Raw genomic sequence first — 129778 nt, 5'->3', positions numbered from 1 at the left:
AAGACCAGCTCCATAATAGGTCTGACTCTTAACAAAATCATCAGGAAGACTAGGTCCATCACAGGACTGAACCTGGACCCACTCGAAGCAGGAACAGACAAGAAAATGTTTGAAAAATATTATGAACAATTCAGCCCATCCACTGCAGGAGCTGCTATCCTGGAGCACATTTAGCCACTGGTTTATACCAGCACGATGTGCTTAAAAAAATGCTACTGAGGATCATTCCTACCTGCTACCATCAGACATCACAGCCCCTGCCGATGTGGCACGCCCCACCCTCAGCCCTAACACGTCATGAAGCACCCTGTGTTGTTACAGTAAATGTCTGCATATAATTTATTTGCACAGAATTTTTATTCTTATCTTTAAGCATTTATTTGTTTATAATATCACTAAAATTAATCAGTTTTTCAGGATATTTTATTTGTGTACTGTGTGCTACTTAAATCTACTTGCACTACATGTATTTGTGTGCAGTGTGTGTCCTGTGTCTGCACTTTCCCTGCTTTATGTTTGTCTGTTTCTGTGTTTCTCTGTGTATGTTCTTACTGCTGTGTGCACCTGAGCTTCCCAGTGGGATTTATAAAGTCAATCTTAATCTTTTCAGCCTCAACGTATCAGCATTTTTGCTGCTGAGTGAGTGTGTCTGTGTGTGTGTGAGGGAGAGAGAAAGAGAGAGGGAGAGAGAGAGAGAGAGAAAGAGAGACTGAATGACCCTACTTTTGGCTCTATGTGTCCAGTGAGGTAACAGCCTCACATTTGACCACCAGCTCTAAGCAGTGATGTGGGAAGTCTGGTTCCCAGATGGCAGTCAGCCGCTGTCACCGTCTAATGAATGGAATCGTAGAACCAAAGCAAACAACTCCTTACTTCCCATTGTATCAACCCATTTATTTATTTATGCTTGACTACTCGGTTAATAAGGCAGAAGCTTAGATGTCTGCCCATGATAAGTCAGAGTCTGCTTTCACCAGGCAGGTCCTAAGGGCCAGCTATTTCTCCACTCCTTTTCTTTTTACATTCTATTCCTGCAGGCTTTCTGTTTAACAGCTTCATTGCTTGATGGTTGGGGTGCTGAATGAAGGGTGCAGGATCTGCAGACCTGTTGGCTTCTGCTGCTCACGGCCAGCTTCATCTCAGACCCCAAAACGGAGCCTGCTTAGGTCAACCTGTAAGTCGTTCTTCCAACGCAGAACATGGGTAACATCAACGTAATACTTCATTAGAGGTATTAGATATAATACATCGAACATATACAGAATTTGTAATATTTCACTAATATTATCAACCAAAAACCACTTTACTCTTCCAACCACGGCTACCTCAGTTTGTGTTACACTGTTACAGTTAAGATAATGATGCTTTACATAATATTCATATCAACATAACATATAGAGGAACATATTCCAGGTCAGTAGCAAAACGGAGAGGGCTGACATCCAACTAACTTTTCTTCAAGTTAACATACTCAGATATACTCATCCAAATACATAAACTGTAATATAGAAGTAACAAAACAGCTGTCATCTTCCGTAATTTACCTAGTAATGTCAACTTACCTAGTGCAGGGTTACAATAGGGCACAAGGCAGAGGAGCACCTGGGTGGTCCTGCCCTCCATCGCAGGGCATGCTTTCACACACTATGGACCTTTTGGACCTTGAGAGCACATGTTTTAGACAGTGGGAGGAGCTTGTGGAGGAAAACCATACCGAACAAACCCACGATCTTGAAGGTGTAACGATGTAGAACCACCTACTGAGCCACAGTCAGGAAAATGTTACTTTTGCTGGTTAATGCTGGGGATAAATACAATGACAAGAGACTGAGTGCAGGCATCAAGCTGGAGAAATAGTGTGAAGGGGGAACATAAACATAAACATAAAAATGAAACCAAATGAAGGGCGACTCTCCTTCTATAGGGAAATTCTGTGATTAGAACTTCAAACAATGCAGGGAATGGTAATCACAGCAAGATAGTTCAGGAAAACGTCTGTGTAACGTATTATGAGGCACTATCAACATCCCAATATCATGTTATTCAAACTGCTAATGAGATAAATGTGACTGCTAATAAGCTAAATATGGAATTGCTTATGAAAAACAATATGTTGCAAAAAGACTGAAAGAATATACTATGAATAAAATCATGATGATCTTTGATTAGTTACAGGACAGCCTTAATTAATATACAGAATTAATTCTAATTAATCAAGGTAATTACTGCATAATAATCAACAGAACAAACAGATTGTGTGCGGCACCAGCGTAGCATGGGTGTCACACTGTGGTACCATTAACATGCATCCAGAGCCATTCAGTAGTGTTGTTTATCTTGCTTTCAAAGGGTAGTGCCCTTGAAATACCCAGGCAACAGAAAGCTCTTTTCAGAACCTGATGTGGATTGAAATTTATGCTGGTATGACAGGTTAACTGGGTAACCAATTTTCAACATATGCGACGAGGTTTTTATTACAAAACTTTAACCAAGGTCAACACTGCGGTTAATGTCATCTTCTTGACAGATAGCATAACAAGGCTGAAGCCGGGGAAGGTCTCAATCCAACAGCTTCCCTCGAGATTCAAGAGTCAAGATTCCTTACTGTCATTTCTTGCATACAGGTGTATGACAAAAACAAAATAGCATTCCTCTGGGTCAAGGTGATATACAGATCATATACATTAAATCGGTGCATTCCTCACGCCTGGACAACTTCATCTCCAGCATAAAATGTGCTTCACTCACATAATGCAACTCATCATACATAAAGTGAATGACCTTATTAGCTGAATCAATTTCACAACTTAATAGACATTGTCCTAAATTCATTGTGATGCGATACTAACAACCGAGGATAGAACATCAGATGTGATTCATTGCAGACTGCTGTTGCTGCTCTGCAAGTGATTTGCAGAATCTTTGCAGACTTTGAGACCAATGCCAATTCCCCCTGAGACTTCCCTCATAATACTGATAGTACATTATTCCATTCATTAGGCCTGTGGTTCCTACTCATAGGCCTTCAGACCACTTCTGTATTTGAGTAATCTTTAGGTGACTGGCATAAGGCACAATATTACAACCAATCACATGCTGTGTTATCCTTTGAGCCTGGGGGTTTGACCACATGACTACCACAGCTACAATAACCATTGCTGATTGAGCTCTTACATCACAGGCCCAACTGACAAATGACTTGGATATCTTACAATTTGCTGATTTAAACAGCTGCACATTTACTACGTCAAATCAGATTCTCAGTCACTAGTTTAGTGCACACTTTTCACTGAGCTCATCTGGTATGTCGCCCTTTGACTTAATGGGTTCCCCACTTCAGCACAGATTAGTGTGTCTATTTTGAGGGCCCAGGGTGTCAAGTGATTCCATCTCTTATGTGGGATAACAATCGGCTGCAGCCGTCTGCTGCCCTGACAGCGTGTTATTAGTTCTGACTGCTGTAATCCTTCATCATCGCTGAAGTGTGCACACTCCGCATTGCTAGAATTCACCAGAATGGAGGTGTGGGGAGAGGTCTTTCCTATGTTCTACAGGGTCCAGTGCTGCTCTGTGGACACAGTAGGCACAGCCACCACTAGTGTGTCTGTCTGCAGGGAGAACGTCAACCTTGTCGAGAGATTTACTTACCCCGGTAGCGACATGCATGTTTCTCTTGACTATTCCTATGAAGTTAGCAGATGAATAGGGAGAGCATAGAGGGTCATGAGGACATGGACGCTATCCAGTGAACTGAGATGAAGACTGGACTGCTTCGTTACTGTGTCTCCTTTTGTACAGCTGGTTTGACTTGAGGAACATTACCTGCATTGTGAGGGAGTGTCAGTTATGGCACTACGGCCATGTGCCACATTTCCCTGAGGATGATCCGGCTTGTGGGGTCCTCATTGCTCAGGACCCAAGCGACTGGACCAGGCCGAGGGAATGCCTGTATAACACCTGGCTGCGGCAGATGGATGGCCATTTCCGGAGTGTGGGCCTGGACAGTGTTTCTGCCTGCGGGGTCACCAGCTGGGATCCTGAGGAGCTTCGCTGTGTAGATGTGCTGCATCAGTGAATGCTCCTCAAGCTGATCTGACTTGACCCCAACATTACACACAAAATGTTCCCTCGTTCTAGTAATAGTTAGGCACACATTGATCTTGCTAATTAGCATCACCACTCACTACAGGGCGTGAAATTAATTTTTCACAATGGGGGGAATTTCCCTCATTCCTGCACATGAGGAGGAATTTTAGATTTTTATATTTTGGGGAGAATGCAATTAAAAATAACTGTGTAGGTTCAATAGCATTAGGCATTGTATTTCTGTGGAATCTGCTTCCCTCTTTCTCTCGAAAAATGCTGCTTGCGTGTCTAACAGACCAATGCAGCGCCCACATTATTACTGCCGCCGCACCCATCCACCTGTCGACCTCCCGTTCCATCCTTCCCTCATTCGTGAACAAGACCACGAGATATTTAAACTCCTCTACTTGGGGAAGGACCCCCGACCCGGAGAGAGCACTCCACCTTTTTCTAGTTGAGGACCATGGTCTCGGATTCACACTCGGCTGCAAACTGCTCCAGTGAGAGCCACAGTCTGAGGAGGCCAACAGAACCACATCATCTGCAAAAAGCAGAGACTTAATCCTGAGGTCATCAAACTGGACACCATCAACGCCTTGGCTGTGCCTAGAAATTCTGTCCATAAAAGTTATGAACAGAATCGGTGACAAAGGACAGCCCTGGCGGAGTTCAACCCTCACCGGAAATGAGTCTGACTTACTGCCGCCATGTGCACCAAGCTCTGACACCGTTCATACAGGGATCGAACAGCCCTTATATGGAGGCCCGGTACCCCATACTCCCAGAGCATTCCCCACAGGACTCCCTGAGGGATGCGGCCGAATGCCTTCTCCAAGTCCACAAAGCACATGTACACTGGTTGGGCAAACTCCCATGCACCCTCCAGGACCCTGCTGAGAATATAGAGCTGGTCCACTGTTCCACGGCCAGAGCGAAAACCACACTGCTCCTCCTGAATCCAAGATTCAACTATCCGACGGACCCTCCTCTCCAGCACCACTGAATAGTCCTTAACAGGGAGGCTGAGGAGTGTGATCCCCTATAGTTGGAACACCACCCTGGTCTGCCAATCCAGAGGCACCGCCCCTGATGTCCATGCGATGCTGCAGATGAGTGTCAACTAAGACAGTCCTGCAACATCCAGAGCCTTGAGGAACTCCGGGCGGATCTCACCGGACCACCTTAGATGGCCACAGCTCCGGTCAGCCTCCTCCACGATGGAGGAGCGGAATATGGCCCATTCGGACTCAATGTCCCCCGCCTCCCCCAGGACATGGGTGAAGTTCTGCCAGAGGTAGGAGTTGAAGCTCCTCTTGGATTCTGCTAGACATTGCCAGCAGACCTGCACTATACGCTTGGGTCTGCCAGGTCTGACCGGCTTCCTCCCCCACCAGAGGAGCCAACCCACCACCAGGTGGTGGTCGGTTGACAGCTCCACCCCCCTCCTCATCTGAGTGTCCAATACATGTGGCCGCAAGTCCGATGAGATGACCACAAAGTCGATCATTGAATTGCGGTCTAGGGTGTCCTGGTGCCAAGTGCACATATGGACACCCTTATGCTTGAACATGGTGTTCATTATGGGCAATCCGTGACGAGCACAGAAGTCCAATAACAAAACAGCACTCGGGTTCAGACCAGGGTGACCATTCCTCCCAATCACGCCCCTCCAGGTCTTACTGTCTCATATGAGCATTGAAGTCCCCCAGCAGAACAAGAGAGTCCCCAGGAGGAGTACTCTCCCAACACCCCTTCCAAGGACTCCAAAAAGAGTGGGTATTCTGAACTGCCATTTGGTGTATAAGCACAAACAACAGTCAGGACTCATCCCCCCACCCGAGGGCAAAGGGAGGCTACCCTCTCATCCACCGCGGTAACCCCAATGTACAGGCGCCCAGCCAGGGGGCAATAAGTATGGCCACCCCTGCTCGGCGCGTCTCGCCATGAGCAACTCCAGAGTGGAAGAGGGTCCAGCCCCTCTCAAGGAGACTGGTTTCAGAGCTCAAACCATGCGTCGAGGTGTATTCTACTTTCTTTCTTTCACTGTTTGTGATTCTGTTTTCTCAGTTTTATATACGTCCCCCTTATGTGCCTACAGATATCTGTTTCTTTTATGACCTTTCCTTTCTCCTTATTCTGAACCATCCCTCCTGTTCCTTGTCAGCTTATTTAGCTAATCCACTTGTCTATGCAATTCTCTGTGAAGTCTTGTTGAGTTGTGTGAGCATTTTGTTGAATCTAAAGTTCTTTTAGTGGTAACATTTGTGAGAGATTGTGTTAATATACGGTTTACCATTACTATTTTGTCTTGTCTTCTTAGATTTTCTCTATACTGATTTTATCCATCCATCCATTTTCCAAACCGCTTATCCTACTGGGTTGTGGGGGGTCTATCCCGCCTATCCCGGAAGCGTGTGCAGAGTTTTGAAAAACATAATTAATAGTTCAACATTCCTTCCATTTCCATTAGTTATTCTTCCAGAGCAGGCCACTGCAAGATACAAGAAGGTACTGACCTACATTAAAAAAGGAACAACTAAAACGCACCAAAAATGTGGGGTGGGCCGAAAAACAACTGTGGACGCCGCATCAGTGGCAGAGCTGGAGGCGTGTGACACTGAAGCCTACAAGTGTTTAAGGTCACACCATCAGAAAGGGCAGACACTGGCAGATTCTGCTGACTGCTGCAGAGAAAAATACAGGTAGGAACCAATAAAAAGCCGTATTGAGGAGGAAAAGAAGAACGGTTTGCCAATTTACATTACGAAGAAATAATGGATATGTTCTGTGTGTATGCACACTCAAATCTATGTTTGCCTTTGACATTGTTAGGTGCCTTTTGTGGTACAGGTGTTGCCTAAGGTTCTATTAGTGTCTAATAGTTGTTAAACACAGGTAATGGAGATCAGCCACCCTGCAGAGGTTTGGTCCACCAGCTCTCTGGAGGTGTATCAGGTGATCTGGTTTACCACTGAAGTTAACCTGTTCAGGGAGCTGAGCTGTCTAGCTTCCTGCTTTAATAACAAATAAATATTACATTGATTGAAACAAATAGCAATTGTTTTTAATCAGTTGTAAAAATGGACATTAATTTACTAAAGCTATGTTAACATTCATTGTTCTTATTCACCTCTTAAAAAGAATTCAATAAATGTTTTAGTGAAAGAAACAGAAGCTTACTCAGTAACACCACATTCATTACTAATAAGTTGCAGTGTGTTTCACTTTATAATACTGTTCTTGATCTTTAGTAACTCCTATTGAAGAAGTCAGTAACCAGACATTCATTACTAATGAGTTACAATTAGTTTTATTTAGGTCATTATTAAGACTTCATTCCTCCTTTGTTTCTGCTTACTTCCTGCATATTTACCTGTTAACTGCAGAACAGTATTATAAAGTGTCACCCAATTCCTTTCCTCAATTGCTTATCTCAAGCCATGGATAAATTGTTGCCTACTGACACCTGTGTGCAAATACCATCTGCCATAAATAAAATCTAATGTATTCAGAAGCCCACATTTCAGCGATTTATCCATTATGGGTTTGTGGAGTTGGAGTCTGTGCCAGGGAACCTGATGCTAGCATATTTGAGTTTCTGCATGAAATACACTATATGAACAAACGTATTGAAAGACACCTCTTAATCAGTGAATTCAGGTGCTTCATTCAGACCCATTGCCACAGGTGTATATAATCAAGCACCTATCCATGCAGTCAGGTTTACAAATGTTTGTGAAAGAATGGCTCACTCTGAAGAGCTCAGTGAATTCAAGCATGGTCCTGTCATTGGATACCACCTTTGCAATAAATCAGTTTGTGAAATTTCTTCCCGGCTAGATATCCCAAGGTCAACTGTAAGTGGTTTTATTGCAAAATGGAAGCATTTAGGAACAAACTCAGCAAAGATGCACTCCAGACTCCAGAAGTCACAGATCACCGACTGTAACAGAGCGGGTTTGTCAAGTGCTGAGGCACATGTCTGTTTTATGCTGAGTGCATAAAAGTCACCAACACTTTGTTGCCTCAGTTCCAAACTTCCTCTGACCTTAACCCTATCACAAAAACTCCAGAGCCGGGAGCTTCATGGAAGTGACTTCCATAGCGAAATAACTGCATGCAAGCTTCACATCACCAAATACAATGCCAAGCATCGGATGGAGTGGGGTATAGCATGCCGCCACTGGACTCTGGAGCAGTGGGAATGAGTTCTGGGCAGCGATAAATCATACTTCTCTCTCTGGCAGTCTGATGAACAAGTCTAGGTTTGGTGGATGCCAGGAGAGTGTTCTCTGTCTGAAAGTATTGTGCGAACTGTAAAGTTTGGTGGAGGAGGGATTATGGTATGCCTTGTTTTTCAGGGGTTAGGCTTGGCCCCTTTGTTTCAGTAAAGGGAGCTCTTAATGTTTAGCATACCAAAATATTTTGAGCAATTCTATGCTTCCAACTTTGTGGGAACAGTTTGGCCCTTTTCTATTCCAGTGTGACTGTGCCCCAGTGTACAAAGCAAGATCCATAAAGGCATGGTTGGGTGAGTTTGGTGTGGAAGAACTTGACTGGCCTTCACTGACCTCAACCCAATCTAACACCTTTGGGATAAACTAGAATGCAGATTGTGAGCCAGGCCTTCACCTTCAACATCAGTGCCTAACCTCACAAATGTTTTTCTGGTTGGATGGGCAAAAATTCACACAGACGCACTCCAAAATCTTGTGGAAAGTCTTCCCATAAGAGTGGCAGCTGTTATATCTCTGAAGGGGGGTACCAACTCCATATTGATGGATTTAGAATCCTGTAGTGTTCCTGTAGGTATAATGACCAGGTGTCCCAATAGTTTTGTCCATATAGTGTAGCATTAGTTTTCTATTTGTGATTTGTCTTAGGTCGCCATCTAATGAGTTAAAGTGGTACTGCACCAATTCTTCATATTTGTCAGTTTTTCACTCAGCTGTTTGGGAGTAGCTTAAGTAAAAAAGACAGATTGTATCGATTTAAATGTGATTTCATAAAATATTTAACAAATTCCCAGATACCGCTATTCTGTAAATTACCGTTATTCTCAAATTAGTCATTTACAGAATAATGGTACATTTATTTTCATAGCTAATGAAATAGCTATCAAATTGCATTTCTAAATGAAAATGAATGAATATATGAATATAATTATAATAGCACATGTCTTAGAAAATCTCCTCCATGACTCGCCACCATGGTGGAGGGCTTGCATGCCCCTATAATCCTAGCAGCTATGTTGTCATGGGTAACTGCCCATGGTAGGAGTGTGAGCAAACTGGTCCTTGGTGAGCGGCTAAACTAAGTGCAGTTCATATTGACCTCTATGACAAAGAAAACCAAGGAGGATGTTACCCTGCTTGGACTGGGGAGACGGGGCCTCACCCAGGAGCCAGGCCTGGGGTGGGAGCTGATATGCGAGCACCTGATGGCTGGGCCTCCACCCATTGGGCTTGACCAGGCATAGCCTGAAGGGGTAAAATCGGTTCGTCCCCCTGTGGGCCCACTACCTGCAGTGGGTGGCATGGGGGTCGGGTGCAGTGTAGACTGGGTGGCAGTCAAAGGCTGGGGCCTCGACAGGCTGATCGCTGGTTACCAAAACTGGCTCTCGGCACATGGAACTTTTGGTTCCGGAGCCTGAGCCTGAGCTGGTGTAGGAGGTAGAGAGATACCAACTAGATATAGTTGGAGTCACCTTCACGCCAAACTCTTGGAGAGGGTCTGGATTCTATTCCACTCTGGAGTTGCCCATGGTGAGAAGCGCTGGGCAGGTACGAAATCATTCAAACTGTTTGTGATGGATTGTTTTGCCAGCGGAACAATGATGGAAGGCAAGATGGGACAGTGGCCTGGGACTGACTGAAGATCCTAGTAAGGACTCCAGCCAGTTGATCCACACAATCCTTCAGCACCTGCCCAGTCGGATAGGCAAGACCGGATAGGCAAGAAGGGAGGTGGTGTTGCAGTGTACGTAAAAGAAAACTTGCAGGCAAAGGAGCTCATTCATAAAAATAAAAGTACAGAAGCTGTATGGTTAAAAACTCAAATGGCCTAATTGTTCGTGCTTGTTATGTAGCTGCAGAGGAAAGCAGAATAACCCAGGTGAGTATTTTACATATCGGACATGATCCAGATATATAAGATTCTAACAGGTCTGGATGTTGTTCAGCCAAATGGATACTTTAAAGTTTAAATACTAGAACTTGCGGCCATAGGTGGAAATTAGCGGGAGAACATTTTAAACTGAATTTGAGAAAACACTTCTTTACACAGCGTGTAGTTAGAGTATGGAATAGTCTTCCTGCTAGTGTAGCGCAAGCTAAAACCCTGGGTTCCTTTAAATCAGAGCTAGATAAGATTTTAACAACTCTGAGCTATTTGTTAAGTTCTCCCCAAACAAGCTTGATGGGCCGAATGCCCTCCTCTCGTTTGTAAATTTCTTATGAAGCAGAATCCTGATGGGCCTAAGTTAACTCAGAATCCATAAACATTCACAAAACCAAACATAATATATAAGAGCTGTTATTGATAGAATGAGAATGGAAATGTTGTTTTATAGTACAGAAAAATGCTGGTTCATCGGTGAGGTGTATTTAAGTAGAACACTGTGTATTTGAAATCTGCTCTAGGTTTGAAAAGCAGACAGACGGAGAGAAAAAAACAACATGCTTTATGTTAGTTCTTTAGTTCGAACAGAACATTTCACTTAATGTGACCCAATGAAATTCAAAGGGTTCAGGTGAGGTATTTAATATCTCACAAGGTATGAGTTTTTGAAAGTTTGAAATACAGGCTACATGTAACAGAACTAAAGAAAATATTTCAAATGTGTTCCTGTTTTTTCAGAAAGGACATAACCTCCCCTATGTAAAACTTTTTATTAAAACATTCCAAATGGCTGTAAACTGGACCATTTCTTAATAATTGCTTCAATGAAAAGGGAAAATGTGAGTATTTTACATACATATTAGAAAGCTTTGACACAAATTTCCAGCCACCCACTTTAAAATCAACACTCACGTTAGAAATTAAACTGCAAAAACACTTACTTTTAAATACAATCCTATTTATTGAACAAGCTGATTCAGTTATAAAATTCATGTCATCACTGGTATCCTGACTGCACCCCCACACTCTGCCATCTTAAATTATGTAGTTTGGATAGCAAAACTATGACAAAAGAACCAATCCACATTTGAATGTATTTATTTTTACATTCTCTTGGCGTAGATATGCAAGAACTGCCTCGTGCCCATTGCTTCCAGGATAGGCTCCAGACCCCCCATGACCCAGTAGGATAAGTGATTCGGAAAATGGATGGATGGATATGTAAGAAAAATTAAATGGGAAGCTAAACTTGCCCATTTTACTTGAAATGAGCATATCCATTGTAAAGTTGATTTCTCAGATACGTAGAACAGGGATTCCCCTTTGTGAAGATACCAAGCACGACAATGGTCAAAACTTTGTTTTTGCCGATCTGTTACTTTCACAGACGGATGCGTGCAGCAGTTCCACACTAGTGATGGTGGCACAGTACACAGTAATGACACCGTCTCATGGATTACACTTCAACAAATACTTTTTATGTGACAGAACCACAAGCTGGCAATAAGGATCACCAAGGATTCTGGGAAAACTGGGCTGAAAAGGCCATGCGAGCCCAAGGAAAGTTCCCTGGCTGCCGCCCTCCAGACATCATTACATTACTCAGACCTATGGCTTTTTTGCCTTGTGTATGTAAAATTACTGGGAAATATCTGAAGGGAAGAAGGGCAAAGGTGGGTAGCCAGATCTCTCAGAGCATCGTAGAGGTTGACAAAATACAAAGAACTTGAAACAAAACAATACAATTTTATAGGATCTCTGGAGATAGGGAGTGTGTTCAGCTTATAATACTTTCACTTTAAAAGAATAAAAATGCCTGTGTAGCAGGTGTATACTCTAACTTCATCAGATATCAATGAAAGACACAGACTGTCAGCAGGAGGTTTCTAATGCATGTATTTGGACTAGCTAGCACTGGTTAAGTCAGGGCATTCTGTTGTTACGGTAATGCCAGTTTAGCTACACATGTACGAAGTTCCACACCTATTATGGCCAGTTTTCTCTTACAGGAGCAATGTGGATTCCGTCTCTAATTCAAGCCCTGACGTATATGCACTGCAGCCATCTGTTGTCCTGGTCCTCTGTGGGTAGCTGGAATGACACGCATTGTACCCTACCTGGGAACTACAGAGCTACAGCTTTGGGCCGAAGCAGTGGTTCTGATCCAGGTGACAGTGAGATGTCTCTGATGAGGGTAGAGCTAGACCAGACTAGCACACCCAGTCCTTTATTAGAAAGGAAAACATCTCTCATGCCCCTTGGAGGTCAAAACCATAAGCTAATTATGTGTATGGGCAACAGACACAGCAAAACTGGACATCTGGAGCTTAGACAGTGCAAAAGCAAAGAATGGAGAACACTGGGGTGATTAAACACTGGTCACAGTTGCTGATATAGAACAAACAGAAACTGGGGAGAATTAAGGGTATTCAGTTCTGGTCATCAAAGCTACAGGGTACGCCATCCTTGGCTCGACCTCAGTTCAAGTCAGCTTTTTATTTTAGTCAACAATCCAAATACCGAGCTGTCTCACCCGGCATTTGAAGTGTCAATCAGTTGCTAAAATGTCCTTTAAAACCCACAGCACTTCAGCTAGCAGAGGCTGAAGCTAAGTGTCCCTGCTGCATGAGGATAAGCCTGATAGGAAGCCTGTGAATCAGTCCATGAGCCATGCAGTCTTCTCCCAGCCCACTCACAACTCAGTCTTCTCCCCATGCAGGGGTGCACTGCCCTGGAGACCCTCCTCTGGAATGACTTCCACGTCGTCTTTGCTCTCTCCTCCCATCTCCTGCTCTGAAAGCTTGCTCTTCTTCTTCTTCTTTTTCTTCTTCTTCCCCCCCTTCTTCTTCATCAGCTTCTCCTGGCCACTGCTCTCTCCATTCTTTTTCTTCTCCTTCTTCTCATCAGTAATGCCTGCTGTCTCTCTCCTTTTCCCACTCCATTTCTCCTTCAGGCAGTCTAAAACAAAACAGCTCCCGAAATATTAAAACCACTCTCAGACATGCTATATCTAACCTGGAAAACCACTGCCAAGCATTTATACAGCCTGTAGTGTGAAGTCTCACAACTCCATAATCATTTACATTTTTTTTCCACTTTTCATAGAAACAATGACTCTGGTTCCTGTGCATGCGAAACAGGCAAGTCTATAGTCCTGCTAATGATTTTTAGCATACACACACAGCAATACGAAGCTTCTAACAAGCTAAGATGCAGACATGTGATTGGGGGGGCTTGGGGGTCCTTGAGCACGTGCCCCTTCTGCCCAAGATAAAGTCCCTCCATTTAAAAAACATAAGATCACTAAGAGCTTGTTTGGGGAGAACTCAAACAAATAGCACAGAGTTGTTAAAATCTTACCAAATCCAGTAAGTGTTCTCCCGCTAATTTCCACAAGTTCTTGAATCAATATTTAACTAATATTGAATTAACTATTTTGTTGAACAGCATCCAGACTTAGTCTCCTTTGCTTAATGCTGAACAGATTCAGCTCAGCTAACCTCTCCTCATAAGACACTCCTCTAAGACCAGGAATCATTCTTGTAGCCCTACGTTGCACCCTTTCCATGTCCTTGTTAAGGTACGGTGACCAAACCTGCACACGATATTCTGGGTGGGGTCTTACCAATTAATTATATAATCGTAGCATCACCTCCCTTGACTTAAACTCCACACACCTAGAGATGTAACATCTTATTGGCCTTTATAATTGCTTCCCCACTCAACATACTTACCAAGGTCTTTCCCATAATCAGCCACATTTATTTCAGTGGAACCCATAAAATATTGGTACTTTATATTTCTGCTCGCTGCATGGATTACCTTACATTTCTGTACATTCAATTTCATCTGCCAAGTATCAGGCCATTCGCTAAATAAATCAAGAACCCACTGTAGCCTCTGTGCCGCTAGTTCAGTATCTGCTACACCACCCAAATTTAACACAAACCGCAAATTTAACTAGTTTACTGTACATATTGGTGTCGCTGCACTATACTGCTAAAATATACTCACAAATGGCATTCTACCAGAAGCTAATGATTCAGTGTACTGGAGGAATGACTGCAGCTGGACTGGACCCCATTCAAGCAGCTCAAGAGTCACAGTCAAGGAGAGAGAAATGAAAATAGAGAGGGATCAATACCTATGTCCTGCCCCTTAAGAACATGCTTCTCACACAGGTAAGTGGTGAGGTCTTCTACTTGATCACCCTTGTACCAGTCTTCAATGACTTCCTCATACTGCTCCAACATTATATCACACTGAAAAAAGAGAGTTACAGACACGTTCAAATTAGCACAATATGAAGTCTGCTTGCCACCCTAACCTACCTGATCTTCACCAACATATTCACCCACAGTAGTGCCTGCGGTACCCAAACGCTGGGGTCTACAAACAATTTGGTTCGCGGTCAAAAATTCCGTGGAAAAAAATGCATTGGTTTGCGTACAAAATTTGGTCAACGAACAGATTCCTCAACCAGATTCCGTTTTTTTACTAGTGTAGCACTGGCGGGGTGCATATCCCAGCATGCCCTGCATATCCCAGCATGCCTCAGCATATCCCAGCATGCCCCACGTGCAGTTGTAAATGGAAGGACCACAAGAGGCAACCAACAAGCACCGAACCCAAATACACAGATGGGAAACACAATGTTGTCAGACGCCAAACTACAAGATGCAGACACAGTGGAAGAGTTACACATGCTAATTACACGTGAGGATCAGACTGGGTACACACAAGACACGAGCAACACATGTGCAACAATGGGGAAATGCAACCATTAATATTAATAAAAACAATAAAAGGATTGTTAATAAAGAGCGTGATTTCCCTGGCAAGCAAGTCTCCATGTCGCTCTCTGCTTCCGCGATCCCTCGCTCCGCCTGTCGCCACACTATACAATGTTGGACTGGTGGGGGGAAACCGGAGAACCCGGAGGAAACCCCACGACGGCATGGGGAGAACATGCAAACTCCACACACATGTGACCCAGGTCCCAGAGGTGTGAGGCAACAGTGCTAACCACTGCACCGCCATGCCACCCCCTATATTATATTATATACACACACACACATATATACACACACACACACACACACATTTATTTATTTATTTATTTATATAAATTGCTGATAATAATAAGTCCCTATAAGGTCACCTGCTTCTTCAGATCTGCCACCTCTGCAGATGTCTCGTTCCACAACTCATACGGGATATCCATCACTACTTTCACGCCCTTGTGGACCAAGTTATGCAGTGTGGAGAAGGTCTCAGACATGCCCTAAGGTTGGGGGGGGGGGGGGTGGTCAACAGGGTGAAAAATGCAAAGAAAATGGATAAGTGGTCTTGAAATATTACAAAAACCTAAATTCTTCCTGGAGAAGAAAACAATTCAGCATAGACGTTACACATAGCATAGGCCTACTCAAAGTTCCTTTGCGGCAGAGTATGCAGAGGCATACATCATACTCACAAACAAGAGTGACTCATATTTTACTCCTCTGTGTTTGTGGACCAGGTATGTTTCAGCATCCTCACCTTGGCAAAGCGGTTGCTGCCTTCCCTCTCCTTGTGCAGATTGTACTCCATGAGTCGTTGACAGACAGTCTCCATCACCTCTATGAACCGGATGTCCCTGTGTATGTGAAGCAAGCAAGGCTGCTTAAACATTACAATAAAGTTAGCAGCCTTTTGCAGAGGCCACATGGTCAAACAATGGAAACAAACCTGGCAAGTACAGAAAATGGGCAACACATCAAAATCCTCGATCATCAACAACTGGATACTAATCAAAATAGATACTCCTGCCGATCTCAACAATCTAGCAAAGCAGTAAAGTTTCTTTATGCTAATCGGGGAAAATACGTTGAACAAATAGCCTATATGACACTAGAACCTAAAGTTTCTTACAGCATATAATGTTGAACTAAGACTTCTGCTTCTCATTTCCCCCTCTTCCTAAAATACGGAAGCAGACTAGGATCTATAAGATAATGCATATGATGTTTTTTTCCTAATGTGTGCCCCAAAAACAGGTGTCTTCTTTATAGTTACATCGAGAATATTAGCATATAGCAACGCCGACCCTGGGTGCTCGCTCTTTTGTACACCCCAATCAAATGTTGCGTATAAGGCTGGCCGACCCTGTTGCAGAACAATTACAAGCATCGCCCACCAGTACAAAGTAAAACACGTTTATGTTTATAATATATAGACATACGATTTGACGTATTTTATTGGCGGTGCACCCTTCGAGTCCAGAAAGCGATAATTCGTCTCTATGACTTGCTTGGTTTTTCCAGTCTCTTCAAATGCAGATTTCATTTCGATACTCAGAAACTTGCACACTGATAAAAAAAGTAAATAAATAAACGGTGTTGGCAGACATTAATTTCCAATTTAATATGCAAAAATTAATATGAAAAGCGGCAGTTTAACTATTAAATTCATTTAAAGTGTGCCCAAATCTGACTTTTCAAAATGTTTTATGCCTCTAGCAATACACTTAATCATTAAAACACAAATAATAAACAGCACCAATGAAATGGCTATGCAACTGATAATAAATACTTTAAATAGCCCTACTTAATTTATTAAGCCGTTTTATTACGGCTAAAATCAACCTGCGTATTCTCAATATCGAAACGGACTTATACCTTCACATTTGTCAGGTAAATGTACCCATTCGGCGTCGTCGCCCTTCTTCATCATTTCCGCGACTGCAGTCAGTAAAAACACATCAACAACAAGCAATGGCTTCATCTTGATCATAATTCTTTTTCATCTAAAGCATATGCAACCAAAACTCCTCAATTTGAGTCCCCACGTACATTCAACGCATCTGCAGTACCGATATAGTACAAACCGCACTGTCACACAGCCGACCAATCAAAGGCGTAGTAGTGTCACTATTTGGCCAATCGTTAAAGCGACCGGAAACATGCGTAGTTGGTAGTTAGTGAAAACGGGAAGTGTTGCATGTGCTCTTTCCGGCGAAAGAAGCTTCTGATAACGGAGGGTAAGGGGAAGGAGTGGAGAGCACTTTTTCCAAGCCTGAGATATAGTAACGCTGATATTAGCACTAAGTGAGGGTTAGTTGCTCGTACACTGTTTACATATAAATGAGATTTGGATAATCTGAAGGATTCTGTTCTCTTCAGGACGTGTAAAGACAACTAAGCCAACTGACTGTTACATGCACATAGTTGGTGTTGTTTTGGTTCTGATGTATAACTCATGCTAGCGCTTTTTAAATCCTTTCAAATTGGTTTACATCGTTTGCATTATTATGTGCAAGTTGCCAAGTTATTATATAGTCAACAAGTGCCACCTGGTGAACGACGTTGGACTGACTTTTTTTATATATATTTCTTAAGAATATCTGAATATACCAATTCACAAGCCGCATACACACCATTTTTTTAAGAATATGGAAAATTAAAGATGGTCAAATAAAGGATCCTATTGGACGTGGTTCACTTTAATGATTCCTGACCAGATCCCTGTGATGGGTATCTGTCATTGGATATATATCTGGTCCTGTTGGGATCTTACCTACAGTTTTGAAAGAGATGTGGGAAATAATTTGCCAGCCTTTGACTTTGACTATTTCAGAAATCCTTATCTGCTGGTGTGGTACCTTCTGATTGGTAGCATGTTAATATAACTCCCATATTCAAAAAAGGGGACAGAAGTAATCCATCAAACTGTAGGCCAACTTAACTTGCATAACAGGGAAAGTAATGGAAGCTATAATCCAAGTGAAAATGGTAGATTTCCTGGATTCAAATAACATTCTGAGGGATAGCCAACATGGATTTAGGAGAGGTATCGAGTAAAATTGATCACGGGTTCAATTTTATAACCACTGTTATTCCTAATTTACATGAACGATATTGACACCAAGTTATCGTCTGCATCTATACCCAGCAGAAACCATCTATACCCAACTATTAGAAACTACCTAGATGAATATGAAATCACTACAGCACCTGTTTGACACTCCTTCACACAAATCTGGAATCAGTCTGTACACCTATAAATCAAGGTGTATATTAAGGTTGGATACGACATGCAAGGAGGTCTTTCCCTCGGTGTATTGCAAGGGAGGATATAGATGTGATGTGGACGAGAACATGTGCTCTTATCATCGTGAGCGAATAGATTGAAAGAACATAGTGGCTATTTGAAGTCATTTGTTATATTCCAATAGGTTTCATTTCAGATTTCAGCCACCGTTTGGAAAAAGAATGACATGGAATCAATTAAATTTGTTTCAAAGTATTTCTGATTATGTATCCAATTCTTTACAAGATGGTTTTGGCACATACCTTATAAAGTCAACAAATGGCACAGGCATGTAGGTTAACAGAATTACAAGCAAAGCTGTACTGTTTCACACTGATCTCCGTATTTTATATTTTGTTGTCCATTTTGTGATGATTGATTGGAAGAGCGTATACATTTGGCTGCAAGTTGTGTTGTTTGAAGACAAAATTTGCTTTTGTTACAAATTTAAAATGTTTTGGCACGATTAGAGCCAACGTTAGATAATAACGTTAGAGCCTTTTGCAAACAAAATGTGTCACTTTGACCATGAGTGCCACTGTTTGGGCCTGTGTGTTAACTGTTTTGGAAATGTGGAGTTTGAGTTGACTGCTGCATGAAAGCAATCAAGAAAAACTGTAATACTTAATGAAGTACTACTTGTGTTGTGTTAGATTACATTTACCCATTCCCATTACAATTTCTTGCTGGCTTGTAAGGGATCAAATAATTATTTCCCTATATTAATGACAAATTGATTTGTACCTGTTAGATTATGATTTTTTTCCCTGTTTGTTTTGTTGAAAATCTACCTTCTTATGTTAAATTAAATCTACCATTGAAATGATAGACTTCTCATTTCTTTATAAATGGGTGAACTTAGGAATTCGACATGGGGTCAAATAATTATTTCCCTCACTGTATATCATAAGAGCATAACAGAGCAATAAAATATTATGAGTATGATGCACATAATTCAAGGTTATTTGTAGCCATAAATAAAGATAAAAACGTAAGAGAAATGCTTGATATTAACACACCATTACAAGCCAACATCAAATACACTTGTTTTGATATCCAAATTAATATGAATAATATGAAAGAAAGCCAACTTTTAATATCTACAGAGTAGCCCAGCCTTTGTTTATATTTAACATGTTTCATACAATTATCTTTACTTCAGACCAGGGGTGTTTCTAGCTATTGAAAAAATCAGGGGTCAAGTTTACTTCAGGCTTAACCTTTTTCTTTTTCGAAGGAAGACTGGCATCATGACTAAAATACTCGGGGCTAAACTTAAAATATTTAAAACACTGAGTGATCCTGACCGGCCCTGATTGGGAGTGCCCCCTAGACTAAGACATATCCACAAAAGACGAAATCACACGGACAAGCAGGCCCACTCACATCCAGATGGAAACTATGACCTAAAGTGGTCGAATTGTAACCCAATTGAGACCTACAAACAAACACACGGATTATTGTAATCTTCTCGGCGTCTTTCATGTTCATTTTCAAAGGGCCCGTTGCTCAATCTCTGAGCAGCAGCCCCTCTGCCCTCTGAAGCTGTCCAATAGCGTTATACTACTGGGGCAGCTGGGCGATGCAGCACATTTTTAAGTAGCACTGCTACAAGAGGACAGCACAGAAAATTTTATTTCAGCTTAGTGAGGGGAAAGAAGTATATTTGTATATTGATTTAGATAATATTTTTTGCAATACTTCGAAACTGACAGTCAAGACCAAGGCAAGATCAAGACAAAATAGGGACGACACCAAGATGAGGCTGAGATCCGGTTGAGCGGTCTTAAGGCTGGTGTCAAGACTGGTCGCAGGACCAAGACCAGATCTCAAGGACTACAACTCTGATATAAATGAGTTTTTAGTCTGTGTAAATATCTAACATTACAGTTTCTCTCGATTACTTTGGAGCATTTCTCAAATGATAATTACCATTTGTGAAATGGCTCTTGTAATACCCGCACCGTAATGCCACTTCTGTACAGCAGACCGTCATTCCTCCTTGCTTCACGCAAATTTCCAAATGTTTCAGTATATATATATATATATATGCAAATGGTTTTATATAACTGTCATCATTTGGCACAATTTTTAGTTGCTTTAGTCTTGTTGGTCAAAATAGATTATGTAGTTTCCCTTTGTAATCATTTTACACCCAAAACTATGTAGGTATATGATCATCGTGTTAGCTACCCCAAGAAAAACAGTTAACCAAGCTTTCAAAATGTTTTTGAAATATATTCCATAAACTGCAGTGATACGGCATTGTTGTATTTTTGGTACCCAAAGTACATAATTTTGTTGTTCTTCTATTGTCATGTTGCTGTTATACGGTGCTTTGTGACTTTTTTGTTTGCTTGTTATTCTGTGTCTTGAGATCTGAGGAAGTTACATGTGCATGTAAGTGCTTTTTGAAACTGGTGCCTTTGATAAGAGTAAGTAACAGTTTGCAAAAGATTCAGTCAGTGACACTGAGAATGTGGGAACCGACTACCATTCATTTACACTGACATTTTAACAACATACCAAAGCATTTTGACTCTCAGTGTTAAAACAATGCTGACTGTACTTTCCATTCTGATGGCTTTTGAGATATGAGTTAAATGTTTTGGAATCTGTAAACGTAGGACCTACAGTATAAGGCATCTATTTCTCTGACTAGTGATTGTGATATACTTCTCCTCTTGTGAAGTTGAGTATGTGGTCATTCTTTTTTCTGTATTTATCAAATCCATTTTGTCCTTTTCTGATGCATATATGTTGGTACAAATTACACATTCACTGAAAGAACTTCGAAGCTCTTACTATGTGCCTTGCTGCTGTCCATTTTAAACTATTTGATCAGTGCTTTGAGTAATCTTTTGACCTTTTTTCAGTAGCACGTAGGGTTGCACTTACAGTCTAAGCCTTCTTTTCTAAATTTATTAACTGTGATATTAGGATTTTTTTAAAGTGGAAAACCTAGAGTGGTGGGTTTGTGGATGAATATGCCAGTCCAACGCAATCACAGCAATCTTTATTTTCTGTATGTAGCACTGTTTTAACCAGAGGGTTTACAAAGTGTTTACAAATGAAGGAAAATAAAAAAATTAAAATAAACACAATAAAAGAAACAAATAAATAAGCAGCAGAACCACTGGACATTAACCGCCCACGTTCTACGTAGGGCACTCCGGCCCTAGAAAGACTGGCATGGACCGATAAATAGTCCCACATATGTTTGGACACAAAAAACAGAGAGACAGAGATAATTACTACATACAGATATGTCAGGACCACTGATGCACAGAGGTGCAGGATAAATTCTTTGCCACATGTAACTCAGAAAGTTGAAAGCAAACCTCCCACCTTCATATGTGCAAAGACTCAAAGACATGTACAGTTAACTTGACAATGCAGACACAAAAGGTGAGAGAATGACTCAGGTAGAGGTGTAACAATGAATTGGTTACTAATGTGGAAAATTCTTGCATCGATCTGTTAAGTCAGAATAGTCAAAGTAATATAAACATACTCCTATTTCTGGGTTGCGGGTGAACATAAACACATAAGAAATTTACAAACGAGAGGAGGCCATTCGGCCGATCAGGCTCGTTTGGGGAGAACTTAACTAATAGCTCAGAGTTGTTAAAGTCTTATCTAGCTCTGATTTAAAGGAACCCAGGGTTTTAGCTTGTGTTGCACTAGCAGGGAGACTATTCCGTACTCTAACTACACGCTGTGTAAAGAAGTGCTTTCTCAGATTCATTTTAAAATGTTCTTCCTCTAATTTCCAGTTATGGCAACGAGTTGTAGTATTTAAACTAATATTTAAATATTAGTTTCAATATTTCCGCATCTGAACAGCATCCAGAACTGTTAGAATCTTATATACCTGGATCATGTCCCCCCTTAGTCTCCTTTGCTGGAGGCTAAACAGATTCAGCTCAGCTAACCTCTCCTCATAAGACATTCCTCTAAGACCAGGAATCATTCTCATCGCCCTACGTTGCACCTTTTCCAAGGCAGCGATGTCTTTCTTAAGGTATGGTGACCAAACCTGCACACATTATTCTAGGTGGGGTCTTACCAAGGAATTGTACAATCATAGAATCACCTCCATTCAGTTAAACTCCACACACCTAGAGATATAACCCAACATCCTATTGGCCTTTTTTATTGCTTCCCCACACTGGCAAGAGTGGGACATGGAAGCATCAACATACATACCGAGATCTTTCTCCTAGTCAGCTACCTTTATTTCAGTGGAACCCATAAAATATCTGTACTAAAATATCTGTACCTGTGTGCTACAGGTAGATGCACAAAGCAGCAGTGTTAGCAAGCAAATTTCCGAAATGATGTAGTGACGGACAAAAGGATACCTCTTGAACTTATTTATGACTCCACTAGATGGTGCTCTTGCTTTGTTTTGTGGCATGCTTTGTTCCCTTTTTTGAACAGAAAACACCATCCAGTGGGGTCAAAAAATACACGTGTCATGAGGCGTCATTTTGTCCATCACTAGTACGATGGCAGTGGAAGGCTCTCACTAATTTCTATAAAGGATGTGCTACTTGATGATCCTTGAGCTTTTTTTTGGAAACTTGCCCCTATTTTGCAGTGCAGACTGCTCCTGTAATGGTCAAGATAATCTTTGCCCTATGACAATTTCGGGAAACTCCTCTGTTTTGTTCTTTTTGCCATGAACAAGCCTTTTAAACTTGATCAATATTGCAAATTAGCAGCACCAGCACTAAAAACACAACTACTGAAATAATGGAGATGATTACATTGGACAATCAGTGAAGACTGCAGAGCCCAAGGCTGCTAATGGAGGACAAGGACGAGGGATTTCAGTGCCCTTGATTGTGTACAGGGTTTTAAATAATTCCCTGAACAAAATCCAAACACTAGACTGTTAGTGTTTGAGGTTTGAATGTGATTTAATTTTGTTGAGAGATGTAGCAAAGTTATAGTCATAGTATAACTTTGGTTACGCTGAATTTGGACTATAGCCAAATTTGTTTGTTTAAAACTATTGCATGAATCATTTAGGAGAACAAAAAAACAGACCTTAAAATAAGTACATGCACTAAAAAAACCAAAATCTTTTAGTGTATAATTTAGTGTAAAAGTTGAAATTATACACTATTCCATGATTGACTAACAAATTCAGCCCCTGAATTTTTTCTACTGCTGGGATCCAGAGAACATTTCTGGCACAGCTGTGGAAGGCGTCAGAACACTTGTTGGGTCATGCCTTGGGTGCTGGCACCCTTGGAGACTGAAGTGTAAAGCATATGTGAAAGGCGGCCAATAGGGAGGCTGCAGCAGGTGTGACAGCAGCCTGTCGCGTCACTTCCAAAGAGGCAGATGGTATGTAGTCAGGTGTGTAACTTTCTGCTGTCATTATCGACCACAGACACCCCGGCTGCGTGCTCTTCTGTTCAAACTGGCTTCTGAAGGTGCTTGCTCAAGTAACTACCTTTATGCATGAGGGTATGTGTGCGTAATCCTTATGTATAGACATTCGTTGTCTCAAGGATGCACTGACTGCATGTGTATCTAATGGAACTGGCGCTCGATTTCGTGAATGAGTTTAGACGTTTTACATCTCATGAATTCAGTTAAAAAGACACACACAATCGCTGTATTTTAAGCATATTTGATTAACAAAGTTTATTTGTGTTGTGATATTAGATACATTATTCATAATTCTGCTTCTTATGCAGTTTCATTCTTTATTTCAACAAATGCAGTTGCACCTTTTGTAGAAAGTAAAAAAGACCCTGAAAGTAGCAAGTGTAAAAAAAAAAATAACCTGTACCAGCCTTGTAGTTGGACAGCGTGCGAGGCAAACTGAACCAAGTCTTAGACTTTCAGTCTGTCCCGAAGAAGCCATAATGCAGACTTAAGCCACACAAAACATTATTTTCTAGATACAAATTTAATAGCCGGGATTACGGGAGGTGGATTGACTTTTACTGGCTCGATCCCCCATATTGAAAGTATACGTTTCTGGACACAGTCACATTTTTACCAGGTTCCTATATAATTCATAGAGAAGACCTTTTGGCTGGAGTGGAACAAATGGGTTCAGCCTTTCCCTGTATAGATTACAAAGGATCACTTTGTAGCACTAATTTCCTTTCTGTCTAAGTTGCTCACCAATCCACTGCCAGTCTGTCCTCTCCACCAATCCAATGTCAGCCTGTTCTCTCCACCAATCCTAGGGCCTGTCACACATAGAAATACGAGGCATTTGCTGAACACACCCTTATCTTTATCTAATTTCCTGACCTGCTTTACACACTTACTTGACTAATGAGTACACACTGATAATTTTAATTTTAAATTTTATGAAATCGCGTCCAGCTTTACTGTATATGATCAGTTTTAGAATGTTGGCAAGACAACACAAACACAAACTAATTAAATTGCTCCAGTAAATACAACTTGATCTGTGGGGCAAATAAAATGTTTACTAAAAAGTGTATATTAAACTGTGAAAATTGATATACATTTTTATATAATACTTTAGTTTAGATTAATTACCACTTGTATTGCATAGTACATATGAACAGCTGATGAATATAGCTGATGTTCATGTGTCTAAGAGATGCTATTTTACCAAAGGGGTCTGAGAGGAAAACGCTTAAAATTCGTTTTTTCCCACTGTCCACCAGGGGGGAGTATCAGACATCAAGATGCATAGGAATTGCACAGGTATTCTTTGCTTAGTCCAAGACACCAATGAGGATAACCAAAGTAATTTTAACATAATGTAACAGTATTACAAACATTCTTACCTAGATAACTTACAGGTAATTAGTTTGATAGAATTCTGTATTTACTGAAACAATTCAGATTCGTTACGCAGCTCAAAAGTAAAGACCAAGCTGGGCATCTTTGAAGCTACTTTTTACAATTTTGATCACTGATGATTTCATATCGGGTGCCATCCCCGAATGACAGCAAAGCAGGGACCCTCACGTAGATTATCAGGAACACACACGTATTAACATTAGTCCATGGTTTGTCTTTTGAGAGGAATGATGTGCTACGCTGCGTTCAGATGAGTTACGTTTAAGTCAAAAAGCTTTATTGCCACATCGAAGATACGCAAGTGCTGCCAAAATGAATACGCAGCCTACTGATGGAGGAATGACTAGTAAATAGTCATTTATCAATGGCAAAAACACAGAAATAAACACAAATTAATAATAATAATAATAATAATAATAATAATAATAATAGTAGTAATACAGCAAAGAGCAATAAAAGATGAATCAGTTTTAAATGAACATGACACTGTGAACCTATAATTCTGAATACCAGATATGTCCTAATTTATTTAAAGTGGATTTATTAAAATTTTAAATTTTATGTCATCTGTTGTGCATCTGGGTGCTGGGGGCACATCGGTGAAGTCCCGTGACAGGATGGGCAGCATTATATATAAATCAGGTATGATGCACTTTCAGTCACATGTTTGCTGAATTGCATGGAAAGCCCTTCATCTTCCAAGAGCCAAGTCCTTGTCTTAAACCAGGCACAGGGGTTACCTATTTAGAACTCACTCTTCCATATTTGTCACAATGGGGATGCACAAATGGTCACCTGTGTAGGAAGATAACTGTCATTTTATATTTATTAATCAGTCTTATTTGCACTGTTGGTCTACAAATGTTTTTATGGGACTTTTTCGTAACACTTGTTAATAGAGCTCAAATTTCTCTGAAAATCTTCATTTATTCATTCATTTTCTGCTGCTGCTCTTGTTTAAATGAGTACAGCAGAGCTTTGGAGAGGATAATAAGATTTATTGCAATTTATTATAAAAAAAAAATCATCATGGCAAAAGATTATCAACAGTTTAACAGTTCACTGATGTACTTCTTAAGATGTTTTGAACACAAGCAGCTGACCATTTCTCAGTCTTTTCTTCTATTCGTAAACCACGTACATTAAACAGACCACACCATTTCTGTATAATGTAGTGCTGTCAGAGTACATACAGTCCTGAACAAAATCTTAAGACTTTACAAATATTCGCATTTCCCACTGGTAACCAGTGCGTAACCAGTGCGTAACCAGTGCGTAACCAGTGCGTAACCAGCTTGTACAGAAGAAACAGGAGCAAGGGACAGAAAATAGAGTTTAGGCAATTTATTGAAAACAGCATTTAAACTCAAACAGGCTGCTCATCAGCTGATCAAAGGTTTAAGACCGTAGCCTTTAAAAGGCAGAATCTGCGTAAAAATCTGGCTTTCATGTCATTTTCAGTCACACTGTCATGACCTCCTGATGGCAAAAAGGCTTCCTGTCTTTGAATGTGGCAGGATTGTTGAGCTGTACAAGCAAAGCCTCTCGCAAAACTCCATCTCTGCCAAGGTTGGACGCAGTAAGAAAGTCATTTTAAATTTCTTAAAAGATCCTGAGGGTTATGGGATGAAAAAGTCAAGTGGTAGACCCCAAAAACATTTCACCTGCGCTGAGCCAGACGATTAGACGGGCTGTCTGTGAAGACACAGGCCGATCTTCAACCCGAATACAGGCCCTTACTGATGCCAACTGCAACCCAATAACCATGAGAGAGCGTCTGCAAAAGAAGAGCTTGAAGAACTTCAAAGGCCACGTCTCCGTCCACGTCACAAACCTGCCTGTTTGGACTTTGCAAAAGAGCACCAAACATGGGACATCGAAAGGCAGAAGAAAGTTTCATTCTCTGACGAGAAAAAATGTAACCTGGATGGTTTCCAACATTACTGGCATGAGAAGGAGATCCCACTGGAGATGTTTTCTACGTGGCACAGTGGAGGAGGCTCCATCATGGTCTGAGGAGCTTTTTCCTTCAATGGAACAATGGCACTGCAGGTTGTGCAGGAGCATCAAGGGGCTACTGGCTATGGCTTCTGTTTTTGGGCTCTTTTTGGGCTACAGTCTTAAACTTTTGATCAGCTGATGAGCAGCCTGTTTGAGTTTAAGTGCAGTTTTCAAGAAATTGCCTAGACTCTATTTTTTGTGTTTTGCTCCTGTTACTTCTTTTTGCATTTCAAAGCTCTATTTACAACCTGGTTATGAACCACCAGTGCGAAATGCGAATACTTGTATTTTTTTGCCTGGTCTTAAGATTTTGTTCAGGACTGTATATGGAGATAGAACTGAATAATTGTTGAAATGCAGCAAAATGCCAGAAATACATATATATATGTGTGTGTGTGTGTGTGTGTGTGTGTGTGTGTGTGTGTGTGTGTGTGTGTGTATGTGTGTGTGTGTGTGTGTGTGTGTGTGTATATGTGTATGTGTGTGTGTGTGTGTGTGTGTGTGTGTGTGTGTATATGTGTATGTGTGTGTGTGTGTGTGTATGTGTGTGTGTGTGTGTGTGTGTGTGTGTGTGTGTGTGTGTGTGTGTATGAGTGCCCATCTCTCCACTTCAATACCATCTCGCTCACCATTTCCTCTCTTATCTGTCCCACACTCATGTTATTTAATTCCTTCCATTTTTTCCTTTCACTAGATCCCCCAGCTTTCCCAAAGATATACTTGGACTATCACTATTTTTTAAAAAGGTTTTTTGTTCAATTTGAAAATGAATGTTCTTTAGCGTTTCTTTTTATTCAGATAGCTTGGGATAGCTTGGGCACTATATTGTGTAAAAGTGAATGTTAAAAGTAGCTTAATAAAAAAATAGTTGTACCCTGATGCCATTCTTTAAATTACACTGCAATAAACCATATAGTTCAAATTTTTGAAATTCCAACACTGCAGTTCAAATTATAATGTAATATTACTAGATCATAACATCATGTATTTGTGATGTGCATTTGTGTATTTCCATATCAGCCACAATGCAGTCTTATTGCAGAATATGTCTGAGGGCCACTTCACATAAATTCAGATTTGACTTCACCATAACGACTATACCTTGACTTCCAATCTTCCCACAAATAATTATCATTCTAGAACACAGCAAAATATCCTGGCATTAGTCACCACTTGTCTTCTGCCAGATAAACCAAAGAGATCACCACCTGCATCTGATAGCATCTCGAGTCTGACGCCGCACACAACCGGGTGGTTTTGCATAAAATATCAGCTCCCCATCATAACAGTTTTCAGCCGTTTGCGGGGAAAAAATAAGGCTCATTTCAGCAGTGCAAGTGACCTGTACTGTCAGGAACGGGCTATCAACAAGGCCTTCTTAGCAAGTGAAGACTGAACAGCGTGTAATTCGGAAGGAGAAGTGGGTGTTTGCGAGCTTCCCTCCTGCAATTCTCGTCACTCATTAAAATTCATCTTGCTTTAGGCAGTCTGCCACCTCAGCTCACACATTCTCTCATACCCCTGACCAACTGTTGACTCGGATGACAGAGTTGGGTTCACAAATGAGGACTGAATCTCAGAACTAAGATTTCATATGTTAACATCATCCATTTCGTATTAAAATTCAGAATATGTACTCATTTGCTACTAAAGTCCATCCTTCTGTGGATGACACAAGCGACAAACTGCTATTCCATTAATGGGGGATATTTTCATAGATAGAGATAGCAAAAGCATGCTTTCTATTTGAATACCATAGACTTTTTTGGCAAGAGACAAATACTTTTGCATCCCAGATAACACATCTATGTACTGGCTTGACATGTGGAACAGCCATCGCATGATCCATGGAACAAAGCCACCTTCGGCGCAGTTCTGATGTTCCCTGGGGTACCCAATGACCCAAACAAGAACATACAAAATCAAACATGTACAAGGCAAACAGAAGTATATTTGGGTATGTTTGTGAATGCAGGTGTTTATGTCCTAAATGACAGGAACAAAGCTGATGGAGGCAGGCAGGCAAATATAAATCTCAAGGACTTGCTTGTTAGTATCACTGCAAGTGGATTTATTAAGCTCTTTACTTATCTATAAATTTTTTATTGTCTTCATACTTCTAAGCAAACAATAATTTGTTTACCGCTTCCGAAGATTAGCCTCCAGCCCTGGTTAGTAATTCAACAGGCTCTTCACCCCACCACTGCCATATTGTTCCTACAGGTGGGTAGTAATAGAGTCCTCTTGGTTCTCCCAAATGAATGAGGCGTCTTTCCTATCAGAGGGTCCTGAGCAGCCCACAGAAACAACGTCGTTAGAGTTATGAAGGCGAGCACTGGAGGCAGTGAAGCTGGAAGCACAGTGCAGGGAAGGGGGTAAGCCCAGGGGGGGTAATGGAGGTAAGGTACCCTGTCCATTGGTCTGGGAATCCAGACCTACCTGGTTGAGGTGCATCTCGCTGTGTGTCACCTGCTCGATGGCAATAGGCCTATGGTCCTGCAACACTGCAGTAGGCTGTGACAGTCCATCTGAAGTGCTGTGGACAGGTCCAGGGTGAACGCCTGGTAGGCCAGTGGTTGTGTGGGAGAAAAGCCGGCCAAGCTGCCTGAAGGAGTTCCTCCTGGATCCAGACAAACGCCGCAGTTTTCCTCTATTGCTGGCCAGTGAGGAGGAGGGTGAAAATGAGGAGGACTTTCGTACTCCGTTGCATTTAGCTTTGTCCACTGTTGTTTGCACCTCCATTCCTGTCATGGATTTAAAAAGGGCAGAGACACTGAAGACTGAATCCCACTTTGCTGTCTTGGAGTTCGACAGCCTGAAGGACACACTCTTAGGCTTGGCCCAGTTTTTTCCTTCACCTGGATTCCCACCTGTTCCCCATGCCTGACCGTCCACGGCTTCATTGGCATTTGCTTTTGTGGTCTCATTGTTGGAGGTGTAGGTCTGGCGTGGAGGCTTGCGGTTCCCCAGTAGATCCAGGACCTCGTAGCGAAAGCTTGAAATGTCCTGCTTTAGCTCCTGGCAAGAACAACAGGAATTTGTGAGAGTCAGGGAATAAGGGGTTGACTAACTTGGAACATTATTTTAGGCAAAACAGAGAACTGCAAAGCCCTTTGTGGACCTCTGTGGCTTTGTTATGCTACTTTACCCAAAGCATATTTCATATCATAAACTCTCATGCAGTGTTAAAAAGAGTCACTATTGAACTATAAAGAAGGTGCCATTGCTTTCTGATTCCTTTCGTTTCTTGTGTCACCCTAGAAATACTGAGAAATAACCAGAAATAAAGGAATTCAAGCAGAAAGAAATACAAACATTACAACGGAATTGAAGTTTAGATCTTCTAGTCAGCCTAAAAAAACATTTCCTGCAAAGGAAGACAGGAGATTTATGTACATGCATAATTTTATGCCCTTGACATGGCAGCCTTCACACATTCCACACATGCTGATATGATAGTGCTGCGATGTGGATTTACTCAACGCAATGACACACCTTAAAATTCTCCTCTGTCAGCCCTTCGTCTGTCTTGGAGCTTCGGATCATGGCAGCCACATACCGCTTTACTAGGCTCCGAATTACTTCCTGGGAAAGATACAGAAGAGCAGTGCCCATGTCCCACATCCGAACAGATACTGTTGCTATTCTTGAATTTCATAGCTATTGAGCAAGAGGCTGTACCCATTTGATGCAATCAGGCTGTAGATACTGTGCACTGCTGCTTTCCCCTTAAAGAAGGGACTGTAAATGTATCGCTAGAGACATAAACTGGTAACCAGAAATGAAAAGCTTGGTAAATTGTTCTAGACTGGGAAAATAAAAGAGAGAGGTAAGGAGCACTGACACAGTGTGCTGCCACACCCATCACATGACAAACCAGCTCGGGTGTGAGAACCTGAGTGCAGCCATGTGGCAGGTGATACCTCAGCACCACACCAGTCTGAATGGACCAGTGTGTTTTTTTTCTAGTGGCTGGAGTGTCAATCCTGCCACCTTTTCCCCTTTAAGTTGAAGGACCTCCTTATAGGGCTGGATGTAGATTAACGTCATACCCAAGACAAAGCAATTGCAGGTTAAGGACTTTGCGCAAGGGCCCAATGGTGTAGAATTACTCTGGGCATTCACAGGATTTGAACCAGTAAGCTTCCAGTTGCGGGCACAGATCCCTAGCCTCAGAGCCACCATTCCACCCACAGATAAAAAAAAAATAAAAAAACTAGATAAAAAAGGCAAGGAGAAAATAATAAGTATTTGATTGCAAAGAGGACAATTTTATTCTTAGAGTTCTGCCCAGAGTGGAAGTTGTATAGTCTTGGGAACCTATGGGCACAGAAAGAACCTAATAATATGATAATCGCTTTTATGAGATGGCCCCTGACCCCGTGCCATGTACCTGATAATGCTGATTCTGTATTAGGCTGTCGGCATGGCGATCCTGAAACACAAGAAATTAACGGGGTTTTCAGCATCAAAAGAATAAATGTCTCACCACCTGGATTGCTATTAATTATATACAGCTACCCATAATTTTACATAATTTGTATAAGGGTTGGTGTACAATCATTTACTATTGTATCTGCTAAAGCCCAAAAATCAGTTTTCCAAATACAAGAATATATTTCTGATTTGTAGCAGAGATCAAATTTTTTCCATTGACCACCAGAGTACCAGCACATATTTTAGAGCTTAAAGTAGGCTTTCTTATATAATCCTGCCAAGGCTCTCTCTGAAAACATAAGTGTGTGGGTGTAAGTGTGTGTTTGTGTGTATGTGGGTGATCTGAGAGTAACTGTCGTTTTTTTTTCCCACTGTATTGTAGATGTAGATGATACCATCCTATAAAAGAGGGTATTAAAATTTTGCTTATTGCAGGGTTATGGACGGAGCAGTGGATGCTGACATGCCAGGGTGGGCAAAATTAGGTGATTAGCGTATTAAATCACCCAGTTTCCCTTCCTTGGTCATGTCTGCTTTTGTTCTTTCCCCCTCCCCGAATAAAGTGTCCGTTCTGTCCTTCCGCCCCCGTGTCATATGGGTCTGCTCCTCACCCCAAGCAGAGACATTCTCATACTATGAATAATTCAGCTCTAAACAGCCAGATGATTAAAGGTAACGTGAACCAAACAACATGATCATATCGCTGCTTTACACAGATAGGCGACTCTCCCCTCTGCCTCACTCCACTACTGTCAGGTCCTCGGGTAAAAAGCAGATGTAGATGGCGGAGAAGTGTGGCCTGTGTCCGTATGAATAGACGGCTCTTGTGAATCTCAGGCTGGTCAGTCCAGTTCAGAAATTTAATTCGCAACCGTTTGCGGAAAGTTGGCAAGTATGAAATGTGAAAACCAAGGCGTTGCATTGACAAAAAAGGAAAAGAGAGAAACAGCACCTATCCCAGGGGGGGGCGAATTACAGACTCTGCTGTGAAAAAGACACATCACTGCACTCAAAGACAACAAAGATACTCTTACAATTCAGTAGAAACTGCCAATAAGAAACAATGGTGAAAATCCCACACTTCGGTGCTGTTTTCAGGGCTTTTAGTGCAGTGCTTGTACGGCTCGTGTAGCATGCTGCATGCTGCATTACTGCCTTACAGTGAACTCCTTGAGGTTGTCGGGATGTGGAGGCGCCTGCCGTTTGCACAGCCGCCCGTGGGCCCAGATGCACAGGTACCACACTGACTTGGGGCTGGGCACAATGTTGAAAGGTGGGGGGAGGGTGCCCCCCTCATCGAAGTAGCTCATCCACAGTTTGGTCCGTGCAAATTTCCACTCAATGTCTGCGTGGTCCTGCTCAGCACCAGGACGAGTGTGGGAAATAGGAGGAGAAAAAATACAGTGGGATGTGAAACCGCTCTCCTGGACATTTTCTTGGCAGCATTCTGCAGATTTTTAAAGCTGGCTATACTCATGCATATATAAAAATCTGGGTCTGCATTAATAAAACACCATGCACATTTTTATGTCACAGTATGACCGTCTCATTGTTTTCAGTTAAGGTACGAATGTTCCCTCCGTTATACCTGAATTACTCCTGCAGGAATTAGAGATGTGAAATGACTGATATGCAAAGTATAGTCAATTGGCTCAGTCATTCTCTCAGTAATGTACTGTATATTTTTTCCATCCTTTAGAATGAACATTAATATAGGAGCAGAACACATATCAGATAACTGGAATGTATCAGACCAAGCCTAAAAATGAGTTATTGATGCCTTTGTGAATATATGACTAGAGGCTCCGCCCTCATGCTTTCTACAAGCATACTCACAGCGATTAGCTGGTAGGAGTTGTTCATCATGGCGATGAGCATGTTGAGCAGCACCACCAAGGAGATGACGTTGTAGGTCCCAAACATGGTGGCTCCCACAAACTCTGTAAACTCATGCCGAGCCTTAACATTGGTGACGTAGAGGTTTATCAGGCCGAAAATTGACCAGAACAGGGACTGCAGGGTCTCAAATAGCCTACAAGATGGAGAAAGAGTAGATGAGATTGTGACAGATGGAGATTATCGGGTTGTTTTGAGACTTATACTAATCCTGCAGTCCAAGAACTTAAAAGCTATGGGTTCATATCAAATTAAAAAATCTTCTGCATATTATTTCATGTTTAAACATTTTTCACTTCCACATTATAAATTAACAAGAACCAGGTACACATTCCGCCAAAGTCTCCCTCGGCAGGTTAGACACAGACTGGCACATTAAATGGCCCCAGACTTCATGTTGACCTGTCATAGAAAGAACTGCTGCTGTAAATCAACACAGGCAGCTCAATGAGGCTTATGGTGAAGAGGTGGATCACTCTGTATATATATATATATATGGCTTCTCACCCTCATGATTTTCTGAATCCCTAGTAGTAAACAATTCAGTAATGTCAAGCACAAGCCTAAGAAGAATCTGTGTTGTGAAAGGCAGAGCAGTAGACTAATGGCTTTGCCAAGCAGCTTCTGTAGAATTTACTTCCCCCCAGAAACTATGAGATTGGGTCATCAGACTCCATTTGCTTAGAGAGGGATCAATTGCTGGTGCAGACATGTAAAAAATGCACAGATGCTGTGGAGGCGGTGGGTTTGGGCGATTCCAAGGGTGCCTAAAAAATCTGGGACATAATTGGATTGGTTTGGGTTAGGGCCCCTATATGATATGCTTTCATGGGGCCCAAAATCGCTAGTGGCCCCCCTAAAAATATCCTAGTACCACAGATAACTAAGAGTCCTAATGTTTACTATGAGACAACTTGTACTTTAGACCACTAAATACATTACAAATTAATGAAAAGGTTTGTTCTTTAAATACCATCGCAGGATATCACTCCTGCACTTGCCACATCAACCTAATGTATAATGCAAAGGATTTTCCAGTAAGAGCATGCTACTATTACACTATTGACTATCATGATGAAACAATGATATTATCAGTATAAGGGCCATTAGTGGACAAACAATTATTTGATCTTCAATTTAAAAATCCCTTGGAAATCAAATTAAGGAACACTTTAATTCACCGCCAAATGTTAATTCACCACCAGAAACAGCCAGAGCCTCTACAGTACTGTCTGAAGGATGTGGGAATTACTGAACAAGTGCTCAAGAGAGGTTATTATCATTAGAGTTTTAAAGTAACAGTACATAGAACCATGTCCTGGATGACTGGTAGGAAGGTAGATGGATGAAAGTGTGCAGAATTGCGAGTGAACATTCATAAGTACTTGACCTCACCAGATGTTTTAAGTTAAATAATTGTGTGTTGTATAAAATAAAGTAGACTCGGCTTGGTATATTGCAGGTGAAACAACACACATCAGCTTTAGTCTGAGTGCCATGTTGGAGGGTTACCACACTCACGTGGAGAAGGCGTTGTTCTGCTTCTCACAGCGGATGCCTTTGCAGTGGTTGGGCTCATCAGCTGCCTGCGTTTCATAGTAGAAGTATAGCTGGTTGAGGCCGTTGGCAAAGGCCAAAAGCACCAGGCAGTAGATGAAGAGGAACTTGAGGATATCAAGCAGCATGCGGCCCAGAGAGATCTGCAGTGGGCCCAGGTGCGAGTTAGCCGTGAAGAGAGAGATCAACCGCAGAGAGCTGAAGATATTGGCGATGGCGAACAGGGCTTCAGCGATCAGCGTTGGGTGCCACATCTCCCACTCCTCCCGTGGTCGTGAACTGTTGTACTGGAAAAGGTAAAAGGAGCAAAGAGCTAAATTCAATATTCAATCCCATTCAATTTCAATTTCCAAATCATAATCATCATCTGGGTTTAAATGTGGCCGGCGCCCGATGGAACCCAGCTCCCAAATCACACCTCGCCAGAGAGCAGCCTTGCCTCCGTTCAGTTTCATGCTAAAAGTCCATTTTTTTTTTCATCAGCTTTAATGTAAATTTTCATTAGTAGCTCTGGTCAGATATTCATTTCCTGAGTGGATGAGATATTGATACATGATGTCTTGTGCCATGTTTTTGTACTTTGAGGTGTTTTGCATACCGTATAGCTGCCAAAACATCCCTTACTAGCTAGAGGTAAGACGCATGTGCGAAGCAATCCATAAATAACTTAATATTTTAATGCTTTTTCATGGGGACATCATTAATTGAGCAAGGTTATTACTTGTAGAATTTCCCTCTGGGATCAATAAAATGAATTGAATATAATCTAATAAGCCATTTTGATTTTTATGCTTTGTCATATACATGCTATGTTTAAAAAAATTTAAGTACAATTTTATGCCCTGATAGGTACAATATTTGTATCAAAAGAACATACTGACAAATGTGATCACAAATACATATTATAACTAATAAACTAATATACGTAGCAGCTTATTCAGGATACCCCTCCCACCCCTTATCTGTCCTTGATAGGGTTCCACCTCTATGATTCTAATTTAACCCCTAATCATCATCCATCATCATCATCACCATATTTCTACTCCTGATCAAAACTGTGATGGCAGCATTCCAGAGAGGCCAGAGATAGGTTAGAGCTGGGAGATATAATGTCTCCAGCATGTTCGGGGTCTGCCCTGGGGCCTCCACCCAGTAGGATGTGCCTAGAGCAGCTTCAGGTCAGGTCAGGTCAGGTAGAGGAGCATGCGCTGATGCAGCATGTTGCCGCACCCACCACAAGGCCGAAACTCCTCGGGATCCTGGCTGATGACCCTCCAGGCAGACACTTGGTCCAGTCCCACACTCCGGAAATGGCCATCCATCTGCTATAGCCCATTACACGGGCTCCCCCTCTGCCTGGTTCAGCCGCTTGAGTCCTCAGCAATGGGGATCCTGCAAGCCGGATCACCCTCAGGGAATCGGGCCACATGGCTATAATGGCAACTGACGTTACCTCGCAATGCAGGTAATGTGCCTCATTCAGAATTCCCCTAGCGACTACTCCTTCGACACAAAGTCAAACCAGTAGTACCCAAGGATTCTCCAAAGAGACACAGGACCGGAGAGCTGGATAGCGTCCCTGTGCCATAGCCATACAGCAAGACAGGGAGCACCAGGACTTGGTCCTTCACCCTCTTGCACAGATATCGGGAGCGACCTCATGACCACCCCATGCTCTCCCAATCCATCTGCTGACTGCATAGGAAGAATCACCAGAGCCATGAATGTCATTGCCGAGGTAAGTAAATCTGTCGATGAGGTCGACATTCTCCCCGCAGACGGACACACTACTTATGGCTGTGCCTAAGAAGTCATTAAAGGCCTGAATCTTGGCCTTTATCCAGGACACCTGTAATCTCAGACACTCGATCAGTCTCTTGAGAGCTCCAATCAGAACCTCCATTGATTCCGGTAGGACGACAACATCGCCAGCAAAGCCAAGATCAGTAAATATTTCTTCACCTACCGATGCCCCACCACTGCTGGACCCAAGGACCCTGCCCAAGACCCAATCCATACAAGCATTGAACAGAATACGAGCATGAACGAACCCGTGGTAAACCCCAGAATTAACTGGGAAGGACATGGAAGTTCTCCCTTCACTCTACACAGCCCTCACAGTATCAGTAAACAGGCTGGCCATAATGTCCAGCAACTTCGGCGGGATCCCAAGAAGTCTCAGGATGTCCCACAGGGCAACTCGATCAACTGAGTCAAAGGCTTTATGAAAATTGACAAAGGCTGCAAAGAACCTCTGCCAATATTCGCACTTGTGCTCGATGAGAAGCCTTAGTGCCAGGATGCAGTCGAGGGTAGACTTCTGAGGCGTGAAACTGACGTCTCCAGTCGCTGACAGGTGAGGAAGTGATCATGGATCCTATTAAGAATGACCCTAGCAAGCACCTTAACTGACATTGTGAGCAGTGTTATACTCCTGTAGTTATCACAATCTTCCCTTTCCAGATAGGGACTACAAGTCCCGTTTTCCAGTCAGTTTGGATGACTCCTGATTCCCAAATGGAAGCAAAGACAGCATGCGATGCCAGGAGGACAACATTACCACCGTCCTGGAGAAGTTCACCCCAAATACCACAGATCCCTGCGGCATTCCCTACCCTCTGCTGACTCACCACTCGTGCAATCTCAGTGAGATTGGCTGGTTCACGGTTGATTGGAGGATCAGCCTCAAGAACTGTGGACCCAGAGATGTCCAACATCCTAGCTGGAGGATCAGCTTTATACAATTGCTCAAAGTAAGCCGGTCCTGCGGATCACAATTGCAGTGTCATCCATAAGGACCGTTCCATCACCCACCCCGACTACAAATCTCCAAGGCACAGATTCAGATGTGCGTAATGCATCAGTTCCTCTGGAAGCAGGACATGGGTCACTAGACCACAGATGGTGTGTCACCTGCTCACAGATTCATCTAACAAATGTCTCCATATCTGCCCTAAGAGCCCCGACAGCCAACCTCCTCAGCTCCCAGTACAGACTGGAGTTGCCATCAAGTCATGTGCTGCAACTCCCCTTGATGAAACACCTCCTTCTGGGAACACCAAGACAACCCCTGGCAACCTTCTGGGTCTTATCACGGAAGGTCTGCCACATAGAGTCAGCAGTCACACCCAAGTCTGTAAGTTCCTCACAGAAACTGCATGCAAACTCATCAGGAGCAGCCTGATCTTGGAGTCTGGCTAAGTCCAGCCTCATTCTCCTAGTAGGTGGTAGCCTACTGGATCTAAGCTGAATTTTCAGCATTGCAACAACAAGTCTGTGGTCAGAATTCACAAACTGGGCACTTCTGTAGACCCTGCAGTTCTCCAGGAGCCTCCAGCATCTGCCCACGAGGATGTGATTTATATCCTTCCCTGCACCACCAGTGTTGGAGTACGAAGTCCAACGATGTGGCTCAGGATGTTAGAACTTGGATCCAGCAACCCACAGCCCCTGACCTTTCGTAAAGTCAAGGTACATGGTGCCATTCTCGGATGCAGGGCCAGATGCAGTTTAATGTCATACCCAAAATAGATTTACAAATAAACCGCAAGCCTCAGCGGATGACTTAGTTCCCACTTCACCAGCATGGATGTGCTTTCATAATGTTCTCTCCAAGGATGTGTCTGCCGAACACAGTTATTACAACAGAATAACAGAAACATTAAAGATAGTGAATTCTGATTGTAGAGTGGTTCCAAACAATGGTTCACCCACATTTATACACTTTCTTCTAATATATAATCAGACCAACGATTGCATGGCCTTGTTCAATTGCAATTTAGTGCATAGAGAAGCGAGGCTTGAGGTAACAAAAGGAATTCATATCTTACATCCAGGTTTTTCGTAAGATCACCATTAAAAGAGACATCACAGAGACATTCATGCAATACAATACAACAATAATGTCAATTTTTGAAGCCATTGTGACTACCCAAAAGTGCATTTATACACACAGGTATACACAAGTGCACATCCTGTACTCCTGCCGCTGGAGCAGTTGTTCAAGCCTAAACCCAGGAAATGCCTGACAGATGCAGCCCACACAAAAATATGACTGCATTGCAGTGGGGGGCAATCTGAGCTGAGATCATCGAAAGGCACCTTCTAGAATATTTACTCAAAATATCATATGTAGGAATATCACACATTATTTGAACAAAAACTAAAGTTAGAGTCCCAAAAGAGCATATCAGTAGAGACACCAAGGCTTGATGCCCTAGGGCTTCTTTAGAAGGTATCACTTTAAATAACAGTAGCTAGGAAAGTTGGCAGTGCCTCAATCTCAAAAAAAGCGAACCATGTTAGATTTAGCTTCGTAAAGCTCTTAAGAAATCCAGCAAATCGTCATACATGACCAAGTCATATGCTGCCATTTTTTTCAACCACATTTTCTTTTCTAGGGAGCAGTCACGCATTCTGGCCTATACTGCTGGGCATATACTCCAGACCCATCCAAGAACCTGTCCAGGAAAACCAGTCTGACAATGGATGGATGGTTGAATAGATGGATGGATGGCAGGTTATCATAAAATATATTTTTTTTTTTAAAGTCTGAAACCAAAACAGTAATTGAGAAAATGACTGGTCTAACCTTGACATATGCCACGATCTTGAGGGAGATGGTGGCCAGGTAGAGGGAGTTCATGGCAAAGTCCATCAGGTTCCACCAGTCGTGGATGTACTCTGTGAAGCCCCCGGACCACATCTCCTTAATCTCTGCCCAGATGAACCCTGGTGAAGAATCAGAAATCAAATGGACTGCTGTCAAGAGGATTTCCAGTAACGACATAGTTACAGAATTATCATAAAAATCTATGAAATTTGAGTATTAATCTGTGGAGATTTTGACTACGGCACCGTCTGTGTTGTCACATTAACTAAGTATGTTGATTATGATGCCACTTTTACTTTTTATGAATGCACTACTTTTTAAATCCTGCCTAGTACAAGATTAATAAAACAATGAATAATCAATAAATTGCGAAGTTTTTCATGTAGCAGTGAAAAGGTTAAGGGCTGTATCATCCCATGGAGCTGCCCCTCTCACCGAGTACCCAGGGCAGGATCATCCACTCCACCAGCGTAGGCGGAGGACCTTGGACATGCAGGTTGGTGCGGGCGATATGCTGTGATGCCAGCAGCAGGAGGAAGAGGAAGGTCAGGTAGGAGGCTGTGTGGCAGATGAACTTGATGAAAGGCTTCCTAAGGAAGAGGCTCAGTGTGCTCCGGGGTGCCAGCAGGTAGATCAGGGACAGCAAGGGGAAGAGCAGGCCTATAGTGGCACAGGTCAGAAGCTTCACTGCCCAGTGTCGTCGGCGCCATCCAGGGAAGCCGTCGTACCACAGTGTGGCCAGGAGCTGCTGACAGTTGGGCTGAGCCACAAACTGGGGAGAGTGGGTGGGGTTAAAGGAGGGATGACTGGTTAAATAAATGACCAAGAAATAAGGGGGGTCAGATCGATAGAGGGCTGGCCGAACCCTTTGGGGGCCCTAAGCAAGATCTGATGAACAAAACTGTCATTTGTGATCTTCCTCCTCACTCTGACAGGCTGACCAGTTGGGGTGCCTCCTGGTGGCCAATGGGTAATTAAGCCGCCACTTGGCTCACATAAGCCTTGGGCCGGTCCTGGATAGATAGTGATTAAGGAGCAGAGGGGTCAAGCATCCTATCCTGTATCACAGAATTTCGTATAATTATAGCTTCAGTGATACGTAGTGAGTTTAATACGGTGGCCCCGTCAAAACACAATGGCATTTCAGAAAACGCAACAGCCTTTCAGAAAACACAACGGCATTTCAGAAAACACAACATTTCAAAAAACACAACGACATTACAGAAAACGCAACAGCATTTCAGAAAACACAACGGCATTTCAGAAAACACAACAATATTTCAAAACGACATTTCAGAAAACACAGTGACATTTCAGGAAACAAAATGACATTACAAAAACCACAACAACATTACTATTACAAAATAGTAAATGAACTATTTTTGAATATTTATGTAGCCATTAGCGTTCCTGTCACGTATTTACCAGGGCACGGACTGGGGCAACAGGGACAGGACGCAAGGAATCGAGGAACACTGGGTTTAATCAAAAGGTAAAGACAAGCAGGACAACGGAGCAAGCAGCAAACTGAAAATTACGGTAATGACCGGACACGGGAAACATACTTAAATGCAGACTTAAATACACAGGGCTAATGACTCGAAACAGCTGATCACACAGGGATTCATGCGACACATTGGGTGCGTTCGACTTCACGCAGCCGCTTACAGCGCTGGCTTAAAGCAATGCATTCTGGTCCTGACACAATGCATCATGGTTAGATTATTTTGTCTGACTTCAGCCAGCACTGCAAAACGTCATCACGCGTCACCATGTCACATGGTTCAAGAACCTCGTGAGAGCAAGAAGACTTAAGACAGATCGTGCAGCACCTCTCAGACAGCTGCACAAACCTCCGTGACGACACAACTTTTCCCTTATTAGCTGAAGATTTAAGTCACACGCATGACGTATGTATCGGAGGCAGTTCTGATGCATTATCTGCTATTTCTCCTGAAAAATATGTAAAGCAGTGAAAACTGGTTTTCAGTTAATTTACCTGGTAAAATAAAGTTTAAACAAATGAAATAAATGCTCTAATAGTACACGTAAGTTAGTTGTTTATTTATTGTTAGTTACTGTAATGTCGCGCTGCTTCATTTGTTTAATCGTCTAGTCTATGAAGAAGGCATTTAAGTAAGAATTGCATTGTATTCTGTACATGACAATAAAAACATTCAATCCTTGGAATAAATGTATTTGATCTTTCTCCTGGCAGCCATCTTTATACACAGGGCCACTATACACAATAGTTTATTTTTTTCATCGCTAACAGTTTAGATCGGGAGTTGGCTATTGTAAAAGAAGTAATGTGAATGTAGGTGATATTTGTATAGATTTATCTACACCCTTCTGGCATTCAGGTCTCACACACTACGTGGAGTAGAGGTTGTCCGACTTGGCCGCATACAGTTTATACTCCACCCCTGCAGCCGCCGGCAGATTTCGCTCCGCGTCACGTCAGCTGCAGACAGGCCTAAGCCCAAGTCGAACGCACCCATTAAATGAACTGTCATTTGTGACATGGGTACTGTCCAGTCGCAATCAGGAAAAGGGTGGCGCCACGCTTCTTGTTTGTGATTGGACAGTACCCATGTCACTCCAAGGGTACTGTCCAATCACGAACAAGTGGGGGTCCTACCTTTTCCGTTTTCTGAAATGTTGTGTTTTCTGTAATTTCGTTGTGTTTCTTGAAATGTTGTGTTTTTTAAATGTCGTTGTGTTTTCTGAAATGTCGTCGTATTTTGACCGTCAGGCCCGCCGTATTTTAAACTATCAGAATAGCTGAATATGTCCACTGCAAGCAGCAAGAAGTGATATGCTGTGAATAAACCCCCTCCCATTGAGTTTTTACAAAAATGCTAGCACTACTACTAGCAATTATTACTGTCTTGCGACTTGCATTATTAACAGTATGTTTCACTTGTTTACCCATGGTGTTTACAAACATCACAAAGCACTATCTAGTTGCCAAAGTACATATCCTGATTCTTATTATTATTAGGTGCTGTCAAGTTGATAACTCATGGTGACCATATAGACAACATTCCTCCAGTATGTTTTAAGGAGACTTTGAGGGGTTTGGAAGGAGGAAATTTATGCCGACTGAATGAAACATGCTGGTTGTAAAAGGTCACGGAATTCATTTTAATATTTTTCTAATCTGTCTTGACCCATCCCTGCAAGGACTCGGGTGACTAGTTTCATTATCACCCCGCCGGTTGTACTGTTGCCACGGTAATGACTCAGATAAAGGGCAGGCGTGCAGTCTGGCAACTCAAATAAGTTGCTGCGATGCCAAGACATATTGCGGGCAGCATGTGGTCAATTGCCTTCTGACCTGGGATGGGGGGAGCTGGAGGATGTGAGTTTTACTCTTAAAATTACAACCTTCACCAACAACAACAAATTTATTTTTGTATAGAGCGTTATCACAACATTACATCGTCGCAAAGCGCTTTACAGCATCCCCACCCAAAGCCATAGGCGACAGTGGCAAGGAAAAACTCCCTGGAAGGAAGAAACCTTGGGAGGGACCAGACTCAGAGGGGGAGCCCAACCTCCAGGGGCCGGCAGGGAGAGTCAAATCAGAGAGATGGCTAAGTGCCAACTTCACAGCTGCTTTTGCTGCCCTGAGGACAGGGATTAATTGCTGACCTAAATGGAAAGCTTCACAATTCTTCTGCATGCCACCCAGACATGCAGCTTTATTTTAATCAGTTTTATAAGAACATAATATGTTTCTCATCCATCATTCTCGGCCAGGTTGCTCTGTAGACATGCCGGGGTACTGACGTAAGTGTGTATTAATAGTCCAGCCAGATAGATAAGTTCCCAACTTCGCATTGTTTTATTGCTCTGTGATTACACAGTTGTGGGTGACGTGGAATGTTGGTCATGCTCTGTCTACGATGACGCTGTTCTTTGGTGAAATGGGGTCCAAAAGCGGACATGCTGTAAGGTTTCTGGACAGCGTTTCTGCGTCTGTCCCTCTAACCTTCTCTCCTCCAGGGTTATTGTTTAATCTTCTGGGTTCCTCTGGCTTGAAGAAAATAGAGGACTGGACTAATGGATATTTACTGGGAATGTCTTGTTTATTCTCAAAATATGGATTAGGACTGAGACGATAGGGAAGTTTGGGTAATGCTTTCCAATAACTACGCCTTCATAATGCATTCATGGAATATTTGTAAGCAGCATGTAAGTATACTGTAGCACCCTAACATACCACACCAGCTTTAATATTTATTAATAACAAACACTATATAATAATGACAAACATTATAATCATATAATCATATTATAATCAAATGTACAGTATATTGTGGCATCTAAGGTTTGCTAGGATATTAAGGTATACTTACATGTTGCTTATGAATATTATATAAATGCATTTTAATAGCATTATGAAAGTTCAGTTAATGTAAAGCATAACTGAAATTTCTTACACAGTCATGGTGTCCCAATTAAAGTCTAAACAATCAAATATACACATTTAAAAACCATCTAAATGTCCAAATTGAAGGGCTGTTTTCATTTCTGTGCAGGTCGTTTTTCTTAAATACCCTTTTTGTCTCACCTGTCCCCACTTCATCAAAGCACTTTGCATTTTTCAATTTTAAAAACCCTGACTTTGTCAAGGCCCCCTGGATCACTATGAAGGGTTGTGGTTAGAGAGTGCCAGTAGCTGGCTGGAGTGCTTGCTGGAGGCTGAGACGGATTGGTTTCAGTCTCTAGGTTTCTCGGCCTCTGGTCGGTAGCCCAGAGGCAGGCATGAGCATTTTCTGTTGGAAGGTGGAACTGTGGCAGGGAAGCGCAGCCCCCATCACTGCCCGGAAAAAAAATCATAATCTGGCAAGGCCAACTGGGCTGCCAATACAATATATGATGACTAGCTTGGCCATGTGGTTGGAAAGGTTAAAAAAAACCTACCTAGAGTTGGTGCATGGTGTTGCTGGGTGGGGGCTGACAGGGGTGCAGCCATGAGAACGTGCACCTGTGTGGAGTTTCATGTGGAAAGGAATCTGCCTCAGGTGGAGTAGTGCAGGCTGAGCAGTTAATCATCTACACAAAGCGAGTAGCCTGGTATGTGACCGTCACACAGAACACACACCTAATTAGCTTTGGCTTTAATTAAAAAAATTTATCAGCATTATCAGCACGACGGTGGCTTAGCAATGGCAAATGGGCTATACATGTGATTGGTCAGTCACCTGCTTGCCGTTTTTAAACTCTATTTCATAAAATAAGTGCAATAAGAATAGGAATTCCTTCGACAATGTTGTCATTATTACTGTGCTTATTTTAGATGAGTTGGACATTTAGATTTACCTAAATCTTTTTGCTGTTGTCATCCTCTCCTTGAGTCTAAGGCATAAACAGGTTTTTCTATTAGGTTTGAGTTGTTATATTACAATGCAGTTATACAAATGATATTTTTAAATAGTATTCGATTCATTAGTTGACACTTTTTGTTTACCGAATCATTTGCATTTAGGAGTCAGGGTCACCTGGCACAGCGAGGAGTGTGTGAGACAGCCGGAGAAGCACAGGTGGGAATTGTGGGACATGTGGGAGAGCCAAAAGTAAGGGAAGCACGAGGGGGGGCAGGTGGGCCAAACAGCTGGCTAATCAGTTTTGCATCAGCATCTGGGTACCGTAGTAAAGGTTTCACTCCCATAAGCCCAATCACACCCAGAGAGGAAGTAGCTGTCACACACCTCCTTCTGCTGGTACTTGATTGCCAGCTTGAGCTTGGCCAGGTCGTGGCTGTCCGGGCTCCCGCCCGGGTCTTCGGCCTGGTCAGCATCGTGGTGCAGGATGGTCTCCAGCTCACGGGAGCTGCGTGCCTGGTCCAGCAGGTCCTTGGCAAAGCGCTTACACTGCTGGGAGAGCTCCTCATACTCCTGCCGGAACTCGTTCTCCACCTTGCTGAGCTCCTTGAGCTCCCAGCCCAGGCGGAAAGCGGTGAGGATGGGGTCCTCGCTGGAGAGGGCGATGAGTGAGGGGCTGGCCAGCGCCCGGTAGACGTTGAGGCGAGAGCGGGAGTGGCGCAGGCTGTCGGCCTCGGAGCTGGAGATGCACTCCACGCATGCACAGTGGATGCGGTGCGGCCGCGGCAGGGTCACCTCGCGCTGCACCAGCAACTTGATGATCTCATAGTTGTTGGTGTGCGCAGCCAGCATGATAGGCGTTATGTCCGGGGTGAACTCGGAAAACTGGATGTCCATCAGCGGAGGGACCTGGGAAGGATTGAGGCGGGGGGGGGGGGGGACAATGGGACACCAGAATTTAAAAAAAATTTGCCAGAGGAAGAGGCCAGCAACAGGATAAAATGGCTCTCAGAGAAAAGGATGGATGCAGATCGTCAGATAAAGGAGAGGAAAGAAGAGAAAAGACCCTTTTCGAAAGAAAAGACTCCAGCAGGGCACCTTTTGTTTCTGCGGTAAATAAGCGGTTTAAGATGATGGTGTTTTAAAAAAAAAAGACAGTTGTTTTTTTCTTGCACTTCCTCTGCTGCGGCTTTAATGGGTCTCCTTTTGCTTCCTCTTGTAGCAGCGCAGAGAGGAGAGACAGTTGGGGAGTGAGAGCATCAGAGACAGACAGCAGACAGCCAGACCCCCAGGCTGCACAGGGCAGGGTGCCTCTTATCTGGACGTCTCAGTAAAGAGCCTCCATGCTCTCTTTTATTTAATGTGAAGGCTGCCAGCTGCCCTTCGGCTGCCCTTTACACTCAGGGAAATATGTTTAGTTTGCAACTGTGCTGGCTGAGCATATTTATGCACTTCTGCTTAATAATTCACAGACAGACAAACAGGCATCACTATTCACTAGCACAAGCACACAGATATGTAAAGTGGATAGAATTTTAATAAGGTAATGAATGGTAGAAATTGTTTAAAAACTAAGGTTTCTCTCTCATGCTACATAACGGGGGAGGAAAATAAAATGTTCAGAGATTTTATTATTTATTCGGGCTGGGAAATGTATTGCATTAACGTGTGCATTATTATTTCTTTGACTGTGTTAACGCATGCAGTGTTTTGTTACCCAAATGACAGAATAGTATGAGCACCAATTTTAATAGAGACCTATAATATTCTTTCCTGGCCTAAAATAAACAATAGCCGTGTCGGAATTTAGGGGCTGCAACCTTCGAAGGACATGGTCAGCATAAAGCCTTTGTAGGCTGCGTCCATCTAAAAATCTGTGCAATTCTTGGTATGATTTGGGTGGATTCTTTGCAACTCGGAAAGAGAAGGACGTGTAAGCCACATTTGAAGGAGCCTTCAAAATGCGGCGTCCTTTTCACGCCTGTGATGCATTTGGTCTTTCGATGCAGCCTTAGAAGGATGCAACCCCTGAAATGGGACACAGCTATTGTGAGAGGTTAAGTCAAGACGCAGCACAGAATCCCAGAATTCATAGCTAATATGAAAACATCTAGTTACCATTTTCACAGGGGTTTAAAAATTGCCAGATGGAGGCATACATAGGATAAAATTGTTGTTTATTTTATTAAAGGCTTATATGTTTTTAGAGCCGTTTGTTAAATAGATTTAACATTTTAGATTTTAGATCTAGAGTATAGTCGGGATTAAATAGTGTTTCGTTTTGTTCCGCACATGCGGTTATATGTGCTGCGGTATAATGACATTAATCGCCCAAGGTGGTTGATTAAAAAATAATTGTGTAGCATCCCTCCTTACAATGCAATACCATTAAATACCCTCTCCTTGTCTTACTGCCATCTGTTCATTGAGCCTTTTCGAAATCATTGAAATTCAGCATATACCTGCTTGCAAGAAGCATTTTTGTTGGAAATGAATAATCTGTACATCTTAAGTTAATTAATTAAGCATTTGTTTAATCATTAAACAAATATTACAGTATGGGTCATTCTCACAAACTTGAGAATTTGTGTGAGAGTTTTTTTATGTAAAGTAACTGGCATTACCTTAGCTTAATAGGTATTAGGTATTAAAATAATGTTATGTAGCTGTGATTTGATGATTTTTTTAAGCAAAAAGGTGGTCAAATTTCATTAACATACAGTGGATATAAAAATGTACACACCTTGAAAATGCCAAGTTTTTGTGAAAAAAAGGAGACCATGATAAATCATTTCAAAACTTTTCCCACCTTTAATGTGTCATTTTTTCACATCACAAAAACCTGACATTTTAACTGGGGTGTGTGCACTTTTTATATCCACTGTGAAACTTCATAAAGCAATAAACAATTTGTAACTTCGTAATGTTCTGTAATTTTTCCCTCATCTCAGTAACTCATGCTCTGGATAAAATATTTGAGTTCTTTCAGAAATAAGTCGTAACCAAACTGATTAACTACCCCAGAGGCAAAATTGACAATGAAGTTGTATAACTTGAGTCTGTCTAGCATTTGCATAAAATTAATGTTACAGTAATGAGTTTGTGTTATCCATACACTCCACTTTGCATTAATTCTGAATTAATTATGTATAAATACTTTTCATTGTAATTATAGGTGCAATTAATCATAATTAATCACAGAAATCTGTGTGAATATTTTTTTTTATAGTTAATGCAATTGGATATTATACCATTTATATAATCTGTCATCGTGGGTAACAAGCAGCTGGTTTGTTTGTCTGGGTGCTTATGCAGCCTGTGATTTAGTCTCAATCAACCAGCTGAGTGTAAAGAGTCACAGTCACAGAGACTCAACAGGTTGGTTGAAACAAAATCATGGTCTGGGGTTTTACTTTCTAGACCTGAAATTTCAACCTCTGCTTATGCACGAGAATTTCCCCCTGTGTTCAATAAAGCTTATCTAATCCTCTGGGATTATAAACGGTGGGGGATTAAACGACTTTTTGCAGTATTTCTTTGTCTGATAGCTACTGACTTAGGCCCACCTGCTTCTCGCCACTAGGCCGGCGGTGGGACATCAGCAGCTCCACAGCTCCCACCACCTCCTTGCGAATGGCATAGAGGAGCGCATCGCCCAGCCGTACGCCATGCTCCAGCAGGAGCTCCATCACCTCCAGGTTCTCATTCTCAATGGCGATGAGCAGCGCCGTGCGTCCCAGCGGGTCGGCACAGTTGATGTCGATGTCGTAATAGAGCTCGGCCCCCCGGAGGGCCTGCTGGACGCCCACATAGTCCCCCTTCTCCACGGCCATCAGGTAGGCCTTCTCCTCTGCTGACAGCTCCAGCTCTGCCCGCACCACCTGCAGCGGGATGCGGTCACGGTAGGGCGAAGGCTGGGCCTTCTTGTAGTACAGTTGGGCCATTGGACTCCGGTGCGATGGATGAGCTGGCTGCAGAGAGAAGATCGGCTTAAAGTTACCTGACTAATCTTAAGCTAACTGCTATTCATTTGTTTAATATAGTGTTTCCCAACCCCATCCTCAGGGACTCACAGATAGTCCACATTTTTAACCACTTCCAGCTGCCTAACGAGGACAGTCTGTGGGTCCGCAAGGACTTTATTGAGAAACACTGGTTTAATCTGCCATCCGAAGATTATGTCCTCAAGATAGATACATGCTATTTTTTATGCATAGAAATCCACCATATAAATCAGAAACCCAATTGAAGAGTAAATTTCCAAAACTCACCTTGTCCATGGGATACGATTTTGAGATGTGGATTTATTGACTTATTGAAACTGAGGTCTGGCCCATCCTGAATATTTGTAAAAAATTTGACCAAGAGTTTTTGTATGAAATGACCCATTCATATTGTACTATGATAAGTCAATTGACATCTATTTTCTAGCATAAATGTACATTTATTTATTGATTTCCGACTTCCAAATAGTGTTCTCACTGCATCTCCACAGAAGGGTCTGTTTCCCCTTCACATTTGTATACTATATTCAAAGAACAGCAGTCAAGCAATGACCGTTTGGCCTGTCGGTCTTTATAGTCTGCCATATTTTTTTTAAAACAAACCTCCCACCAGTAAATATACTCTCCAGCACATGGGTACCATGCGTGGCTCCATTTACCTGCTTCACAGGGAAAGAAACGAAAAGTGGCAAAGTGATGAACGGCCCTCATTTCCTTGTTTGTTGTGTGCTTCGCTTCACAACAATGACCGTGACGATGCGTTGGCATGAGACGGCTAAGTGCATTACTTAATGTGCCGGTCTCAAGTGTTTATTTTTGTCTTCTCCCTCTTGCCTTAGCCATAGATGTCTCTGGAGATGCTTACTCATGACCGGCAGCAGGGGTCTCCATGGAAACACCAGGCATTGACATGACTGTGGCAGACACTGGCGATTTCCAAATGACCCCACATTTAAAAATAAATAAATAAATAAATTTTTAACAAGCAGAAATCCTCACTCTTTCTGAAACAAACACGTGGGAACACAGTCATTACAGGCATACATACAATGCAGAAATGCACATAATGAGTCACACTGGAAGGCATTTTCAGACAACCAAGCAAAAATATAAACACCCACCCATCCATCCATCCATCCTATCACTTATACAGTACAGGGCTCCAAGGGGGCCTGAAGCCTATCCCATGGAGCTCAGGTATGGAACAAACTATTACAGTTTCATATGTTATTACACACTGCTTATGTAGAGGTTTATACATATGGTGCAGTGATTAGCATTGTGAGTTCTGGAGTGGGGGGTTGGAACCCCACCATGCTCTGTGTGTGGACTGTGCATGTTCTGCCTGCACTTTATGTTGCTTTGATACCCACAGTCCATGAAGATGCAGGTGAATTGGTGTCTCTAAATTGCCCAAGGTGTGCGAGTCCCATTCAGGGTTGTCCGAGGAACCTGATATGATCGATTCATAAGTGAATAATACATGTATTTCTTATTTCTCATGTTATGACTTGTATTTTGTCTGGTTACTTTTGGTTAAGGTTACGGCTGGGTAGGAGGTAAGGTTAGGGTTAGAGTTAGGGTTAGGGTTATCATAGGTAGAATTAAGATAATGCCCATGAAAATTAATGGAGAGTACGCACAATGAAATAGATATGTAATGTGTGTGTGTGTGTGTGTGTGTGTGTGTGTGTGTGTGTGTGTGTGTGTGTGTGTGTGTGTGTGTGTGTGTGTGTGGTGGGGGGGTATGTGTATATTACATTGTAGGGACCAAATGCGCTCCCAATGTGATATAAACCTGTTATTTTGACATTGTGACATTGACCAGTTTTTATAAAAATGTGTGACTCCAATCAAAAAACTAAAAATGTGAAATGTGTTGTGTTCTGTATGCCTACTTTTGGATAAGGTCATGCCTGAGTAGGGGTTAAGGTTGTCATCCTGTAGTTGGGATTAGGGTTATACCCATAGAAATGATTGATTTGGGGGGCGGGCATTGCATAGATCACATTTGGTGGAAAAATATCCCCAACATATAAAGATATGCATACCCAACATGCGTGTGTGTGCGTGTGTGTGTGTGTGCGTGTGTGTGTGTGTGCATGTGTGTGTGTGTGTGTGTGCGTGTGTGTGTGTGTGTGTGTGTGTGTGTGTGTGTGTGCACAGACCAGATTCAGTCCCACAAATCTATAATAATGAGGCTAAGCTGCCAATTTCTGGCTGTGCCTCGGTTTCTGCTTCTGCTCTCTACTTGCAGCCCATATCTATTTTCTCTGCCTGTCAGTTACTTTCAGGCAGCATTCTGCACAATGAAGGCAGCACACATACACATAGCATGAATCTGCCAGCGATGGGAGCCTGCGCCCGCCTGATCTGTCCGCTTTACTCCAATACTAATAGACATGGAGTCCTTAATGGTGATTGCCTGCTCCAAAAAGCCTGTACATATTCAGGCAAAATTCTTCATTATGTTAATACGCATTTTCATTGCAGATAGAGAGCCTTATTCATGCCATCATAAAATGTCTTAATACTCACTGCTGTATGCACTAGAATTTCCCTCTGGGATCAATAAAGTTATACATCTAATTCTATTCGGTCCCATACTTTGAGAGTAAATCTGTTCCATATTATATTTGCAAAATTTATAATTGTAGTTTAATGGTGTCAGTACCAATTCATTTCTGCCTGAGTTTTTACAAATTTTATAGCCTTCCTCACATATTTTATTCCCAGAAAACCTCCATAACCACTACAGTAAGCTCATACATTACTATGTTCAACTGTAACTACACATCTTAACTGGCAGGTGGCTTACTTTCAAAGAACTAAGGTAAGAAGAGATCCTTCCTAGTACCATATAGCAGGTATTTATGCTGTATTACATTAGTAAGGCCCAGTTATATAAATCCATGTGAATAGTATGTCACTTTATATCAAAAAGCAATAAATGTAACAAAATTAAATGATGCACACCGCCTGGTATGCTTAGCCGGTGATGTTACTGGCCGCTGCAGCCCTCACTCCCACACAGACACACAGACTGTTAGGCAGACTTACACTTGCTTATAGTTGCACAGACTTGTCATTTGTTCGTACATTAAGTGGCAGTGGCATAAGGCTTTCTGACTGGTACTATGTTCAGCTGTACATCCTTAAGCATTTGAAACACACACATTTCTACGACAGGCCAATCCCATCGTCCCGGAGTTGGCTTAGTGGTGAATCACAAAGCCGATCATGGTCACCATAGAGACAGGAAGACTGACCTTAGCTTCTGTCTTATATGAAGGAATCAATTAACAGTAGTTCCCTCAATGTCTAATTTCTGGTTTAAATAAACCTCAATGATGAAAAGGTCATGTTAACCAGAAAACACTTAAGCAGAGGCAAGGCCATTTGAAAGTGTGATGCATTGGTGTCATTTGGCAGATCAGCTGTGCAGCCAGGTTACAGTAATAAGGTGTCACATTACTTAGCACTGATTGCCTGATTTCAATGGTCTATTGGCTGATAACTTGTCACCAGCGCAGAGCCATGGGATGTCATAGTTTCAAAGAAAAGAAAAAGAATAGACAAACAAAAGCCTTTCTGGGGGGGGGGGGGGTTTAGAGAGGGCCACACATAAGATACCTCCGATGCCCCTGAGTAGTGCTCCTTGTCCTCTCTTTCCTACCATGTCCTCCTTCTCTCCTATTGTCCTTACAACCCACTCTCCTTCTCCTCTTTCCTACCATGTCCTCCTTCTCTCCTATTGTCCTTACAACCCACTCTCCTTCTCCTCTTTCCTACCTTGTCCTCTTTCTCTCCTATTGTCCTTACAAGCCTCTCTCCTTCTCCTCTTTCCCACCATGTCCTCCCTCTCTCCTGTCATCCTTATAACCCGCTCTCCTTCTCCTCTCTTTCCTACCATGTCCTCCCTCTCTCCTGTCATCCTTGTAACCCATTCTCCTTCCTTCTTTGCTCTCATCTATCTCCTTTTCTCCTTATCTCATCTGCTTACTTTCTCATGTTCTTCCTGATCTGCCCCCCATGCTCCATCCCTCAGAATAATATAGTTTTGCTGGACTCCGTAGCCCCTCCACAAAGGCTAGAAGGGTGGGAGGAGGTGCATCCAGTGGCTATATAAGGATCTTGGAGGAGGCGGATCTCCCCTGGAGTTTCAGTGTTGCTGGGAGAAAGGAGCCAATTTACCAGTTTAAATATTTTTCTTGCTCTAATGCTACATTGCAAAATATTACCCAGTTTGAAAATGATAAAATTATGACGTTTATTCTGTTGGTCCAGATCATTCATTATTTGGTGAACAGGAAGTGACACCCAACCTCATTACCCTTGTTGTATGCACCTGGATTAGAGGTGAAACCAATTCATGGTGCACTAAAAGAAAAATGGCCATTCCCCAGCAATAAGAGACGCGTCGAGAGATTCTAACTTTTCACTGTTTTTCAGAGCGTGGATATAATTAGTACTCCAGAACTTTCACAAATAGGAATCATACTCAGAGAGGGAAGCAGTTCTGAATGGCCTCCAAGGACTGGTCAAGATGAGTGCTTGCAGTACTGCAGTATTATCATCAACTTCCAGATAAATTCAGTTAATTTTTGAGGGTCCAAAAAGTTTGCAGATTTGAATTGTCATTGAAGGGAAAAGAAGGAAGAAATATGGGGATCTGTCTTGGTTTATATGAGCATAATGGTCCAAAGCACTACCATTTACATCATCAACATGCCCTGAACAGTTTCATCTCTAATAGATCAACCACCTCGTTCATGCGATGACAGCTACCTACTTTTCCTGTGGCACCTCTGGCGTAATCACAAATAACCTACAGTTAACGGATGCCTGCTCTGTTTCGTCCAGGGCTGTTAGGGGGCCTTGAGTAATAAATGATGAAAAAGAACGTACTAACAGGAATGCCTGGCCCCTGCACCAAGCCGTGGATGGGGTCACACAAAAGGCATGGGACTGAGAAAACAAACAGCAAGAGGCAGGCACACAAACAGGCAAATCACAAATCACAGCAGGACGTGGAGTCAGACATGGGTTGTCCCATCGCATTAACACTTTTTAAAAAGACATTTGCCAGTTCTCAATTATTACTTAGAAATAAGCAACACTACCCCCATGTTTTAGCATCACTTGCACATGATCAGTTTCTGCTTTGACTTTTTATTTGTTTGACCACTGACATCGGTTCTCTGGATTTTACATTACATCACTACATCGCAAAGCATCAAGGACTGTTAAATAAGTGGCTATTAGATTGACTGATGCAATCTATGGGAAGCATAGAATAGAATTAGGTGATCAGTGTTGACACACCATAGCACACCACAACAAAATTTGCATGTAACACATATGTGACATCGTGACATCGCAGGGGGCAATTCAGCACCCTGGGAGCAGTACCTTGCTCAGAATATGTCAGTGATATCTTGCTGTTTGGGGATTCAAACCAGCAATCTTCCAATTACAAATGTGCTTCCATAACCATTAGGGCACCAGTGCGGTACACAACATGTACATGCCCTCACTATTACGTATCTCATCCACTAAGCAGTGCAATGATGAGGTAAACTGGGCATGTACACTTATCTTAAGCTGCCTCTGTAGAAGTGGAGCTGTTAAGAGAGCTCATAACTGCCTACTACTGGCAGAAGTAGAGGAAGAAATCCCTAAATGTAAAGACAGAATATGATCAATACATAATAATACAAACTGTCATAACTTTTTTGGAGAGAATTTCTAAGCACAGCCATGGGGTGGAGGGGGTCTGGTTTTGTGTCTCAGGCTCACATCTTTGCTTTTTTCAGATGATATGGCCCTGTTGCACGTCCACTGGGGAATGAGGACCAGCCCCTTCAAATTGGAGGCCAAGGTTCTCAATTGGAAAAGGGTGGATTGTCCCTTTCAGGCTGGCCTTAAGCAAAAGAGTTTAAGAATCTTGGGGCCCTGCTCATGAGCGAAGGAAGAAGGGAGCGGGAGACTGACAGCGTCAGAAGTTATGCGGATGCTGTACGGTTCCATCATGGTAAAAAGGGGAGCTTTTGATTTCAGTTTACTAGCTGATCTATGTTTTTACTCTCACCTGAGCTTTGGGTAGCGACCGAAAGAATGAGATCGTGGATACATGCGGCCAAAATTAGAGGTAGGGTTAGGACCTCGGACATTGAGGGGGAGCTCAATGTAGAGACGCTGCTCCTCTGCATCGACAAGAGCCAGTTGAGGTGGTTTGGCCATCTATCTCTAAGATGCTTCCTGGATGCATCCCTGGGGAAGTGTTTTGGTAATGTCCAACTGAGAGGAGGCCCTGGGGCAGACCCAGGACATGCAGGAGAGAGATCTGGAGGAGATGGCTGGGAAAAGGTAGGCCTGATCATCTCTGTTCAGACTGATGGCCCTACAACCCAGCCCTAGACAAGCAGTTGACAACGGATAGATAGATATAAAAAATAATAAAATGAATTGTAGGAAAGTTATTTTTTTCTATGAAACCCAGCAGAGATTATTTTGTCTTTCTGCCTAATAATGGCATTTTCACATCATTTATTCTTTAATGTTCTTTCCATTTAAATTCATGCAATTTACTTCTAAACATCTTGATTCCCATGATATTGTTTCTTTCAAACTATATGTATATTTTTACTGGAGGTAAAAGGCAGCGTAAGCCAACACTTCTCACATCCTGAGAAAAGGAACAGATTTTGCAAGCTACAGAAACAACACCCTGCGCTGATTCTCCCAGTGTATGTGATGCATTGAATGAAAAATGATGGATAACCTGCAGATGGATAACCATGACTGCACTCACACTGCAGGGAACACAGCTAACAATGAAACAGCTTAAATCATCAACTACGGGCTAGCTGACAAGCACAGAGTTGGGGGGGGGGGGGGTGCTGAGGTGGAGGACACACAGGTTTTGGGGGATATCAAACACATTCAGCTAGGCTGCCAGCTGCCCCAGAAAGTACCACATGACTCAGAAATTCATGACAGTATCACTGGCAAAAGCATCCCATGTTCTCCATCTGTTGCCGAGGTGATGAAGAGAGTGTGAGCAGTATGCTTAAGGAAAGACATTCCCTGATTCCAAACTGATAGTACGAAGGATTCTTTGTGTACTTTTTACATTTTTGCATATCTGTGTGGCACTTTCATGGACATGACTGCAGCTGTGTGCTGTTTGGACCACATAGCTGCTACCTTCTGTACCTTGAGCACTAATACACAGCTGGCATCCCACCCCCACTCCTCAGTTCTGCATGGTGAGCCAAGTCTTGAGTAAACCATCCTGTTGCTAACAGTCCTTATTTAACTGACTGACTAACCCAGAGAAACAAGACCAGACTGATGGCTGTGTGACAGATTATCACAGCACATCCTTATGCAAATATCATGCTCTGCTGAAGTCCTGGAAGATGTAACCTAGCTTTGCAAAAGATTACAGAACAACCTCTGACCTGACTCTGTTGGTGAGGAGTTTATATATTTAAATTCAGGTGAAAGTAAAGTTATAGCATAAACAAAAAATACCAATTTTAAAGAAGCTTTGGGTGGAAACAGTACATAAACTGAAGCAGAAGTTCTATTATCTTGACCCAGTTAAAGATTAAAGTCACAATTAAGTTAAAAAATAGATGATACAGCCTTATACAGCAGCTTGGAATTTGTTTGAGCTCTTGCATGGCCTTTTAAGGCTCAGGAACCTCTGACTTTTGCCTTCCACAACATGAAGACAGTCCAGGCCAAAAAATCTGGAACAGACCAGAGAGGACGAGGGTGTCTGAAAGAAACAGAAGAATTGTTCCTAATGACAAGCTAGCGGTACAGACCAAAACTACAGGACTATTTCCATAACAACACATCTGTTTTTTAAAAGACTGCCATTGTATCACTAACGCTATACTGTAAAAACTTTTGCCAAGATAGCAAGTGTGATTTGGTAGCTATCTCCATATCCAGAGTAGAGGCAACAATATAACAGATAACAGATATGAAATACAATGTATTATTATTATTATTATTATTATTAGTTGGCATGGTGGCACAGTGGTTAGCACTGTTGCCTCACACGTCTGGGACCAGTATTCAAGTCCCCACGAGGGTTTCATGTGAGTAGAGTCTGCATGATCTCCCTTTGTCGTTCTGGAGTTCCCTCTGGGTTCTCTGGTTTCCCCCCACAGTCCAAAAACATGCTGAGGCTGATTGGAGTTATCAAAAATGAGTGTGCCATGTCATGGGTTGTTCTCTGCCTTGTGCTTATAGGCTCGAGACCCCCTGTGACCCGGAATATGACAAGTGCTTTCAGAAAATGGATGGATTATTATTAGTGGCATGGTGATGCAGTGGCTAACGCTCACACCTTGGGGACACCGAATCGAGCTTCTGCCAGGATTCCACACGAATGGAGTTTGCATGTTCTTCCCATGTTGTTGTTCAGTTTCCTCTGGGTACTCTGGTTTCCCCCATAGTCCAAAAATATGCTGAGGTTAACTGGATTTCCTAAATTGCCTATAGGTGTGTGAGTATGTCCTGCGATGGGTTGCACCATAGACTCCGGACCTCCTGTGGTCCATCAGGATAAGCGGTTACACAAAATGGATGGATTATTTATCTTTATGTAGCTCTGTGCTATATTTCCTTATTTCTATGTTGTTGTATTACAAAATGTATAAATGTTTTGAATGTACTATGCCGAAATGTTTATTTTCCTATGGCGTGAATTCGGACTGATAACTACCCTATCGGCGACCGTGGATGTGAAGTTTTGCTGGAGTTTTAATGCTGCTTGTGTAGTATTAAAAGTGCGTCATATCGCCTGGCCGCCGTCTTAAGTAAAGCGCATTCTCCAACAGTAGCAGCCAGCATCATGCTGAGGTACAGGGATTTGGTGAACTGAGCTGCAACTCCAGAGGAAAACTTCATCATTCACCCAGACAAGGTGGACGGAAGAGGACACTCGACAGGAAACACCAAACTCCGAGCATTCGCCTGCGATGGAGCCTTTCTTCTCATCGGAAGCCTGTATTTCTCCTTTGTTTACAGAGAGAAGTGGCCATTTTTTGAGGTTGGGCCCCACCGCCCCCAAGCGACATATCAGGCCTGCACCGAGGGTGATATTTTTGTTTAAGACTGGCGGTATAGGAGTTTGTGAGTCTAAATGGTTATTTCAGTTGTAATTGTTATTTATTTTATTGTGTGGTAATCTAAGTTTAAAAGTAAAGGTATGTGTTTTAATTTCACCTATGGAAAATGTTGATTTTTTGAACCGGGAGTACCCGTGACAGTTGAGAGTGGCTGAAGCTCATACTAGTTAGGTGAGAGAACAACGTCTCAAACCTCCGCTCACCAATTATCGTAAATAAAATAAAGAACTCAGGGCGCCCCGAAGAAATAGTGGATGGGGTTTAGGAGTCATGCCCGTTACCGCGGCATGGGGGCGCTACAATTATGCTTGTAGTAAAGGTGAGTACAGTTCACCATCTGCATTTCTTCAGCTTGCCCAACAGGGTGAAGCTGACATTTATTTAACATTTATAAGTAACGTGGGAAAACAAAATGTCAGTACCATAACAGAACACTAGCCAGTTTAGCATCAACAGTCTTAAAGCATAATTTATTCCCCTGATTTATTTTCTTATTTGCTAAAGTTGATCGTGTTTTTTCACTGGGCAATACCTCTCTGTGAAGGTTTAGCTTTGCACTGAGGTGACAGGAGCTGAAAGACTCCTACTGGACCATCCTACTCAGGTCACTGGCATGGTGGGAGTTAAAAGTATACATTCCAATACAGGCAGGCTTCTGAAGAAAACGCTCCGGTTCTTTTTAACTTGTTACGCTTGTCTGGCGGCAGCATATCTGTGGATTATATACTGTTATGTACACACAGTGTTGCGGTAATAAACTTATGCTGTGCACTACATGTGCGCATTCACATTCTACTCTCCACTCACACTGTACTGTTTAATTATACACTTACATTTTACCGTGCATGTACACCACATCCACATCATACTTTTTTAAGTATACATTCACATTGCTGTTACACACTGCACTATGTAAATACTCAACAATGCAAGGCACATACTCCCACTGAGCTGTGTATGTACACCTACATATTGCATACTGGTTGTATACACTCAGTGTACTGTGTAAGCACTCTTACTGTAAAACCTGCATTATAAGGCAATGCACTCTTATCTGTAACTCTACAGATCAGGTGTTTGTGCGTCTGTCCACGACGTTTCTGGTGTAAGTTCCCTGGCTGGCAGAGTAAGCATATCATTTTCGGGCCCTAAAACTGCTCCAGGAAATTTGGAAAAATGCCTGATCTGTATGCATGTATGTCTGCAGGTACTGGTTTCCCGATATCCAGAATTACACCATTCCTTTGAAACGTTACATAATCCGGAATAGCATGAAGTAAAGAAGCAATTACCATTATTTTATATGGGAAAAAATTTTGAGCATTCCCAGATGCAAAAAATAACCTACCAAATCAGACCAAATAATACATAAAACCTAAAATAACATTAACATACAGAAAAAGCAGGAATTATATGATAAATACACACCCTTTTAATGTAGAAATAATGCATGTACCAGTGTAGTTTAGCTAACCGAAATAAATCCGAAGAGGATTTTGAGATAAAGCACAGATACAATTAAAAGCCATGGCCGCTTGATGCTGAGATGCTGAGTGCACCTCCCAGGGAAGGAATTTGGTGGTGCCACTTGGGGTTTGCACTGCCTCTATATCGGCTTTCGTTTTTCACCTTTTTCGTAAAAGTGAAAATCCTTTTCGGATTTATTTCAGTTAGCAAAAGATAGGTGGGCCTACAATTGTAAGTGTCATGAAGGCGAGGTGGCCTAAAGCGAACATCTGTAAAGCAGGGGATACTGAGAGGTATGTATGTAGGAATGTAAGCGGTTGGCTAAAAAATATGGGGCAGTAAGAAGATCTATCCATCTATCTGCCTGTCAATCATTTTTTTATCTTTCCATTGAAAGAACTCCTCCCATCCAAAACACCTTGTCGTGAGTTTAGCATGTTTCGTTTTTTTCTTGTTCTCTGTATCACAGATAGACTTGGGTTTGATTTTCCTTATGGTTTTCTCTTCAAAGTTTCAACTGTCATGAATAAATTAATGTAATTTTAGCCTTTGAAAAATATTTGCAGATTAATTATACTGTTAATAACTACATTTACACTGTGTTTATGGTGTTATATTAGCAGAATAATTGTATTAACAATTATTAGATAATAATTATTGTTGTATAAATTCAGTTGCATGTTGTGAAACTGAAAGGTCTCTGCTCTCCATGTCTGATAGTTTGACTGCACACACACACACACACACCAGCAGATGGTCCTGTGTGTCCTCATGTAGCCTGCAAAAGCAGAACTTTACAAATACAGGATTTAGATTGGTCTATCTTGAAGGCCTTGCTCTTTTTGCAGCTGGGATACAATGCTGACCCTTTGTGAATGATGAGGAGAGCAGCACATTTATTATGAAACACAGCTTTAATAAAGGAAAATGTCTGCTTTTGGAAAGCTGAGCTTTGGTACCAAAATGAGCTTAGACTAAGTACTGTACTGAACACTTAAAGCCATGAAATCATGCAACAAACCATGAAAAACACCATAGAACATAATAATCACCTTGGGAAAACAGAGTATTAATTATTACAAATTATTGCCCATACCCATTACCCCTGCCACACAAATCTTTATCTATATTTGTAAAGTTACCCCAGGTAAACAATTTATCTGATGGATTTGAATTACAGAATGTAGTCGGTGGAATCTCCAATAACAGGTAAGTAAGTATAGGAATTACAAGGACACAACCCAAAATACTGAGTCTAACTTATTTTTGAAATTAAAGTAGATATCAAATTGAATCTTTTCAAGTATTTATGTGAAGTGTCAAATGTTCTCTTTATCAAAGTAATCAGTTGTCCGTTTAAATGGAAACATTCTTTTTAATCCATGTCCCCGCTTACTCATTAAAAAATAACTGCTGCATCTTTAAACCATTGTCTGTGTGCACTGTAGACCAATGAATTATGGTTGATTATTCATAGCATTCTCAAAACAGAGTACACGCTTATGTTCTCAGTAGGCATTTTTCTGAGTGAATTTTGTAGTCGGGAGTGAGTTAAGGGGAAATTTCACTTACCTGACTTAGCTGTTGCACATTGCCTATATTAGCATTTAATTACAGGGATAGACGAGGATGCAATGGTGCGGATTCTGTATTCCTTCGGTGGTCGGAGCTCAGCTATCAGACGATTCTCATCAGTGCTAGACCCACTGAGCTTCAGCTTGGCCCTTTGGTTGAAACAGGAAAGCAGAGGAGCAAGAGGTAGGGGAACAGCATGAGAACTTTGGACCTGGAGCTCCAGTGGTAAGGAGTACCAACACTGTGCCCGCTCAATACGTGCTCATTTCGTAGAACTGCTCTTCTTAGAATTGTTCTTCAGAAAAAAAAATAATGCCGTTGCCAAACTTTATGTTTACCCAGAATTTGAGGTCTTGATGACATTCACAGTCACAGCAAGAAGCCCAAAAGCACTGTATAATGAGAACATTTTGGGGGTGTAGAATGGCTGTTCATGAATAGATCCTGAGAGAGAGCTCCCCTTGACTGGAGTGAATGTGGCAAATACTTGAAAGTTTTCAGTGTGTAGAACAATTCAAAGATATGTGGACAGGTTCCAGTCTTGTGCTGCCGCTTCCCAGGTTCGGCGGATGGCTTGTTCCGTGCTGTTCAGGTCTGACAGCTACTGCCGGTGTTGAGGGTTCCGCCATGAACTTGCCGTGGTTGTCATGGCATCGAACCGAACAGTGGTTGCCGTGGCGCCGGAGCTGCGCCGCCTCCACCGGCTGGTCGCTCTCTCACAGCGCCGGACTCTTGCTGTGGCTAAGCATTGTTGTCAGACCGACACCTCCCCATCTGCCAAACTCCTCCCCTCTCTCCTCCTTTACATCCTCACATACTCCTTTTATTTCTTTCAGTTTTCAGTTCAGATCGTTGTGTTGGATGCTGTACTGAACTTATTCTCTTATCAATTAAAAAGTACCTCTATGTAAGTAATGTAAGTAAGATAGTGATTAATAGTAATTATCTGTAAAGTCCACTGGTCGAAAAGTCAATTTTTAATGCATGGATTTAAAAAAAAAAAAACTGATAAAATCACATATTTTGCCATTCAATTTTTTTTTAATTTTCAGAAAAAATATTGCAAAAAATCTCTAAAAAGTAGAACGAATATCCTCTTAAAAAGTAGAATCATCCATTTTCCATACCTGTTTGTCTTCTGCAGGATCACGAGGGTCCATATCTTTCAAACTACAGATGCAAGACAGGGAACATCCCAGGATGGGGCAGCAGCCCATCACAGAGGTCATAATTGGATAGTATAACATTTTGTTTATTCTATTCACAGACAAAAAAATGAAAGTTTTGAAATTATAAACAAGCATAAACTGATGTACAAAACCAACAGGGTGTAACATTGGTCAAACTGGACTTTAATGCTTCATACCCATGCAAACTGAAAAGGATGTGAGAATGAGGTTTGCCCAGTAATCAGTAGTTCTGAATCATCCCCCTCAAGGCTGTGAAAATAAGCAACAAATTGAATGACCCCCTTGTATAGTAAAATTCAGAAAACATTGTGCTACTGCAGAACAGTCCCTGCCCTAAAGGTATACCTGTCATTATACCTTTTCTCTTGTCAGGCCTGCAGACAGAATGTCCTGCGCCAGAGTCAAGAAGAATCTCATTAGCACCATGGTTCTTCTTCTGGGAGATACCTCGAATCCCAAAACTGGAATTTTGGAGTGATCCTTCCTTGTGCACAGATCCTTATCAGTTTTATCTTGTTATTCAATTTTATCCCCAGAGTCTAGAATCTTCTGTGCGGTGTTTGCAGGGCTGGCTCTAGCCATAGGCAGAATAGGCCCAAGGCCTGAATTACCTGCACCACTGCAGAGGAAGTGAAATGGTTACCAATTTTCTTGGTAGGGGGACATAGGACTCTGGAACAGGAAGAACATTGTGAGTGCATTGTTTTTATTTTTTGCTTTTGAGCATTCAGTCCAATAATATGAATCCTTAACCCACAAAAGTGTATGGCTTAATTTGGCTGACCACTTATTCACATTCAATATAACCCTACCAATCCTTATGTAAAACTGTGATTTATAAACTATGATTATTCATTCCATTACCATTTTTTGCTTCATTATGCACTGTTCGTCTTACAGAGCATCAACAAGAATTCATTAGAGATGCATCACAGCTCATTTCTCAAATGTTCAACAATAGTGTCTATATAACTTAGACTACTCTGGTAGAATGAAAACATGTTTTGTTAAAATGTTGACCTGCAGTTTCCGCCAAAGCATTTGCAGTTTTCACCCCCATCATTTGTGTAAATCCACCTTTGCAGACAAAAGATTTAGCTGCAGTGGACGGATTTTTGTGTAGTAGTTTATCTTAACTTGGTTGGACGGAATCGCAAATCGTCCTGAATTGGCTGAAATGACAGCAAATAGGTGTAAAAATCAGTGGAGATGCACCCATGAAAAACTGCTAAAGCATTACTGACTTTAGGGTGTTAGTAGAATTAACATGTTATTTTTAAAAAGGCGGATATATAGTAAATTAAAAAGTATTACACTTTGAGTTCTCCAGATTTAATATTAAGGACGTCAATAAAATATTAAGCTGAAACTGAGTAACTGAGCATAACATAAAAAGAGTTTCAATACTAGTGCAAATACAGTGGGACATTGATGATACATCACTCATTAAATCAGCTGAGCGACCTCTACATACGTTTCAGTCTGCAGAGTTTTAATAGAATCATTCAAATTGGCACTTTTTAATTTAATTGTGACTGGATGTAGGAAGCATGCATAGCATAATGGAAGGAGACCACTCTGAAGAAGGTTAAGCATATAATAAAACGTGCAGCTTGAATCAGTGAATTTATTTGATAATTAACTAAGAAAGTTAAGTGCCTCAGGGCAACTTATGGACATTCTTCCCAAATGCAGTCAGCACCCTGCATACATGAGTACAGTGCAATCAGAGCCAGACCACCTGGAGTTTCACAGCGCAGTGGAGTTGCTGTTAGATAGGGTTACAGGCTTAAATTAGTAATGATTTATCTTCTTTTTACAAAATGGCTATAACTGGGGCACCAAATGAAAGTAATGCTATTAGAATCTCTAATAAGCAACTTTTGTTAAAGATTAATTATAATTTTCCATTCAGTTTCAATTTGAATGTGCAAAATATAACAGAAATAAGTTAAAATCTTTGGCCAGCAGTTTAGGCTATCTTTATAATATAAATACAATATTCATACCTATATGAATATCTATATAATATCTAATGTTTAGCTGGAACTGAATCATTTAAACAATCTTTAAGTACATTGCAAAGCATTGTAGACTGGGAATTAATGGTATCTCATGTGCTACATGAGTTCAGCAACTGTGTCCTCTTGTGGTGGACATATGGTAACGCAATAGTATATTTTGCTGCTCCTTCACTACTGCAAGCAGTTAGACCAGCGATTCTCAAATTTGGTTGCGACCCAAATTTGGATTGCAGCAAGTTCTGAAAAACAGAGTTGGGAGAGTTGGAGAATCAACCTATTTAATTGGGTCTTGGATCTGCAACTTAAGTCTGCTTAGTGCAAAACTAGTGAACACTTAACCAATCCAAGAAGTCAAACCATAGATGCTTAATTTAAAATTCACCGTCACATACAATCAGATTTGTGTGATAGGCATTGATTGGTCTAAATTGCACTTGATCATAGCATTAATGTAAACCTGTAAACCTATACTTGATATATGGCTGCGATCAAGCCGGTATGGTAAAAATTAGATCTTGGTGCAAAAATGTTTAGAACCACTGAGTTAGACCCTCTGAACTGCATTTTGACTACTTTGTACCACGCAATTGGATGTGCGGGACTACGAGACCGAAAATGTTAGACTCAGTCCCACTCATTATTCATTATTAGGTCTCAGTTACTAAAGCACTGTTATTTGGACTCAAAATTGACATTTTTGCATTGTCTTTTCCAGAATGAATTTATTTGTCTAAGCAGATGAGCTAATCCCCAGGTAGACAGCAATGTAAACTTTCTTTTTCTTCTTCTTCCTCTTCTTTGACACGCCCACATCCATCAGCAACTGATAGACAACATCGCAATATCATAGCACTGCACAGGGTCGCATTCAGCGAAGCCCTTCAGTAAAGAACAAAATCTGGTAAATATCCGAGGCCCGCAGCTCTAACACGGCCTCTCAGCCACAAAAGACAGTCCATTTCGATCTGAATATATTGTCCCTGGTGAGTCAGGAACTTGAGACCAAAGAGGACTTGAGATTTATGGTTGTTGTGGCACCTGAACTGGCAGAGTATAAGGCCTCAGTCTGTCATAATGTACCACCCGCTGTCGCTCACTGCAGTGAAGTGGATTGGCAATGCGGTAAGTGAGGCCAGGCACCCCGCCTGAGTCCTCTCTGATCTGATAAGGCCCTTTCCAGTGTGAGGCTAGTTTCATGCGGCTTTCCACCGGATTGTTAAGCCACACCATAGCACCCACCTCATCGGGCTTGTGTCGTTGCCTTCACATCATGGTACAGTGTTTGCCGTTCATGAGCTGCAACGCTGGACATCCTGGCCCTGCTGAAGGTGACTTCCAGTTTCCCCTTCAATGAGGAGACAAGCTCTGTGTGAGAGCCAGTTTGCTGTGACTGCAGGGCATTTGTGGGAATCAGCACATCCCCTGGGACTCTTGCCTCTCGGCCATGAGTAAGAAAATAGGGCGTGAACTGCGTGCTGGCATCATCGAGGTGTTATAAGCAAAAGCCACCTGCTTTATATACTCATCCCATTCACTCCCACAGTCCAGAAGTGTCTTTGCCAGCTGATCAATCAGCGTCCGATTGAAGAGCCGCACCATTCCGTCTGATTTCAGATTGTAAGGCGTGGTCCGGGTTTTTGTGATCTCCAACAGCCAACAGAGGCCTTGTATCACTTCCACTTCGAATTGGTCGCTGTGCAACCGCTCAGGCACTCCATGAAGCAGCACATATCTATTTCCTTTTGCTGTGATTGGCAGATCCACAATGTCAGCTGCCACTCTCTCAAATGGCCGGGTTGCGTCAGATCCCCCCATAGGTGCTCTATATGAGTGGACAAGGGCCTGGCGCGTCTGGCATGATTTGCACTGATGATGTTCACACCAGGTTTTAATGTCCTTGAATATAGATACTTGCCGTGCATCTTCCCACACACGTTCAGCAGAGAAATGCACTGAAGCCGGGCCTCCATGCACCTGCTGTAGGACCTCGGGTATGAGAGCACAGGGCGCTTCAATTTGAATAAGTCTGTCTCCCGAGTTGGAAGAAGTAATGGACGGACTCAACAGTCCATTGTGCACCACCAGACGGTGGGGCTCCATCCACAGCTCCTTCAGGTTACGAGACCCCCCTCTCAACCGTGACTGTGAAGGTCTCTGCTCCGGCTCCCTTGACTGAGATGTTGTGCGGCCCACAGTGGACGTGCATCCGTTTCCGCTGAGTTGTGGATCCATTGAAGGTGATGTGGTGTACTGCAATATCACTCGGTCTGCAGGGGGTGAGGGAAGGGCGGAGACGATTAATATTGCAGAGATGGAATATGATGTATTCCATTAATCACGGCTGTGGTGTCTGTTTGTGCTCTTTCACTGTCCACCAGAGCATCACCCTCAGGCCACAGTATGCACGCTGCTTGGCTGGGGGATGATTCCTGGTCCTAATGTGATGCTTCACTCTTGTGCATTTGACCGTGTTACCTCGAGAAACACTAAAGATGGGTAGCTTGTGTGGTTGGGGTGGGGGGTATCATTGTCCTCCTACAACACAATGTCTTTCTGTGTAGGGTTTAAAATCCATGAGCAGGTCTGTCCATGTTTCACTCAGATGACTGTTTGGGCCACGACTAGGTCTGAAGTGTCGGGAATAGTACTGTAGGTTCCTGGTAATAATAATAATGCATTTTATTTTAAAGGCGCCTTTCAGAGCACACAAGGACACCGCACAGAATTACACAATGTAGAACAATCAGAATTAAAAAAACTAATTACAAATGTAAAACAGCATAAAAAGCTAAAATAATTCACAGAGAGTAGGCACTTTTAGAGAGATGTGTTTTGAGTTTAGATTTAAAAAGAGAAAAGGAATTTATATTTCTAATGTCTTTTGGTAAGGAGTTCCAGAGTTGGGGAGAGGAGCAACAGAATGCCCTACTCCCCATGGTAACAAGGTGGGCAGAAGGGACAATGAGGTGAATAGAGGAGGAAGACCTGAGGGAACGAGAGGGAGTAGCAATGTGAATAAGATCAGACAGGTATGGAGGAGCGAGGTTGTGGATGGCCTTAAACGTATAAAGGAGGATTTTGAAATGAATGCGTAAATGTACCGGGAGCCAGTGCAGCTGCTGCAGGACAGGGGTAATATGATGCATAGAGGGGGTTTTAGTAATAATACGAGCAGCGGAATTTTGAAGTAATTGAAGCTTATGGAGGGATTTGTTGGTCAGTGAAAAATATTGGGTGGCATATTGTCAAAAAAAATATTATTTAAAAAAAAAACTAATTACATATATTTTCCCAATTGGTTATAGTTTTACTAGTATGTTTTAAATAAATGTCATTATTAGGTTTTATTTGGTTCTTTCATTGGGTTAAATTCATGTATTCACTTTAGACCAGTGTTTTTGAAAGTATATGTTTGCAAATGTCTTAAAAAAGTATGTTTCTATTAATTATAAAATCATTTACATTTAGCTTGATAGTGTAATCGACATGTTAGATTATTAATGTACATTTACTATAGAGACACATTGTATTTATTATTAACGTATGATTAGCTTGGTTGCAACCTATTTGCTTAACCTGTAGGATAATAATTATTATTTCCTTAAGTCGATATTAGTGATTTTGCTTTACCAATATATGCATTTAATTGCAGACCTAGGCCTAATTATATTACATGTAATCAGGACATATGCCTTTTTGAAAACTTTCGTAATCGTAGTCTATTTTATAGATGTAAACGCTTGCTGCCATTATCGAGTTAAATATACGCTACGTCAATCTAATCAAACGTCGTTACATCGAGCTAACGCTTTTAAAATAATTAATAAAAACACACCTTTTTAAAACATTCGTTCATGCAGGCCTATTTAATTAATGCTTGCTGCTGGTATTGAGCTAAATATACTTTAATAGTATGACCGACATATTATATTAGATTATCAAGCTACTTGTAACTGATTTTTCAATAATAATTAAAACACATTTAAAACATTCGTAAATGTAAATGTTTCAGAAACACTGGTTAAGGAACACATCCTGTGTCTTGACAAGTGTGTGTGTGGTTATGTGTTTCTGTAGGATTTCGTTTTTTTTTTCAGATTATTGCTTGCGCTATTCTCCACTCCAGTAGGTGGCGGTAATGCATCTTTACGCTTGTCATTACGCCAATAAACGCCGCATAACGAAGAACCAAAAGAAAAAAATGTGGTGTGGTATACGCACGCGCAAGACTGGTGCACATGCGTGTTGCAAATCGGGCATGAGTAGGGTAGTCGTCCAGTCAAGAACTTAACAGCGAGTAACAAGTTATTTGAGGTAATTTGTGAAATATTTTTGAATCACACTTTTAAGCTTTGCTTCACGAGCAATATTAGGCTTTAGAGAAGCTCATAATAGTGGCTTGCATTTGAAAATTTATTTTTTGTTCGCAGATATTGGGTCTAGGCAAGTAGTTATGGCAGACCATAATTACACCCCAGCCATTCTGAGGTAATTTATGAATTATGTCTCTTAAGTATCTGTTTTATGAGCAGCAGCGAACTTTCTTTAATAGGGTTATAATTGGCACTTTCTCTGATATACAACTATATATCTTCCAGGCTACCTGTCTCAAACACTAGATATACCTGTACAGAAGTCGGAGCTAACGTCTGTGCGAGGCGCAGGTAGGCAATTTAATAAGTTTATCGTGCCCCGGATATTAAATATATCGGAACTCCAGTTAGCAGACTTACCGTGTGTAACAACCGTGTTGACCTTCATTTATTGCATTATGTTTATTTCTGTAGGGGAGAGTGCTCAGGTTCGGCGACCAACTTGGATGGTTATGTTCATTTAAAGGTAATAATACGGATAGTACCGATTCCTTACAGTTATAGTCTACTGATTAACTTTTATACCACAGGTGGCTAGTCCATAGAGGTGGTAGTATCTCTATATTTTTTAGATTAAATTATGTATCATTATGTATTAGTGTATCTGAAATAACTCCGTTATCTGACTTTATTTCTGTAATCTTTGTCTTTCATTTTCCCTGTTTTTGTATTGTTCTCTTTTAATGATGTTGTAATGTATCAAGAATATTTTAGTAATTCAGCTTATTTTTATAAAGTGCCTTGGGGTGGCTCTTGTGAAAGGCACTATATAAAAAAAAATCAACCCCAGTTTCTCTCTTCTTTGGAAACATATTTTCTTACCTTCTCAGCTTTTCTTATCCACCATTCTCTACTGGTTAATATGATGTATAAAGTTACAAGCATCAGTTAGTCAGCTATTTTTTTTTCAGCATCAAGGTACTTTTTTTATTTTTTGCTGTACTCAGTTTTTGTCATTTAATGTTGAAAGTATTATCTATGTGCTGTCGGGCGTAACTTGAATGGTGTTACTTTACACTGATCAAATTAACAAAACTGCTTTGTTAATATAGCTAAGCAACATATTAAGATAAAATGATCATGAAGTGTCTGGTTTTATCAGTTTTCAACTGCCAGTTATCAACATTTTTCCATCACATACCCCTACACACCTTTATTTTATTAGGATAGGTAGACCTACATAGGAACCAGAATGTAGAACCTGTAAAATAATAATAATAATAATTCTGCAGGAAACCTGTCATAACACGCATGTATAAAAAAACAATAGTAACCTACAATATTTCGGTATGATATCTGGTCTTGTAATCCACTGGTTATTCTTGACAGTCTAGATGGTAGAGAGGCAACACTGTTCGGTGGCATTTGTGATTATGTGGTAACTACCGTTTCAGCCTGAATATTAGATGACCCTAATTATAAGACGACTGCTCACGTTTTCAGAAGATATTTTTTGGGGAAAAAGTTTTAGAACACCAAATTCTGTTTTTATAAAAAAAAGAAATGATTTGACAGGAACATGTAAGAAATGAACCCTCTCAGTTATAAGAGAACCACAGGTAATCGCATTGCAATAGGTGTATTAAACAGCAAGCATTCCAATAAACAAACGTATTATTCGGATGGAAAAGGACTGATAGTCAGTATTACAAACTCCACAATCCTAGAAGGCACAGAATGTTTTCAATGCAGCAGACCCCCTTGCAGAATGGAGAATAAAGGAGCTGGCAGTTTTCTTAAAATGGAAATTTATATCTTCATTAACAGCTGCACTTGGTCTAATGCTAGCAGAGGCACAGACAGGGAAGCCAGCAATTTTACACAACACTCAGTTACATGATAACAAACATATTTCATGTTTACTATCGCTATTATCGGAAATTCACAAATGCATATATTAGTTTACAATTTTCAAAGTGTGGTGCAAAGCATGCAGGTAACAATACAAGTATTCCTGCTGACTAGGGCTGTTGCGATCATGTTGCAATGTAATCGAGATTATATGGTACATGTGCGGTAACCACCAGCGCTTTAGATGACGGGAGGCAGATTTATTTGGATGCTGGCTTTTCAGTACTTTATGGACATTTACTTAAGCCCACATTTTGGTAAGCAGATCAGTAGTGTGCCTAAAATACTGAGATGCATATTGTGACCCCCAAACATCAGGAGTCTGTATAAATTCAGTGTATCTTTATGCTCATTAATTCACTTAGCGGGGGTGCCACATGCTATTGTTTTAGTTAATCAATGTAGCGATTAGCACTGAAGAAAAGAACAGCTCAAGAGCTATATCTTTTGAAAGAGGAAATATTGTGGATGCACAAGGTAAAAAGATGTTGGTGGTGTAGTGGTACTTCTTGTAGTTTAAAGTCTGACACATTTATTAAACATAAGGATACGCCTCATTTATACAGATCAGGTCAGGGAGCATGTGCTGATGCAGCACGTTGCCACACCTATACCATATGGTGAGACTCCTCGGGATCCCAGCTAGCAAACCCCCCAGGTAGATATACAGTCCAGTCCCACACTAATTCTCTTTCATAGAGTTAAATAAATACCATAAATGGAAAATAGCTGTCAAATGCACAGTGGAGTGTTATTTTGTCCAATTTTCTGGTTCCACTGATTTGAAGTGATACGACTGCAACAAACGCAAAATATGCCGAACTTCAGATTTTATTTTGGAGTGACCCAAAGCTATATGTATACCAAAATACCATGTCACTGGATAGCATCAATTTAAACTGATCGAAATATAAACTAAACTTTCATACACGAGATATTTAGGTTATAGTGTTAATCAAAAACCTGGAAACAAATGAACGGAGAGAATACTTAATATGAGGCTCTAATGAAATAAATCTTTCACAAAACCAATATAGGGACTCACCTTAGTAGAGACTAGACCGAAATACATTATAGTATATTTTGTTTTCAGAGAATAAGCTATACATATCCAGAAATTATTGTTAAAGTACAAATGAGATGGTGTTCCGTGCGTAGACATTTTTTGTTCAATAATCTGTTAAACATTTAAGGATTTTTTTTATTCAAATAAATTCCCCTAAAATCAACTTGTTTTACTGTATTGAAAGTATTGATCATGTATTACTGAATTGCTTCGTATCGCAGTAACATTTCAAATATCTCTGCAAATCAAATTGCTGAGTTTTGAAAACAAATTGTAATTGTATTGTAGCAAAGCCTAGGATTTCCACCCTTAGTGCCAGCTCACTCGCTCCTTCTGTGCAGTTTCTCTTTCTGTTGCCAGGGTTTGTTACTGGAGATTACATGGCTGTGTGCTTCATTATACATGTGTGTAAGCAATGGCTGAGGCTTATAATTCATCACTTCTTTTAATTAACGGAGTGTCCACTTACTTCTGGCCATATAGTTCATATTATTCATGGTTAGATGTCAGGGATTTGATGATTTGTTTCTGATAACCTTAATTTGGTTTCTGTTCATAGGGTTGGCTACCTCCCCAATATGAGTACCATGTTTGCAATCTAGAACAAGTGCCTTCATCTACTGATCATATTGGGTTTGATGCAACAATCAGGATCAAGAACATCACTACAGTAGACCAAGCTCAGCAGTGGGTGAAGGCAGCTAAGAGGAGCTCGGGGGTGATGTGGAGGGTTGATGTCACGAGACCTAGGTTGGGGAAACGTGTTTTACACAAGGTATTTGATAAATCGGATAAGTGCAATCAATCACCTAAAACTTCTTAGTGACCTTTTGAGGTGTTTTAGATTTCTACTGCAGTGCTTTGATTTAACATTAAATGATACCACTGGCTAATTTAAACTGAAACATTGTGTTTCATTCAGGTTTCTTACAAGTGTCAGCATAATGTAAATGTGAAGTCTAAGACGGCAAATTCCAGAAGATCCTCAAAAAATACAAACTGTCAGGCAAAGATGTCTGTCACTCTCAAGCACTGTAATAATGGGAAGATTAACCAGTAAGTTTGAGTATACATACAGGCAGTCCCCAGTTTAAGAGCGTCCAAATCATGGACAACTTACTTATGGATGGACTGCCATAAAACCTGTTATATTACAAATTTGGGTTAAATAGGTTCGTAATAATGAATTTGCTCACTACGTGCGGTTTCAGCAGTTTGTCAGCTTGAGGTACAAAACACTAGGTAGTTAATTTTATTATTACTTTGCAATTATTATGTGCTGCATTATTATTTTTTGGACTTAAAGATAGGGATTGGGTCTCGTTCGTAACCAGGGGACTGCCTGTATATTGGTAAACTTGCTCACAATTCAGATGTTCTGTTTGTTTTGGCATTAACTAGACATAACATTCATGTGATGTTGTTATAGGAGCAAAGATCCACACCTGCCTGACTTTCCCTTTGAGGTGAAAATTCAGAACAAGCACAACCACAACCTGTTTGTTGCAGAGGCTCTCAGACACCGAGATGTGGGAGAGAAGGCCATAGAAAGCCTTACAAAACTGTTTGAGATTGGTCACTCTCCCTCATCTGCACTATCTGCCCTGAAGAATGATCTGCAAATGGAGTATGGAGACAGATACACCTATGCCTCAACTAACCGGGAGATTTGCCCTGACCTTTCATTCGTGCAAAAGTAAGAATTATTTTCCCTTGAAAGTAAAATGTCATAATTATGTAAAATGACTAGCTTAAGTATAAGTGGTGCTGGCACCAAATAAGTACAAACTGGTATGTAACTTTGACCACTATCATATACTGCATGTATCGTTGACACTGACCTTTTTCACAGACTATACCAAAAAGTTTGCAGGAAGCAGTATGGTGCACACACACAAGGTATCCTATTGTATAATAGCAGAATTCAGTTTCAGATGAGTTAAGAGTTAAGCAATGTGAAAGCAAATTGTTATAGATCTTGAATATTAACATTGTATTGACATATTTTTTTGTATTTTTAGAAGCAGGTGCAACACATAATCAACAGCACTTACAGACAGGTGGTTTGTTATGATTTTTTATGATATGATACATTTATTAACAGCAGTGTAATATATGTATTGACTCATATATAATATCTGGGATATATTAGATGGTAAGCTAACATTAGGTACGCGTAGCTGACATGTTGGATAAAGAAGAAATATTTTTTACAAGAGTCAGCATTATTTGTTACATGGGGGTGGTCTTAATGTTTTAGCTCATCTGTGTACATACTCGCTGGCCACTTTATTAGGTGCACTTTGTTAGTATCATGTCGGACCTCAGTTTTGCCTTTAGAGGTGCCTTAATTCTTTGTGCCATAGATTCAGCAAGGTACTTCAAACTTCCCTTACATACTTTGGTCCACATTGGCATGACGGCATCACACATTTGCTGCAGATTTGTCGGTAGATCCTTCATGAGGTGAATCTTCCGTTTCACCACATCCCATAGGTGCTCTGTTGGATTGAGATCTACTGACTGTGGAGGCCATTTGAGTACAGGGAACTCATTGTCATGTTCAAGAAACCAGTCCGATATTCTTCCAGAATTATTCTGCTGGAAGTATACATTAGTAACTGGGTACACTGTGGTCCTAAAGGGATGGACATTTTCAGTAACAATCCTCAGGTAGGCTGCAGCATTTAAACAATGCTCACTTGGAAGTAAGGGGCGCAAAATGTGCCAAAAAAATATCCCAGACACCATTACACCACCACCACCAGCCTGAGTTGCTGATACAAGGCAAGATTGATTCATGCTTTCATGTTGTTTACACCTAATTCTGACCCTAACAGCAAAATACTGCAGCAGAAATCGAGACTCATCTGACCAGGCAATGGTTTTACATTCTTCCATTGTCCAATTCTGGTGAGCCTGTGCCCACTGTAGCCTCTGTATCCTGTTCTTAACTAACAGGAGTGGCACCCAGTTCTGGTTTTCTGCTGCTGTAGCCCATCTGCTTCAAGGTTTGACACGTTTTGTGCTAAGAGATGCTCTTCTGTATACCTTGGTTGTGGTGAATGGTTAATTGAGTTACAGTTGCCTTTCTCTCAGCTTGAACCAATCTGGCCAGTCTTCTCTGACCTCTGCCAAGGCATTGTCACCCAGAGAACTTCTGCTCACTGGATGTATTTTCTTTTTCAGCCCATTCTCTGTAAACCTCAGAGATGGTTGTGCATGAAAATCCCAGCAGATCAGCAGTTTCTGAAATACTCACACAAGCCCATCTGGCACTAACAACCACGCCATGTTCAAAGTCACTTAAATCACGTTTCTTCCCCATTGTGTGATTGATGTGAACATTCACCGAAGCTCCTGAGCACTATCTGCATGATCTTATACATTTTGGTACTGATATATAATAGGCTGATTAGATAGTTGCTTCAACGAGCAGTTGAATAGGTGTACCTAATAAAGTGGTCATGTAGATATGACATTGTGGGGACCAAAAATGTTCCCACAAGGTAAAACGCAATTTTATTAAAAAAAAGGAAAAAAACTGTAAATACAATAATAAAAAAAAAATAATCAAATGTTTTGTAGTTTGTTTGGTTACTTATGGTTAAGGTTAGGACTCGGCAGGGGTTAAGGTTGTCATAGTTGGGATTAGAGTTGCACCCAAAAAAATGAATGTGTGGACTGTGTGTATGACTCTGTGTATGTTTTTTGCGTGTGTGTCAGGTGTTAAAAGGTGTTAATTTCTTGAATTAACAATTTCACAGACCTCACTGCTGACCAGGGATCCACATATGCCCAGCCCATCATTGAAGATCATAATGATGAAACCAGTCATGGTAATGTTCTGCCTATGTCTTTATGACCTGTCTCTTCCTCCCCCATGCTGGAAATTTTCAAAATATACAGGAAAGTCGGACTCTCATTTATCAGAGTGTGCAAATGAATTGCCGGTTGGCATGGGCAAATTGGTATTTCTCACTCATGCATACTTACAGCCGTACAAAATGAATTTTGAGAAAAACACGTGCAAAATGTATTGCACATTCTAAATATGACGGCACACACAAGGCAAAACAAATGTTAAAGAAATGCCCTCAATGATCCATATATGGGCGAATAACTTCTGCATTGAACTTCATCGAACTGCACAATAGGAGAACATGTTGGAGAAATGGAACATGTTTAGAGAGACATACCCCTATATCTAGGTGGCAAGTCTTACCACAAAGGGCCAGTGTGTGTGCAGATTTTAGGGATAACCTTTAGGTCAGGCGTTCAGACCCAGGTGTGAGGACTCTTCAGCCAGTCTGCCCTCATATTAGTAACCTAATTAGGGAGTCGCAGCAAAAACCTGCATAATCTGGATAATATTGTCTACCTCTGCCCTATATCCTTATTGCTTTATATATTTTACACTATACACTTGTACTGTTATTTTGTGACTGTATTTTGCTATTAAGAAATAAAGTAGAAAAAGAGAAGAGTGGGAAAAATTTATCTTCACCAAGAATGAGGTAAAGATTTCTGAAAGAAAGAAAGACCCAGTATGGGGACGGTGAAACACGGAAGCAGTGCTGTGTCACCTGTAACGACAGCGGGCGCAGGCTGAGGAAGCAGTGCTGTGTCACCTGTAACGACAGCGGTCGTAGGCTGAGGAAGCAGTGCTGTGTCACCTGTGACGACAGCGGTCGTAGGCTGAGGAAGCAGTGCTGTGTCACCTGTGACGACAGCGGGCGCAGGCTGAGGAAGCAGTGCTGTGTCACCTGTGACGACAGCGGGCGCAGGCTGAGGAAGCAGTGCTGTGTCACCTGAAACGACAGCGGGCGCAGGCTGAGGAAGCAGTGCTGTGTCACCTGAAACGACAGCGGGCGCAGGCTGAGGAAGCAGTGCTGTGTCACCTGAAACGACAGCGGGCGCAGGCTGAGGAAGCAGTGCTGTGTCACCTGAAACGACAGCGGGCGCAGGCTGAGGAAGCAGTGCTGTGTCACCTGTAACGATAGCGGGCGCAGGCTGAGGAAGCAGTGGCTCGACCTGAAAATGGCCACCAAAAAAAGGATTGCAGTGCACAGATCTCACGTCTATGCCAGGGGGGGGCCCAAGCAGCACGTCAGTGTCACGTCTGCATGGTAACATAGCTGCCATCATAGGCAAAACGTCCCTAATAGGAATCATTCTAGATGGTGACACTGACAGTGCAGCTCCATCACCCATGGAGTGTTTGTAAATAAATGCACATTTCTACACATGGGAAGAAATTGAGAAATATCATTCTATGCGTAAAAATGGTCGAACACACAGTTTACACACGAAACTGTTTTGTGTGCACGGTTGATAAATGAGAGTGCTGGTTTATTTCTTGCATGCATACCCAACTGTGAAGTCTCAAAGCATTGTTTTTTTTCAATGGAAAAAAAATGTCAAGCAGTTACATGAAAATACTGTAAAGACAGAACAGTTTACGTACATTGCAAGTAAAAATAGTAAGGACATTAAAAAAAATAATACAAACCTTTTAGTATTTCATATTGATTTAGACTTCAGTTTCCTATATGCTTTTTATTTTTTTAATTTTGACAGAAATGCCTGCTGACTTGGTTGAGGTCATGATCGACAGACTGTGTCAGCTTCGTGATGACAACCACTTTAGTCCTGGACTGGTTGCTATGGCCAAGCAGTTTAATCACATAAAAGATAACCCAGCAAAGCTACTGTCTGCAATGCATGGCTTTGGGAAATCCACCAACCCTGTAGCATACAGTGCCAAGGCCATCAGAAGACCAGCAAAACGTCTACAGCCTACATCTTTAGACAAGTGTTCAGTCAAAGTGGGGATCAAAGAAGCATTTGAGTCCTGAACACAGTGGTATAGAACATCCATGCTGCCTGGAGAAAGAGGGCGGTAAAGTTTCCTCATCACAGATTGGGGCATTGTGTGGCAATGAACTGTTAGTACGGTTAGCTGTTGAGGCTGCATTTTTTGGGGGATGGTTTAATACTGAAATCTGGAAATTCAGTGGGCCTCTTCTCCCAGTAATTTTATTGTTGTCCTGTACATAATTAATTGTCAATAGTTTCTTTTACAAACTTATGCAAAAGTAACCTGTTGCACCTGTTGAAATTTCATTTACAAACCTATACAAAGTCCAAAAACTTACACGCAGATTATATGGAAATTGACAGTAATGTACCATTTGCACTTTACCATTAGCATCCTGTGCTGCACTGTGTCCTGTACTCTTGCTCTGCATCTTTTTTTGTTTTTACCCTGAGATGTGCCAAGTCTACTTTAAATCAACTTTGTGTAGGCATGCAATAAAGGGATAGTGATACTTCGTACTTAAAATTACCCTGCTGTATATTCATTCGTTGATTATTTAGATGATTTTTTTTTATAATAATCTAATAATTATAATACTGTTTTACTAAGTAACAGCAAATTAATAGTAAAGGTTTTGTTTCACATTAATTTTGATTGATTTAATGATATCCAAGTGACAATACTGAGCCAACTTCTCACTGCTGTGCTGGTTGGTCCCATTACTGTGCAGTAGTGTGTACCCAGGTTGCATTAGTTTGCTATGCTGCCTACACATACACACACACACACACACCTTTGCATGTAGAGCTTGTATCACAAACAGTAGCTAGCCTAATAGAATAGATGATTTTGAGCAATGGAGGCCTAATGTGGATGCAGATGTAGCCTTCACCTAACTCACTAAATTAGCTTCTATGTTAAGATAGTCATACAGATGTTTTTCAACATGGGTAATGCACATCTTCATAGGTTATGAAACAGCAAATTTTGAAACCGCTTGTTGCGACCAATGAAAGGTTATGGAATTTCATTCCAGCTGTTCAGCTACTGCACCATCACAGTTGCCTGACAATCAACTGGCTGGTCACAGCCCAACTTACTACCAGCCAATCACAATGTACGCCTACGTCCCTCTGGCCCATGAGGTTACATCAAGAAGTGTGGTTTACTGGAAGTGGGGTGAAAATTGCTTACACACATTTGGTAGTAGTGCATGCACATGAATGAAGAGTGCACAGGTGCGGACATGGGTGCTGTAAATGGCACGGGAGCTGAAGTGATAAATGTTCTCTGTGTACCCTCTTTGACCGAAGGGTTCTGATTTAACTCATCACAGAGGAAAAATCCAGTATATTTTCCAAACTGAACACATTTTGAAATATTTGGTGGCACTAGGTTCTGTGGCATGTACAATCCGAGTGTTTTTTTGCTGCTGTTTGTACTTCTCCATGCATCTTATTGCGTACGTTGTAGGGAGCATTAGTGGCCACTGCATGGCACTGTGGTACAAGCGAGACCATAATGATGGACACAAAACTGCGGTGGCGCCCCACGTTATGTATATGTTGGCAAAAGCAGGAATGTATTTACTTACGAGAACTTTAAGTGTGTGTTTGTGTCTGTTGGCATCAACAATGAAAACAAAAGCATTAATGGGCTGGAAGGAAGGTGCGATCCTTTTCGGAGTTGAATATGTTATGTATACGGCAGATTTTAATGAAAATGTGTAAGTGTACAAATAATTGCAGCTTCAGGTTATATTCATTTCAGTTTCTCGTAAAAACGTGCTTTGACTCCATTACTTACATAGATCAAATTACTTTCAATACAGAAACTCCAGGAATTTTAATGTTTTAATGCAATCTTTGTTCCACATTTACTCAACCTCAAAATCAAATTTTATATATATATATTTTATCTTTCATTAATATGATTAAGTCACCATTAATAACAGTAATAAAAAGCTTATATGAAACAAAAATTAAGCTAAAGTTATCTCCCTTTTACATATTTTTACAAAACATTAATAAAAGTTTACTTCTTGCAATATAGCGTTTCATACAAAACTTCAAAAATCATGCCATAACACTGCCATAAGGCCTGCAGTTAGTGAAACAGACATAAAAGTATGTTTTAACTGTTGAGGTTAGAAACAAAAAAAAGTAAAAAAATAAATGGAATATATTCACAGAAATACACAACCTACATCTGGTAGTTTCATTAATGTCTTAGATAAATCAAAAGAAAGAAATTTCTATAATGAACACGTCTTTTCTGAAAACTAGTGCAGCAGCTTTATTAATATAGGCACCGTTTAATCGCTTATCCAGTACACGAATACTGTTCTGTCGTATTGTGTGTGTAGACTTGCCTGGATTTGAAAATCCCACTCCATCTGACCGAAACCGGCAACCCTGCACATATAAAACTCACAAACTGGGTAATTTAAAGAAACCTAACTGCAACCAACACTGAAGACAAATACCTGCACAGTATACGAAGGGTGTTAGTGTTTTTACATGCAGATTTATACAAACCTCATGGAATGTGTCCTTCTGTGCATGTCTAATAGAACGCTGTTATTGCATTTCTTTAAGTATCCTGTACAAAATATCGCTGAATTAACTACAAACTGCATTTAATTCATAAAATTTGCACCGTTTCACAAATAGCTAATAATTTCTACGACCAGAAAACTATTTCGACTATTTATTTCGAATGCATCTGCACATTTATTTACTCAACTAAATGTTAATCTCAGCTGAAGTATCCATTTTAATCGGCAAAATAAATGAACGGGTTCCTTTTAATGTCAAAAACTACAATTCCCACATGATTTCCGGACCTGCCAGTGGCAATGATTCTTGAGAGGCAATGCATATAGTACACAGAGCATGGCTGCGTACCATGTTGCTCGATGGAAATCTGAAAGTACACCTAACGTCGCAGTTTAGCCACGTTAAAAACCAACACAACATTCTAGGGTAACAGCCACATAATGGATTAAATGAGACTAGTCGTACCATGCCAATGCATATAGTTTGTTGGCTTCAGACTATATGTACAGCCGGAAACTTCACAAGAAATTACCAAGGCAAATAATATACGTCTGTCAGCTCAAGTGTGGTAGACATGCTGTTGAGAAAGTGGTGGACGACAATACTTCACTTTTAAAATTAATATAATAAGCGGATCTTATGGGTGGACATTTATGACAAACATACTTCAGTCCAATTGTTATAGTTATTTTTTTCTTGACGTAATATATTACAAACCTCTGAGATGCTGTTAAACCAAACTTGTCGCTTGATGCCCGTCTTTAACTAGCAGTAATATTAACCAATAAAAACTCGACATATTTTTTGACTGGCCAATCGCATTTAGAGAAATAAGGCTTAGAGGCGGGGTTTCCAAGGAATAGCACGTTGTGCGTTAGGTTGTTAGAAAGTTAATGGCTAGGGGGGAAGAGAACCTCTTCTCTTCTCGCTTCGGGAGAGTTTAGGGTTTTCTGAAGTGAAAATACCGCGGCCGGAAGACAAATAATAACCTGAAGGAAGAGTAAGACAGTTATACCCAAACAGCTGTAATATTTAGATAAGTATGCAGGATGCAGTAGCCGGGACGGCAATGTTGACTGACGGCTTCGAGGACGAGATCGACTCGGTGACTCCGCGCTCCCCTGCGGTGGGGATGGGGGTAGGAGTCGCACCGGGAGCAGGACTCGGGGGCATGGGCATCGGTGGGAAGAAAGTCCGCTTATTCGGCGAATCGACAGGGCCAGGTGCGGACCGACTGGACTTTAAGCTAGCCGCGGCCGCTGTGCTCTCCTCGGGTCCTGGATCCGGCAGCGACGAGGACGAGGTGTCGGAGGTAAGCCGGGACGGGACCCGTGTAGCCCGCTAGCCGTCTTAGCTAACCGATTCGCCGTCATCCTCTCCCGTCGAATTTGGCCAAAAACCGATGCCGCTCCGGATCAGACTATGAAGCCGATATCCGACCTGTGTGCGACTCCCCTCCTGTCGCGCTGTTTTTATTGCACAAGCCGGCGGTTAGAGTTGAAGAAGGCGGCTCCGGTTCCTGGCTGCGGTAAGGCCTAGTGGGGGTGGTGGGGATGGCAGCGGCATTGCCGAGTCTCACGCCCGCTAGCCGCACAATTTATTGCCCTTCCGCGTCTGAGACACGTTGAGTCAAACGTCCTATAGCTAATTTTTAAAAAAAGATCGATATTTTGCACCACCCGCTGCAGTTATAGACGAGCAACGGTGCCTCCGCTCGGCGCTTCCCAGCTTAGATGTCAGTGTTTTTACTGAAGCCTTGAGCTGAGGTGCCTTAGCTGGGATGTTTGCTTTATTCTTGGGGTAAGTCTGGATGCTCTACGGTGTGCATTGGGGTGAGCCAGGAACAACGTTTCTCCGCTGCACAGCAGCTGCGGACCTGTCAGCTCTCGCCCGAGTCTGTGTTGGGCTGCAGCTCCACTCTCCGTGTTTATCGGACGATCTCCTATGCAAACCTTTTGTATATGTTGGAGTTAAAATTGCCTGTTGAAATGTTAGCCGACTGTCACCCCGTCCCGATCTTGTCTAAGTGCCATCGTGTTCCCCACCCAGCATACGTCCCGACCCAGGGGCGTCTACCTGTATACGATGTGTTCGGGATAAGCGCTGTCTGATTGCGCATCGTTTTAGGTAATTAAAACAAAATTGAGCGCGTTCACACTTTAATACTCACCATTTGCTGGATACCTATAAAACGTGTCGTTATTCACGAGAATTAAGCAACCCTGAGCCATGTTGGTTTCCTGTTACCACTTCAGGGCTCCAGTGAAACCGAGGCCTGCTGGACTTGTTGTCAAAATATTTAGTGATTATAATCACGAAATCCTGACAGTGAGCAGCAAACGTTTGTCGGAAATAAGCGATATAGGCATCACCTTCAAAATATTACCCAGCGTTAAACAAAACTAATTTGTATCCATTTTCTGCATTTCTTTGTCGACATGACAATTTTAATAAAAACCTCGTTCTGTTGCCGGAATTTAAATATCATGCATTACCCCATCACTCATAGTTATGAGCCTACTTGTTTAACAAAAACGTCAGTTGGTCAGCAGTTCTATGTAGTATAACTGTTATGTAATTAACTAAAACCTACCGTGAAGTGCTGGAAGTGATGCTGGAAGTTCATAGGTTAAGTAGACCCCGCACCCCCCCCCCCCCCCCCCCCCCCCTAGGATGCTCTGCCTCCTGCTTTTGCTCAGAGCGATCTACCACGTGGTCATGCTGCTGATGCACCTTGAGGTTGTCATAAGTGTCTGTCTGAAGTAACAGGGACACCGGGGACCCAAGAGTAAATCTGTCTCCGTTTATTCTGTAATATACTGGGCAAAGCACCTAGACCTCTTTTGTAAACGAGGATGCCTTATGTGTCAGAAATTTCTCCATTCTGTATAACAATACGGCTGGAAAACACCTATGTAGAAACTCAGTGAATTACTTCTACCACCTCAGATTCCCCAGTTGCCCCATCTCGTACACTCCACCCTCTCTGTAGCCACGTGTTGTATGATGATCTGTTGTCTTGGGTTATTCATTATAGACATGTATCTGATACTGTTTTCTGAGCTTTATGACATACTCATGCTAAATTAATACTACAAATTTCTGTCTTCCAGCCAGCATGTCTACTTCTGGTTTATCATCTCAATAGTTACAGCATGAGTATATTTAATTGCAGTAGACATGAAGCTGTCACTGATGCGGAGTCATGAGTCTTCAACATACATGGGTTCATAGCATCACGGCAGAGATGGGGAGTAAGGATGCGTGCTGGGTTCGCCTGGGACAGATAGGGGAGTGGGATGTTCACCCGTGACAGCGTCTGCGGGAACACCAGCATGGGGGCTGTCTATGAACAGTGGCCGCAGTGTTCAGCCGAGCAGATTGTGGGGGAAGGTGGTGAGAGGGGCGGCAGTTGTCAGGCTTTTCCCCGGGTCCTCGCTCCCTCTGTCACCCATGGCAGCTGTCAGTGCAGGAAGGCAGTGGAAATGAAGGGTGTGATGTCTGCATGTGTTTATTCCTCTCAGTTTCAAAATGCAATTTTGAAATTGGCAAGTGTCAGTTGGTTGTGATGTGTGTAAAGGGCCTTCAGGGGTGGGGGGTCTTTCTCTGTTCTCCCCCAGATTGGTTGAGAGCTTGCTGCATTTCAAGTCCTGGATTAGGCAGATGCATTTCCAGACCTTTCCGGCTCAAGCAAGCGTGTGCTTCAATAGCAGCACATCCTGGGAACTGTAGTCTTCCGGGGGAATCCCTGTTCAGTAGCCCTGCTGTGACTACGTCTCCCAAAGGTCATTGTGTCCTGCATTCTGTTCATACACATGCCTGAACAGTGCTGACTGCTGCCCTGCCATTCACTATGACTTCTCAGTCTGTGTTGTGCCCCGTGCTGGTGAGTGTGTTGTCACGCCTATTGAAATGGCCTACTATCAGTCAGCCCCTGCCATTTAAGACATTAGCAGTCATCAGCATTCAGCACGCATGCATTGAATTTTCTGTTTGTTGTACTCCCTGTCCTCATTCGAGTTTTCTTCTACATTGAGCTTGCTGGTACTTTTAAAATGGGCATTGTTTCTGCCGAGTTTCTGCAAGCAGTAGACGGATTTGTCGGCTGGAATCCCATTTGTGTGTGGGGCATACTGTGGGTGCACGAGACTTCAACCTGTATGTCTGAGTCAGATTGTTTACCATTAGTTATGCTAATAACTTTCACATATAAGCAGTTCCTTGAGAGTTGTCAAAATTCAGAAACAGCATACTACAAAATGTACTTATTTTGTGAAAGTCAAGCATTAAAATTGATATTTGGACATATGTAAGCTTTAATGAAGATGTTTGTCTGAACTTCCCATGTGTCTGTTTTATTAGTCATTAGGCAGCAGGCATTTTACATACATAAAACATGTCACACATGGCAGCCCATATTGATTTGCACTGCTAATATAAAATCTTATCAAAACACACTTATTTGAAACAACTGATGTTATAGACTGATTTTTAAAGCGCATTTATTTAGTTGGTAGTTTTATTCTAAATGATTGTGTTATCATGGCATTGGTGTAAGGGGCGGCATGGTGGTGCGGTGGTTAGCACTGTTGCCTCACACCTCTGGGACCCGGGTTCGAGTCTCCGCCTGGGTCACATGTGTGCAGAGTTTGCATGTTCTCCCCATGTCGTCGTGGGGTTTCCTCCGGGTACTCCGGTTTCCCCTCACAGTCCAAAAACATGCTGAGGCTAATTGGAGTTGCTAAATTGCCCATAGGAGTGCATGCATGAGTGAATGGTGTGTGAGTGTGCCCTGTGTTGTTCCCTGCCTCGTGCCCAGGATAGGCTCCAAACCCCCCCACGACCCAGTAGAATAATCGGTTTGGAAAATGGATGGATGGATGGCAATGGACGATTATTGTCTCATTCATTGATGCCCAGTCACTTGGCTATATGAGCAGAAGGCTAGTGTCTGTTTGAAGGAATATTTAACTGTTCCAACTCTGCAAATGTATATGTACATCTTGAATGAGCACACCTAACATGAAATGGGCAGCTTTGTTAGACAGGTATTCCACGAAGCAGCATTAAGGGAGAGTTTGACTTATTTCGCCAAGTCTGACTCATTTAAGTGGGAACAGGAAGATATTTTTAGATTTTGTTTAGTCAGTCTACTTTGAAAGTTCATTAGTAAAATGGTAAAGACAAGATACGGTTATTTGTGCGGAGCATTTCACACAGATACGATTGAAAGTAGTTTACGGAGATCAAGTAATACAGAATAATATTATACAGTAAGAATGACACATGAACTCAACCCAGAAGGTTCCCCGTTGTCAGCAGGATGCAGACCGGATTCCTGCTGGGGCATGGAGACCCGAATTCACCACCCTGATGCACAGGCACTGACACGCTTCCCCACGTCCAGTCTTGGCCCCTTCCTCACCATGTTCATACCTAATGGCACACGACACTGACAGCTTTACAGGTGTTTCCTTCTGGAATCTAGAGTGGATAAATGTAGAGTAATCTGTGTGCGCTCACCTATACATGCATTTGTTAGATTACGACCAAACCTGTCAGTTTTTTTTTTTTTGACTGCATGTACTATAGATTTAGTCAACTAAATATCCTGTAATTTTTTGTTGTCTGAAACAAAATCAGGTGACAGCAGGACACTTCTGGTGCTGCCACGTTGGGTTGGGAGTTAAGCTAGAAAGGAGGTCGAGCAATTTACCTTTTAATACATGTGCTACCTTGTGGTTGCAGATGGAATATTCTGTAGCCACATGTATAAATATGTCAGCTCGGGTCTGGGGTGGGGCCTGTTGGAGAGTGGGGGCTGCTGTGTACACACACAGATGACAGGGAAATAGTAGGAATTACATCCGATCCTCTCTTCCCAGTTTTCTGGTGCTCAGATGTATGGCGAGGCACTCTGTTTCCATGCATCTCACACGAGGAGGGCAGACCTGGGCTGTTTTTCCTTAACCGTCATTCATTGCCTGCTAGATCCTCTGGTGAATGTAGTTTCTTTTTCCTATTCTCTCTCCCAGTATCACAAAAAAATTCTGCCAGGAAAGATTCATCTTTGCTGTACTTGGCTGTATCTTAAAAATGATTGTGCTTAAACCGCACAAGAGTTTTCAGTGAATTTCTGTAAGGTAAATCCAGCCTTTGAGCTAATATTTACACCTTTCTCTGGTAGACTTTGAGCCGCGTCGTCCTGTACGGCGTGGGGCCCTGCGATCACATGACTTAAACTGAAGCAGTGTCCTGTTTGGGGAGGTGTGGCACCTGACTATCAGAAAAATGTCCCCGGTTTCGATGTGAACATACCCTTGTTGTGAGATCTGCTTAAATGACTGTGGCATTACATCCAGGCTTTAAGGCTGTCGGCCTATGTGGTTTTGTAAACCATTTCGTTTGACCCATTGTGTGTGGAATTCTGGATAAATCAATTATTATTTGGTCTGCTAGTGTTGAAATGTCACAGCTGAAAAAGATTCACTTTTTTGGAGAGTTGTGTGAGCAAATAGGGGGTCACTAGTGTTCCGCCATGTCCTTAGAACTCGTGCTGATGTTCCAACGCCTCCCCCCACAGGTGGAATCTTTCATCTTGGACCAGGAGGACCTGGACAACCCCATGCTTAAGACGGCATCAGAGCTGCTTCTGTCCAGTGCCACAGATGGCGTGGACCTGCGCACGGTGGACCCGGAGACGCAGGCACGCCTCGAGGCTTTGCTGGAGGCTGCAGGTGTGTCCACTGCGTCAGGGAAACGCCGTACACTTCTGGGCTGGGAATCGGCTGATAGACTGATCACTCACACTGCACCTCGTGTTCCCCGCTCTTGATGTGTGTGATTTTGAAGGCGTCTGCATGTTTCCCATAATGCTATGGCATGGTTTCACTATATAGTGACTGGTCGAACAATTTTGCCGAGTGAAAAAAATCGACTCGGTATCACTTGTGTACCACGTCATGTGACTGGAGTCCAGGCAGCTCAGCTAACCCCCTGGTGCGCTCATGTGATTCCTCTATGCTGGGATGTGTCCACTAGGACGGGGACAGGAAGTGTCCCGGGAAGGATACGAAGTACAGGCATAGAAAGCGTTAGCGACTTAAGCTGCCCGCTAATAAATGCCGCTGGGTGACGGCAGTGGCCTGAGTTCATGGAAATACAGCCAAGGACTCTTCCAGGGGATAAATGTGACACAAGAGGCCCTCTGTGGCAGTCATGTGACGTGTGCGAGCACATAGTCTGTACTGGGACACTGAGCTCTCCGTGTTGGGGAATGCGGAAGGAGGTCTGTTTGTGGAAGTGCCTGTTTGTGGGCTACTGTCCTGTAGGGGGCGTCACATGGCCACAGGCAGAGGTTTAGAATGTGGTTTTTACCCCCCTTAGTGCAACCTTTTTTTATTTGTCTGGGATTTTCCCCCTTATCGCTGTACTGCTCCTTTTTTTTAAAAAAAAAACTTTTGTTTACTTGTGTGCCACATTGGCTGGAAGGCATGCCGGCTACTTCCTCCCCATGTAGGAATACTGTGTTGCTAATTTTAATAAGCCTGTATAATGCTGTGTGTGAAACAGGTGTGTGTCAGGCAGGGAGCCCCATCCTGCCAGGACTCCAGTGTGTGTCAGGCAGGGAGCCCCGCCCTACCGGGGCTCCAGTGTGTGTGTGTCTCTGTCTATATGTGTCTTTCTTTGTGTGGAGCTGGGCGATATGGCCAAAATATTATTTCGATAATCATCGATATCGACTGATGAAAATTTCTGTCACAGTGTATGTCATCATTATTTCTTTCAAGTAACTCCTGAGTTAAAGTTGGAGAAACTAGATGGTTAATTGTAGTTATAAACTTTTGTTGTCAGAACATGACAAACACTTGACAAACGGTAGTGATGACCAAACTGAAACTTCTGGAAACTTGTGCCTTGACCGCACTAGATGGAGCTCTCTGTTCGAAGAAGGGCTCAAGGCATGCCTAGAAGGAAACCAAAAGTGCCATGTGGGCTCAAAGAATATTGCGACTGGTTCATGAAGCGTCGTTTTGGCCTTTACCACCAAACAGCATTTCACAAGTCTCAGATAGAAAATTACCAGGTTACTTTAGTCACTGCTGAAAAAATGCAGCTGCTGGGATTCTTCCTATCTGTTCTTGATTCTCTGTGGATTATTACTGTTGAATTTTACTGTGGACGTTCCTTCTGCATCTTACCTGATCACCCTTACTGAATGAGTTGCTTTGGACTTACCTGGTCTCCTGGTGGGTTCCCCTGTTGTTTTGACAGTTTTGTCTGTCGTCTGCCTTGCTGCCCTATTGCATTCTTTTATTTGTTCAATCAATCCCTTGTTTCACAGCTATGTTTGTGCTTTTGCTCCATTCCAGTCCGGAGAAGTAATCATAGAGAAAATGTAAATTTTTGTTGCAGAAGGAATTTGGTCTTGTTTTATATGGAACTGTTATGGAGTATTTGTCATATGGATATCAGGGAAAATTATATCGTGATAATTATTATCGTTTTATCGCCCAGCTCTGTGTGTGCAAGATCGGTCACCTGTCATGTTCTCTCTCTCTCTCTCACACTCACTCTCTCTCACACACACACACACACACACACACACACACACACACACACACACACACACACACACACACACACACACACACACACACACACACACACACGTAGCTGTGGAGTTTTGCATCTGCTGTCATGTGACTCTTCAGCACTAATGTTGCACGGTGTGACCATTGACTCCAGCTACACTGTGGTGTTTTTGTTTCTGTCTGTCCATCCTGCTGCCACTAACCTGCCCCCCGCTACCATGCTGTGCTGTGCACCGACGCGTGGCCTGGGAACATGCGCTCTAACGCTGAAGGCATCGGTAAACTATCCACCGCGGATGGTAAAGCCTTCGCAGATCCTGAGGTGCTGCGCCGCCTGACGTCATCGGTGAGCTGCGCGCTGGACGAGGCCGCCGCTGCCCTCACGCGTATGAGGGCGGAGAACACGCTGCACCCCGGCCAGGCTGACAAGTATGGATCTCTTCTGCCTCTGAACACACACCTCACTTAGCTGTTAGTCTTATTTTGTCCCTCATCTGATGTTACTGTAAGCTGCCATGATCTTGAAAGCCTTAAGCCCCAGAATGGGCAATGTAAAATGACCCCAACCTCAATGCTCTTCCTCAGTCAGACACGGCATAGTGTGCAGCTCGATGACTGGAGCAGCCCCTGTTAGCACCTGGGGCTAGCTAGCCAGCTGATCTCTCGACGCCCTGCCCCGTGCAGTGCTTGTAATTGTAGCAGTCTGGTTATTTTTAGCCGTAGCTTGGCGGAGGCCTGCTCTGACGGGGATGTCAATGCCGTGCGGAAGCTGCTGGATGAGGGCCGTAGTGTCAATGAGCACACGGAGGAGGGCGAGAGCTTGCTCTGCCTGGCCTGCTCCGCGGGCTACTACGAGCTGGCGCAGGTGAGGGGGTCGGGCCTTCGCTTCCGCAGAGCGCCACGTCTCAGCTGGGCTCTGACGGCACGGATGCCTCTGGCCCGCAGGTCCTGCTGGCCATGCACGCCAATGTGGAGGACCGTGGCATCAAGGGAGATATCACTCCCCTGATGGCAGCTGCCAGCGGCGGCTATGTGGACATCGTGAAGCTGCTGCTAGTCCACGGGGCTGATGTCAACGCGCAGTCGTCCACTGGTGAGTGGAGCAGCCTGTACAAGCTCTGCATGAATGGTGAGCGACCACCCACCCCGCCTGTCCTGCGTGGTAACGCCTCCTCTCCGCCCCACCCCCGCCACAGGTAACACGGCGCTGACATATGCGTGTGCCGGTGGCTTTGTTGATGTGGTGAAGGTGCTCCTGAAGGAAGGCGCCAACATTGAGGACCACAACGAGAATGGACACACACCGCTGATGGAGGCAGCCAGTGCTGGCCACGTGGAGGTGGCCCGTGTGCTGCTTGAGTACGGCGCTGGCATTAACACGCACTCCAACGAGTTCAAGGAGAGCGCCCTTACCCTGGCTTGTTATAAAGGTGCGCCGGCTGCCCACCACTGCTCAAGGGGGCTCAGCACGGCCACCATAACGCTCTGATGTCTTTGCCCTTCCTGTTACAGGGCACTTAGACATGGTGCGCTTTCTACTGGACGCCGGCGCCGACCAGGAGCACAAGACGGACGAGATGCATACAGCTCTGATGGAGGCCTGCATGGTGAGGCTTCGCCAGGGGCTGCTTGCCCTGTAACCAGCCGCCCTGCCCGTCAGTCCACTCCACAAACGAGCTGCCTGCAGAGAACAGAGAACATGGTTTGGGCTCCCGGGGCGGCACGCAGGTGCTTACCTCCCCCTCTCGACCTCCTGTCCCAGGATGGGCACGTGGAGGTGGCGCGGCTGCTCCTGGACAGCGGGGCACAGGTGAACATGCCGGCGGACTCATTCGAGTCGCCTTTGACACTGGCGGCCTGCGGGGGCCACGTGGAGCTGGCCGCCCTGCTCATCGAGCGCGGGGCAAACCTGGAGGAGGTGAACGACGAGGGCTACACGCCGCTGATGGAGGCAGCCCGCGAGGGCCACGAGGAGATGGTGGCGCTACTGTTGGCGCAGGGTGAGGCCCGGCCCCCTCCGCTCATGCCAATGGTGACGGAAAGCTTGACACCAAAAAACTGGTGGGCAGGGGCATCCTGTGCTATCAGTCGCTGAGATCACCCAATCAGGTCCTGGCAACAGATGCCCTGCCCACCTGACACGGAACACATGAGCCAGGTGTGCAGGTGACCTGGGTAAAATGTGCCGTCCTCACTGCTGCTGTGCTCCCCTGCCAGGTGCCAACATCAACGCCCAGACGGAGGAGACCCAGGAGACGGCGCTGACGCTGGCCTGTTGCGGGGGCTTCCTGGAGGTGGCCGACTTCCTCATCAAGGCCGGCGCTGATATCGAGCTTGGCTGCTCCACGCCGCTCATGGAGGCCGCACAGGAAGGCCACCTGGAGCTCGTCAAGTACCTCCTGGCTGCCGGTGAGGCCCCTGTTCTGCAGACACATGCCAGCCTTGCTTCTGCCCTGCCGAAGTTCCACATTTGCCCCGCCTCTTCCCTCAGGTGCGAATTACCACGCCACGACGGCCACGGGGGACACAGCGCTGACATACGCCTGCGAGAATGGTCACACGGATGTGGCCGATGTGCTGCTGCAGGCCGGGGCTGACCTGGTGAGTATCCCCTTGTCCCCCCCCCCACTGCCCCCGACTGGCGTGGTGCCTCTGACCCCTGCGTCTGTCCTAGGAACACGAGTCGGAGGGAGGCAGGACCCCCCTGATGAAGGCTGCCAGAGCGGGCCACCTCTGCACTGTGCAGTTTCTCATCAGCAAAGGTGAGTGTGCTGCCCCCCCCCAGAAGCCCCACAGTGCTTCCTGCCTCTGCTGCCGCCCACTGAGGATGTCCTCCTGCCCCACAGGTGCTAACGTGAACCGAGCCACGGCCAACAATGACCACACGGTGGTATCGCTGGCCTGCGCGGGGGGCCACCTGGCCGTCGTCGAGCTGCTCCTGGCCCACGGGGCCGACCCCACACACAGACTGAAGGTGCGCCCCCACCCCCGCCCTCTGTTATCACTCCCCTGTGCCTAAATGCCATGCCAGGGTTCTGTGGGCACCGGGTGTCTGAGCATAGCTCTCTTACAGGATGGGTCCACCATGCTCATCGAAGCTGCTAAGGGTGGCCACACCAACGTGGTGTCCTACCTGCTGGACTATCCAAACAACATCCTCTCTGTCCCCACGCCTGACCTCTCCCAGCTCACCCCCCCCTCTCACGACGCCTCTCAGGTGAGACCTTCACCATGCCCTAACTTCAGTGACCAGGATGACCTCCCTGTGACTTTCCTGTCCTCACCTTCCCTCGCAGGTCCCCCGCGTCCCGTTCCAAGCCCTGCCCATGGTGGTTCCCCCCCAGGAACCAGACAGGGTGCCCTCCAACATCGTGACCCCCCCTCTCGTCTCGAGCAAAGGTGAGAGTTCTTTTGGCCAGTCTGCGGGCCCAGACAGCAGCTCTGTTAGCTACGCGGGGAGATTCCTTGCTTGGTCTGTCACCGGTGTTAAGATGCTGGTTGCTGGGTGAACCTCCGATCGATGTCTTCGTCCTGAACTCAGTGGAGAGTTTTTGTGGCTCCGTCGTGAAGATTTTAAGAGAAGACCTTTACATTTACAGCTTGTGGATCATCACTTAAATGGGTGTTTAACAAACAATTCTGTTCATGGATATTTTAAAGGTGATTTAATATATGTTTGTGAACCATTTGGAATTATCTGGGCTAATTTTAAGTGGTTCTAAAAAAGCCTTACAAAGAAATATTCAACCTTGGCATATCCTTGTTGGAAAAACAAGGTCATTGATGGATGAAGCATGTGTGCCTGTAGGACATGCATGGTCAACTTTCATCTTCAGCTCTGCCGTAGCATTTATTAACAGCAATGATGGGGCTAGTCCGAATTGTTTAGCGATTTAGCCACTCAGTCTTATGTTATTTATCTTATTTACACAACGGCTTGTAATTTTTCTCTCTACACGGTGGCGCGTTTACAATTCTCTGCTCTCTGTATCGCGCATGGCGGAGCTCTGCCCCAATGCGCGCGCACAGCGACTTGCGGGCACACACAGGTGAGCGCACTCCCACCAGCAGACAGAGAGCGCGCGTCGGAGAATATGTCGCGTCAACCACCTGAGAAGCAGAGAAAGATGTCTGCGTTATTTAAATTCTCGCAGAAGCCCAGAAAGATACAGTGCAGTGACAAAAGCTGCACACTTTGTGGATAATTATCATAAAAAGAAATGTTCTGATGTTTAGTTCAGTTGTTATATTGACTGCTGTCATAAAAAAAACACATGAACACCATAAATCCTGTCGGTGTCCCCCCCCCCCCCCCCAAAACTGTAACCCTGGGGGAAACACTGCACTCTGGTATTGGCCCATCATTGTACTGCACCCATTTGTAATTGTATTTATTTTGTAATTTAGTATATTTAGAACTACAGCTTTTTGTAGTTGGCTACAGAATAACAAGTCAGCATGAAATAAATTACTCAAATATATAGGCACACATAGGCCTGTAATGTAACAAGAAATCAACATATTGTACAACATATTGGCAACATATTGCCAAAATACTGTTTACTAGTATAATGTGAAATATACATAAGGGAGAAAGAGTAAGCACAACATGAACCAGGCAAAGTACATAAGCTGTCTGAGTAGGCTTCTAATTTTGCTACTGTAATGCTGCCCAAGCCTACCTCTAACCAAGAGATTTTCAAACGCACAGAATACAATGCACGACAGAAAAAGGAAAGAAGCGTTGAAGATAGACATGGATATTTATCGCATGGCATTCGGCTTCAGAAAGAATGCACTATTTATGCTAAATTCTCATTTCAGCTGTATATTCGGCTCACCCCAAGTGTTCTGTGTTTCTCCTGGTTTCCAGCCCCTCCTAGTGGTCAGGCAGCATGATGCACTAGTATTTATTCAAAATTCTTTATATATATATATATATATAAAAAGCATATTTATCTGTAGCATATGTTTAATATTTGTGCACGGACAGGGGGCTGGATGTGGTCTGTGGGCCACCAGTTGTCCATCCCTTCTCTAGGAGAATGACAAGAGGGTTTCTCTGGCCAGTTCAGGCATAGGTTTGACCTGGTCTGTTATTCTGGAAACCCCACAAAGTTTTCCTTTATGATACAAAGATCAATCCATAAACAAGTGACACGTTTGGCTGACAGTTAAGGACCAGCAGGCATCTCACACACTTTTAAGCATATGTGTTGATGAGAGAAGCACTGAAGGAGAGTAGTGTTCTTGGGAGGCAAGCATGGAGAGGGTCACTGGATGACTTGTGGACTGATGCCTAGGTTATATTTACCAAAATGCATATTAGCCCCCAACCCTAACCCTAACTGTAATGGAGGTATGTTGGTGTGGCCCCTGAGCTTGGAAAGCTTGAAGGCAGTGAAACCCACTGAATCCCTGGATTTGTCTGGAACTTCTAGGACGGAGTGTTACAGCCCTTCTCTCTGATGTAAAACTCTAAAGAAGTTTAGGTATGGCACATGACAGTAATCAGCCCAAAATAAATACGAAGTGAGGCATTTTGTACATAGGGATTCCATTTATTGGGGTGCGGCATGGTGGTGCAGTGGTTAGCACTGTTGCCTCATGCCTCTGGGACCCGGATTCGAGTCTCTGCCTGGGTTACATGTGTGTGGAGTTTGCATGCTCTCCCCATGTCGTCATGGGGTTTCCTCCGGGTACTCCGGTTTCCCCCCACAGTCCGAAAACATGCGGAGGCTAATTGGAGTTGCTAAATTGCCCCTAGGTGTGCATGTGTGAGTGAATGGTGTGTGAGTGTGCCCTGTGATGGGCTGGCCCCCCATCCTGGGTTGTTCCCTGCCTCGTGCCCATTGCTTCCGGGATAGGCTCCGGACCCCCCGCGACCCAGTAGGATAAGCGGTTTGGAAAATGGATGGATGGATGGATTCCATTTATTAATGTGACTTAGGTGAAGGCTTGGTGTCAAATCGGACTTATCATTACCTGAATATCGAAACTTGAATTTGAATATGTTTACGCCGAGACTTGAATTAAAAATCCTGAACTTGAATTTAAAAAATAGAATTTTAATTTATTTCTGAACTTGAATTTATGTTGCTTTTTAAGATGTTCTTGTGTGTTTTTAACAAGCTAATATAAACACAGTAATCAGGTTATTAACACATGTACACACCTTAATTGGTATCCCATCTAAATGCAGTCATAGTCAGTTTGTGACCCGGGAGACTGCATGTCCTTCACCTCTGCATATGGTCCATAGGGCTGGGTGATACGAACCAAAAACAGTATCTAGTTATTTTTTGGCAGATTAGTGATACACAATATTTTCCATGAAGCGTGCTAAAATGTTCAGATATAAATCAAAACCGCACAGATTTATTAAAACAATATGTAGCCAAAACGAAATGCAAAGCTTCTTCCCCTGTTTGCAAATATACAACAATTCAGTATAGATACAATAGAACCTTGGAACTCTCACGTTTGCAGACAACCTGGAAGGATGGATATTGGTTGCTATCCAGTATATTTAATAGAGCCCCAGTTTTAGTGCACAATAAAAGTATATAAAAATATATTGTCATCCATTATATCAAAGTATATATTATCACTATATATATTGATATACTGTAGACATTTAATATACCACCCAGCCCTAGTGGTTTGTCTAGTTTGATTGTTTCCTGGAAACTTCCATTTGCAGATTTACAGCTTTTGTTTTGCATGTGTCTGTTAGATTTTAATATACAAAACCCAGCCCCAAAGGACCTGTCTCGTTATTGACCAGGATTATGATTTGATTGCGATTAGATCTGCACTCTTTTGCTCCAAGTGTCCCACGTTCTTGTTTTCCTGAACCTGAATTTCTCAAACCAAATTTTCTCTACCCGAATCTCACAAGTTGCATTCAAATTTTTATTACCACAAAAGCAACATAAATTCAAATTTGGGTAAATAAATTCTACTTCATGTTGTGGTGAGTCTGATTTGATGCCATACAGGTCCACACACCTGTGTTCAGACAGGAAGCCAGACAATGACAAGAGGTTCACAAACGTTAACTAGAAAATGAGCGGTGATATTACCCTGCTTTTTAAAATGCAGGAGCAGTTTAGAGTTTTACAATGTGACAGTTTTAAAAATTGTGATCTGTTAGTGTTATGGGTGTGTACATGAAAGTTTTATTTAGGTTTGTAGGGTTTTTGTAGAAGAGACCGGGTTGCTGATTTGGTATCACTGTGCTGCCCGGTGTTTGAGTGTTCTGGTGGTATGTGGTCAGTTTTCATTTTGCCCTCCCTCCGCCAGAGTGGTGATGCTCTCTGCCTTTTTCCCAAGTGTTGGGCCTCACCCTGTGTGGTTGCCAGCCTTGGGGTGGCTTCAGACCAGCCTTTAGCCTGAATATAAAGAACACCAGCCATGATATTTTTAAGTTGCTTCCTAGGGATCGTGAGTGATAAAGCTCAGAACGTTCATTTTGACTGTTCTCCGCTTACAGGACTGTGACCTGCTAACCTATAACTCGCAGTAACCCCTTTTCCCAGAGGAGTGAGGTCATTGCGTAGCCCTTAGCCCTATGTTTCAAGCTGCTTTGTGTTTTTGCTTCTCCCACAGTGTCCGTTCTGTAAGGGTATGTCGACTTCGACCCCTGCTACTGCCGGGCAGATGAGCAGTACCTCTGGGGCTGATTGGGACTGGTTAGGTCAGGCTTCCCCCGCCACTCTGAGGCACTCCGCCCAGGGGGAAAGTGTGCAGTCAGACTCTGTCTGCTGGTAGGATGTCTGGCCCCTCTTGTGGAGGGAAGTTCCAGAAGTTAGGCGTAAGGACAGGAAACATGCATCATTATCTGGCGGCATCAGACTGGGGGACCATAGATCATCGTTGCGGTTTCAATTCTGGTCTTCAAAGGTTTCCTAGCAACAGCTATAAACGGCACAGAGTCCTGCCCGGTGCTCCCTGAGCTTCTGGCTCTGGCTGAACCCTTCACAGCATTGCCCTCGCATGCCTTTTGAGGCTCGAGTGACCCTGCCCCCGAGTCCTGTCCTCCCTCAGCGATGCCTCCTGCCAGTTCAGATTCAGGGCTGCCTTGGACTCTTGTACCTGGATCCCTGGTTCTCTTGTGATGCTGTTGCCTGGTTCATCATGGTCTGCCCTATCACCACCCTCAACCCCACCCATGTCTGAAACTCGCGTTTATTCTTACCGTTCCTCCTCCCCACTCCTACTGGCAGTATTTCCATACCATCCCAGCCCACCCCATTTCTTTCTTCCATTTCTTTCATTTTAATTTTTTTTCCACAACTTTTTTTTGGTTTTGTTTTTTTGTGTGTTTCGTGTGCTTAGGTGTATCTAAACAAAGGCAGAGCCCCCTGCAGGTGAGCCCCGGTAACGCGGGGCGGCCGGATGCGGACGCACTGCTCCCCTTTCACCCGTACCAGCCACTGGAGTGCATCGTGGAGGAGACAGAGGGTAAGCTGAACGAGCTGGGCCAGCGCATCAGCGCCATCGAGAAGGCCCAGCTGCAGTCGCTGGAGCTCATCCAGGGCGAGCCGCTCACCAAAGACAAGATCGAGGAGCTGAAGAAGAGCCGCGAAGAGCAGGTGCAGAAGAAGAAGAAGATCCTCAAGGAGCTGCAGAAGGTGGAGCGTCAGCTGCAGCTCAAGACGCAGCAGCAACTCACCAAAGAGTACATGGAGGTCAAGAGCCTGAAGGAGGAGCCAGGCCAGGTGGCGTGCCCCCCCTGTGCCAGCATCCTCCCGCAGCCCGCGGCGCCGGGTTCCGACACGGACGAAGAGGGCGCCCACGAGCCGCAAGCCAGCCAGCCGTCGCCCACAGAGGAGGACGAGGAAGACGAGGAGGACGAGGAGGAGGGCTATGCCAAGTTGCCGCAGGTGGACACCATACTGTGCAGGGATGCGCAGGCCCTGCCGCAGGTGGACACCTTACTGTGCAGGGATGCGCAGTCTCTGCCGCAGGTGCAGCAGGCACACGTGCCCCACCTTCCTCCACTTCAGGCTGCTTTCATGCCCATCCAGCCGCTGCCCGCGCAGCAGTCCACTGACTTCAGCGCCGGCGACTACCACAGCAGCGCCAGCCCCGACCTGCAAAGGGTGCTGTTGAGTCAGCAGGTGCCAGGCCAGCCGCTGTCTGGCTTGGGTCACGGCCTCCTCACCCAAGTGCCCGACGGCCTCATGGTGGCCTCGCCCGCACAGACGCTTACTGACACGCTGGATGGCATTATGGCAGGTGCGTTAACCAAACAGCTTTCTTTTCTTTTTTTTTTTTCTCTTCCTACTTTTAAATCTTTCTGCTTCTTGCTGGCAGTCATGCCCCCCACCCCCCTTTTTCCATAATCGAACAGCGTCGGTGTCCCTGGACGTGCCTGATTTTCTGGCTGTTTTTGGTGGGTTTGGGTGGGAGGGTCACACCGCTCCAGCTCTTTCGCTCCCTGAGTACCAGCTCAGGCCTGTATATGCTCCCTCCCCCCCGGGCCATGAGAGTCTGGCTCAGCTTAATGGTCTTTGACATGGAGTCCCTGTATGGGATGGTAAGAGACACACGTGCACCTGTACCGCCCTGTGTGTCGTATCTGTAAAAGTTGCACATCACAGTCCGTTATATTTCCAAACTTCACACGGGGCCCTAGGTGGATGGTTACCCTAGACGGTGCTTTGTCCTCTGACACATGGACCATCTGTCTCAGGGCTGCAGAGAGTGCTCTCCTCTCGCCGTACTGAGGGAGACATTTAAGGCCTGGCTAACAGTAGCGTCCTGTCAGTCCTAAGGTCCCATCTGGGCACAAGTTGGTACACTGCTGCCGGAGAAACCTTGTCACTTCTGTAAATGCTGGGTTTGTGTGTCAGTTGGTTTTCCTGCCATTACTTTTTGGGGTACCTTCCCTTTAAGGCTGTGTGGACAGTGTCCGTGTGGGGCTCTGGGACAGAGAACCCCCCCTCCCCCAGTTGTTAGGTTGAGTTGGTTCACTGTGTCCGCTGGGAATGTCCTTTAACCCTCCTCTTCTGTTTTACTGTGATAGCTGTGAGCAGCAGGGTGCCCATGCTGAGCACTGCCACCTCGCCTACGCCACAGCCCCCACCCCCCACGCAGGTGCCCAGCGGCACTGTGTCTCCACCCTCTATGCTGCCCATCTACCCGTCCGTGGACATCGACGCACACGTAAGTCCCGGTCTGTGTCTGCCCGTATCCGTTTTCCTGCAGCCGTGTGCCGTCGCCGTGAGATCTGCGACTGCGCTTCTGTCCGCAGACGGAGAGCAATCATGACACGGCGCTGACCCTGGCATGCGCCGGGGGCCACGAGGAGCTGGTGTCAGTGCTGATTGCACGGGGGGCCAACATCGAGCATCGGGACAAGAAGGGTAGGGACTGCCGCGAGAGGGCAGATCGGGGTGCAGGGGAGTCAGTTGCCACCAGGGGGAGCGCATGTCAGTTTGACTGCCTTTCTTACCCACAGGCTTCACCCCCTTGATCCTGGCCGCCACAGCTGGGCACGTGGGTGTCGTGGAAGTCCTCCTCGATAAAGGGGGCGACATTGAGGCGCAGTCGGAGAGAACCAAAGACACTCCGCTTTCCCTGGCATGCTCCGGGGGCCGGCAGGAGGTGGGTGTTGCTCGCCCGCTAGTGCAGCACGCTGCAGTGCTGGTGGGCTGCATGTGGCCAGTGGGGACTCCAGAAGGCCTTTGTAAGCCCTGCTACCCTTGTGTCCCAGGTGGTGGAGCTGCTGCTGCTGCGTGGGGCCAATAAGGAGCACCGCAACGTTTCGGACTACACCCCTCTGAGCCTGGCTGCCTCTGGGGGCTACGTCAACATCATCAAGATCCTCCTCAACGCCGGTGCTGAGATCAACTCCAGGTGGCCCCCTCCCCCCTGGCTTGTTTCTGCACTGCATCTGTTCCCCCCTCTCATGAGGGGGGAGGCTCTGTGCTTGTGTTTTGAGAGAATCCAGAGCCCTGAATTCTTGAATTGCAGATATTTTAAATATTTAATTTTTTTGAAAAATGGATCTAAATTTCTGTTCAGAGAATTTGGCTGTTTTAGTGACAGAATTCCAGGTGAATTGAGGGCACGGTGCAGGTGGCAGTGTGAGCGCCTGGTTTTCTTGCCCATAACAATTTCACCATGTACTCGTCTGGTTTTGTAACACCGCGTCTGCAGTTCCTGGCCTTCTGCAGCACCGCTGCCTCCATCTCACCTCTGATGTCCATTTCGGTCTCTGCAGGACTGGCAGCAAGCTGGGGATCTCCCCGCTGATGCTGGCGGCCATGAACGGCCACGTCCCTGCGGTCAAGCTGCTGCTGGACATGGGCTCGGACATCAACGCGCAGATCGAGACCAACCGCAACACGGCGTTGACGCTGGCCTGCTTCCAGGGCCGTGCCGAGGTGGTCAGCCTGCTGCTAGACCGCAAGGCCAACGTGGAGCACCGTGCCAAGGTTGGTCAAGGGGGCTGCGGCATGGCCGGCTCCAGACTTGGGGAATTAGGGGGATTCCAGTTTTATGTTCTCATTCGTTTGCCTGCCAGCCTTACCTGAGGACGCAAGAATTGTTTCGCCATTAGTGGCTTGTGACCTGACCCGGTCTGTCGCTCTCCCCCAGACTGGACTGACGCCGCTGATGGAGGCTGCTTCCGGAGGCTACGCTGAGGTGGGCCGCGTGCTGCTTGATAAAGGGGCCGACGTCAACGCACCCCCTGTCCCCTCTTCTCGGGACACTGCCCTCACCATCGCTGCTGACAAGGGTCACTACAAATTTTGTGAGCTCCTCATTAACAGGTAAATGCTGCAGGTCAGTTGTATGCCCATAATGGTGTCTTGTTTGCTGACGCCAGCGAAAATCCCATATACTTCTCAATCAGCCATCAGCTTCTCCGTTCCCCTCTCTCCTCCGTGTGGCTTCAAAGCGTTGCACCTTTCTCCACAGAGGGGCCCACATTGATGTGCGCAACAAGAAGGGGAACACCCCTCTGTGGTTGGCAGCGAACGGCGGCCATTTTGACGTGGTCCAGCTCCTGGTGCAGGCGGGTGCCGATGTGGACGCTGCCGACAACCGCAAGATCACGCCGCTGATGGCTGCATTCCGCAAGGTAGGCTGCAATCTCCTGAGGCTGTCCTACCCCTGCTGCTGTGGGTGAGGCACAAATGGCTCGGCTTGGGGTCTCTGGATCTCACAGGATGTAATCTACAGGCTTGGGTTATGGGGACTCAAGATGGGTTAGAAATTGGGGACTCAAGTTTGCAAATCGGACTCGAGTTTGCGAATCAGACTCGAATTGCGCCCGAGTCTCTCTCAAATTGACTTCTGACTCAACTTGCAGCTCGTTATTGCTGATAGTCTCATAAACGATGAGTCTTTAAGGCTCTGTTGAAATTTCTACATATGTGAAGCATCGAGTGTACAACTCTCCCCCAACGGTAAAGGCGTTAAACACATCACGATATGCGACTGTGCACAGAGCACAGGAACTGGAGCTGGAGAAGCGAGACGCCAGGCGATATCAAAAAACAATAGGCTTCTTCTGTTTTGCCATTAGTACAGACTGTGGACCCGATCTGACAAAGTGCAGGACAGTTTGAAAGTTTTATTTTACATTAGATTGCATGGCTTAGAAATGGGCGTTGTCAACCAATGTCTAAAATTGTATACAGATTGTGTTATACAATGACAGACCAACACAGATTGCCATAAATCTGATAATTTGGTAGATATGTCTCAAAAACACTTTTTCATTTCTGACATACCCTCCCAACTCAAGCTGTATTTTTTTACAACTTAAAAACTACCTACACCTTTTCATTGTGCCCCACTTGTAGTGTTATGTCTTAAATAATTCGCATTTTTAATAAAGTAGAAACATAGTGCCAGCAAGTAATTCAATTGAACAATAATATCACTGACTGCTCTCCTATAACTGAAACAGTAGCACGACTGCACACATTATTTTAACTTTTTAACAGCTTGTGGTGTTACTTGCATAATCCTTTATTTACTTGCAAACACACATGCGCTGAAAGACAAATCAATTTTATTTACTTTAGAATGACGTGTAACAAGGAAAATCGTGATTTACTTTAACATGCATTTACTTTAGCAGCGCGACAAACGGGGTCTGGGTTATACTCATTCATTAGCCAATTATATCACTCTAACCTAGTTGGGGGCGGAGTCTGACATGAAGGGATGTCTTCATCATAATGTTATTTCTGAGAAAGTATTGGTAATCTACGTAAGAAATGTGCTCAGGCTCATACAAAAATTGTATTGCTTCAAAAGCGTTTCAAATAGCAGTTACTTTAAAATTGTATACAGTATAAGCCTAAGGAACTGAGACATGCAGTGTTTGAACTGTTCAAGTGGTGATTCCCATTTAGTCACATCCGTTACTAATAGAAAAGAACATGTAGGCAGTTAAATTTTTGATAAAATGTCATATTGGAACCACGGTGGATACTTGAGACTTTTTACTTGGACTCTAATTTTGTGACTTTTGAACATCTCTGGATCCTCCTCCTAACTCTCAGGTTCCTCCTTCCCTCTTTCCACAGGGTCATGTGAAGGTCGCACAGTACCTGGTGAAGGAAGTCAGTCAGTTTCCCTCTGACATTGAGTGCATGAGATACATTGCCACAATTGTTGACAAGGTAGGAGACTCCAATAGCATCTGCTTTGTCGCTAATCTGATCAGGGTGTACTTGCATTAGGTGATCCATTCCGTGCCCAAGCACATTTGACCCCCCCCAATGTCTGGTTTGTTTGACTAGTGTGATCTCTCCATACCATGCCTGAGCACATTTGCCCCCCCCCCCCAAAGTTGCTAATCTTCCTTTTATTAGTACAATTTTAGAAAAATTTGTTCACCTTCAGATTATTGAAATCTTGCTAAATAATAATAAATAATAAATTTCAGTCAGGTCTTAGAACTTCCTTCCATAGTACAGAAGGAACATTAAGAGTAATCAGTGATCTTAGGTGCAACACGGACGCAAAGTGAAAATTTACTATGGAAAAGCACAAGGCAGCATCCTGGTCCATTGTTATTTTTCTGCTATATCCCCTACTGGCTAATCTCATTACAAACGTTACTGATGATTTCCATTTTTTTGCTGATGGTATCCAGTTGTATGTGTCTGAGCCTTGTGCTCTGGGTATTACTAGCAATATGGAACAATGTTTAATTTGCATAAACGAATAGAAGAATATTTTCCTAAAACTTAATGGAGATAAAACAGAAGTTATCGTCTTGGGAGCCCGGGTACCAAGGGATAGCTTGCAATCCAGGCAAGACAATGTGATGCCACAGGCAAGCCCTGAGGTTAGAAATCTGGGTATAATTCTTGACTGTGAACTAAGTTTTTAAAAGCCACATTCAGTATATTACAGTGCAACATGAGGAAAGATGGGGGTTGGGTAGCGCAGTCATGTGCAGGTATGGTATTGGGCAACCAGGCCAAGTGTGAGTGCAACTTGTCTTGGGCAACATCTCCATATTCCTACAGTGATTAAGAGATCCCTAAAAGTATCTCCATTGAGGTAAAGCTCTTGTATTCCTGTTGAATGCTTCTGTATGAATTCATAACTAACCCATGACTGTTCCCTGTGTCACATAGGATCTGCTGAAGAAGTGTCACCAGTGCATGGAGACCATCGTCAAGGCCAAAGACCACCAGGCAGCCGAGGCCAACAAGAACGCCAGCATCCTGCTCAAGGAACTAGATATGGAGAAGGTGACTCACCAGAGGTTTCTATGTTAAAAGCAAGGCTTCTGATTGTATTTTACAGACTTTTGTGATGGTTTCTTCAAACTGCTGGACAAATATTTAAAAATTATTAATTATTTCACTTTTTTTTTTTTTTTTTAACTAAAACTGTTTATTCAAAGACAACATCATTAGATGAACTTCTGAAAGTCACATTCAGCTATAGCAGGAACATTCATTATTGTATTTTGCAAATAGGGTTGTCCTGATATAATTGCCATAATATGGCTCACGCGCAATAATGACCAGGGCTTTATATGATGGGCATATACATTTGTCCGAGCTCCAGCCATTTGGTACTATACGGGCATTTACTAATGCCCACAATTTGGTAAGCAGATTAATATATTAATGAGGCATATTGTGATTCCCAAAAGCTAGTAATTTGTATAAATTCGGAGTATCCTTATGTTTAATAAACGTGTTGGACTTTTAACTGCCACACCACCACTCCTCTGTCAAAAGATGCTGCTGATCTCTTCCTTTCTTCACCATCCCTTCATTGCTTATAAATCGCTTCCATGATTTACCAAAATAGTAGCATGTGATGGGCCTTGCTTACCAAATTTAATAAATGCAAGCATACAATGAATTTATACAGATTACTGTCTTTCAGGCATCACAAAACACCTCTCATTATTTTCGGTGTACTGCTAATCTGCTTATCAAATTGTGGGCGTTAGTAAACATCTTTACGGTACCGAAAAGCTGGTGTCCGGACAAATGTTTACGGTCATCTTATAGAGTCCTAGTAATTACCGTGCATGTGCCGTACGATCACAGTTCCTATGATCTGTTAATTCTTTGGCCATGACTGAGGGGGTGACCCAGATTTTGCATGCTCTCCTCTCAGTCCCGAGAAGAGAGCAAGAAGCAGGCTCTTGCAGCCAAGAGGGAGAAGCGGAAGGAGAAACGCAAGAAGAAAAAGGAGGAGCAGAAGAGGAAGCTGGAGGAGGAGGAGGAGGAGATCAAGGTCAAGGAGGAGTTTTTGGACATGCAGGACCAGGAGAAGGACTCTACTGAAGGTAAGGGACAACCCCGTATGCTTCTGAACCTCTGAAGAAAGGGAACAGCATATTATCTTCCCAGCTACTAATTTGGGAATCATTTCTTCTACGATCTTGCAGAGCCAGAGATTCCCATAGAACCCCCAAGCGCCACCACTACCACCACCATCGGCATCCCCGCAACCTCAGCCACCTTCACCTCAGCCTTTGGCAAGAAACGCGCCAACGCAGTCACCGCGCCCAGCGTCAACCGTAAGAGCAAGAAAAACAAGACCAAGGACACACCCAGTGAGTCCATCATACTCCAGGACCCTCAAGTGGCGCTAGCACAGCAGAAGGCCGATCGGAACAAGATCCACGGGGAGCCACGGGGTGGTGGGCTACCCGGCGGCAACAGTGACTCCGACAACCTGGACAGCACCGATTGCAACAGTGAGAGCAGTAGCGGCAGCAAGTGTCACGAGCTTGGCTATCTGCCTGATCTGCCATCCTCATTCTCGTCATCATCATCGTCCTCCTCAGTCCCCTCAGGCCCAGCTTTCACTCCCTCTGCCCCTGAGAGAAGGCAAGGCCCCCCGCTGTACAGCCTTCGTGAAGAGAAGGTCACAGTGTCTGTTACCAAACCTCAACACAAGTAAGTTCAGGATGTGCTGTGTTAAACTGCTAAGCCACATATGTCAAATTCGAGACCAGTGGGCCACATCTAGCCCATAGCACAATTTTTTTTATTACCTGCAAAATGATTTTGATAATTCATTAAAAATTGCCTGTAAGTAATAGTGTAGCAGCATGTAAGTTTCACACATCGCGACAAATTTAGATTTTAGATGATTCGCTGCAGTTTCAATATAGCAGAGAAAAATTACATTTTGCAGTTTGACTGTCTTGACACAGTCTTATTCTTCAATCATAACAAACTATCTATCCATCCATCCATTTTCGGAAACCGCTTAATCCCAACCAACCCTTGGCAGTCACCAACACACCACAGGGAGCACACTCTCACACACACAACTACAGGGCCAATTTAGACTCGCCAGTCAACCTATCCTGATGCTTTTGGACCGTGGGGGGAAACTGGAGCCCCCAGTGAAAACCCACGCGAACACAGGGAGAGTGTGCGAACTCCACACAGAAAGGACCCGGGACCGAACCCAGAACATAATGAACTAAACTGTCTAAATCCTGTGTTATCTGCTATCAGTCACATATCTATAGAAATGAAAACCCCCACAGCCGTAATTATTTTTTTTTTTTTCTTTTTTAGCTTGGTTTGAATTCCACTTCAATGCTATGGGGACACTAACTTGGTTGTTTCTGCCTTGCTTCGGTCAAACACACTTGAATGTCGTCGTCTCAAATGAGTTAACATATTGGATATGCTTCTAGAATCATGTGTTATAGCAGAGCTGACACAGGCTTAGTCTTATCAACTGTTCTCTCCAGTGTTTGTGAAATTTATTGAGAAACCAGTTGTAGCAACAACTGGCATAATGGTTTCATAACATCTACTTTTAAATTTAGATTCTGTTCATGTCAAGAAATGTATTTGTTTCATTATCCATTCCAAATAGAAAATGATGAAATTGATGAGCATGTGAGTAGTATGTGTACCGTTACAGCTACCTTGGGTAGTAGGGATCATCCGGCGCTAACCTGCACTACACCTTTCCGCTTCCCGCTCCTCCCCTACACCTTTCCGCTTCCCGCTCCTCCCCTACACCTTTCCGCTTCCCGCTCCTCACCTACTGACGAGGTCAACAGCACTGTTTGCAAAATCTGCTTGATTTGATTTTTTTGGCATTGAACTTGGGCCTGTTTCTCATTTAGGAGGATGATCCAGTATGTAACGTCAGATAAAAGCAGATGATTAATGGGAATGGTGGATGCGTTTGATTTAATTCTATATCTTCAGAGACATTTCATATATCATTGTTCAGTTTTATTTAAAAAAGAATTTTCAGGAATAATATTTACAAATTTGACATTTGTAAAGGCTATTTACGTATAGATTTCAACCGAATAACTGCAAGGTGTAGGGTGTACTGTTAGCACTACAACCGCTGTTTCCAAAGCCTGTGAACGTCAAACTCTTTTACCCACCAGGGAAGACATACTTCAGTATATGAGGCCCTATTGTTTGTGCGAAACAGCAGCAGGTTTAACACCCCTAACCAAAAAGAGTGGAGGCTCCATCATGAAATCGTAAAGCTGAAAAGTGTTCAAGCACAGACTGTATTTTATAAAATGATGGATAAATAGGCATTGTTTATTGGCAATTTCATGTTTGTCGATATATATATTTTTTTAAATACATCAACCCAGATGAAAAAAATGTAAAATAAAAATACATTTTTACTTGAAATGATTCGTTTTCAGGTGAAGTGGCTTGCCATTGCCATTCTTTTTGTGTTGTTGCGCCAACAAATATAAAATGAATATGAGAACTGCCACTTTATATATATTCTCGATATAATTAGCCCGCCCATACCCAACTGTAATACTGTTTAAAGTCGACAGTTTTCTTTGGCATTTATGTTAAAATGAGGCTTTTGTTTTATTACTGGTGTGAGATAGAAATTAATTTCTATTAAAATCAATACTTAAATCAATGAGCACCTTAAACAAGACATAAACACGACTAGTTATGGGTTGTACGTCTTTATGGAGGTGACAGTAACTGCTGCTTTGAGGATTACTGATTGATGATACATTGTTTTCGGGATGGGCAAACTATAGGCTAATGCAATGGCCCAAAACGAAAAGTGTGATACGCTGAAGTACATTGCTGGTGACAGTTAAAGGAGGTCGGAAAAATGGTGGCAGTTCGAGTGTTAAAAAAAATAAATTCCTTGTTCAGCTCTCAGATTCACTGGCGGTTTTAAATGTGGGCCATTCTGTGACTGAGTGTGACACCCTTGTGCTAAGCTAAGAAGTCCAACCTCACATCTACATGAATTAAGACCAAAGCAGCCCGACAGATTTCGTATAGTGACTTTTGTTGTTTTTTTTTTTCATCCTGCATCAGTGATTTTCAGATCTTTTGTGTTTCTCCCTGCAGAATGCAAGACAGCATGAATGACTTGACTCCGAACATCCCCTCCACATTCAAGACCATTTCACTGCCGGTGTCCTCACCCAACAGCAAGATCAACCTGACTAGCCCCAAAAGAGGCCAGAAAAGAGAGGAGGGATGGAAGGAGGTGGTGCGGAGGTGAGCCTGCCATCTGGTGGTCCCATCCATCCACAGCACAGCCTTTGGTAGCTGGTGGCCCATGTGGTGTTGGTTCCATCATGCTAAACCCCTGGTGATTCCAACTGCTTGGCATCCTGGTGTGGTTGGACTGAGCACCATAATTCATGTGTTTAATTTATTTGACTGATCAGGATAAATTGAGTATGTATTCTGTGCAGTTACTGTGGCAGTTGTGTCCGGGATTTGGACACAAATTAGACACACCATCACGGTGTTGTATGACATTGCACGAGAATGATAACTTTGCAAATGTTTGTAGAAGTATTTTTTATTTTATTTTATTAGAGGTAGGATTGAGAATTTTGATATTATGACTAAAAATTGTATGAAAACCTTCAAAGGTGGGATTTCCAGTGACTTCAGGTTCTTGTTCCATCCAGGTCCAAGAAGCTTTCAGTCCCTGCCTCGGTCGTCTCACGGATCATGGGCCGAGGTGGTTGCAACATCACTGCCATTCAGGATGTGACGGGTGCCCATATCGACGTGGACAAGCAGAAGGACAAGAACGGGGAGAGGATGATCACTATAAGGCATGACCTCCGTGCTGTATTCTCTAGCCCTGTGTGGCTCCCCAGGACCTCTCAAGCTGGTTTGACATTGTGTTGTGTTACAGGGGCGGGACTGAGTCCACACGGCATGCTGTGCAGCTCATCAATGCCCTGATCCAGGACCCTGCTAAGGAGCTGGAAGACCTGATCCCCCGTAATCATATCCGAGTCCCAGGGTCCAACAGCAAAGTCGGCTCTGGCTTTAGCGCCTCTACCGGCATGGCCGGTACCTCTACATCCATCCCCAAGAGCCTTGCATCCATGGGCTCGTCAACGGCTACATCGTTCCCACCTTCCTCGTCATCTACGCCGCAGCCTAATGGGAAGCTGGGAAAGGGCTTGTCATCGGGGGTGAGGCCCCCATTCCCCGTGTCGCTACCCCTGGCATATGCTCACCCGCAGCTCGCCCTTCTGGCCGCTCAAACTATGCACCAGATCCGACACCCACGTCTGCCCATTCCCCAGTTCGGTGGCTCCTTTTCCCCAGCACCCAACACCTGGGGCCCCTTTCCAGTGCGACCCGTGAGCCCAGGCAGCGCTAACAGCTCTCCAAAACACAAAGGGAACCCAACCCCGAGGACTGGTGCCACCCACGAGTTTGCGGCCCCCGGCAGCAATGCTACCACACCGACCACAACCACATCCACGCCATGCTCTGGTACCACATTGGCTCAACCTAGTGCACCCATGTCGTCTTCAGTGAGGAAGCAGCTATTCGCCTCTGAGCCTAAGACAGGGAGTGTCATCCCTCCTGGCCCTAACGGTGTCTGCAATGCGAGAGCCATAGGGTCCGCCGGCCAGGCACAAGGCGCTGCTCCTGTCACGCCTCCCAGCCCTCCCCCACCCCCTCCCATTGGACCACTTACACAGCAGCAAGTCCTGGGCCCACGGGCTGAGCCATGCCCCCCCACAGCCACCCCCAGCAAGGAGAGGCCCTTCCTGGACCCACATGCACCTGTCTCCAGCAGTATCACCTCCACAGGCTCCCTGCCCTTTCCTGCTTCTCCCTCGGCCCTGAATCTGCAACTGAATCTGCAACAGCAGCCCTCGTTCCCCCTCAGTGCAGATCTATTACATCCCGGGGCCCAGCCTGGCTCCACCCTCCCCTCGTCCTGCCCCACCACCACCTGTGCCAGCACCGTTACAGTTACGAGTAACGCCTTACCTCAATTGTCAGCTACGACTCCTCGCTCATCCCAGATGCAGTCGGCAGGACCTTTCTTTCCCCTGGCTGAGCCGCCACCCGTTCTGGTGCCCCTAAGCATGCCCCAGGAGGCCTCCAAGCTACCACAAGCCAGCACGGTCCCTGCCCTGCCACAGGTGTCCTCAGCCGTCGGTGTGATTAACGGCTCCCAGGTGCACGTCCCTGGTACTAAGGGCCAGCTGCATGCCAGCTTCAGCACCGCCACGCTCCTCACGCACTTCAGCAGCATGTTTGACAGCGGCCAGGTGGGCACCAACCAAGTATGGGGCGCCTGCCACCTGCCGGCTCGCAGCCCGCCTGAGCAGGCCTACAATGCCCCGCCCGTGTACGTGGGGAGCGTCAGCCAGCCCGAGAGTACAGCGTCCCTGCCTGATGGCTCCAAGGCCCCCGGCTACCGCTCCACCTCGCAGAGGATCGTCTCCAGTCCAATAGGTGAGATGCTTTCTGACTAACTCTTTAATAGAGAATCTTGGAGTCAGAAATCCATCTGAAAAGTATAGAATTACACATGTTTATCAGCTGACAGCTATGTGTGGCTTGAGTTCAACCCCTAAAACACCGGACTGTAGTTTGAACCCTGTCTCCTGGTGGTCTGTGATTCGCCTCCCAGCCATCCAATCGGTGGACCCCTTGGGACCCTCCTCTGTCTCCTCATCCCCTGCAGCGCTGACCAGTTTCGCCGCAAGCATAGCCAGTCCTGTGTTCCTGCAGGGCCCCGCCCCCGTGTGCACGCCCTCCCTCAGCCGCCAGCACTTCTCCCCCCATCCGTGGAGTGCCTCCACCTCTTGTACGTAAATTTCGCAACCCCCGCTTCCCACCTGGGGTGGTGGCCACCTCACATGTCATTGTTTGGCCACCGGTCTTTAATAACTGAGGCTAAACAGATTTTGAATTTGGCTGCTGCCAGGTTCTTGTGGTGTTGTAGTGGATGTGAGTAAAACTTGAAGCATTATGGTTTATGAGAGATGAAAAGGCTTTCAGCATGAGCAGTTCAGGTGTAGTATCAGAGGATGTGGACCTGCTTTTTCCCAGCTTTGTCCTTGTGTTTATCACTTTGCCTACTCTGCACCACAGGCGAGTCCCCAGCTCCCTCCGCCTCCTCAGGCACCCCCTCCCCCCTCTCGGCGTCCACGGCCGTAGCCCCACTGGTGCATACCAAGCCCAGTATCTTGAGCCAGCAGGACCGTAAGGTGCCCCAGCCCATTGGCACCGAGCGCCTGGCCCGCATCCGTCAGACGGGCTCCATCAACCCGACGCTGCTCACCACCAGCTATACCGCGCCCGTCGGCCAAGGGGGCATCTGGTCCTTTGGCGTCAGTAGTGCTTCCGGTAGGTGGGGGGGAGGTGGATGATCGGGGCAATCTGTCATGTATGTTGGCAGGCTGTGCTCACATTTAAACGGGAAATCCACCCAGAAATCGAGTGTTTTTTTTCCACAGTAAGAAATCTTTATCTAATAGAGAATGTAGTGCAGGGATTTTTGACATAAAAGTTACACCCACTCATGTCGTTGACCCATTCCTGTTCCCTCTGGAGTCGGGACAGACTAACATTTACTGCAGAAAGACAATCCTGGTCTACGTCACATTAATGCTAACAAAAACAGCTTCACTATTTTCGTTAGAGGATTTGTGGGAGAATACTTCCAACAAGAACATTCACACACATTCTAGGAAGTAAACACACACACACACAGCATCAAGAGGGCACAATCTTTTAGCCTTAAACATGTCACAGGTGGTGTAGTACTGTCGAAAGCTGTTGTTCACTACATACCACCAAGGTATGTTCTCCACGTACCAGCATTATATTGTGCTTTATCATGAACAGAACACTGGGTAAGAGTTTGTTTGTTTAACCCCTGTGCAGTGAAAACAATAAAACACTTAATTGATCCCTATGGAGAACTTCTCTCTTCACCTACCCCATCTTTCTCTCCATGACACACATGTAGGTGAGAGCAAGCTTTTCAGGAAAGGGCACCTACAGCAGTGCCCAAGGAGATGGGATTAAAGGCCTCGCTCAACGGCCCACAAACCAGCGACCTTCTGATCTGATAGTAGCTCAGAGTTGTTAAAATCCTATCTAGCTCTGATTTAAAGGAACCCAGGGTTTTAGCTTGGACTACACCAGCATGGAATAGTCTTCCTGTTAGTGTAGTGCAAGCTAAAACCCTGGGTTCCATTAAATCAGAGCTAGATAGGATTTTAACAACTCTGAGCTATTAGTTAAGGTCTCCCCAAATGAGCTTGATGGGCCGAATGGCCTCCTCTCCTTTGTAAATTTCTTGCGTTCTTAGCCCACTGAGCCACTCGCTGCCGATTGTCATACTCGTCAGTTTATAGGTGTTTTAATTGGATTACTAGCATTCTCTGAATCTGGTTTCACACATCTTTGTGAGAGTTCAGTAGAGCACAGTTTGTAGTCCACTATGGTTTGGTTGTTATTGTTACTTTTGAAGTACTTCCACACCACATTTATTTTAAGTACTTGATATCGGTCCTAGGCATCAGTGCATTGTTATGAGTATGAATACATGAGCACATAAATGCACTTCAACACTGTTCCACACAACCCAACCTCAGATTTGTAATAGGATAGAATGGTCAACAGTGTCAAAAGCTGCATTAAGGTCCAGAAGCATTAGCACAGTTGTGCTGTCAGCATCGGTCGCCATTGTTCTGTCATTTCCGACTTCAGTCAGGGCAGTCTCAGTGCTGTGTCCCAGGCAGAAGCCCGACTGGAAACAATCCAGTATCTTGAGTCTCTCCAAGTATGAGTGAAGTTGAGCAGCTGCTATCTTCTCCAGAACTTTTGACAAAAAATGGTACGTTAGAGAGAGGTCTATAATTGCTGAGCTCCGGTGGATCCAAACTTGGCAGCTTCAGTATATCTGATTAAATTATTTTTAATCTTGTAAGATGTCTGCCTGAACGGTGGACATGCAGAGCAGAGGATCAGCTGGTAGCTTTAATATCCTGCTGATCCTCCTCCTTCCCCCCCCCATCTACAGAGGCCATGTCAGGATGGTCCCAGCCCATGATGAACGTGCTGCATCAGCAGCTGCCCGAGCCCTCAGCCTTCTCCCAGCACCAGCCCATGGAGCAGGATGATACAGGCATTGTGGCTCCCTCCAACACCTTCCACCCAGCCATGCCCAGCAGCTTCATGGACTTCCCCAAGGTGACCGAGATGGCTGGCTGCTTCAGCGGGCTCCCTTCATCTGGGAGATCAGCTGAATGACTATAAAGCTTGTTATTCAAACACACTGTATCTGCTATGTGTATCAAGTGCTAAATAATTGTAATTAAGGGTTTTATTCAGTAAAAATAGCCAGTGAAAATGCAGTCCTCTGACAGCCCATCTGTTTGTTTACAAAACTGTCAGATTTGTGTTGCAGAACAGAAGAACCATCCCAAATATGGTCAAAGCCTTTAAATCTTGATTTATATAGGCCTACTCATCACATTTCTTTGACTACTTTGTGACGAAAGTATGATTGAAGATAACCTACAGGCATGGTGAAGCCTCAACACAGGGAAAGGGTTTGAGGGGGTGTGTTATCTTTGCAGGGAGTGTCGATGTATGGGGGGACGATGATGTCTCCACACCCCCCCATGGCCGAGGGCCTAGGGACCCCCATTTTCAATGGACTCCATACTGCCGACCCCGCCTGGAATCCCATTCTTAAGGTCGTCCCCAACACCGCAGAGAACTCAGACCCCCAACAGGTAATGACTCACTCAGCTGACTCTGATCACAGGTACCTGGTCTAAGTAATCAGTGAATCCCATCTTATCCCCAAGCAGTAAAAATATTGAGCGGAGAAATCAATAGTGGTGCCATGCAGAAGTGTCCCATCTTGTACACACACGCTCATTTTATCATTTTAAATGCCAGGCCGTTGCCGGGGCAGTGTGACATTGCGAATTTGTCATCAAGCAGTGATGGTGCTGTAGCTGAAATGTACCTCCATTCCAGGTCTGGCCTGGTACTTGGGCCCCGCACGTGGGAAATGTACATCTGAATCACGTGAACTAGAGAACACAGCAGTCCAGGCACTCAACCAGTAAGAAGATCCATGGAGTTTTAAAGGACGAGAAAATCACAATGCTAGAGATGTTAACCAAGCACTGTCCCAAAAGAATGGAGGAGGATGGGGACACCATTTTGATGTGCCTAATTCAGTGTGGGCTGTTACTTGTTTACCACGGTCTGTGAACAAACCGATTGCCTGTTCAACAGGACACATCCTCTGCGTAGCCATTTTGACTTTAAAACCCTCAAACTGTTCTTGGTCTGCAGGGCTCAACAAGACTGTAAGCTATTTATACTCAGACAAGAACTAGATGATTGCGTAAAAGATAAATGAATCAGACCTTTTAGATTGGTAAATACATGTATAATTGTTTACATACTAAAAAGGGTTAAAATGAGAGTAAATTTCATGTCGTATAGTGGCTCTACTTTATGTAGCCTGTATTAATGTGAAATATTTACCTTAATATTCAATAAAAAGATGGAACTGTACCCGTGTAAGCGTGTGTGGTGCTCAGTGTCTGGCGGGATTAATCCATGTAAAAATCACTGTCGAAGCTGCCTACTTCTGTCGCCCCCTACTGTCTGGACTGTTGATGGCAGTATGTCAGGAATAAAGAGCTTTAGCCAGCAGGTGGCGCGTTTCTGCAAGTAGGGCCACGAGCTTTTTGCAAAACCTTGTACTGTTTACGCCGTACTGTGTACCATAACCAGTATATACTGCGTGTTTTTGGTCAGTGTTACCAGCATGTCAGCTTTTCATGTGTTCCGTAGCATGCTGCATTTTTACATGACCTCCCTGCAAGCGTGACCACTTCCTACAGACGATTAAGGCATCGTTTACAATAGTGTTTTTCAGCCAGTGTGCTGCAATAACTTTAGATATACCGTAGAAAATTTGCCTTTTTATAGAATATGATAATTACAAATAAAATCATTAAAAATAATAAACGGTTAGCTTACCTAAAGTGTCACATCTATTAAGCCCTGCGTGTATTGAAAGGACCGGCACATTGAGATGTGTAGTCATTTATATGACGGAATAGAATTACAAAGGGAATGAGGGCAAACTACCATAAATACAAATTGCAAAACAATGTAATATTAATTAATGTATAGCCTACTCACGATTTGTAATTTATTAATCACAATGACAGTTAATATGTAGTTCATCTTATTGCAGGTTGTGATTAGTTGGTAGTATTTGGAGTTAAATCCCAACACCCATGTCCTGTGTGTATTCTTAAACCTTTTTCTATATTTGCAGTAAAAAGTTAATTACTTTAAATGGATATGACGCCGTACGCATTGGGATAGCTGTTTTGTTTAACGGAGCTCAAAGTATCTGTTTTTTCTTTCTTGTCATGTTTGTCAGGTACTTAAAACGTAGAACGATGTCATACTTTACACCACCTGAACAAACGGAGTGTCATGGGACTCGCACGTCAGTACGTAGATACACATGGCGTGGATTGAAGAATGCGGAGTAGCGCAGTGGAGCTGCTTCACGCATGCGCCGTGCCTACACGTCACGGCCCCCGACATGCTTGCATTGCAACACAGCGGAACATCACATGATTGGAGTCACGTACTTTTTTGTTGTTTTCCGCCCAGACCCCAGTTTGCAAATAAACGTGCACATGGTTTGCAGCTTGCAGTCGTGCTTCTACTTCGGATGTGCGCCTACTGGATGGCCTCGTAATTAATCCCAACCTGCAAACTTTTCTTTAAATTTCTTCTATAAACAGTACCTCCATACGTCAAATCACCCTAATTCTGTTGGGCTTTAATACCGTTTTTTTCCCGATCTTTGCAAAAGTTCTTTTTTCCGACCTACTGCTGAATTACAAGTTAACTACAAACAAGTTTGTACTGAAGAGTAAAACACTCGGCACGATGTCTACCAGCTGCAACCAAACGAAAAGCTGCCCGATCCCCACCCGCATCATGCAGTTGAAAGACTGGACGCAGCTGCCCGACTGCTACAGTCAGACCCCCGGAGGCACTCTCTTTTCTACCACCCCCGGAGGTAAGGCTGGGCGCCTGCTGGTGCGCTTCGCCCTTCGAACGAGGTTTTCGTAAGTGTGGATCGCTTCGATGCACATTTCTATTGTAACTTGCAGACCTGCAGTGCAACTGGGCAGTTACTAGAGTTGCAACGAGCGCACGGTTAAGGCACATAGAAATCCATACCTTTCTTGAGAAAAGAGCCGGGAAAATACCCGAGTACTCGGTACTTTTCATGCAATATCAAAAATTAAAAGGCTACCACGGCGAGAGGTGGCGAGTTTGTAAGCTAAATAAAGCAAGTACCCGTGAACAGGGCTGGACTGTGATTAAAAATCAAACTTATAGTTTTTTGTTGGCTGGAGTCCCCACAGTAAAAATATCCGGCCCATAGCCCCATGTCCACTTCTGCCCGTTAATAATGTTCTTCGCGTTATTCACTCGGTTAAACTATGGTTCGACTGATTTGGTAGAGGAGAGAGCTGGTGCACTTTCAGACCATTTGTGGGTAAAGCGGCGTTGTTGGGTGCATGCTGGCATACCGCATTATTTCGTTTAGCAGCCTATGTCCTCGGCTTAGGAACGGCTACTGCTCCTACAGGAGATTTTGTGACGGTGTCCTGCACGGTGCTCGCTCGGATGTCGAGGATCCTGCTTCCTGCTGAGTTCGCAAATCTCTTCTCTCATAGCTCTGCGTCCCCTCAGTTTTGGTTTTTCTTTGTGTAAAAGTAATACCTGTAGTTGGTACACATTGCGTTTAATCTAAATGTTTCACGTGTGGTTTAATCACTACAATATTTAATGGATGTTATTCACCGTACTCGGATATTGCTTTTTTTTTTCTCGGGGTAGGATAGCCTTAACTAGTCCACTTGTGCTATTGTTTGTTGTATGTTTTGAACTGTGTCGACGGCGCCCTCTGACGGTGAAACGCCATGTTTTTCACCCTTGATCAAGCCGCCCATTGCTGGCCGCGTGGTCTGCTGATTGACCGAAGTTATAGCCCTTAAAGCAAGTAATGACACATTATGAACCGATGGGCTTTAAAAGTTGTGTATTATTGTCATGACAATTTAGCTAGCATTTTGTAGCATGCTTTTGAGTGGCTCCAGGGAGTGTTTGGTGATTGGTGAAGGTATAGGACTTTCCTGATCTTTTTAGATCTTTTTCCTAGTCTTTTTTCTATCATGTTCTATCTAAAAAAGTTTATTCTAAAGCAACCAGACAGAAATTGCAATAGCCGTTGGCCTGAAACAGCTAATAAGTGCATAGTGAAAGTGGTGCAGTACAGGAGGTATTAATTTAGTTTTGGAGCAGCTTTTCTGTGATGGGTTGAAGGTTGGGTTGTTGTTCTGAGACCTGTTCCAAGTTACGGACATGGAAGCTTGTATCACTGACCGATCCAGTAGCAGTTATTACAAAGCTGTGTGTCTGGCAGATGAGCCTGTGGTTGAAGGAGCTGTTTAATCACGCAGGCTCACTGTTGCGAGGAAGGGCATTATTGGTCAAAGGGGAGTACATTTTGGAAACCATTCTGGCATCCAGCACTGCTTTCATGGAGTTTAGACTCGGTCCTGTAACAGCTAGCTTTAGGTTTCAAGTTTCACCTCGATATTACCCCACCCCCCAGCAAAGAGTATGATTGCCTGTGACACGCTGGTCATACATGTATCAGTGTGAGGCGCGGAGGGAGGGTAGTCTGGGTGCCGTAGCATTGTCGTTTAGCTCCATGAACGATGAACATGTGCTCTCTGGCTCTGTGCTGGGTAGCCTGGAATGTGTCCAGGGGGCCAGACTAGGAGGGTGGGGCTGTGGGGTGGCTGTTTGGCTGCGCTGGAGGAATAGCTGAGAACATTCTGTTCTGGCAGAGTGGGAGTAAGAGAACCATTTCTAGGAATTTAAAGAGTCCAAGGCCGGTGCGGTCTGGGAAGGGATGGCACCTTTTCCAGCTGTGCGGGCGCGGGTCTGCTAGAGTTTCTGTGTACAGGGAGATACTCATACCAGAATACATTTTGGTGATGTCTGATACTCTGGTGCGGATCACATAACCACACACACGTCCTTATGGTCGGTGACATTCATAGTGTGTGATATTGCGGAGGCATCAGTGACAGGCGATGTGCTCTCTTTAGGATGCGGTTTTGTAAATTTCCCGCCCCCACCCCAATCTCACTTGCAGCCAAAACAAGGGTTGTAGCTGAATTTGTAAATGTAAGAATCTTTGAATCACAGAGCTGACCCCTGCCTCTCGTCGTGTCCTGCGGCTCCCCCACCCCTAGACCATGCTGCGCTCCCAGAGTCTGGGCTTCTTTCAGTCCGAGGGAGATCTGGCAGCACCTGTCTGTGCCTGCTTATTGCCACTGCCCATGCAGCCCTGCCCATTGCTCTCTCTTTGTTCCAGATGCACTGTACAGCTGATATCGAATAATACCACCCTTGCTGTTCAAAGTCCAAGTTAGACCATTGGCTGGATCCAGTTCAAAGCTCATCAGGCTGTAGTTTACTGCCCTGTTTGCTTGTATTTGTTTCTGTCAGTTTCACTGAACTGAACTCCCCCCCCCCCCCCCCCCCCCCACCCTGCCACCTTGCCTCACAGTGGGAAGTGGAGTCACTGGTCCGGTTTGCATTCTGAGCCTCTGACCAGAAAGCAGTGTTGGACCAAGTGTTATTTTGGGATGAGGGTAGGGGACAGGGCACAAACAGAAGTGAGCTCTGCTTCGTCGCTGTCGCACACAAACTTTTACAAATAAATCCCCCCCCCCCCCCGGGGGGCCACTGCCCAAAAAGGAAACGTGACCGCGGCAGTTCTGTGTGACCAGTGGCTTAGACTCGGTCATGCTGTCCGAGCGTGAGGAGAGCCGAGCGTGAGGTGTCCTGCTCAGCTGAGGCCACCTGTGTTTCAGGAACACGGATCATCTACGATAGAAAGTTCCTGCTGGACTGCCGCAACTCCCCCATCGCCCGCACCCCACCCTGCTGCCTCCCCCAGATCCCTGGGGTCACAGTGTCCACATTGAACCCCATGGGCAAGCTACAGGAGCTCAAAGAGGAGCTGGAGGAGGAGGCCAAGGACCCGGCAGGTGAGGCACGGAGATCATGTAAGGGGGCAGGAGAGTACATGCCTCAGAGCCGGTGTGCTGATGTTTACGACCAGCTGTGCCAGTTGGTAAAAGTTGCTAAATTCCTTTTGGGTCGGTATTGAATCCCAACCCCCATGGATCTCAAAGCCTAGACCTTTCGAACACAGAGGCTAAGAATGACCCCCCCTCACCATCTCTTTTCAGCTGATGATGACCAGTTCGAGATGGATATCTGAGCCCCTCCCGTGGAGAAAAGCCTCTTCTGTTCTCGTGGTCCGTCACTGGATCAGCTGCTATTTTTTTTATTTTATTTTTAAGTTTTTTTTGTTAAATCTTACATTTTTCTATTCCCCTCCCCAAAATGCAGGGAGTTTCACCCTCATGGTTAAAGGCAGCAGCCTGTTATCTCAGGCTAAGAACAGTGTGCTATCTGATTTGAGACGGGGTTCAGGAACAGCTCAGGGCCGCCGAGGGAGGCTGCTGGCTCCTTGTGCTTTCTTGGCGCAGATACGATGCGCTCTTTTGTACTTTTTTTTTTTTTTTTTAAGAAAAGCCTGGCTAAATGTATGACAATTTACATTTTAACACGAGTGACCCCAGATTAGCCTAATTTTTGTTGGGTTTGTGTTTTATTTTTGAATTATAGCTAGACGTCCTCTTTCATGTTGACTGATGGAGGTCAGCTGATGCTGTGAGCAGTTAACGCTCCTGTACTGAGTGGAGCAGGTGAAGAGTAAACAGACTTCAAAATAAAGCCAAATGTACATACACATGTGTTGTCCTTCTCAAAAGAGTGGATGTACCTCTGTTTGCTTGGTTCCTTGTCTTGGGCGGTGTGCTATTGATATGAGTGGGACCTTCACCTTCATCTAAACATACAAACTCATAGAACATAGAAGACAGAGGCTTTAAGGCCACTGATGCATTGTGGTTGGTATATATTTCATATTCTATCTCTCTCACACACACACTTGTCTCTCAGCCTAGGATATGAATCTCCTGATTCTCCCGGGTAGTCAGTCCCTCTCCTTGGTTCTGTACCTGTACTTGGGGGATTATCAGCAGGCCCATTAGAACCATTGGTTCATGCCCCCAAGTGAGGAAGCAGTCTTGCTGAGTGCCTGGTCTCTGTTCTTTCTAAGATTACTTCCTAACTAATGACTCTTCAGGAACACCGAGGTGAGTGAACATTCCGTCGTATTGAAATCATGCCCCACTTTGGCAGACTCTCATGCTGGTGTGTGAGGTTCTCCTGTGCGCCGTTAGTGAGGGAGGATCTTTGGCTCTGGCTTTCCATGCTCGCCACTTCCTTTCTAATTCAGTCTCTCTCATTTGGGGGAGAGAGTATGTCCACCAGACAGCTGAGTAAACGTTAGACATATAATAAGGAAACCTGCTCGTTTATGTGTTACCGCGTGGAATGAAAAAGCCACAATATAGGATGCTGACGTCATGCTTTGGCTTCCTGTCTGAGGAGCTGCCACTTTGGGAATGTAGAATCTCTTATTTAACAACTTATGAAAAAAGTGTAAATACTTTTAAATGATGATTTATTGTTGTTTTTCTTCTGATGTAATGTCGAAGGCGCTCTGTGTTGGTGAGGAGGCTGCGGGTCAAGGGTGCGCACTGCAAACAAGCATGGCTTGTGGTTGAGGGGGCCAGTGGCTGGTTGGCAGATGTCGTCTGATCTGGATGAAAGAGGGCTGTTTTCTCTCCCATGCCGTCCGGCACGTGGGGGGGATGACTGTGTTAAAAGTACACACTCTTCTGGGGGGAACAAGGAAGAAAATGCTGTTTTATTTCTTATCATGTCAAGAACTCGTATAAGCTGAGTACAGAAACTTGTGCAATAGGCAGTGCCAGAATAAATTCACAGGGGGGTTAATGTGTGGCACTCGGCTGTGTAGCTGAACAAACACATATGCCTCATGCTTTTGTAGCGCTTTACTTAGAACTGAGGCCCAAGGCGAATGGTCTCGCGTGTTCCTGTCCTGTGATTTCACAAGGGTTCTTTCTTTTTTTTACCACAAAATATTAAGCTATTTTCAGTCTGTTTTGAAGGGACATGCACTTCAGACTAGTCACGGGGGGGGGCAGGGTTTTGGCTGGATTTGTTGCAGCTGCTTAGTTCAGCCTGGTGTGCTTGAGTCTCTGCCTTCAGTGCCTCAGTTATGCACTTGGCAGGAGATGATAATGATGGCTCCCCTCCTCTCTCAGGCTGCTGGTGTGGCCTCCTATCATGACCAAAGATTCAAGTGAACATGCCTTCTCAGCTGGGACCTCAGACTGGCAAGCGGACTGGCAGTTTCTGTGGTGCGCCGGCGAGGTCTTCGCGGAATATGGGAACACCCCCCTATGTATCTTACTTTCTGAGGTTGTTACCTTTTATACTGGAAGCTGGGAAGATGTCCTACAGAAACTGACGAGGAACATTTATCAGGGTCCAAACAGACGCCAAGGGTCACATGATGTGTGGGGGAACCACAGCTGTCATGGGTCTTGTACACACAAGCCTCTCCGATTACACAGCTGTCATGTGCAGTGTATCTGATATGAAACCTTTCTAGCAGTTAACCAATGCTAAGACATCCAGAAATATAAAATCACTATCTTGCATCTGAAACAAACAGCTCATTTAATCTTTTAACACTCAAAAATAATCTGTTCTGCTCGACCTTTGCCCACCACGGCCTTGTGGCTATGTTCCACCTCCACCGTCCAGTGATCACGCTGACTAGGACAGTGCCGTCAGGGCAACCACATAAACAGCACGACTGATATGGGGCAAGTTTGGTCACATACATTATGTGTATGACAGCTGGGGAGTGGGGGTTGCCACACCACGTACAGGCATGAGGCTCAAGTGAGGTGGGGGGGAGGTGAGCACTCCCATCAGACCCCAGGCTTCTGATTGGTGGAAAGCTCCCTCAATCGCTCCTCCCTTTTTCTCTTCTCCTTGAGCCAAAGGGCAAACATTCCCGAATCATAAAAAGATGGGCGGTCCATAGGGGAGTGGTGTCTCGACTGCACACGGACCACACCAACTCCAGAAAAGGGATTTTATATATATCCCATCATATTCTCTCCGTGGAAGGTCACAGCTGTCATATTTATCAAAGGAAATAAGCCGGGCAGCACATTTCAGTATTAGCAGGAATGCACATAACTGGTATGTAAGTACACATTCACCTTTAAAAGTGATATGTGCGGATGTCGATTGTAACAGTACAAATGCATATTTATTTTGTGTGCCTTTGCACTGATTTCACAATTATTGTGCATTTTAACCTTCATATGCTAATTTGTACTTCATTTGTGTTATAAAGGCTAAAATGCACAGTAATTTCTTGTATGCCTATGTATTTTATGTGCATTTGTGCTATTGCAACAATCAATTGCTGCATGTATCACTTGTAAGGGTGAATTTGTACTTGCATATAAGTAATGTGCATGCCGGATAACAGGCGGATCTTATAGATACTGTTGCAGGCTGCTCTTAACTCTGCTCAGCCAGGAGTACCCTGGGATGATGATGTGTACTAAGCGTGTACCCTGGGATGATGATGTGTACTAAGCGTGTACCCTGGGATGATGATGTGTACTAAGCGTGTACCCTGGGATGATGATGTGTACTAAGCGTATTGTCTGTTCACTGCCATACCCGTCTGCTCACTGCCATACCCTAATCCATCTGCTCACTGCCATGTCCATCTGCTCACTGCCATGTCCATCTGCTCACTGCCATACCCATTTGCTCACTGCCATACCCATTTGCTCACTGCCATACCCATTTGCTCACTGCCATGCCCATTTGCTCACTGCCATACCCATCTGCTCACTGCCATAGCCTAATCCATCTGTTCACTGCCATAGCCTAATCCATCTGCTCACTGCCATGCCCATCTGCTCACTGCCATGTCCATCTACTCACTGCCATACCCATCTACTCACTGCCATACCCTAATCTATCTGCTCTCTGCCATGTCCATCTGCTCTCTGCCATGTCCATCTGCTCACTGCCATGTCCATCTGCTCACTGCCATGTCCATCTGCTCACTGCCATACCCTATCCATCTGCTCACTGCCATGTCCATCTGCTCACTGCCATACCCTAATCCATCTGCTCACTGCCATGTCCATCTGCTCACTGCCATACCCTAACCCATCTGCCTCCTGCCATTCACAGCGATTTTATTGACAAAGCCGTTTAGTGGATGTTTTTAATAAGGTACCACCCCATAAAGTTTTGAAATTAATTATCAAACTTTAACTTAAAGAATCTTATGTAAAATCTGTTTTTGTTTAATTGATTCCTGTTTTAAATTTCTTGTTGTAAATTATTTGTTTTACCTTTTTGTCATGATATAGCCATTGCTGCTGATTTGGCATTAAACTTAAGCCCACACACACACACCTGCCATGCACATGTCCTCCCAGGGCTGCCGCCTTCAGGGGATTCCCGGGATACGCAGCAGGGTGCCTCTTCAGTCTAACTGCTGCAGCTGGCTGTGGGTGGGCCATAGTGTGGGATTATGGGTATTCATAAATGGCATATGAGCTGCGACGCCCCCCTGATTGTGTGTTCTGAGGGTGGGGCGGGGGGCAGGACACAGGAGACTGAAGACGGATGACAGGGATTCCTGTAGAGAACTGAACTGTCTAAGAACTGACAACTTCAAGGGCACTTGTAGGCAATGACCATTTCTGTGGATTTGCCTTAACTTTCAATGAATTGTAGTGCCTGAAAGCTGACTCATCCTGGGCATCACAAGTGCTCATGGTAGGCATACGTTGTCATTTACAGAGACACACACGCTGGTATGTATGACATGATTCTAAATTGGTCCGCTAACAGCTGAAGTTTCCGCAGCTGAATATGCCTCTGGAATGCATCTTAGGATGGTTGTGTTGGGCTTTTCCTTGTGCCCAACATATACCATGAGCCAAAACATACCAGCAGTTCATCTATTCTCATTCCTGCCCAAGGGGGATGATTTAAAACTCATGGCACATGGGATTGACCAGCACTGCCATTCACTGGCTGCTCTAACCCAGTTCCTGTTGTTGATTTCATGCCATCTCGTTTGGGTAACCATGCAATGATTGATGTAATCCCACTCACCATGACTCCTACTGCTTCATTTCTCCTATAATTAGGAGATGGATTTCATCTGAGAGTTTCCAGTCTACATTTCATAAAAAATCTTCCTGTCTCTTGAGAAAAAAACTTCCAGTGGTGAGACATCCATAGATCCTGGAGACTTCCAGGGCCGTCTGGACAGAGAAAAAGGCAAGAACTCTGGTCTATACAGAAAACCGTGCAACCAATCCCAAAGACCACTGTGTATATGGTACTAGAGCATGAGTAACAACTAAACTAGGAGACTGAACATGCATAAGAGTGACTGGATCTACTTTTTAATCCAAATATCCCGGCAAGATCTAGAAGTCTCCTGCAAACTGACAACAGTTCCCTGACACCCATGTCCACAGAGAAGTGAAAACAATCCAACACAGGGCTGTAGCTATGGATTTTCATGGTCGACAACTTTTGCCTATGCCTGGTCTGCATTATACAAGTAGTTTCAGTCATCGAATTTAACTAAAAGAAAGTAAGGAGACCATTGGATCTGTTTTTCCTTCGTGTCACATTCCTTGCCTTTATTATACGCTGCCCGGTCAAAAAAAAAAGTTGCCATTTGAATTTATAATTATATATGTAGATTCATTGGGTGGGGCGGCATGGTGGTGCAGTGGTTAGCACTGTATGGGGCGGCATGGTGGTGCAGTGGTTAGCACTGTATGGGGCGGCATGGTGTTGCAGTGGTTAGCACTGTATGGGGCGGCATGGTGGTGCAGTGGTTAGCACTGTTGCCTCACACCTCTGGGACCCGGGTTCGAGTCTCCGCCTGGGTTACATGTGTGTGGAGTTTGCATGTTCTCCCCATGTTGTCGTGGGGTTTCCTCCGGGTACTCCGGTTTCCCGCCACAGTCCAAAAACATGCTGAGGCTAATTGGAGTTGCTAAATTGCCCATAGGTGTACTTGTGTGAGTGAATGGTGTGTGAGTGTGCCCTGCGATGGGCTGGCCCCCCATCCTGGGTTGTTCCCTGCCTCATGCCCATTGCTTCCGGGATAGGCTCCGGCCCCCCTGCGACCCAGTAGGATAAGCGGTTTGGATGGATGGATTCATTGGGTTTGAATTGTCAAAGACAGTTCAGGGAGCATGAGGAATCAATTTTAACGCATGACTTGGTCACCACAGCATTGTGACCTTAACCTCACTGAAGGTCTTTGGGATGTGCTGAAGGAGGCTCTATGGTGGTTCAACTCACTTGTCAGTACAGGATTTCGGTGAGAAATGGATGCAAATCTGGATGAAAATAAAGGGTGAGATGTTGCAGAAGCTCGTGGTAACAATGCCATGACAAATGTGCACCATAATTAAAGCCGAAGGCGGCCCAACGGAAAATTCAAATAGTGGCTTTTTATTTGGCCGGGCAGTGAAGAATTATGGCATTTGTCTATTGTTAGGGGGGTTGTATAGATGCTGTGGTCAAAGGTTCCATACTGCGTTAGATCCAGACAGGTTACATAGATTTCATATGAGTTGTGAAAGTACCAGGCTACAAACTATAGCGTGCTGACCTTCATATGAGGAGTTTTGTCTAGGAGGGTTGTTATTAAGAGCTGAGTAAGCATGTAATGGAAGTATTTGGTGAAAGTGTAGCTGTATGCACGGACAGTGTTTGTGTTTCACAGACCTATCTGTCACAAGTATACAATGAAAACACTTTCCATAAATAACCAGGGCACTGTGGGTTTAGCCTGTTTATCTCCTGGTAATGATCCGGCCCCCATCATCCTGTTATACAACCTGGATCAGGGTTTATGGAGCACTGGCTAAACCTTTTCAACTGTGATATTTACTTTCTCTCCCAGACATTGTACAATGTTTGCAAGAAGTTTAAAACTTGTAGCTGAAAAAAAAAATAGATTTGAAGGTCAGTTTATACATTGAATACATTTACAGACTGCAGGGCCAGGCTCTTCAAATCTGGGCTTTGATTCCAAATCCAGGCCTTGTTCTCTAGTCCCCCCTGGTACTTAGTTTAATAATTGCTGATTCTGATTGACCACAGAGGCTTCACACCTGGCTCACAGGTAAGGAAACCTGGAATATCATCAGAACCCTGGAGGGCTATGATTTCAATAGCCCTGCTGTAGGGCTGAAAGTCTGAACAGACAGTATACTGATGGCAGTAATATTTTGTTATTGATACAGACGTTTATCAGATAGATACAACCTTGTCTTGTTGAGTACCCTCACCACATTAAGTAGCAAATCACAGTATTTATTACTTTTTTTGTTGAGTACCCTCACCACATTAAGTAACAAATCACAGTATTTATTACTTTTTTTGTTGAGTACCCTCACCACATTAAGTAACAAATCACAGTATTTATTACTTTTTTTGTTCAGTACCCTCACCACATTAAGTAACAAATCACAGTATTTATTACTTTTTTTGTTCAGTACCCTCACCACATTAAGTAACAAATCACAGTATTTAGACACTTCTCTTACTGACCTATCTATTTAATGACTGTACAGATTCATGATCAGCTCACTGACCAGTCGGTATTCTACAATATCTAAAGATGGTTGACACCAACCCACTAAGAGTACAGTATGACTTAAGTACTGGTAAGAAGCAGCTCGTCGCTAAACAACCTAATCGTAGGAACGGAAACTTTCTTCAGAGCTTTAGCAGAATGATATCCAGGTTAACTGCCAGAGCCCCAGTAGCCTTGATAAGGAGCATCGCACAAGGTCAGTCATCACCAAATCACTGCTATCACAGCTCTCCTTAGGTTATCCGTCTTGACTGGAAAACTGATGTGTATCGCAAAACGTATAAATTAACTTCTTTTTCTTCTTTTACAGTTAATTGCACAGATAGAGATTTTGCAACTACAGTTTGTGTATGAAAAATAACAGTAATAGTAGATTTGCAACATTAATGAGGAAATGGCGCCCTCTAGAGGTGGAGGCAGGACATAAATGGGAGTCTTACACAGCTGCACTTCATATTGGTCTAATATAGCAGTTTATATGAACTTGTGCCAGCTGAAGGGATAATGCATCGCTTGCTAAAGGGAGAGATGAAAGGATGTGTAGGTGATGAAAAACAGGGCCCACGAGCTGGAATGGAGCTCATCTTCTTGTCGAATCTCTTGGGTCAGTGTTAATAACTGAGGGCCAGTGCTCTTAACCCGGGCATGTGGCAACAGGCCGGAATGTTTCCCAGCAACTACATCTGACCAGGGAAGTGAACAGCAGGGCCAGGCCACTCTCACATATTTGGGTCAGTGTATATGATCTGTGGGAAGCACGAGTTCAGCGTTTTCTGTCTAATACATATTGAAATATCTTCTGCAGGTCATGGTTTTATCTGAGAGCCACGACTCTATCTAATAATGACTGTTTTCATCATTGTGTTTACGAAATCAGACTCAGATCTCTGGTGTATGTAATAATGCAAAATTTGAATGCCACCCAAACACATCTTGGCTCACCCCAAATCTGGGGAAATGTCAACACATAGTTATGTTTCATTATCGTCATTATTATTATTTTTAATTATTGTAAACAAGAAGGAAACAAGCCAAATTTTTAATGGAATTTAACTCCTACAGCATAGCCTCCCCAGGAGAACCCGTGCTCACTGAATGTCAAACAGCTGGCGGCTGAACTACACACTCTCTGGAACACAGAGGCAATGTAGTGTTTAGTAGTACCTGCAAGGGTGGGTGTAATGAAGCAGATTTGTGCTTATTCCCAAATTTCACGGTACTGAAGCACATGCAGTCTTGATGAGTAGCACTGCCGCTTCACAGCTTCAGGACTGAGGCTATGTGATCTCTGCCCCAGGTGTCTGCAGTTCGCAGTTTGGCGTTCAGGGCTGGAGCTACGCGGCCCCTACTCCGAGTGCCTGCAGTTTGCAGGCTGTCGTTGACACTGACAGGAACTGGACGTATACATTTTTTTTTTTGTATTTCGCTTGCTATTAATTCGTTTTCAGTTTTACTTATTTTAGTTGCTTTTGTATTTGGCTTTCAATCATGGCGCATACTTGACTCAGATCCTGTAGTGAGACATGCCCCTCCAATACCCCTGGATAAAGCGCATGCGCAAAGCAACATTACATCACATGTCTACAACTTTTTGCTACCCTTCCATGTTAACATGGTTTATCTTAAATGTTATTCATGTTTTGTTGTGTTCATTGCATTAATTTGTTTTACTTGATGAGACTATATTAAATTGTGTTTTAATTTAAGTATAAATGTTTAATTTCAATAAGTAACAAGATTTACATTTTGGTTTTACCATGAAATAAAATTCCTTGCCATTACATTCTTACCATGGTATTACATTTTCTTTAAAAAACTGAAAAATGTAGTAGCAGTTTCTGGTAGCATAAAACTGCAAACTGCGTGTTAAAAACTGCTACCTTCTCCAATTGAAAGTATGGGATGTCCATTCATATATATATACATATAATATATATAATATTTGGAAAAGTAGAAAAAACCGACAGATATAACCGAAAATTTCTGCACAATAATTGCACAATACTGGTATTCTGAAGAGAAAATTCAGTGTTTCCCCTACCGGTATATTAAGGGGGGCTGGAGGCCCCCCCTTGAAGGTCAATTTAATTTTATATATAGCGCCAGATCACAACAGACGTCATTTAAGGTTACCTTTCCTATAGAACAGGTCTATACATTGTCATTTATTATCTTATTTACACAACAGCTTGTCATTTTTGTCTGTATACGGTCGCGCGTTTACAATTCTCCTCTGCTCTCTGTATCGCGCATGGCGGAGCTCTGCCCCAATGCGCGCGCACAGCGACTTGCGGGCACACACAGGCGAGCGCACTCCCACCAGCAGACAGAGAGCGCGCGTCGGAGAATATGTCGATGTCAACCACCTAAAAAGCAGAGAAAAATGTCTGCGTTTTTTAAATTCTCGCAGAAGAGCCCAGAAAGATACAGTGCAGTGACAAAAGCTGCACACTTTGTGGATAATTGTCATAAAAAGAAATGTTCTGATGTTTAGTTCAGTTGTTATATTGACTGCTGTCATAAAAAAACGCATGAACACCATAAATCCTGTCGGTGTCCGTCTGCTCCCCCCCTCCCCCCCAAAAAAAATAAATAAAAAAACGCTGTACACCTAGGGTAAACACTGAAATTAAAGGGGTGCTCGTGCTGCCTACCGGTGAGTGCCAGCACACTTCAAGCACTAAGGTCAGTTTTGGAATGAGTTGCGTAAAAAGCGCGAATCTCACTTTATTTTCTCTAGTTAGGAACAGCGTGTTAATAACGCTATAAACCCAGTTTTAGGATATATTACATACTGCAGCCTCAATCACATATACTAGCTATTTTGCTCTCACTTACTACTACTTATGTTGTAGTAGTAAGGCAATGTTGTAAAGTACACTACAACTTTTATTACCCGTTCTAAATGAATCTGATTTTTTCGTGCATTTCATTGCATCCATCTTTTTTCACTTTATTCTTGCTTTCTCAGCACCACACTTGCCCATTCTGTTCAATTTGCCATCCATTGCAAAATGTGGTTTAGTAGGCATATGCAGATCGATACCAACTATCTGCTCCTTTTGCCCGAACGACTGAAAGTGCCATACTTTTGAAGTTCTAAGTGGTACTCGAGTTAGATTTACTACCCCCCCCCCCCCCATCAGCAAAATTGCCCTAAGGAACCCCTCTAGTCCAGTACCTGTCCATCGATGACACTCTGTACGGAGCTTTCTTCTAGCAAACATTTCTGACGCAGTTTAAATAACACACTACTATTCCGCGGCTTCTGTCACCGCCCCCTAGAGAACTTTTTCACGAGCGTAATACTTTGTGATGTAGTACGTGGTGTAAAAAGATTCACATCCAGTTTTAGACGGCCGATAGCACGTTTTAAATCATATTTAAATTGGCCCACCAATCGATCATTTTTCACGCCCACAGAATAAATAATCAACACCACTATCCGTCGACAAGTTTTAACGGCGTTGTTTAGCAGATTATCCGTATATTCAATTCAATTAAAAAAAAAATATATAGCGCCTTTCACAACATAGTTGTCCCAAAGCGCATTGGAGGGTTGTGTTGTGATATATAAAACATAATTAGAGAGAAATACAGTATAGAATGGGAAAAGGGAAGGAAGGAATTTGAATAAAG

General features: G+C 43.8%; 5 protein-coding genes and 1 long non-coding RNA gene across 17 annotated transcripts; 3 read left to right on the top strand and 3 right to left on the bottom strand.

Annotated features, from left to right (window-relative positions):
* Nucleotides 1-11147: 11147 nt before the first annotated feature.
* Nucleotides 11148-17090, bottom strand: LOC125750916 (protein canopy homolog 3-like). Its single transcript, XM_049029278.1, has 6 exons — nt 16866-17090; nt 16430-16556; nt 15748-15844; nt 15368-15490; nt 14351-14468; nt 11148-13164 (listed from the first exon to the last, which is right to left on the bottom strand). Exons 1-6 carry the CDS (start codon nt 16978-16980, stop codon nt 12899-12901), a joined length of 846 nt encoding a protein of 281 aa, XP_048885235.1. The 5' UTR covers nt 16981-17090; the 3' UTR covers nt 11148-12898.
* A 7961-nt stretch (nt 17091-25051) lies between these two features.
* LOC125751182 (short transient receptor potential channel 5-like) lies at nt 25052-61827 on the bottom strand. Of its 3 annotated transcripts, none has more exons than XM_049029793.1 (12): nt 61115-61827; nt 48486-48890; nt 45307-45828; nt 40022-40358; nt 39566-39705; nt 34939-35261; nt 33358-33553; nt 32682-32876; nt 31478-31519; nt 30580-30669; nt 29943-30102; nt 25052-29828 (listed from the first exon to the last, which is right to left on the bottom strand). In XM_049029793.1, exons 2-12 carry the CDS (start codon nt 48861-48863, stop codon nt 29302-29304), a joined length of 2910 nt encoding a protein of 969 aa, XP_048885750.1. In that variant the 5' UTR covers nt 48864-48890; nt 61115-61827; the 3' UTR covers nt 25052-29301. The 3 variants fall into 3 exon arrangements, with proteins under 3 accessions (XP_048885750.1, XP_048885751.1, XP_048885749.1); XM_049029794.1 differs by having other exon boundaries at nt 29955-30102; XM_049029792.1 differs by having other exon boundaries at nt 25052-30102.
* A 6692-nt stretch (nt 61828-68519) lies between these two features.
* si:dkey-75a21.2 (uncharacterized protein LOC794385 homolog) lies at nt 68520-78090 on the top strand. Of its 3 annotated transcripts, none has more exons than XR_007400439.1 (11): nt 68520-68645; nt 68762-68819; nt 68930-68995; nt 69119-69170; nt 72181-72396; nt 72544-72677; nt 73051-73317; nt 73474-73520; nt 73643-74087; nt 75389-75460; nt 77202-78090. XR_007400439.1 is itself a non-coding variant. In XM_049029149.1 (11 exons), the coding sequence occupies exons 2-11, from the start codon at nt 68785-68787 to the stop codon at nt 77477-77479; spliced, it is 1203 nt and encodes a 400-aa protein (XP_048885106.1). In that variant the 5' UTR covers nt 68520-68645; nt 68762-68784; the 3' UTR covers nt 77480-78090. The 3 variants fall into 3 exon arrangements, 2 of the variants coding, with proteins under 2 accessions (XP_048885106.1, XP_048885105.1); XM_049029149.1 differs by having other exon boundaries at nt 73646-73681; XM_049029148.1 differs by having other exon boundaries at nt 73643-73681.
* Nucleotides 78091-80871: 2781 nt separating this feature from the next.
* On the top strand, nt 80872-113907 carry LOC125750411 (ankyrin repeat and KH domain-containing protein 1-like). Of its 7 annotated transcripts, none has more exons than XM_049028205.1 (34): nt 80872-81312; nt 86584-86737; nt 88900-89023; nt 89312-89459; nt 89540-89687; nt 89791-90024; nt 90107-90201; nt 90357-90594; nt 90812-91003; nt 91086-91195; nt 91269-91356; nt 91441-91568; nt 91668-91811; nt 91891-91993; nt 96935-97837; nt 98628-98767; nt 98856-98967; nt 99063-99208; nt 99318-99460; nt 99828-100041; nt 100205-100380; nt 100529-100691; nt 102151-102246; nt 103213-103329; nt 104216-104387; nt 104490-105003; nt 107431-107583; nt 108006-108155; nt 108239-109809; nt 109988-110164; nt 110452-110706; nt 112391-112560; nt 112950-113108; nt 113359-113907. In XM_049028205.1, exons 1-34 carry the CDS (start codon nt 81043-81045, stop codon nt 113416-113418), a joined length of 7767 nt encoding a protein of 2588 aa, XP_048884162.1. In that variant the 5' UTR covers nt 80872-81042; the 3' UTR covers nt 113419-113907. The 7 variants fall into 7 exon arrangements, with proteins under 7 accessions (XP_048884162.1, XP_048884161.1, XP_048884160.1 ...); XM_049028204.1 differs by having other exon boundaries at nt 89297-89459; XM_049028203.1 differs by having other exon boundaries at nt 88867-89023.
* Nucleotides 113908-114960: 1053 nt separating this feature from the next.
* Nucleotides 114961-119272, top strand: LOC125750420 (eukaryotic translation initiation factor 4E-binding protein 3-like). Its single transcript, XM_049028226.1, has 3 exons — nt 114961-115444; nt 118326-118502; nt 118707-119272. The coding sequence occupies exons 1-3, from the start codon at nt 115312-115314 to the stop codon at nt 118736-118738; spliced, it is 342 nt and encodes a 113-aa protein (XP_048884183.1). The 5' UTR covers nt 114961-115311; the 3' UTR covers nt 118739-119272.
* Nucleotides 119273-120035: 763 nt separating this feature from the next.
* On the bottom strand, nt 120036-129455 carry LOC125750421 (uncharacterized). 2 transcript variants are annotated; one of them, XR_007400338.1, is made up of 4 exons: nt 129321-129455; nt 123625-123776; nt 122917-123008; nt 120036-120269 (listed from the first exon to the last, which is right to left on the bottom strand). It is a non-coding gene; the product is annotated as an uncharacterized LOC125750421 (long non-coding RNA). The 2 variants fall into 2 exon arrangements; XR_007400337.1 differs by lacking the exon at nt 122917-123008.
* Between the last annotated feature and the right edge of the window lie 323 nt (nt 129456-129778).

Source organism: Brienomyrus brachyistius, chromosome 10, assembly GCF_023856365.1.
Source record: "Brienomyrus brachyistius isolate T26 chromosome 10, BBRACH_0.4, whole genome shotgun sequence".
In the NCBI taxonomy this organism is placed as follows: Eukaryota; Metazoa; Chordata; class Actinopteri; order Osteoglossiformes; family Mormyridae; genus Brienomyrus; species Brienomyrus brachyistius.
The sequence above is the reverse complement of the archived record's forward strand: the minus strand, read 5'-3'. Positions and strand labels throughout refer to the sequence as shown.

What these genes read in the sequence shown, in the direction of transcription:
- LOC125750916 (XM_049029278.1), bottom strand. Translation starts at nt 16,980, where the DNA reads ATGATCAAGATGAAGCCATTGCTTGTTGTTGATGTGTTTTTACTGACT. An exon ending in GCAGCAACCGCTTTGCCAAG is followed by an intron (nt 15,491 to 15,747) that starts GTGAGGATGCTG and finishes CCCCAACCTTAG; the next exon opens with GGCATGTCTGAGACCTTCTC. An exon ending in TGGCAGATCTGAAGAAGCAG is followed by an intron (nt 14,469 to 15,367) that starts GTGACCTTATAG and finishes CTCTTTTTTCAG; the next exon opens with TGTGATATAATGTTGGAGCA.
- LOC125751182 (XM_049029792.1), bottom strand. Translation starts at nt 48,863, where the DNA reads ATGGCCCAACTGTACTACAAGAAGGCCCAGCCTTCGCCCTACCGTGAC. An exon ending in AGATCGTGGCATATGTCAAG is followed by an intron (nt 35,262 to 39,565) that starts GTTAGACCAGTC and finishes TACCTTTTCCAG; the next exon opens with TACAACAGTTCACGACCACG. An exon ending in ACAACCTCAAGGAGTTCACT is followed by an intron (nt 31,520 to 32,681) that starts GTAAGGCAGTAA and finishes CTTGTGTTTCAG; the next exon opens with GATCGCCATGCCGACAGCCT.
- si:dkey-75a21.2 (XM_049029148.1), top strand. Translation starts at nt 68,785, where the DNA reads ATGGCAGACCATAATTACACCCCAGCCATTCTGAG. An exon ending in AACGTCTGTGCGAGGCGCAG is followed by an intron (nt 68,996 to 69,118) that starts GTAGGCAATTTA and finishes TTATTTCTGTAG; the next exon opens with GGGAGAGTGCTCAGGTTCGG. An exon ending in GGAAACGTGTTTTACACAAG is followed by an intron (nt 72,397 to 72,543) that starts GTATTTGATAAA and finishes TGTTTCATTCAG; the next exon opens with GTTTCTTACAAGTGTCAGCA.
- LOC125750411 (XM_049028202.1), top strand. Translation starts at nt 81,043, where the DNA reads ATGCAGGATGCAGTAGCCGGGACGGCAATGTTGACTGACGGCTTCGAG. An exon ending in ACCCCACACACAGACTGAAG is followed by an intron (nt 91,569 to 91,667) that starts GTGCGCCCCCAC and finishes GCTCTCTTACAG; the next exon opens with GATGGGTCCACCATGCTCAT. An exon ending in CCTCTCACGACGCCTCTCAG is followed by an intron (nt 91,812 to 91,890) that starts GTGAGACCTTCA and finishes CTTCCCTCGCAG; the next exon opens with GTCCCCCGCGTCCCGTTCCA.
- LOC125750420 (XM_049028226.1), top strand. Translation starts at nt 115,312, where the DNA reads ATGTCTACCAGCTGCAACCAAACGAAAAGCTGCCCGATCCCCACCCGC. An exon ending in CTTTTCTACCACCCCCGGAG is followed by an intron (nt 115,445 to 118,325) that starts GTAAGGCTGGGC and finishes CCTGTGTTTCAG; the next exon opens with GAACACGGATCATCTACGAT. An exon ending in GGAGGCCAAGGACCCGGCAG is followed by an intron (nt 118,503 to 118,706) that starts GTGAGGCACGGA and finishes ATCTCTTTTCAG; the next exon opens with CTGATGATGACCAGTTCGAG.